Source organism: Trichomycterus rosablanca, chromosome 1, assembly GCF_030014385.1.
Source record: "Trichomycterus rosablanca isolate fTriRos1 chromosome 1, fTriRos1.hap1, whole genome shotgun sequence".
NCBI lineage: Eukaryota > Metazoa > Chordata > Actinopteri > Siluriformes > Trichomycteridae > Trichomycterus > Trichomycterus rosablanca.
In genome coordinates, this window is record NC_085988.1 from 42,773,372 (window position 1) to 42,899,691 (window position 126,320).

The 126,320-nt window shown below is 39.2% G+C and overlaps 2 protein-coding genes across 2 annotated transcripts; both read right to left on the minus strand.

Moving 5' to 3' along the window:
- Positions 1-10,244: 10,244 nt before the first annotated feature.
- Positions 10,245-88,141, minus strand: mon2 (MON2 homolog, regulator of endosome-to-Golgi trafficking). The gene is made up of 34 exons (XM_062993084.1): positions 87,709-88,141; positions 72,412-72,475; positions 72,044-72,171; positions 64,679-64,810; positions 61,386-61,515; positions 58,314-58,411; positions 50,982-51,107; positions 50,685-50,882; positions 50,036-50,160; positions 49,198-49,334; positions 48,935-49,088; positions 47,755-47,960; positions 45,828-45,909; positions 45,516-45,697; positions 40,443-40,555; positions 39,408-39,512; positions 37,530-37,610; positions 37,373-37,446; positions 37,199-37,289; positions 35,482-35,583; positions 34,101-34,211; positions 32,942-33,117; positions 32,013-32,175; positions 31,599-31,892; positions 28,241-28,439; positions 26,408-27,045; positions 23,902-24,045; positions 21,417-21,545; positions 19,866-20,056; positions 19,706-19,766; positions 18,641-18,764; positions 15,368-15,575; positions 14,655-14,737; positions 10,245-10,932 (listed from the first exon to the last, which is right to left on the minus strand). The coding sequence occupies exons 1-34, from the start codon at positions 87,817-87,819 to the stop codon at positions 10,769-10,771; spliced, it is 5,124 nt and encodes a 1,707-aa protein (XP_062849154.1). The 5' UTR covers positions 87,820-88,141; the 3' UTR covers positions 10,245-10,768.
- A 2,516-nt stretch (positions 88,142-90,657) lies between these two features.
- On the minus strand, positions 90,658-105,930 carry slc6a13 (solute carrier family 6 member 13). Its single transcript, XM_062993095.1, has 14 exons — positions 105,530-105,930; positions 102,764-102,898; positions 102,051-102,191; positions 101,864-101,951; positions 100,158-100,290; positions 99,612-99,746; positions 98,307-98,410; positions 97,594-97,718; positions 97,191-97,303; positions 96,921-97,058; positions 94,716-94,818; positions 94,503-94,603; positions 93,186-93,356; positions 90,658-93,093 (listed from the first exon to the last, which is right to left on the minus strand). Exons 1-14 carry the CDS (start codon positions 105,705-105,707, stop codon positions 92,929-92,931), a joined length of 1,830 nt encoding a protein of 609 aa, XP_062849165.1. The 5' UTR covers positions 105,708-105,930; the 3' UTR covers positions 90,658-92,928.
- Between the last annotated feature and the right edge of the window lie 20,390 nt (positions 105,931-126,320).

Consider the following 126,320-nt stretch of genomic DNA (forward strand, 5'->3'; position numbering starts at 1 on the left):
CTAAATAGTGAGCAGGTAACTATGTGAAGCCCTGCAACGGACTGAGTTGTATTCCTACCTTGTGCCAGACCCACTGCATCCCTGAGCAGAATAAACAATGAGTAAGAAATGAACTAAAATAAAATATTACAATATATTATATTAAAATAATAGGTGGCATTGTGGCTCTGTGGGTAGCACTGTCACCTCACAGCAAGAACGTCCTGGGTTTGATTCCCAGGTGAAGAAGTCTGGGTCTTTTCTGTGTGATTTGCATGTTCTTCCTGTGTCTGCGTGGGTTTTCTCCTACAGTCTAAAGACATGCAGTCAGGTTAATTAGAGATAATAAAATTGCCCTAGGTATGTGTGTGTGTCTGTGTTTGCCCTGTGATGGACTGGTGTTTCCTACCTTTCAACCAGTGAATTGAACCCACTGTGACCCTGAATAGGATAAAGCGGTGTACAGACAACAAACGAATGAAAAAATTTTATAATAATAATTCTAATACATTTATTAGCAACATCAAATCAGCAGTTTAACAATTAACAATAATCAATGTTCTGTAATGAGAGAAAAACAACATACTAATAAGTAACAGATCAGCAAATTATAAAAAGGTACACAAAATAGTAAGGTTTGTGATTGTAGTCCATAAAAAACTCTCTCTGTATGATGCTTGTTTTCCTGAAGGATGTTGGTCCTGGTCCTGATGCAGCTCCAGCGTGGGAAGGGAAGATCATGCCAAGCACTAGCAAGGCAGTAGTTTGCGCAGTCACCTCCATAAGCGGGCGATCTCACATCCCATCCAACAGCACAAACTACTACCTCAGCTAGGGCAGAGCACTCCGCATGCTGAAACGTTCCTCTGATCCTCTCAGCACAAGCACACCAGAGAAACTCCTACGATGCTCCGCGCATCGGTGTTACTCACTCCGCTCTGTACCGTAGTAACGTGCGTAAGCAGTTGTAGAGCGGACTGCGCTCATTCATGCACGCCATTGGCTGAACCTGCAGCCAATGAGATGAAAGAAAACCCCACCCACGTTTGCTCGTCATCCTTCCACTCAGTTGGATGTATGAATGTATTTCACACAAGAGTACTAATTACGTTAGAAGTCATTAATGTTATATATACACTCCGCTGACTCCGTTTAGTACGCACATCTACCTAGTACCTGTTGTTTTATTAGATATACCTTCGTATAAGTGCACTTTATAGGTATACACTCACTCAGTGTTAGTATACACACACTAACTCGTGTTGCTATGCGCAGTGTGTAAACCGAGCTCTACCCCGCCCATCGATGGAAAACAAGAGTATGCGATAGGGGTGTCGCTAGGAAGATAGAGCATTTGACCTTTTTTTCTCACTACAAGGTAATCACCTAGGATTTTGTAATCCTGTATTTCCCCAATTTTAGCTCTTTAAGCTTTTTTAGGTTATCAAAACAGAAATCATGCATAATAATAATAATAATAATAATAATAATAATAATTTGGGCTTCCAGTTGGCACAGCAGAAATTATACAAGCCCACTATCACTGAAATCCAGGGATTAAACCCCCAGTGGTGCTATGTACTGGTTTGCTGTCTACCCTCAGATATGATTGGCTGTCTAAGGGGAGGTGCCCGTGTGCCCTGACCAAGATAATGTGGTGGTAAAACATGAACTATTATTCCTCTTCTTGTTGTTGTTCCTCAGCCTGTGTCCCGTTTTTCGATTACGGGGTTGGCATTTCCGGCTTCTTCCCGTTAGGGGTCGCCGGCGGGATTTGGCACACTATTCATCCGGGCTTGGAACCGGCACTACAATGCACTGGTCTGTGAATCTAGCAGCTAGGTGTCTATAGGACAATTCAGTGCCTGGTGGCATGTTTTTGGACTGTGGGAGGAAACCGGGGCACCCGGAGGAAACCCACGCGGACACGGGGAGAACATGCAAACTCTGCACAGAAAGGACCCGGACCGCCCCACCTGGGGATCGAACCCAGGACCTTCTTGCCGTGAGGCGACAGTGCTACCCACTAAGCCACCGTGCCGCCCAAAACATGAACTATAATAATAATAATAACAATAATAATAATAATAATAATAATAATTTGGGCTCCCGGTTGGCACAGCAGAAATTATACAAGCCCATTATCACTGAAACCCCCAGTGGTGCTATGAACTGGTCTGCTGTCTACACCCAGATATGATTGGCTGTCTAAGGGGAGGTGCCCGTGGCCCTGACCACTGGGGATTCAAGGGTTTGAATCCCCAGTGGTGCTATGGGCTGAACTGCTGTCTACACACAGATATGACTGTCTGAGGGAAGGTGCTTGTGGCCCTGACCAAATAAAAATTGGTGGTAAAACATATAATAAAATAAATATATTTTATAAACATATAATACAATAAAAAAAAAAACAGAAATCATGCATAATAATAATAATAATAATAATATCATTAATGATAATGCCCACTACCGCTGGAATCCAGGGTTTGAACCCCCAGTGGTGCTATGAACTGGTGGTCTGCTGTCTACACACAGATATGACTGTCTGAGGGGGGGTGCTTGTGGCCCTGACCAAATAAAAATTGGTGGTAAAACATATAATGCTATGTACTGGTTTGCTGTCTACCCTCAGATATGATTGGCTGTCTAAGGGAAGGTGCCCGTGGCCCTGACCAAGATAATGTGGTGCTAAAACATGAACTTTTATTATTATTATTATTAATAATAATAACAATTATTATTATTAATAATTACTGCTGGTATCAAGGGTTTGAATCCCCAGTGGTGCTATGGGCTGGACTGCTGTCTACACACAGATATGACTGTCTGAGGGGAGGTGCTTGTGGCCCTGACCAAATAAAAATTGGTGGTAAAACATATAATAAAATAAATATAACATATAATTAAATAATTTTTTTTTAATTATAAAAACAGAAATCATGCATAATAATAATGATAATAATAATAATAATAATAATAATTGTAATAATAATGCATATATGCATCATTGGCCATGGTGGTCATATCGTTTTGCTTACATGCACATAGTCATTCTGTTAAAATGTGATTGTAGATGTATTTGGTGTTCATGTATGTTTGTAAAGTTACCATTCATGTTAAGTGTGTTACATGTAGTTACCATTAAATTAAAATAATAATAACGATAATAATAATAAAATGGGCTCCCGGTTGGCGCAGCTAATACTTGGACCCAGTGGTGCTATAGACTGGTCTGCTGTCTACAGATATGATTGGCTGTATCTGAGGGGAGATGCCTGTGGCCCAGACCAAGATAAATTAGTGGTAGAACATTAAATATTAATAATAACAATAATAACAATTTGGGCTCCAGGTTGGCACAGCAGAACATTTTGCAAGCCCACAACTGCTGGGATCTAGAGTTCAAACCCCCAGTGGTGCTATAGACTGGTCTGCTGTCTACACACAGATATGATTGGCTGTATCTAAGGGGAGGTGCCCATGGGCCTGACCAAAATAAATTGGTTGAAAGAAATATAATTAAATAAATAATTATAATTATAACAATAATAATAATGCATGTATAGAAATATTGTTAGATTGGTAATACTGGTGAAAATAAAATATTACTAATAATGTGATTGGTGGGTTCGTCATTATAAAAGGCTGGGGGTCACCTGCGTGCGTCATCCCAGAATGCTGTGTGGCCATGGCCGAAGCATTTTTAGGGGATTAGAAGTGGGTTTTGTGGATAAGATATTGTTTTGCTATATATGCACATAGTTATTTTGTTATTATGTGATTGTATATATATATATTTGTTGTTCATGTTAATGAAAGTTTGTGTAGTTACTGTTCATGTTAAGTGTGTTATGTTTAGTGACCATACTGTGCAGTTGGCTTGTTAAAGCATAGTGGGAATAGTCTGTATATTTCAGATCTAGCCTCTTCTTTATGCTTTTGTAACCAGCTCAGAAGCCACTAAGTGAAGGGCATTGCCTTCTACAGACTAGTATTGGACCAATGGTACAATAATAATAATAATACTGGCTACAAGTTGGTGCAGCAGAAAATTTTGCGAGCCCACTGCCACTGGGATTCAGTGTTTGAACCCCCAGTGATGCTATGGACCGGTTGGCTGTCTACATACACATATGACTGGCTACGTCTGAGAGGGATTCCCGTGGCCCTGACTAAGGTAATGTGGTAGTAAAACATGGAATTGAAACAATAGTAATAATTTGGGCTCCAGTTTGGCGCAGCGGAAAATTTGGCAAGCCCACAACTGCAGGGATCTAGAGTTCAAACCCCCAGTGGTGCTGTAAACTGGTCTGCTGTCTACACACAGATATGATTGGCTGTATCTGAGGGGAGGTGCCCATGCCCCAGACCAAGATAAATTAGTGGTAGAACATAAAATATTAATAATAACAATAATAATAATTTGGGCTCCCGGTTGGTGCAGCAGAAAAATGTGCCAGCCCACTACCACTGGAATCCAGGGTTGGAACCCCCAGTGGTGCTATAAGCCGGTCGGCTGTCTACATACACATATGATTGGCTATGTCTGAGAGGGCCCTAACTAAGATAAAGTAGTAGTAAAACATGAACATGAAATACTACTAATTAATAATAATAATAATAACATGGGCTTCCGGTTGGCGCAGTGGAAAATTATGCCAGCCCCTAGTGGTGCTATGGGCTGGTCTGCTGTCTACACACTGATATGATAGGCTATTTCTGAGAGGGTAGGTTCCCATGGCCCTGACCAAGATAATGTGGTGGTAAAAACAAATGAAATAATAATAATAACAACAACCATCATAATTGATAGATTGATTGGTTGGTTACTTCACTTGTACAGGAGGTAAATTTTTTTTTTTTTTATAGTGTGTATTTGATTTGATTTGATGTACAATGCTACTGGGACTCTAATTTCATTCAGGATCAATAAAGTATCTCTCTCTCTCTCTCTCTCTCTCTCTCTCTCTCTCTCTCTCTCTCTCTATCTATCTATCTATCTATCTATCTATCTATCTATCTATCTATCTAATGTAGGTTCAGCACAGTTTTCAAGGTTCTGAACTTTAATTCCACCTCCAGTTATGCTCTTACTGTGCCTGTGGATACTTTTTGCACCATCCAAAACATGCAGAAGGTAGACTTTAAATTGTCCCAAGGTGTGAGTGTTCGGTGCCATGGGATGGACTTGCAACATGTCCAAGGTGCCAAATGATTCCAGGATGGTACCAGGCTCATCTCATTGATTGTATGTACAAAGTATGAATTATAAAGACACTGGCCTAAATTAAAAAGAACAAGCTGCAGGAACTGTGGGATCTTCATTCACATGTACCTGGTGTTATACAGCAACATGACTCATGGGTTATGTCCTTGGCTCTAAAAAGGGGGCTGCTATGGCAGATATTAATGAAGCAATTGTTAGATTGATTGCACATGCACACATACAAATAGGCACACACATGTACACAGTCAAGCACACACTCAAAACATTCTGTTCAATGTGATGCCTGCAACACACTCAAAAAAGGCTTGGTATTTGAAAGCAAATATGCAGAAATGTCACAGAATTCTCTGGGTCTGAGCTTATATCAGATAAGCTTAAAGACACTGGAAACATGCGCTGTGGTCAGATAAATCCACATTTCAGCTTGTTTTGGCGGAAAACGGATGTTGAATTCCTCTTGCTTAAGACAAAAAGACAGTCTAGACTGTTATTGTGGAAAGTGCAAAAGCCAACGTTTGTCATGCTTTGGAGGTACATTAGCAACAACAGCATGAGTGACTTACAACTGTGGTTAACATTGCTGGTACCCTTAATTGTATGGTTAAAAAAAGCTAATATTTTGAGAAATAAGCTGATCTGTACCAACGTTGTTTCATTTGAATATTTTAACAGCATGTCCAAAAACATTCAGCAAAAACAATTTGTTTGACTCGAACCTAATTTTCCTACACATGCGTCCAATTGCCCGATTGCATCATGCTTCCTCTCCACCAATGCCGATCCCTGCTCTGATTGAGGAGAACGAAGCTAACCCATGCCCCCTCCGACACATGGGCAGCAGCCGTATGCATCTTATCACCTACACTTTGACGAGTGCAGTGCAGCCTAGCACTGTGTACGGAGACACACACCCTGAGAGCACTCTTTTCTCATCTCTGTGCTGGCGCCATCCGGCTTAGTCCCGCCCATATCTGAACAACAGGCCAATAGTTGCTCATGTGGCCGCTCAGCCTAGCTGGCAGGCAGAACTGAGATTTGATACAATGTATTCGAGATCGCAGCTCTGGTTCCAGCGTGTGTTTTTACCACTGTGCCACCTGAGCGGCGCACATTTTACTTTAAAATTTCATTGTTTCTGCAACACATTCAAGGTCTTTGGTCTCAGAGCCAGTAAAATAGCTTAGTTAGATTACATTGTCCACCATGTTTCACTGTAGTACACACTATAGGCTTCTTTTCATCCTCTGTAAACACAAGACTGGTTTGCTTGTACGCATTCCCAGAAGGATTGTGGTTTGAGCCCTGAGCCCTGTTTTGTAAGGAGTTTGGTGGATGGATGTCTCCAGCTCAGGCTTAAGTTCCCTGAACGTTCTATGTGGTTTCTTTGCCACATTTCGTACCACCTCTCACTGGGTTATCACTGGTAATTTTTCTCTTTCCGTCCTGGAAAGTTCTTGACTGAGGGGAGGTGCCTGTGGTCCTGACCAAGATAAATTGGTGGTAAAACATGAAAAAGAAATATAATTAATTAATTAATTAAATAATAATAATAATAATGCATGTATAGATATATTGTTAGATTGACAGAGTGTTTGTACAGCAGGTAATACTGGTTCTGCACAGCTCCAAGGTCCTAAACTTATTCCACCTTCGGTCATGCTCTCATTGTGTCTGTGTGGACTTCCTCTGAATACTTTTAAGCTTAGGCTTAAGTTTTCTGGACATTGTATGTGGTTTCTTGTGTTTTGTACCACCATTCACTTAGTTATCTCATCAATTTTTCTCTTTCTAAAGGGAGGTGCCTGTGGCCCTGACCAAGATAAATTGGTGGTAAAACCAATTTATATAAATGTTTTTTTTCTTTCCATACTGAAAAGTTCTTGACTGTTTCATAAGTAGCAGACTTCTCAACATTTTGAAATGTTGAAGCCAGGATGCCAAGGTAGTATACAAGATACCCTGTACCCTGTAGATGGCTTGTGCTTGGTGATAATAGCATTTTTGATCTGTTCAGGAAGCTCTTATGTCATGCCCATTGTTGACAAGGAAAATGGAATAAAATTGGCCTTTTTAATCATTAAAGCCACCATACATAGGCTAAGTAAAATCATGTCAGACTTTGTTCTTTTGTTTTAAACTAAACAAAGGGTGCAGTTAATCGCATCCTGGCATTGTTTTCAATTTTATAGTTTTTCCTGCCAAGTCTTGTGCTTTTCTGTATCAAACATACGAGATATTCAGAGGTGCCAGTAATGTTGATGACAGCTGTTTGTGTGTGAAGGTACCATTGTTAGAGAGACATATGCGGTGTCTTTTCCCAGGTAGTTCTTGGTTATTTTAGCATCATGACGAAGAGAAACTCAGACCGTGAACTATTGAGCAGCTAGGTACTGCTACAGCTAGATACTAGACTAGCAGAAGTCTAGTATCGAGAAAGAATGGTCCAAATTTTCACTTGCATCTGCAACAGTATCTGCAATTAGTATCTTCAATTCACAAACAAAAGTGTAATTAGGAAATATGTAAGTAAATAGGAAAGGTGAGGTAACACAGTGGTGGTAAATATGCCTCAGTTTTCTACTCTGTAACTTTACTTTGTAATTTTCAGTTAAATAAATGTCCAAGAGAATTAACAAATCACAGATACTCAGTTTTAAAATGTCCCAAACTTTTCAGAAACAGGGTTTGAACTGCACTATATTATTACTACACTATACATAACTACACTATATTGTGGATGATCATGAGGATATTGGAACTTTTGTTTCAAAACCTAGGCATTAATATAGAGTTACGCCAACCCCCAGACACACTCCAAAATCTTGTGAAAAAGTCTTCCCTTTACAGTGGAGGATGAGGCTGCTATAGCCATAAATGGGGAGGGGTTGGCAAATTACTTATTTGGGGTCCCTGTTGAGTCTGGTTCTTCTCAAAGTTTCTTCCTGTATTTTTAAGAAAGTTTTTTCTTGCCATTGTTGCCCTCGGCTTTCTCAACAGGGTTTTTTGGTCTGTTGGTCCTGGTTTCTGTAAGGTTGCTTAGAGAAAATGTCCATTGTAAAAATTGACTTGACTTGGCTTAGTAATGTCCATGATTTTGGAATAGGATGGCAAATAAGCTCATTGTCAGGTGCCCAAATATGTTTGGGTATTTACTAGGGCTGGGCGATATATCGAGATTTTATAATATATCGATATATTTTCATACGCGATATAAGATAAGACAATGTCGCATATATCGATATACAGTAGATGTTGCGTTCCAGTTAGATCCGACAGTTCGTCTTTCTCTTCTCCCAGTTTGTCTCTGCAAATGTTCACCTGCCCCGCCCCTCTCCCTCACTGAACACAACTCGCCCCTCCCCACCACCAATCCCTTTCATTTCTGTAAGTAAAACTCCCATGATAGCGTGGAGATGGTGGAGGAGCTGGTTAGTAAATAGAATAATAATGGCTCAATTATTTGGGGATGGTTCGGATTCAGTGGTGGAGAAGTGTCAGGTGAGCAGCAGAATAATGTATTCAGTAGAGAATGCCGAAAACAAGTCCAGATAAGAGGTTCCAGCTCCGTGTACCTTCATTCGTTTTTCACTTCAAATCCCAAAGTTGAAAAACAAGAAAACGAGTCGTTATTCGTTTCAAAAAACAATATTGGAAAACGGAAATACATACAAGCACATGCTCGCGCTGACATGCACGTATTTACTTCATATATAAACGTTTATACTGGATGATCGCCCGACGTCCGACACGTCATTTATTTATTTATCATGTATTATAGTATTTCTTGTTCTTAGCCAATAAACAACCAAAAATTTATAAAATTGCATGAACTAACTCTGCAGTAAAGAAGGAGCAAACAGCAATTAAACAACAAATAAATCTGTTAAATAATAATAAAGTGCATAAAGCAGAACGCTGAATAAAATGCATTAAATGATGTAAGTTACACAGTAACATGAACGATTAGTTATACCTGTATTACAGAACTGAGTTCTATACGGTAAAAAAAAATATATTAATGTAAATGTTAATGTTGTGGCGACTGATGTAAAATAATGTATAAAATACAAGTGTGTGTGTGTGTGGGGGGGGGGGGGGGTGGGGGTGTTAACGAGAACGCACAGCGGGAGATGATAAATTCTGATCTCTTCCCTACACACTCGCTCCCTACGCCCTATAGTGCACTTAACATTTCTAAAGGGCCAGACAATATATTTGTAATTCACATTACACGACAGGCGAGACTAGAAAATAACAAAAAAAATTTTTAGAATAGTTCTTTTTTTTTTTTTTTTTGGAAAAATAGTTCTTGTGTGAAGCTTCCCCAGCATGAATATGAATACAAGTGCCTGTAAAAAATTTGGAACATGTAGCTTTGTCTCAGAAGTGTCTTTTTGTTATTACCTTATGGGATGAAAAAATATCGAGATATATATCGTATATCGCCATTCAGCTAAAATATATCGAGATATTACTTTTGATCCATATCGCCCAGCCCTAGTATTTACTGTATGTGTAGTGACCCCTTGCCTTTCTGCACATACATACCATTTTGCCATCAGTCTACACTTAATCACCAATAATGACCTAGTAAAATTGAAAATTGGAAACTGCAATATTTTATTCATAAAAGTATTCAAACTCATAATTCTTAATTTGTCGAAACCCCTTTAGACACCTGGATTTAGGCAGTTTCTCCTATTACTTACGGCTTCATCAGATTGGATGGCTAGCATCTGCGAACTTCTGTCTTTAAGTCTCTCCACAGATGCTGAATAGGATTTAAGTCTGGGTTTTGATAAGAATGTATCTGTAATTGGCTGCATTCATTAGTTCCTTAATTCTGACATGTCTCCCTGTTCCTGCTACTGAGAGGCATCCCAAAGCTTGATGCTGCCACCACTGTGTTTCTAATGATCACCTTAGTTTCATTCAAATAATGATGTTTTCCAGTGTCACTCCTCTATATTGTATAAACATTGTATGTTATTCCGTTGGAACAGTGGTAATATCAGAATTAAAAATCGACTAAACAGTGTTCACAGAACTGTACCGTTTATTTTACACACAGGGTTAAGTCCCGTTTTTAGCTTACTAAAGATGACATGGAATGTTACAATCAGTTCTTGCATAAAATTCTTTGCAGTTGAAAAAATGCCACAAAAAGACTTTTTATTAATCAATGTGTTTTAAAACCATTCTCAGTTTGAAGATTATTAATGTTGAATATGTATATCTTTGTTACATCATTAACACTATCACCACACACTGTACATAAATTCCTGTTGTGGTAAAGAAAAATGTAAAGGGGGAAGTAAATGAGAAAATGAAAAAAGATAAAAACAATGAATGCCGCATTTGTTATGTAGCAGTAATTACCACCCAGACATCCAATTGTAATAACATTTACATTTCTGTTAGAAGAAGCTCTACACAGTGGGGCCTAGTTGCCATGAAGGCAGGCAATAAGATGCTTGCTGGGGCGAGACCGAGTCCATGTGTCTGGTGTGATGTATCACATTCACGGTTCCGGTTGGATAGAAGCTGGTAAGGTGTGGTAGATCATGACTCGCCATTCTGCACTTTGGCCACTGGTGGTTGCATTAAGTCTTTGAAAGGCCCCAGAGCCTCCTTCAGAGCAGAGCTGACCTCAGGAGATGAACAGGTGATGCACTCCACTAGAGTGGGGTACAGAGCAATAACTTGCAACCAGGTATTTCCATCCACTATAGAGATCCAGGCAAGCCAGTCAGCGGGGTAGTGAAAAGCAGTGGAAAAAGAGAGAGACCACATGAACACACACATAAAATGTGGACAGCAAAAAAAGAAAATAAATCATGAGTTATTGGTGAAGAATTTTATATTAGTATAACCAAAAGTTATAATATAGTTATACAGTGGTGTTCAAAACAACAGTCCAACATCATTAACCTGATAAATCACTGTTTTTAGTAGAAGTGATATTTCTACATGGCAAATAATTTACTTGAAAGTGTAGTAGAGTAACGAAAACAAAACAAACAAAAGGGGGTTGTTCAAAATAATAGCAGTGAGGAGTTCAATTGGTGAAGTCATTCATTCTGCAGAAGGTCAATTTTGGCCCTTATTTAAGGTAGGAGGGTGGCAAATGTTTTACAGGTTGGTCATAGCGCATTTCCTTCTGAAATACTGGGTAAAATGGGTTGTTCCAGGCATTGTTCTGATGAACAGCGTACTTTGATTAAAAAGTTGATTGTAGAGGGAAAAAACATACAGAGAAGTGCAGCAAATTATAGGCTGTTCAGCTAAAATGATCTCAAATGCCTTGAAGTGAAAACCAAAACCTGAAAGACGCAGGAGGAAGCATGGAACTACTGTTTGAATGGATCGAAGAATAGCCAAAATGGCAAATACTCAGCCAATGATCACCTCCAGAAAGATCAAGGAACATCTGAAGTTAGCAGTGAGTACAGAAGATGATTAAGTGAAGCCAATTTACCAGCAAGAACTCCTTGCAAAGTCCCGTTGTTAAGAAAAAGACGTCCTGAATGGGTTAACATTTGCCAAGAACACATTGACTGGTCCAAAGAGAAATGGCTCAACATTTTGTAAACTGATGAAAGCAAAATTGTTCTTTTTGGGTCTAGTGGCCGTAGACAGTATGTCAGATGACCCTCGAGCACTGAATTCGAGCCAAAGTTCACTGTGAAGACAGTAAAGCATGGTGGTACAAAATGATGATATGGGGATGTTTCTCATACCATGGTGTTACGTCTATTGATCACATACGAGGGATCATGGATCAGTTTAAATATATCAGAATACTTGAGGAGATCATGTTGCCCTATGTCGAAGAAGAAATGTTTTTAAAATGGGTATTTCAACATGACAATGACCCAAAACATCTTGGTTACAGACAAACAAGATTGAGGTAATAGAGTGGCCAGCCCAATCCCCTGACTTCAATCCCATAGAGAACTTGTGGGCTGAAATCTGAAACGCGTTTTTTTAGGCAAAACCCAAAATTGCAGAAGAACTGTGGAATGTAGTGTAATCATCCTGGACTGGATACCTGTTCAGAGGTGCCAGAAGTTGGTCGACTCCATGCAACACAGATCTCGGAAACAATTGTTATGCCACTACATATTAGTTCAGTAATTTAAAGTAAAGTGAAACCTCAAACATTTTTTTCAGTTTATACATTTATTTTTTGAGTTTTTAAAGAAAAATGCTGCACTGCTATTTTTTTAAACAGCCTAATATTCATTTTTCTTAACTTTCTGTAAAGGATGAACACAAACTGGCTAAATTTTGTTAATGTTTTGAAGTAGAATTGAAAGTGTAGTATTTTCAGTGCATTTGCATTCATGGAAATAAAAGTTATTATAATTTATATTTTGTGCTTTATTCACTTTTTTAAAATCACTGCTATTTTATTTTTTCACTGTATTTTATAAAGTTATATACAGTGTATCACAAAAGTGAGTACACCCCTCACATTTCTGCAAATATTTCATTATATCTTTTCATGGGTCAACACTATAGACATGAAACTTGGATATAACTTAGAGTAGTCAGTGTACAGCTTGTATAGCAGTGTAGATTGACTGTCTTCTGAAAATAACTCAACACACAGCCATTAATGTCTAAATGGCTGGCAACATAAGTGAGTAAACCCCACAGTGAACATGTCCAAATTGTGCCCAAAGTGTCAATATTTTGTGTGACCACCATTATTATCCAGCACTGCCTTAACCCTCCTGGGCATGGAGTTCACCAGAGCTGCACAGGTTGCTACTGGAATCCTCTTCCACTCCTCCATGATGACATCACGGAGCTGGTGGATGTTAGACACCTTGAACTCCTCCACCTTCCACTTGAGGATGCGCCACAGGTGCTCAATTGGGTTTAGTCCATCACCTTTACCTTCAGCTTCCTCAGCAAGGCAGTTGTCATCTTGGAGGTTGTGTTTGGGGTCGTTATCCTGTTGGAAAACTGCCATGAGGCCCAGTTTTCGAAGGGAGGGGATCATGCTCTGTTTCAGAATGTCACAGTACATGTTGGAATTCATGTTTCCCTCAATGAACTGCAGCTCCCCAGTGCCAGCAACACTCATGCAGCCCAAGACCATGATGCTACCACCACCATGCTTGACTGTAGGCAAGATACAGTTGTCTTGGTACTTCTCACCAAGACACACATGCTGGCGCCGCCACACATGCTGGACACCATCTGAGCCTAACAAGTTTATCTTGGTCTCGTCAGACCACAGGGCATTCCAGTAATCCATGTTCTTGGACTGCTTGTCTTCAGCAAACTGTTTGCGGGCTTTCTTGTGCGTCAGCTTCCTTCTGGGATGACGACCATGCAGACCGAGTTGATGCAGTGTGCGGCGTATGGTCTGAGCACTGACAGGCTGACCTCCCACGTCTTCAACCTCTGCAGCAATGCTGGCAGCACTCATGTGTCTATTTTTTAAAGCCAACCTCTGGATATAACGCCGAACACGTGGACTCAACTTCTTTGGTCGACCCTGGCGAAGCCTGTTCCGGGTGAAACCTGTCCTGGAAAACCGCTGTATGACCTTGGCCACCATGCTGTAGCTCAGTTTCAGGGTGTTAGCAATCTTCTTATAGCCCAGGCCATCTTTGTGGAGAGCAACAATTCTATTTCTCACATCCTCAGAGAGTTCTTTGCCATGAGGTGCCATGTTGAATATTTAGTGGCCAGTATGAGAGAATTGTACCCAAAACACCAAATTTAACAGCCCTGCTCCCCATTTACACCTGGGACCTTGACACATGACACCAGGGAGGGACAACGACACATTTGGGCACAATTTGGACATGTTCACTGTGGGGTGTACTCACTTATGTTGCCAGCTATTTAGACATTAATGGCTGTGTGTTGAGTTATTTTCAGAAGACAGTAAATCTACACTGCTATACAAGTTGTACACTGACTACTCTAAGTTATATCCAAGTTTCATGTCTATAGTGTTGTCCCATGAAAAGATATAATGAAATATTTGCAGAAATGTGAGGGGTGTACTCACTTTTGTGATACACTGTATGATATTATAAAAGAATATATTACACATTTTGAATAAAATTACAATAGAAAATATTGATTATTTACATCATCAGCATACAAAATATGTACTATATAGGGATTAATACATGTAGCCACATCATCACTGAGTTGCTCTGGTTCCTAAATGCTTACACTTTTTAATAAAACCACTCACACTCGATCATTAAATATCTAGGAGGAAACAAATTTCAAGAACATAAATTCAGTGAGCTCTTTAGAACAACCAGTTCTTTCACAAATGTGTGTGAGAGCAGACATGGCTAAGGTGCTTAATATATACCAGTGGCAATAGAACTGAATAGCAATTGAATTAAATGATTAAGAGGCGTGTCTCAATACCTTTATCCATATAGTGTACTTTAATAAATATACTTGCCATTCTCTGGTTGTGTCTTTTTGAGGGAATCCATTAGCGTGCTTACGGCTTTTAAGACAAAGATAATCTCAGTCACTTGTTGCCTAGGGAAGAAAAATGAAAAAAGTGTATTCATTAAAAGATCTCCTCAACCCTTCAATTGAAAAGGAGAACAGCTATTTGATTTTAAGCCTTTGTAACCCTTTTAGGCTGATATGTATCTTCTGTTGTTTTTTGGAAATTGATGGATTATAGCAAAGTGGGTTTAGTAGGTTTTTTTTTTACAATTGAGTCTGGTTGTATTTAATAAGCTTTAAGTTCTTTTAGACGGGTATTGTGAGTATAATAATAAAACACCTAATGGGTCAAATATACATTCAACAGATTTTAGTTTGGTAGTGTAGCAAGTTCTAGAATGTTCTTGGACTTTGTGGCATGGCCTTTTATTTCCCTGTAAGTGATTATGGTTGGCCATAGCTGGTGACATGTTTGACTGGAATAGTGGTATTTTGCCAGGGTTTAAAAGAAAACCCAAGGATATTTGTCTGGGTGGTTAGATGTATCAAAAAAACTGGCCTGACATGGCTCTTTATTATGGTCTGATTAAAATGGCTTTGAATGTTGAATGTAATTGAATGTTAATGTGGAGAAACTGTAAATGACTAAAGGTTGTCTAACTTATTTAGCAGTCTCAGATACACACTATGTGTGTGTATGCATGCATGTGTGATTACCTTGGCAAAGGACAGTGACCGCTGAGTTTCTCGTCTTCTACATACCGCCTCAGAACGTCCTGAGCTCTATGCAGCAGCACCGAAAGGGCCATGCGGGAGATGTAGCCTTCCTGCGGCGTGCTTGCTTTATTACTGAAGGAGAACTGTAGCAGTGTCTCAAAACACACTTTAGAGAACTCTTCTCTCATTCGGATATCAATCTCAGCTTCTACAAGCACATCAGCATGAGAGGAGGTTACTACAGGCTGAGCAGCGAAAGCCCTGATACACTGTTTGTATATTGCATGAATATTTTAATCCAAAATACCCTGATAAAAATGCAGGTTGGTGATTAGATTTTAGTTGGAGAGATATATAATTTTATAATTCACTGTTTAATAAATACTGCATTTATTTATTAACAGTGCTACCTACTGAGCCCCTGTCCCGACCTAAAAAAACATTTCCAAAACCCTAACCAATCCTAGATACACCACTGGGGGTTCAGTCCAGAAATTTTGTTTATAGCAGCAAACCTGCATGGCAGTGAGAGGAAGCTTAAAGCTTCCTCCAGAGGCCATAGCAATCTGAAAAAGCTGGGACAAAGTGTCTGTGGCAACCATCAGAAGATTACAGACTTCCCCACTCTTGACCAAGAAGCACAGGAAGGGTGGACTGGAATATGCCAGAAAGTGTATAGGCCTGCAGAATTCTGGGACACACCTGTATGGAGTGAAAAATAAGCAGCTTATCTGGCCCAAGAAAAGCGAAGCTTATAACCAAAAGATTACTGTCCCCACAGTCAAGCATGGAGGTGGGCCAGTGATTATGTGGAGATGTTTTTCTGCTGCACTGCACGAACTGGCAATATTGCCTGTGGGACTTGCATCGTGAATTCCCAGAAATACCAGGGCAGGGATTTTGTCCCTAGTGATAATTTACCTTTCTAGCAAGACAACAATCCCAAGGACACTTCTAATTCAACCAAAACTTGTTTAAGGGATCAGTCCTGGGAAATCCAGGAGAGGCCTTCTCGGTCTGCATATTTAAATCCTATAAAAAAATCTTTGGTGGGATTTTAAAAAAGCAGTTGCAGCATAAAATCCATCAAACCTTAATAAGCTGGAAACTTTTTGTACAAGAAGAATGATTTAAGATTCCACAAGAGAGAATTGAACATTAAAGGTTATCAAATCAAAAGGATGTTCCACCAATTACTGAAGTTGTGATTGGAAAATGATTCCACATGCTTATGGACAGTTGGGACAGTGCCAGCTTAAGACTAAAACAATGGGTGCCTTATGTTTAAACAAATGTCATGTTCTCCTGGCTGAAGATAAAATTACCATCTATTCTATTCAGGTCAAAATGTCAGGGTCTGTCATGGTAGGGGGTGTATTAGTACTCATGACATGGTGGGTACTAATATATATATACAGTGTATCACAAAAGTGAGTACACCCCTCACATTTCTGCAAATATTTCATTATATCTTTTCATGGGACAACACTATAGAAATAAAACTTGGATATAATTTAGAGTAGTCAGTGTACAGCTTGTATAGCAGTGTAGATTTACTGTCTTCTGAATATAACTCAACACACAGCCATTAATGTCTAAATGGCTGGCAACATAAGTGAGTACACCCCACAGTGAACATGTCCAAATTGTGCCCAAATGTGTCGTTGTCCCTCCCTGGTGTCATGTGTCAAGGTCCCAGGTGTAAATGGGGAGCAGGGCTGTTAAATTTGGTGTTTTGGGTACAATTCTCTCATACTGGCCACTGGATATTCAACATGGCACCTCATGGCAAAGAACTCTCTGAGGATGTGAGAAATAGAATTGTTGCTCTCCACAAAGATGGCCTGGGCTATAAGAAGATTGCTAACACCCTGAAACTGAGCTACAGCATTGTGGCCAAGGTCATACAGCGGTTTTCCAGGACAGGTTCCACTCGGAACAGGCTTCGCCAGGGTCGACCAAAGAAGTTGAGTCCACGTGTTCGGCGTCATATCCAGAGGTTGGCTTTAAAAAATAGACACATGAGTGCTGCCAGCATTGCTGCAGAGGTTGAAGACGTGGGAGGTCAGCCTGTCAGTGCTCAGACCATACGCCGCACACTGCATCAACTCGGTCTGCATGGTCGTCATCCCAGAAGGAAGCTGACGCACAAGAAAGCCCGCAAACAGTTTGCTGAAGACAAGCAGTCCAAGAACATGGATTACTGGAATGCCCTGTGGTCTGACGAGACCAAGATAAACTTGTTTGGCTCAGATGGTGTCCAGCATGTGTGGCGGCGTCCTGGTGAGAAGTACCAAGACAACTGTATCTTGCCTACAGTCAAGCATGGTGGTGGTAGCATCATGGTCTTGGGCTGCATGAGTGTTGCTGGCACTGGGGAGCTGCAGTTCATTGAGGGAAACATGAATTCCAACATGTACTGTGACATTCTGAAACAGAGCATGATCCCCTCCCTTCGAAAACTGGGCCTCATGGCAGTTTTCCAACAGGATAACGACCCCAAACACAACCTCCAAGATGACAACTGCCTTGCTGAGGAAGCTGAAGGTAAAGGTGATGGACTAAACCCAATTGAGCACTGTGGGGCATCCTCAAGTGGAAGGTGGAGGAGTTCAAGGTGTCTAACATCCACCAGCTCCGTGATGTCATCATGGAGGAGTGGAAGAGGATTCCAGTAGCAACCTGTGCAGCTCTGGTGAATTCCATGCCCAGGAGGGTTAAGGCAGTGCTGGATAATAATGGTGGTCACACAAAATATTGACACTTTGGGCACAATTTGGACATGTTCACTGTGGGGGGTACTCACTTATGTTGCCAGCCATTTAGACATTAATGGCTGTGTGTTGAGTTATTTTCAGAAGACAGTAAATCTACACTGCTATACAAGTTGTACACTGACTACTCTAAGTTATATCCAAGTTTCATTTCTATAGTGTTGTCCCATGAAAAGATATAATAAAATATTTGCAGAAATGTGAGGGGTGTACTCACTTTTGTGATACACTGTATATAACATATATAGCTATGAGGTCACAATTATGGCTAAAGTATATATTTATTTTAAAATGTTCTCAGGGATATCATATATAAAATGACAATGCAAAGCTGCATTTTGCATGTTACACCATCATGGTTTCCAAATAATATTTTACTTACAATATACTGTACAGTATTATTGTTTATATGCTAAAACATTTGTAACTATAACCAAAATTGCTGCAACATAAATAAACTGGGGATTAATATTTTGTCCTTATTTTGCTTGTTAACTACCTGTAAATGATGAGGGCTGGGAGTGAATGGATCCTCTGTTCAGCATGGCCATGATCTGACCTACAAATTCTTTGGGGATGAAATTGGCATAGGGCAGGATTTCTGTACTGATCAACTGCACCACCTAGAGGACAAACACCAAACCACAAACAATAGGGTCACTGCAACCAGAAGTAAAAAATTACACACCGTTAATAAGATTACACATTCTACAACTTACTGATACAAAAAAGTGCATCTACAAAATACAGCACTGATAAATATGAAATATAGAGCAATATAGAGATGCTTTTTAAACATGGAAAATAAATATATAATCATGGTGGTGCACTACCTAGGTCAACAAACAACTTGAGGCTTATTTTTTCCCACTTGTCTTGCTGGCGCTTGTCTTGCTGAAGCAGTGGTAAGTTACGCTAACCCACTAACACTGCGATCCAGATTTCCAATACCCGGTAGTGCTATAAGCTGCGAGACCTTGTGGTGAATTGGTGTCATGTCTAGTGTGTGTTATTGCATTGTGCCCATTATTTCCAGGGAAACTTGACCCACTACAACTTTTACCAGGAAGAGGTGTAAATAAAAATAAAATGTAAAAAAAAAAACCCACTTTGGTCTTGCTTAGCCAACTGTGGCCCCTAAGGAAATGTAAAATTTTAATTAAAGTCTTTGCAAAACAAGTTTGATCCATGTGGATTTCGCAAAAAAAATAGAAATCTTGCAAAAAAGGCATGACGTTTGATGCAGTCCTCTCAAAAGTAGGTGAAAGCACTGGTGTGCATTTTTGCAATAATAACAGCATGGCTGCTAATTTCTTTAGTGTCTTTTTAATCTTACAATATGGTCTTAATTGTGACCATTACAGGCAGCACTGCCCACTGTTAATGGGAGGAGAAACATGACACCAATTGAGACCATTTTAGAAACAAACTGTGCCCACTGTCATTGTTATTTTAAGCTCAGACTTAAAAAACGTCCTGCCCTAATAACACTCCACTTTCACAAAATCTCGTAAAAGAACATGGCTGGCTCTATGTAACATCCCAGTCAAGTTAAAAAGCCTACCTCTACATCAATGGCTTCATTTCTCTGGAACTCTTGAATGGACAGGTTATCAGGAGGTGTGCTGGAGACAAAAGATATTGCCATGTTATGGTTTAGAATTTACAGGTCTGTCTTAAATGTAAAACAGTAATTCATGCAGATCTATGTGAAAGCTACACACCTTTTGGTGAAGAGGAAGTCCTCAAAGGCATTGGCCAGTTCAGGCCACATTGTGTCAAATTTGCCAGAGGAGGCATGTTGTCGGGCAACTGGGAGGCCAATAGAGAGAACTTTGAGCAGGGAGGAGACTGCCAGCTTCCATGTGCTCTCAGCAGGACATGAGTACTTCAGGCCTAAAGGCATCCTCAAAGTCTAAAGCAACAACAACAAAAGAAATACATTATAGTAAACACATACATAAAGATGTAAAAATGCTTCTTTTTTATTGCTTTTGTTGCAATGCTGAAATATTTTAAATCACCAAACAAAACATAATTGTTACTTAAATGAAACAATATATACACACACACACACACATACACGGATCAGCCATAACATTATAACCACCTCCTTGATTCTACACTCACTGTCCACTTTATTAGCTCCACTTACCATATAGGAGCACTTTGTAGTTCTACAATTACTGACTGTAGTCCATCTGTTTCCCTACATAATTTTTAGATGCCTTTCACCCTGTTCTTCAATGGTCAGGACCCCCACAGGACCACCACAGAGCAGGTATTATTTAGGTGGTGGATCATTCTCAGTACTGCAGTGACACTGACATGGTGGTGGTGTGTTTGTGTGTGTTGTGCTGGTATGAGTGGATCAGACACAGCAGCGCTGCTGGAGTTTCTGAATACCGTGTCCACTCACTGTCCACTCTATTAGACACTCCTACCTAGTTGGTCCACCTTGTAGATGTAAAATCAGAGGCGATCGCTCATCTATTGCTGCTGTTTGAGTTGGTCATCTTCTAGACCTTGATGCGTGGTCACAGGACGCTGCCCACGGGGCGCTGTTGGCTGAATATTTTTGGTTTGTGGACTATTCTCAGTCCAGCAGGGACAGTGAGGTGTTTAAAAACTCCATCAGCGCTGCTGTGTCTTATCCACTCATACCAGCACAACACACACTAACACACCACCACCATGTCAGTATCACTGCAGTGCTGAGAATGATCCACCACCCAAATAATACCTACTCTGTAGTGGTCCTGTGGTGGTCCTGACCACTGAAGAACAGCATGAAAAAGGGCTAACAAAGCATGCAGAGAAACAGATGGACTACAGTCAGTAATTGTAGAACTACAAAGTGCTCCTATATGGTAAGTGGAGCTGATAAAATGGACAGTGAGTGTAGAAACAAGGAGGTGGTTTTAATGTTATAGCTGATCAGTATATACTGTATATATACACACACACACACACATATATATATATATAAATCTTTGGTAGCGGAATGGCTTCTATAATTTGATTTAATGCCATATGACTAGAGAAATCTTTAACCCACTCTGCTTAGCTGAAATGGTTCAGACACATGGCCAGGTTTTATGGTCATAAATCACTTTCAGGTCACAGATTAATGCAACTGGATATAAAATGGGATGTGCAGCAAAGTCAGGGTCAGGTGCTAGAGAGAAGGATGGATGGATGGATAACCCTAACCCCAAACACGAGTCAATAATGCAATATTTGGTGTATGTTTGATTAAACCAAATGATCATTACCTTAATGATGTTTTGTAAGACTTTCTCACTGATAACAGCCTTGTGACAGGCAGTTTTATGATATAAGTCCACCACTACCTCGAGAGACCTCTCTGCGAACGGCACATAGTTTAATGCCACCCACTCTGCCTAAAGACAAAAAAAGAGCATGTAAGAATCATAGAATTATCATAAACAAAACAATATGAAAGCATTTAGGACATTTAGTCAGTACATTTGCAAAAATAGTGTGACAGAACCGAAATACAGCCTCACTTGGACCTCACAGCCTTTTTGTGTGATTATTGTAGGCTAAGATGGTTTTATTCACACTGATCCAGAGGTCGCAAGTTTAATTGCTGACTGGGGACAGATGGCATTCCAGTCTCCCATAAAAAGCATGCAATGCCAACCAATCTCAGGCATCTGTGAGCTTTTGTGTATGGACAAGAGTAGTTAACATTTTGTTTTCAGGCTTCTTTTCAAGTTAAGTAGTTAGATAAAGTGTGATGTTTCAAACATCCTGTTTTCATGTTTTTAGGTAGGAGTCAATTGTTGATTTCAGGTTGTGGTCCACTGCAGTGTTGCAAGGTCAATTTAAGGTTAAATATTTGTTAGGGAATGGTATCTTTCCTCTGTGCTATGTGTATAATCTACACATTTATTACATTTATATACACCAATCAGCCATAACATTAAAATCACCTCCTTGTTTCTACACACATTTTCCATTTTATCAGCTCCACTTACCATATAGAAGCACTTTGTAGTTCTACAATTACTGACTGTAGTCTATCTGTTTCTCTGCATGCTTTGTTAGCCCCCTTTCATGCTGTTCTTCAATGGTCAGGACTATCCCAGGACCACTACAGAGCAGGTATTATTTGGGTGGTGGGTCATTCTCAGCACTGCAGTGACACTGACATGGTGGTTGTGTGTTAGTGTGTGTTGTGCTGGTATGAGTGGATAAGACACAGAAGCGCTGCTGAAGTTTTTAAACACCTCACTGTCACTGCTGGACTGAGAATAGTCCACCAACCAAAAATATATCCAGCCAACAGCGCCCTGTGACCACTACTGAAGGTCTAGAAGATGACCAACTCAAACAGCAGCAATAGATGAGCGATCGTCTCTGACTTTACATCTACAAGGTGGACCAACTAGGTAGGAGTGTCTAATAGAGTGGACAGTGAGTGGACACAGCATTTTAAAACTCCATCAGCACTGCTGTGTCTGATCCACTCATACCAGCACAACACACACTAACACACCACCACCATGTCAGTGTCACTGCAGTACTGAGAATGATCCGCCACCTAAATAATACCTGCTCTGTGGGGGTCCTGACCATTGAAGAACAGGGTGAAAGCAGGCTAAAAAGGTATGTAGAGAAACAGATGGACTACAGTCAGTAATTGCAGAACCTCAAAGTGCTTCTATATGGTAAGTGGAGCTGATAAAATGGGCAGTGAGTGTAGAAACGAGGAGGTGGTTTCAAGGTTATGGCTGATCAGTGTACAACGTAATATACATAAAACATGAAAAGGTAGCATTTATTATTAATTACGACTCATTTACATGTTTATGTAGGAATACTGAAGTCTGAAATTTTTGATTTGCATGAAATTCTAATTCCTGGAAGGACTGAAAATATCTAATGCAATACCCTTATTACAGCAAAGCATTAACACAAACTTCACAACCTCACAACATGCTGCTCTCCAAACTCAAACAACTACTAAATAATTTACACCCCGAATATTTCTGAAAGTAAACCAGAACCTCAACAACTTGTTGGAGCTTGTGAACATGAGAGAATGAAAAAAAGTCAAAATGATTGATTGATGGAGAGGGTAAAAACCCAAGTATAAAAATCTTGTATGTTACCACTGAGCTGCATTGTGCAGAAAGGGTCAGAAAGGGGTGGGAGAAACTCACCGGTGCAAACAGTTGGATCTATAGTGGATCCATATGACAAGTACAAAAAACAGAATAAGAAAATAGATGTCAAATCTTAACCGTTCCTCACCACAGATTAAAACAGAACACATAAGAATGCTTGAACAGGTTAGATAAATCTTAAACTGTGATAACTGTGATAAATCAAGTCTTTATATTGAGCTAAGTTGTGCAAAAAGCAAAGTGAACAAAAAAAAAACAGATCAAAGAGCTGTAGAGGATGATGCAAGTATTAATAAAAAAACCCAAAGCATGATAGAAATAGTGCTAGTAAGAACTAAATCTCATCTGAACAGCCTATCACAATCAGTATCTCTCCACTTAACACATTAGTAACACTAATAATAAAAATAATTAACAAATAATTGTTCTAATAAATAAATATTAAAAAAGCACTTAAATATTCATTTCAAACAAGATACTGGCTTGTGTAAAATGACAAATCAATTTGTAAAGTGCTAGTTTTTCCACTTTCATAAACTAAATGTAATTTGGATTACTTTGAGCAACACAAGGACTTTAATTTACATTATAAGAACATACAAACCTGGTTATATTTAGCGTTAGCCACATGTTTGGTTTCCATTTTGCCATAACTTGGCGGCTTGCAAGAGAACTCGACAAACTGCAGGAGCTGCTCGAAGATGGCAGGGTACATAACCTGCAGGCTCTCAGGGCCCACACAAATTGCCTGAAAAAAGTGCAAAAATACATGAATACAGAAGCTATGCATACATTATTTTTCTTTTGACAGTTTGTATTTACTGTAGATAAAACATGGTGGCTATTTATTAAGTATTTTTATTTTATACAACAGGTAGTTCCGACCTTACAATCTGATTGGTTGAGAAGCGTTCTAAACGTGCTGATATTCGTGATAACAGCACGGTCTTTTCACACCACAATGGTATTACTCCGCTGACGCGTTGCCATTAACGACAAGCTTCATGCACATAAACGCGCACACAGGCGACACAGACTTTTTTCCCCGGTCACGTTTTAAATCCATTATCTGATACACAATCTAGCGCACTGTGTAGGGAACATAACCAATTGTCTAATTCACTATCTAGTGCACTATGTAGGGAACATATATCCATGATCTGATACACAATCTAGTGCACTATGTAGGGAACATTAATGTGTTTGTAACGCGAACAGTTAGTTAAGCCCTAGTAGTTCTGTTTTCATCCATAGCCTTTGGTGTGTGCGAGAGGTTTTTTTATTTCTTTTTTTTCCCTTCGGAAGTTCTTGACTTTTTCTTCTTGTTGTTCTTACCTCCCTGAAATAAGTTTTTGCAACTTGGGATGTCTGCTTTGTAGTGTTAAACTTTATATTCGTTGTGGAACTACTTTTTGGCGGAAGGTATTGTCAATATTAAAGCATATTTATTATGAAATTCGGGGCTTCTTTGATTTATTTTCTTTCTTTATTTTGTAAAAACTGTTGTATAAAAGCAATAGAACACTCGAGGTCGTGTGTTATCGCGAATAACATCACGGCTGTGATGATCTACAGCACTCACCTTCGGTTCGTGCCTGCAACCAAATCACAGCCGTGATGTTATTCACGATAACACACTCCCTCTCGTGTTCTATTGCTTAATTATTAGTACCTGATGAAAGCTTGCTATGGATGGACACATTATTAGTGAAGCAATATCATATTGGGCACATCAACTGTAATGACTTCTTTGACACTATTAAAGATTTGATTTTTAAAGAACATTTTTTTCATTAGATACAGGGGTGGACAAATCACAACGTGCAGTCCATTGGGCAAGAAGTGTTTACCCAGCACAGAAATGTAATAACTGTGGTTATTAAAAGTAGCTAATGTCATTTAAAGCAAATATCTGATGAGCTGGTTGGCTAGTTCAATTATGGAACTTCAAACAGCAGAGCTTCCCCTGATATTTAAAATATAAGTTGTCATAAATGAACTCTACTAACCACATTAGCCTAGTTCTTTAAATGAATACTGACAGTGGGCTGAGCTCATTATGGTTATTACCATCATTTCTTCTGTAAACAAAGCCTTGGGTACATACATTAAGTGAAAGCAAAACTAACTGGTTTTAGTTCAATTATGATTTTATTTAGGCCGTCTCTGTGTTATTCAACTGAACTCCTGCAAGTGTAACCATAAATAATATACAGTATATTTAATCTAAATACAAAATAATTGTACCTATAAGTTAAATGTAATGCAACAGGAAGTTAGATTAGGTAGATTTAGGAGTAGCACAAAAGTCCAGAAATGAATGTATTAAAAAATCTCTGGTGATCCACATAACAGCAGGCTTTTGAGTTATTCGTATGCATGGTGATGGACAAAATGACTGATTATATGCATATTTATTTATTAGGGTTTTAATGTCATGTTTTACACACTTTGGTTACATTCATGACAGGCCAGGTAATTACTGGTGAATTATCAGTTTAAGTCTTTAATGTCAAACACAGTCATGGACAATTTTGTATTGTCTTGCATGCCTTTGGACTGTGGGAGGACTTTAAATGCCCCTTGAGGAAACCCACACAGACACGGGGAGAACATGCAAACTCCACACAGAAAGGAACCGAACTGCTCCACCTGGGGATTGAACCCAGGACCTTCCTGCTGTGAGGCGACAGTGCTGGCGCAGCTGTAAAATACGCTAGCACACCAGAGCTGGGATTTCAAATACATCGTATCGAATCTCAGCTCAGCCAGATACGGATCTCATAACTGATGGCATCACGACCTCTGCTGCCTTACTGATGGTGTCTGCACAGAGTTAAGGAATAATGCTGATCAGGGTGTGGCTCTCCGTGCACAGGGCTGATTTACATGTGAACTCGCCTCGTGCAGGTGAAAAAATTAAGTCGGCTCCCGCTCATGTGTCGGAGGGGGCGTGTGTCAGTTCGCTCTCCTCAATCAGAGGCGGGGGTCAGCACCAGTACAGAGGAAGCATAACGCGATTGGGTAAAAAATTGGACGCGCTAAAAATCGGGAGTAAAAGGGAGAAAATGCATTAAAAAAAAAAACCCGTCCTTGAATGAATACCTTACCTTTTGCAGCACATCCAGCGCTATAAGAACAGCCTCCTGTAGACTGGTGAGCACAGCTTCCGTATAGGAGGGCAGAATGAACGGAGAGGCGTCTGAGCTGATGGGTACTGACACAGCCCCGTGCAGTATAACACCCAGCTTACGCAGGTCGTCCATGCTAAAGCCCACTGCTATGTGCTGGTATAAAGCAGGAAAGATCTGGATAAGAGCTGTCAGGAAGGGCTGACTGGGTACAAAAGCCAGTTTATCAGCACTGCCACTCGGCGGCCTGGTACACTCCGTGCCTGTCCTGTACCACGTATTCCATGCTGACCACCACAGTGCAGAGTCATCCTGCTCTTCTCCGGGAGGAGGAGGCTGAGGCTGGGCATTGTAACGCTGAGCTAGTCGCTCCGCTACAGAGTCCGAGCGGGAAAGGGGTCTTCCTGGGCCTGAGGATGTAAGGGAGTCCACCAGAGGGACAGGAGGAATGTCCACAGCCATTAAAGCGTCTGGTTTTTCCATGTCTTTGATGGGTGTGACGAGCTGAAGAATCTCTTGGAAACTCTTGAGAGCAGCCAGAGAGACTTCATTGTTTTTGCTGAGAGCTGCGGACTGGATGTGGTCTAACAGCACCTCCCATGCTTTAAAGAAATCACCTGGATGGGTGGTTTGAGAACGACCAGTTAGCTATTTACAATAATACACATTTAACAAACACTGCATGAAAGTGATTTTAGAGAAAATAAAGTTGTCTGGTATTCTATAACATATAGTGGCAGAGGTAATAATATTAATGTCAGATTAAACTGTTAGCATCATTGTTAATGTGGATTACATCAGAGATACACTTAGAATGACATATTTCATGCATGTTTAAATAAATAAGGCATTTTTTTTGTAAACAGGACCTCAAATTTTGCTGAATTTTGAATGTTGCAGATCCACTGCACCAAATAATTAGTCACCACTACTTCTAGTCCTTCTATGCATAACAGCCCACCTACCATATAGACCGACAGGGGATATGGATTCCTGTATCATGCTCACCTGCCATGCCATTAGAGCTGGCAGGGGGCATGAAGACCGGCCTTGTGAGACATCTCGCCACTGACTCATAAATTGGGTGTAAATAGTCATCTGTACAATCTGCGAGGCTGGCAGGCTAGGGTAATCTATGCTCAGCTCCAAATTCAGCTGACTATTATGCTGTCATTTTTTTTTAAGTCTACTTCAGGGAAATCAACTGGTGATCTTTTGTTGCCGCAATGGGCTGCACATAATATCCTGGACACAGGTGGCGTCAGGCGGTTTTATGGAGTTCCCTGCCTCTTCTTGAGAGCCTGAGTTGCCATTGCCAGTGGCTTGAGTAGCTGGTATTGGAGGTAACCTGGCTTTCAAACTTTTTCTTTGATCTATTCTGTTTTGGAAATGGGATGCATAACAGGCTCATGATCGGGTGTCTAAATATTTTTGTCCATATATTGTATATTACAATGTATGTGCAGGACAAAACCTACTGCTACCTGCAGGTAATATTAAAAATATAATTTTGTTTTTGAAAAACACGGGCCAAATTTGATCCTTGACGTGTTTATTTCTGATTGTCTATTTTATCTTCAGTTCTAAGTGTTTCTTTTTTTCAGTTGTCATTTTTTGTGATTGTTACAGCAGCTTAACTCTGCTTCAAGCAAAGTAAAGCACTGAAGGTGGCATCAGGTACAGTTTATGTTAAAAGAAATAGTCTAGTAAAATTACAGTAAGACATTACAAACCCACTTTATTACACTTTATTACCCACTTCATATATCTAGCCCTTAATATTAACATGCAGCTGATATACAGCTGTATTACCCAATTGCTGCAGCAGGTATTTTCTGGTGTTGAAGATCCGTGCAACACCGCTCAGGGTCAGGACCCATGTCTCCGCCCACTGCTTCTCTGCCGTGTCCCGTGAGTGGTGAATAAGAATGTTTCCTCCCCCTGATTCAATCTTCTCCTTATCGGCAGTAGTGGACGACTTCCTTACACAGTCCAGTAAATGAAATAAAACCTGCAAGTAACACCACAACAGTGAAAACATTTTACATCTGCACTGTGATGTCAAACCACACCATGTGATTTAAATGAGACAGCCTATCAAATTTGGACTACAGCTGGTAGCTTTTCTGTGCCCACATAAATAGAGCTAGTTTGCTCCTGCACCAGTTTGAAGGTGTAAGAAACAGCTGTGAATAGTCAGATTTACAATGTAGTCCAAGATCCACCATAAAACATTTCTTTCATGCTGCTTCCTTTAGGGGTGTCAAACTCACGGCCCGCGGGCCACATCCGGCCCGCCACGTCATTTTATGTGGCCCGCGAGAGCTTAAACGACTGTATGATTGTTGTGATGGTTCGAGTCGTTACAGAGATGCAATTATAATTTAATGGGACACCTGCGCCTTTAAGTGCAACTGTTGACATCGTAGTCATGGCAACTAACTTTGACCTTCGCTGAGAAGCCATGTGACTTTTACGGCAAAAGAACGCGGGTAGTAATGTAAACAATAATAATAAATATAAATAATTATCTTGCAGTATAATACAGAAGCATTGTCTGTAAATAGTGGCGTTTATATTCTCAGTTGTTTGTAAATGTTTAGTGAGTATATCACAGCGTTTTAGTTACAAATTTACCGTAATTAAATACAATCGTTACCGTTACTATAGCAATTAGTATCTTTACACAAAATGCTAACTCGTTATAAAGCAATAAGCCACGAGAGGCCGTACGTTACTGTGATTTTAGCACGGGGATGACGTTTTTGGCACGACGCGAAGCTGAGTGCCTAAAACTTCTTTCCCCGTGCTAAAATCGTAACAGTAACGTACGGTCTCGAGTGGCTTATTGCTTTTATAAAACGGCGGTAACATAAAATACAATATATACAACAATGTTTAATTCATAAATGTATTTATTGTGTATAAACTTACAATAAAGCATTCTTCCGCGACGCAAAATAGTTCGATTAACAGTGTTGCTAGGCAACATGAGGGCGAAAATAACATTAAATTTTTCTATTCAGTGGCGTATTAATATGGAATGATGTGAGGTGGTCATAGGTGTGAGTTTATCGGGGATTTTACAACGGCTTCGAACGCGGCTCAGCCAATCAGATTTTAGGACCGGAACTATCCGTTTTATAAGCGCTATTTTACGTTTGGTTGAATCTCATATTGTACCAGATGTAACACTTGACTACAGCTGTGTGCTTGTACTGTATTAGATTCTTTATTGTTTTTATTGTTTGTATTTTTACTTCATTCTGGTGCACACAGTGTATCACACAGCTGGGAAGCAAATAAACCGACTGTATTCTGAAGAGAGCTGTCTGTCTGTCTGTCTGTCTGTCTGTCTGTCTGTCTGTCTGTCTGTCTAGCTGAGAAAGGGGGATAAACTATTAGCGAGGGCAGAACAATTGTCTTAAAATACACTGTAAAAGCCTACATTAACTGCATCTCTCAAAATGCATGCTGATTTTTTGACCTGCAAAGTGACACATCCCGCCAGTAGATGATGTTAAGAAATATTTACACATAATCCCAAAATGTACAAGAACATAAGAAAATTAAGCAAAAGGAGGACATTTAATGAAAATGAAAACAAGTTTGTGCTTCAGGAAGAAAAACCGGTGCGTCTCTTGTGTTATGAGGCCGTGTCTGTGGTAAAGTAGGACAATATAAATGCAGAATTTAGCCTCCAAGAAAAACAACAGACTGCAATCTCAGCAGAATACGTTACAATCGGCCCTTTGAGGGCCACAATAATGCTGATGTGGCCCTCCGTGAAAATGAGTTTGACACCCCTGCTTTACATCATCACATGAAAATCTTCTTCCCCTTAAAGCTTCTTTGAGCAGTCCAAAAATGGTGTAAATCAGATGGTGCTAAATCCGGACCATAAGCTTTCTTCCAGTCTCTCAGACAAGACCAATTACTACTACTATATATATACATGTATATATATGAGCTCAACAATATAAAATCTTTAGACTGTAGACAGTGTCACCCATGTTTCAGCAGCTTCTAATTTAAAGCAGTTTTTATTGTATTTTGATGGTTCATGGACTGCATCACAAATTTGGACTGAGATTTTCTTTTAGCATAAAGTGACAATTTTGGTTTTCTTAATGACCATGGCAGGAGACTACTGTTCCAGGTGCTTTTTTTCTATTTTTTATATAAGCATTTTCTCACATTTTCTCCCAATTTAGTGTAGTCAATTTGTCTTCCGCTGCTGGGGGAACCCTGATTGCAGTCGAGGTGGGTATATTGCTGCTCACGCCTCCTCCGACCCCCGTGCAGCCCTTAGCGGAACCCTTTTTCACCCATGCACTCTGCACAGGCGCCTCTCTATCTGCCAATCAGGGTCCTTAGACAGGGTTTGAAGACCCCAACCACATAAGCCGGTCATCCCGCCCTAGCAGAAACGTGTCTGCTGCAGGCACTGCCAACTACGCTCACTAGATGGCGCCCAGCCGACTGGTGGCAATGCTGAGTTTCGAACCGAGGAGTTCAGAATCTCGCGCTGGTGTGCTAGCGGAATATCCCGCTGCGCCACCTGGGGGTCTTCCATGTACTTTTTAATCGGTGAAGTCAAACTAGCTTTTATATGGTTATATCAACAACAATGAATTAGGATGCCAGTTAAATTATATTGTTTGTTTGACTTTTAAATGCTTTGTTTACACAAATGAGTTACTTTCAAGGCAGGAAAGGTTTACTTATTAATTTATTTAGTTGTTTTACGCAGTGCTTACACCATGGAAATATTCATGGCAGGAATAGTAGATCATGTAATGTGACTTATGTCAGTCCATCATCTCTGTCAAGTGCTGTGCTTATGTTGTTTTTTTAAATGTGCTCTTTTATACCAATTTTTTTCAAGAAATTAAGGATTGTTCTTATTTTGGTTTGGTTAGAGATTTTATCATAGTCTTTGTTATTGCTAGAGATTGTCGTTCCTGTGAGTATTTAATACATTCAGTCAGTATTTAATGTGTGTTTAATAGAAACAGGTATTCTGCAGGTATGGCAGGAAAGGTTTAGGTATGGAATATTTGTGTTAGTGCAATGATTTCTGGCTGTAAATGACAGTATAGACATTTTAATTACAATAGACATTTCCACTGCATCTTTAAACTGAAACATTCATGTGTTAGCAGCGTACCTTCCACACCACTATGTGCCACGTGGGTTGTTGTAACAGGGTTCCGTGAGCAGCAATAGTTGAGAACATAGTTTGGCCTGCACTTTTCCTTACAGCAGGTCGTGGATCCACACACAGTTCACCCAGCTTGGCATAAAGACACAACCACAGACAATCAAAAGGGGGAGCAGGATGAAAGGGTCTATTCAGAGGCTCGCCCTTTTCAGAGGCCTGTTTTAGCTGAAGTGCCTCCTCCTTCTCCAGCTCCTCTGTAATGATCTCTCCACGTTGGAAGAAATAATCTGAGATGTTCCACTGGAAAAAATAACAGGTGGAAAAGAATATCAGGCTGGGGATGGAAGTTTGAGCCATAAATCTGATTATAAATGTGATACCTTTTCATTCCAAAAACATTAAAGTAAAATATGCTCTTACCAAAAGCCCTATGGAGGTCAGGCTGATATTCAGTTCCTGGTTTTGAAGGCCGAAGCTGCCAGCTACTTCCACGACAATCTGGAGGCACGAGCATGGCATGGTGGGTAGAAAGTCTGTCACCACTAATTGCAGGCACTGGAAAGCTGTTCTGATTAGGGATTCACTGCAAACCAGTGGAAGGACAATTTAAATATTTGGAAACATGAAGCCATATGGTGCAAAACTGGCATTTCTAAAGTATGTTACAAAAATAAAAATTATTATTTGGATCCAATTTTCTATCGCACTTGTGTATCGCACTTGTGAGTCAAGCACTGATCTCCATTATTTACCATCTCTGTGCTTGACCAGCCAGCAGAAGCCACAATTACAGCAGCAATTAGGAATCCCTCTGGCCCTCCCACCCTCAGACATAGCCAATCATGTCTGTGTAGGTGCCTGGCTGGCCGATACCAGAGATGTGAACTTAAGTGAGAATTTACCTAAAAAAAGGACCATGGGACTATGTCATGCTTTATAAAATAAACAAAAACCAACAAAAAAATCTGTTGGCTATCTATTTTTGATCAAACAAGACTAAACGTATGTGGACAACCAGGCCTTCCAGGCATACACCCACAAAACTAAAAAGAATTAAAAGCACATTTGACACTTCATGACAAAGCTGCCTAAATGAATCAAATCAATAAGAATCAAATGTCACCAAAAAACAGTTTGTAGTTTAAAGTTTAAAACACTGTAGCAAAAATACACCAGCAGACACCCACTAAAACCAAATTTTAAGCCCAACAAATAAAAAAACAACTATTATTTTCTTTATAATAAAAACTACATTTAAATAACAGTAATGCCTTCTGGTTTCTAACCTTTGTTTTGAAAATATCATCTTCTAAGACTTATAAAGATCAGTATATAATTGTGATTCTCACCCCTGGTCATTGCGAATAGCACCAATGACCCCCAGCACTAAAGGCCACCCTGGACCAAGGCTGTCGCCCTGACTCTGCAGAATCTGGAGCACACATTCAAGCTGCTTTTGTCTAATATCAGGGTGCACAATGTTCGACAGCTCTTTCAGAGGGTTCAACAACAGCAGCTGCAGTCTCTGTAAACACAAAACCAAGACATTACTACAGTATCCAGAGTAAATGCAACTGTAGCACAGAAATCCCAATCGAATGTTCAACCAAAGCTAATATGCCTACTAACCCAAGCCTAAAGTGGTGACACTATTGCAGTGAGAAGAAGAAATACTGAATATCTGTTAGAAGGATATCTGTTAGTCTGAATTTTGAACACCTGCATGTATCAAGTTACTAATGTTATTTTAAATGTGTTTAAAGCCAATGGTACAGCAAAAATAAACAAAAAATACTCAGGACATGGACATTTCAAACTCGTCACTGACAGTGACCAAAAGTGAGGACTGAACTCACTCGTCCCCAAGACCTATTATGATGTGTTGCATTCACACTACCATCTTGCCCACCATGTGGTGCCATGCAATACTAATTAAGAAAAAGCAGTTTTACCCAATTTAAGACCTCTGAAAAACCCATATTTTACTTTTTTTTTTATTTAGTTGTGTTTTTAGCTTTTCACAAAAATGTGCTTAAAACTTAATGTGCTTAAAAATGCAAAAAAATGTGCTTAAAATGCTAAAGACACTATAATGCAGCTGAAATGAATATAATTGTGCATGGTTGTTAAACTGTAGCAGTATAAAAAGTAGCTATAATGTGTTTATATATCAGTTTGACTGTAAGAATATGGCTTCTTAAAAGTTTCTAATTCACATATATGCTGCAAACTGATCTATAAGTTGGAGTCAACCACCAGCTTTCTTTTAAGGTTCCAACAGAGCTTCATGCAGTTCAAAACAGCATACAAAAAAATCTTGATTTTATACATTTACAAACATCTTTGTCCTGTCTTAATATGAAACATGTATTATCAACTATGATTGTTACTGTGTTATGCATGGTGTAGCTGCTGGCTGACATTAACTATAAATGCATTTCTGGCCCACAAGTTTAGAGTATAAACAGTACAATCCCTACCAAATATTGTGACTATTAGTAAACATACCTGGTTGTGGGAAAGTGAAGGCTCATGCTTGTAGGTGAGCCCAGCTTTTATTAGAGATGTGATGGCTTCAGCTCCCCACTCCCTCATTCGTGTGTTAGGATGCTGACACACCTGTCAGAAATACAACAGAGCAAAATAGGAGAGGGGCATAATCAGTACAATCCAGACACATGTTCAGGAGTATGTTGATACTTTATTTCAGCCATGACTCACTGCTAACAGTTACATAAAATCTGGAATATAACCATATGATTACCACTGACAAACTGACAGCAGAAAATGACAGAAAAAGCTGCTTATTTAAATAGCACATGAATGTTGTGATGTAAGATCTCAGAGTTGAATTGTATTCAATAGATGAATCTGGTTGCAGTGTATGTCTAAGAATAAGGCTAAGAATATAGATTATTGAATGATGGGCTGGAATGGTTAGTTCAAGTTGAGGAAAATACTACAAAGCCATTTTCAGAAAAATCGGGACATTCATCCAAAAGCTGTTCAGTGGGGTTGGAGTCAGGGCTTTGTGGAAGCAACAGGAATTCCTCCTCAACAACTATGTTAAATCATGTTTTACTAGACATATACTTTATTTCAAAAATAATTAATTTTAATTGTTAGCAATAAGTGTGGCTGAAACACTTGATAATTAGGAGAAGTGTGTACACAAACTTTTGACCATACAGTGTATAAATGTGCAGAGTGTATTTAAGTGAAATAACACAAAAATAAATAAATTAAATAAATTTGGTTTTAAGAGATGATCTAGTGTCCCAAAATCAACAAGTACTGACTTTCTGGGTGAAAACAATAAGCAGAAAGACAAGAGATTTAAAAAAACATGCATTTTCAATAGTGTGGCTGTTTGAATGAACTTGCAGATTTTATGTCTGACAGGTATTGAGAATGTATTTGTAAGCGTGTGGCTATTAGCCTTGGCTGATTTACTGTGTGATTATGTTGGATTGTCTTATTCATTACAGAACACCATGTGGGAATTAATCTAGCTGAATACAATTTAGAGAAAGTGTTTCCTTTAAAATAAAAGCCAGAAATGTGAGTAAGAAAGGGATTAAAGAACTTACCTTCTGCAAGACAGACATGGTGCAAGTAGAGAGACGAGACAGACAGATTTGTAAGAAACAGGTAGAGAAACAGAAAAATATGAAAGAGACAACATGAGGTATACAGTCTTGGAGTAAACACAGACTACAGAGGGACATCTGGGTTAGAGAAATCCACATAAATTCATGCCAAAACAGCAGGTTAGAACAATGAGAAGCTCTGTGGTCTAACACACGCAACATTCTCAAAGCATTCTTTAATAAACGCTGATCACTGATCCATTCTGTGTACGACTGAATCATTTTCTTTTTCCATTTACCTCCAGTAGGTGTGCAGTGAGAGGTCTCCACAGGACCTCAATGCGGTCCATATTCACCAGGCCTGTCTCCAACAGCTTAGCCACGGCAAACAGAGATGGTTCCTGTGTGACAGACAGAAACGAGAAACTTACAACCTTGTAATCAGGTAAATTCACGTGAAAATGGGCTTAATTTCCCAGACCTCATTTTTTAAGAATCACAGATTTCATGGATTTTTTAAGAAAAGTGCCACATTTCACAGCAGTCATTCAGCTGAATGATAGATCAAATAGAAACTGCAATACAAAGCAAAGCCTACCTAATAGTTAAGTGTAAATCTAGAACATTCATCAAAAATTATCATCCATGTTTTGACACACCCCCCTCTGCGTCCACAGAATTGGTTGGTAGTTTTCAGTAACTCAGTTACCTAAGTATTGGTTTTAGCTGCTTTAGACTTTGACATCTTGGACATTTTGTCTAACCGATTGCTAGTGTAACCAAGCATCTTTAGAGTTTGCTGAGCTTATAAAGAAAGAAATAAACTGTATATAGACAAACTATGGGGAGCATAATACTTTACTGGCTTGTTCTTTTGAGACGCAGCACAGACTACAGAGAGATGATCACGTGTGTAGAAAAGAACACTTTTCTTTCGATTATGTAATCCCCAAAAGTGACAAAATGCACTCAATACATGAAACACTGTCAGCACATTTCACAGCCCTTGACATGACGCAGTGACACGATCAAGGCCTTAACTTTAAATAATAATGTGTATAAAATTTACCAATATATATATATGCAATTTTGATAAGTTCACATCAATTTGAGTTGAAATAAAAAACATGTAGTTCATGTGCACAAACATTCAAGCCTCAAGACGTGGTGGAACATCCTTTTGCTGTAATAACCTTTATTAAGTGATTTTGGTAAGAGCTAACCAGCTTCTGGTCGCTCTCTTGAGGAATCTTTACAGATTCTTCTTAAACAAAAGCTTCCAGCTCATTGAGTTTTAAAGGCTTTGATGCTGCAACTGCTTTCTTCAGAACATACCCAAGATTTTTTTTAATGGAATTCAAATCTGGACACTGAGAAGGCCACTCCAGGATATTTCAGGACTGATTCCTTAACCAAGTTTTGCTTAACTTGGAAGAGTGCTTTGCTTGGAATCAATGTTTTTTATGAAAGCCCATTTATCACCAATGTTCAATTTTACCACAGAAAGCATAAAGCATTCTTCCTAAAATGCATTGGCATTTCAGGGAATCCATGATGCCAGTCAAACAGTCAAGATGTCTGGTTCCTTTTCACACTTGGTGTTGTGGATTTGCCATTTTAAAATAAATAAATTAATTAATGAATAATTAAAGAGAAAAACCTTTACAATTAAACTGTGGTCTGGTGCATCCTGTTTGTTTAAATTATCCTTGTGATATGTCTAGAACTCAAGTGGAGTCCACCTGTTAAAATTTTAATTGATATAGTTTGAACGTAGTTTGGAAAGACACACACCTGGATCTATAAGCAACCACAACTGTACATTACACTGTAATCTGTAATAGCATACAGTATCATATTACCAAGACAACACTGAAGTGGCTTTGAGGCAAGTCTCATTTGAATATACTTAATCCACCGTACATTTGGGAAGCTTAATGAACCGGTATTTGAATGCATATGATTATATCACAATGCTGTTGTCATTTAATGAGTAACACTATGTTATACACACACCTTGTTGTTGCCGTAAGCCATCTCCATTGCTTCCATGGACAATGAACACAAAGCATTGATCAGATGATGAAGGGAGACATCATCCAGATACCTAAAACACAAAGCATCATTTAATCCAGCAATGATCTAACAGCAGATGTTCTGCACCACGAGGGATGTAGACACAGAACTTACTGAGAGCTTTCAAACAGTCTGGAGAGGATGTTGGAAATAACTGGAAGGTCTGTCATTACAGCTGTTGTCAGAACCTGTAAAAAACAGAAAGTAGTGTCGAAGGTCTATTATTATTATTATGTAAAAAGATAGATTTGGCTATAGTGATTTAACATACAGTGCTAAGGCCCTCCACAGCTCTTCCAGGTTTCAGCGCTCCTCTGAGTCCAGGCTTTAGGCCAAGAATCCATACCAGATGCTGAAGGAGATGGAGTGTGGAAAAAATAGGAAAAAGTATTTGTATAAACCACCACACAAGCTTGTTTATCACAGCATGTCACAACACTGGGGCAATAAATCTCTGTACCAATGCTGCACATTTTTGCATACATTATGGATATTTTTTAAAACCTATGTTGAAGTCAACGAGAGTGACCACTAACCTTCACTTTGTATTAAACATGCACAAAGCAAATGTACAGGGGTGTTTAAAGTAATTGGCACCTTTTTAATTACTAATTCACATCATAATAAATTTTTCCCCCCAATTTTAGTTGCTTGGGTTGGTGCCAAACCACTGGTCTGTGTGCTCCTGGTGTGGGTCCCAAGCTCGGACAAAAAGAAGGGTCGCGTCAGGGAAGACATTCGGCCTAAAAGCTATGCTGACGTCTGCGGAAGATCCACTAAGGTGACCATTAAATACAGAATAAAACTCTCCACTGGCTCCCTGCAGCTGCCTGCATCTACACCGATCAGGCATTACTTTATGACCACCTTCCTAATATTGTGTTGGTCCCCCTTTTGCTGCCAAAATAGCCCTGCAACTGTGATGCACTGGGATTTTGACACCTTTCTATCAGAACCAGCATTAACTTCTTCAGCAATTTGAGCTACAGTAGCTCGTCTGTTGTATCAGACCACACGGGCCAGACTTCACTCCCCACGTGCATCAATGAACCTTGGCCGCCCACGTCCCTGTCGCCAGTTCACCACTGTTCCTTCCTTGGACCACTTTTAATAGATATTGACCACTGCAGACTGGGAACATCCCACAAGAGCTGCAGTTTTGGAGATGCTTTGACCCAGTCGTCTAGCCATCACAATTTGGCCCTTGTCAAACTCGCTCAAGTCCTTACGCTTGCCCATTTTTCCTGCTTCTAACACATCAACTTTGAGGATAAAATGTTCACTTGCTGCCTAATATATCCCACCCACTAACAGGTGCCGTGATGAAAAGATAATCAGTGTTATTCACTTCACCTGTCAGTGCTCATAATGTTATGCCTAGTCGGTGTAGTTCTAAACAATCATGCTTGCCTTCAAAGACAAAATGGACCAGCTCCAATCTACCGTAGAAAACTCTTCTAGCTTCTAGCCACAATTCTAGCGTGTCTTGATCCACCACTCAGAACTCGAGAAAGACAGGCATCAAGGCCTGAGTCTGAGTATTAAAACTAACATGCATGTACTAATCTTTTGCTTGTACAAGGTTCCAGCAGATGTGTTCTTTAACTGTTGTCTAATTGTACTAGAGTAAGGACATGTTTACTCAGTAAGTGCTGAATGTCATTCTGGACAAGACTTTTTCTGTAAACTTTCAGGTGAATGCCATGTTAAGATTAAGATAGGTGATATTTGTACCGCTTACGGCTGGTTTACATTTACATTTAAATCAAGCTTGGCTGTGTTCAGTTAGCTCAACTACCAATTAAATGAGTAAACTGGCTTATTAATTAATCAAGAGGGCAATTAATTCGTCACAAGTGTGATATGTGTGCTGGATTACTTTAGTCTTTAAATTATCCAAAATTATCTTTTACAAATAGTTTCAACAATAATTCAGCGTGAAAATTACACAATAATTAAGACAATTAGAAAGGGTACATTTATTTTTATTATTCAAGACTGTAATAATATTTGAACTATGAATGAACAGGATATATTGCATAGTGTATGAGGATGTGTAGTTTGCTTTTGAGCTTGATATTATCTGTATGCAAACAAATCCAAACGAAGAACATGCAAAATGAATATCATGTGAAACAATGTTTTGTACCTGCAGAGTAGCGAGCACTAGCTGCCAGGAGGTTCCCAATACAGCCCCGTGACAGTGAGCTAGGTTCAATAGAGTCCGCATACACTGGATGTTTTTGGCTGTGAGCTGAAACAGAAATGAGGCATGGACACGTTTAAAGTAGGGATGTAATGACACACTCTACCCACGATGCGATACGATTCACAAAGCCCTTTTATTTCTGAGGTAGGTACAAACTATGCCAAATAATGCTTATTGTGTAAAGAAACTTTAATTAAATTTTAAAACAAATCCAACATTATATAAATAAATTATTAATACAAATAAAGAAAGTATCCCCACATCAATAAATCTGGCTGGAAAATCCCCTACCTGGCAACTTTGTGAAGTGCCGTAAACAAGGTGAGGTGAATAGCGCCAGTGCCCTCTGCTGTTTAAAGTAAATATCGATTCATCTTAAATGAATAACCGATTCGAATCGTGGCACATGTGCGCCGATTTTTAACTGTCTTGTGGTGCATCGTTACATCCCTAGTTTAAAGGTGTAGACATATACAGTACAAACCTACATTACATAAACTTGATGGATGTGAAATACCAGTCAAGCATTGTTTAAAAACCAAAGTTTATTTAAGTATTGTTGCTGAATGTGTTTATTTTTTTGCGGCCACTATTTACAATTTGTGGCGAAAATTGGCTGCCTTCAACATGATAATTCCCCATCTCAAACTGCAACGGCTGCAGACTGATGCAATTATATCAACATAATCCATAATCTCAAAGTAAGCCTTTCAACAAACAAAACATTGTCAAAGTCAAGTGTAGGGGCAGTTGTAGCCTAGTGGTTAAGGTACCTCACTCGTAAGGTCGCTGGTTCAAGCCCAACCACTGCCAGGTTGCCACTACAGGGGCCTTAAGCAAGGCCCTTAACCCTTAATTGCTTAGACATTATACTGTCACAGTACTGTAAGTCGCTTTGAAAAAAAGCGTCTGCTAAATCCAGAAAATGTAAATGTCCTACTCAGTATTAGTGTGGTGTAGGTGCCTCTGTCTTACCACTACAGGGCCCTGTGGTTGGGCACTGAGAGGCTGTCCTACTGCCACAACCTGCTGATGAGATTCGCTGGTTGGACTGATGATCTGCACATTCTGACCTTGAATAGAGTATGCTGCAACACACATACAATACACACATTTCCAGAATAGTTAGAACACTTTCTGTCATTTGTTAAGTTGCTTGAACTTTAACTGACAAAGGTACAAAGACAACATTCCTGACAAACCTAATTGTATTTTGTAAATATAGAAAACAATAGAATGTGACATCTGCAACACACTCAAAATGTTGGGACAGGGGCAATATAAGACCAAGCTTATACAAATAACATTGTTCTGGAAGCTTCCACAATTAGCAGTTTAACTGGTAACAGGTGAGGTTATTAAAAGATATAAAAGATCCACCAAAGGTTATTCTTTGCAGGCAAGAATGGGTCGTGGTTCACCGCTTTGTGCCAAACATCTTGAGAGAATTGTTAGTCGCTTCAAAGACAAAGTTTCTTAGCACAAGATTGCAAATTATTTAAGTATTTTACCATCTACAGTTTATAATATCATGAAAAGATTCAGTGAGTCAAGAGAAATCTTGTTTGTTTAAAGGCCAAGGGCAGAAAATAAAGCTACCATGATCAAAATACCCACATGGGCTTTGAAGAAGTTAAGAAAATCATGGTCACTTAACATAGTCCACAATCTGTGATGGCACAGGGGTGCATCAGTGCCCAAAGCATGATCTGCATATAAGTAAAGGTAACAGTGATGCATAGGCTTATATTGGTATTCTGGAGAGACTTATGCCATCGTAAAGATGATGGAGTTTTCCAGATACTCCATGTCTATTTCAGCAGGACAAAGCCAGGACTTATACGGCATGAGTTACAACTGTGTGGCTTCGTAGGCATACAGCGTGTGTGCTTGCCTGTCTAGATCTGATGTATGGGGACATCCTACAAAATATAAATATAATATATACAGTGGGGAAAATAAGTATTTGATCCCCTGCTGATTTTGTAAGTTTACCCCCTTACAAAGACTTGAACAATCTATAATTTTTATGGAAGGTTTATTTTAACAGAGAGAGACAGAATATCAACAAAAAATCCAGAAAAAAAACATTAAATAAAGGTTATAAATTAATTTGTATTTAATTAAGAGAAATAAGTATTTGATCCCCTACCAACCAGCAAGAATTCTGACCCCCACATGCCGGTTATGTGCCCATGAGGCACACAAATTAGTCCTGTCCCTGTATAAAAGACACCTGTAACAGAATCAGTTTCTTCCGTTGAAATCTCTCGACCACCATGGGCAAGACCAAAGAGCTATCAAAGGACGTCAGGGACAAGATTGTAGACCTGCACAAGGCTGGAATGGGCTACAAGACCATCAGCAAGAAGCTTGGTGAGAAAGAGACCACTGTTGGCGCGATAATTCGAAAATGGAAGAAATACAAGATCACAGTCAATCACCCTCACTCTGGAGCTCCATGCAAGATCTCACCTGGTGGGGTAAGAATGATTCTGAGAAAGGTGAGGTCAGTCCAGAATTACACGGGAGGAGCTTGTCAATGATCTCAAGGGAGCTGGGAGCAGAGAAATGCTGGATATGACCCCAAGAACACCACCCCCACAGGGCATTTCTTTGCCTCCAAACACGGCGAGTGGAGTTGATGCCAAAGAACTAAATTTTGGTCTCATCTAACCATATCACATTCTCCCAAGCTTTCTCTGAATCATTCAGGTGTTCCTTGGCAAACTTCAGGCGGGCCTGTACATGAGCCTTCTTGAGCAAAGGGACTTTGCGGGCACTGCAGGATCTCAGTCCATTACGGCGAAGTGTGTTACTAATGGTTTTCTTGGTGACTGTGCTCCCAGCTCCCTTGAGATCATTGACAAGCTCCTCCCGTGTAATTCTGGGCTTACCTCACCTTTCTCAGAATCATTCTTACCCCACCAGGTGAGATCTTGCATGGAGCTCCAGAGTGAGGGTGATTGTGATCTTATATTTCTTCCATTTTCGAATTATCGCACCAACAGTGGTCTCTTTCTCACCAAGCTTCTTGCTGATGGTCTTGTAGCCCATTCCAGCCTTGTCTACAATCTTGTCCCTGATGTCCTTTGATAGCTCTTTGGTCTTGCACATGGTGATCGAGAGATTTGAATGGAAGAAACTGATTCTGTTACAGGTGTCTTTTATACAGGGACGGGACTAATTTGTGTGCCTCATGGGCACATAACCGGTCTGTGGGGGTCAGAATTCTTGCTGGTTGGTAGGGGATCAAATACTTATTTCCCTTAATTAAATACAAATTAATTTATAACTTTTATTTAATGTTTTTTTCTGGATTTTTTGTTGATATTCTGTCTCTCTCTCTGTTAAAATAAACATTCCATAAAAATTATAGACTGTTCAAGTCTTTGTAAGGGGGTAAACTTACAAAATCAGCAGGGGATCAAATACTTATTTTCCCCACTGTATATATATATATATATACAGTGTATCACAAAAGTGAGTACACCCCTCACATTTCTGCAGATATTTAAGTATATCTTTTCATGGGACAACACTGACAAAATGACACTTTGACACAATGAAAAGTAGTCTGTGTGCAGCTTATATAACAGTGTAAATGTATTCTTCCCTCAAAATAACTCAATATACAGCCATTAATGTCTAAACCACCGGCAACAAAAGTGAGTACACCCCTTAGTGAAAGTTCCTGAAGTGTCAATATTTTGTGTGGCCACCATTATTTCCCAGAACTGCCTTAACTCTCCTGGGCATGGAGTTTACCAGAGCTTCACAGGTTGCCACTGGAATGCTTTTCCACTCCTCCATGACGACATCACGGAGCTGGCGGATATTCGAGACTTTGCGCTCCTCCACCTTCCGCTTCAGGATGCCCCAAAGATGTTCTGTTGGGTTTAGGTCTGGAGACATGCTTGGCCAGTCCATCACCTTTACCCTCAGCCTCTTCAATAAAGCAGTGGTCGTCTTAGAGGTGTGTTTGGGGTAATTATCATGCTGGAACACTGCCCTGCGACCCAGTTTCCGGAGGGAGGGGATCATGCTCTGCTTCAGTATTTCACAGTACATATTGGAGTTCATGTGTCCCTCAATGAAATGTAACTCCCCAACACCTGCTGCACTCATGCAGCCCCAGACCATGGCATTCCCACCACCATGCTTGACTGTAGGCATGACACACTTATCTTTGTACTCCTCACCTGATTGCCGCCACACATGCTTGAGACCATCTGAACCAAACAAATTAATCTTGGTCTCATCAGACCATAGGACATGGTTCCAGTAATCCATGTCCTTTGTTGACATGTCTTCAGCAAACTGTTTGCGGGCTTTCTTGTGTAGAGACCTCAGAAGAGGCTTCCTTCTGGGGTGACAGCCATGCAGACCAATTTGATGTAGTGTGCGGCGTATGGTCTGAGCACTGACAGGCTGACCCCCCACCTTTTCAATCTCTGCAGCAATGCTGACAGCACTCCTGCGCCTATCTTTCAAAGACAGCAGTTGGATGTGACGCTGAGCACGTGCACTCAGCTTCTTTGGACGACCAACGCGAGGTCTGTTCTGAGTGGACCCTGCTCTTTTAAAACGCTGGATGATCTTGGCCGCTGTGCTGCAGCTCAGTTTCAGGGTGTTGGCAATCTTCTTGTAGCCTTGGCCATCTTCATGTAGCGCAAGATCCTCAGAGAGTTCTTTGCCATGAGGTGCCATGTTGGAACTTTCAGTGACCAGTATGAGAGAGTGTGAGAGCTGTACTACTAAATTGAACACACCTGCTCCCTATGCACACCTGAGACCTAGTAACACTAACGAGTCACATGACATTTTGGAGGGAAAATGACAAGCAGTGCTCAATTTGGACATTTAGGGGTGTAGTCTCTTAGGGGTGTACTCACTTTTGTTGGCGGTGGTTTAGACATTAATGGCTGTATATTGAGTTATTTTGAGGGAAGAATAAATTTACACTGTTATATAAGCTGCACACAGACTACTTTTCATTGTGTCAAAGTGTCATTTTGTCAGTGTTGTCCCATGAAAAGATATACTTAAATATCTGCAGAAATGTGAGGGGTGTACTCACTTTTGTGATACACTGTATATGTATATGTGTGTGTGTGTGTGTGTGTGTGTATATATATATATATGTATATATAAAAATACACCAATGAGGCATAACATTATGACCTAATATTCTAATATTGTGTTGGTCCCCCTTTTGCTGACAAAACAGCCCTGCAACTGTGATGCACTGTGTATTCTGACACCTTTCTATCAGTTTGAGCTACAGTAGCTCGTCTGTTGGATCGGACCACACACATGCATCAGTGAGCCTTGGCCGCCCATGACCCTGTTACCCTGTTTTTAGATAGATACTGACCACTGCAGACTGGGAACGGAACACCCCCACAAGAGCTGCAGTTTTGGAGATGCTCTGACCATGTTATCTAGCCATCACAATTTGGCCCTTGTCAAACTCGCTCAAATCCTTACACTTGTCCATTTTTCCTGCTTCTAACACATCAACTTTGAGGATAAAATGTTCACTTGCTGTCTAATATATCCCACCCACTAACAGGTGCCGTGATGAAGAGATAATTAGTGTTTATCACTTCACCTGTCAGTGCTCATAATGTTATGCCTGGTCAGTGTATATACAAATAAATCTAATTTTATATAAATATATATAAAAAAAATACAACAGGGTCTTTTCTGAAGCAAGAATGAGTAAACATTCAACTTGCAAAAGGTGCAACTGTTAGTATCCTCCATTAAGTTAATAAGTAAGGTGATTTAACCCCAGATTCTTCTTTTTATTGCATTTTAAGCAACCTTTCTGGAAATAGGGTTTATAATTGATAATAAAAACGAAAATCAGCTGATTTGTATTGATTGCATCAAGTTGTTGCAGCTCAAGCAACACATAAAGCATAAAAAAGCTGTTGGGTAAAGAACACACAAAACCAGATTTAAACTGTAATACAGATATACTCCATAAACACACCACACAAACTGATGAACACACATTGTAACCCACACACAGTGACTCACTTTTGTTGGAGAGGCTGGCTGCGGTGCTACTGAGCAGAGTGAGGGCATAGTGTGGGGGCAGTGAGGCTTTACAGATGGCAGTGATGAAGGCATCTCGAGGAGTCACAAGCCCGAGACGACCGCACAAAGACGCCATCGTCAGCTCAGCCTTCAGAATGTTTTCTGTAGCTGTCTCATCCGTACTTCAACACACGAAGTAATGTAAATTGTAAAAGCTGCACTGAAGAAAACCCTTTCATCACATACTTGTGTAGACTGAATCACACATGAGTGTTCTGGATGTCTGATTTTGAGCATGAAGGCCAGTCTTACCTAGCATCCAGAAGAAGAGAAAGAGCTGCCAACAGACCACACCAGCATGCACTGACCATCTCCTCCCACACCTGATGGGGTTCTGTAACACACCCACACATATGCTAACAATGTGTTACAAAGTCTTGAATAAAAATGCAGTCTCGCAAGTCACAACTAGGGGACAGTAAAGCTCAGTGAACAGACATGAATCAACACGTTTTAAAGTAGCAAAAATCTTGCTGAAACCAGCTCTGAATATAGACAAAAACGTCATGTTTTCATTAGAGGTCATACCCACCCACAGAGTCTCACAAACACATGTCATACTCCATATTTCATTATCACAGCAAGCAGTAAAGCCAAATGCTAAGTCTAACACACCTTGCTATGTTTGTGCAACTGTACACACAAATTTCATTTCTTTAATTAAATTTCATTACATTCAAGAGAAGATTTGCTTTACTTTGCTGTGCTGAAGATGAAGTGTTTCATGATGCAACGCAGTTGAACCAAAACAGAGGACCTGCTATCTAGGGTTGCCACCTGTCCTGGTTTTCCAAGGATTGCCCTTCTTTTTAACAGTCAGTCCTGAAAACTTTAGCTCTCTCCCAGGACAGTTACTGTTCCAATTTTCAATGGGCGAGAGTTAGTTTCTGTTGCTTTTGTTCATCGTGCTGTGAGTCAGTTAGCTGAGGGTCCTTGTGGAGTAAGGAGTTAGGCATCAAAGCGGCAGTTAATGATAGCTAATTTTGCTAAATCTACTACTACATGGTAATGTTATTCCCGAGAAAAGGCCATTAACATGGGTGGCAAATGTAAGACAAAGATGAGACTGTGTATTCAATCTGACAGGCCGGTCAAAAAATAAATAAATAAATAAATAAATAAATAAATAAATAAATAAATAAATAAATAAAATGTGTATCTTACTTAAATAATGACTGAATGAAAAAATTTAAAGAACACCACATGTACTTTCTGGTACCCGTTTTGATTGTACATGAAAATTAACCAAATTTTGCAAATTAAACATTCAAATTTTGATTAAACATGTAGGCAAAACCGCAAAACTGGTCCGTCAGTCATCAGTATGACACTGTCCAGGTTTTTTGTCAGACATGTGGCGACACTACTGCTATCAGAACTATGGCAGTGCCTCACCAGCTTTAGAAAATATTACTGTAAACAGCTGTATAATATTTAACACATGTAGCAACATTGTTTACAGTAGGCAGGCAGATTGATAAGTCTTTTACTTTTGTAACAGCATTACATTGTCTGAAATCCCCCCCTATTAAAGGCAAATTCATGATCATTTTGCTAACCAATTGACATACCTAGTTTATAGATTGACTGCAGCTTGACAGGCTAAATCAAATAACACCTGACAGTGCTGGCTGCAGCTTCTTTTTTGCATCGTCCTTTTAATATTACAATTCCCAGATTCTACCTAATCTCACTGTTAGCAGCACCCCCTTACCCTGACCGAGGAAAGTCGCATACACGTGCAGACAATGGCCAATCATATTTACTTGTTAGAGGTATCACAGACAGCTATGGATATGGATAGCTATGCTATGTTATACAGAGATCATTCACCCTTTGTGCAGGTCCCTTGACCAACCAGCAGAGTTCACATTTGCAGTAGTAACAAGCCAACTGTGCCTGTTGGACACCTGCTGGGCTGATCCATACTCAATATCTCAGCATTGATTTCTAGCCTTATATGATTTTTAACCTTTTAGTTCCATGATCCATGTGCTATAAAAACTGGACCTGGACTGAAGCTGAACTAAGGGAAATAAATTATTTAAGGTGGAAATGTAACAAGTTCCAAACAAGATTCCCAGCCCAGTATCAACTGCAAATGATATGCAAGTATAAAGCTTATTATCTATAAGTGAAATTACTAAATATATATTATAAGTGTAATAATAAGACTCACGTGGCTCCTGTTGATTATCTTCACTCTGTGTTGGGAGACATGGCTCTGCCTCCTTCTTGGCAGCTGCCGTCTCTTCCTCTTTGGCTAGCTCTTTCTCGATAATCGAGGTGATTCCCCGCACTAGGTCGAGCAGGGCACTAAAGGCCACAGACATGGCGTAGCCCTCAGGGATAGAAGGTGGTTCCACCTTATCCAACATCTCTAAACTAGTGCAAAGAAACAAAAGAGGGGTATTAAGACATAATCCAGTAGAAGTACATAGTACAAGTACTACGTTAATATACTCAATTTAAAGACATATTCTGCCAATCTAAACTCCACTAAGCACTCAGGGAATATGAATGATTGACCAAACAATAAACATACACAAGCAATGATCATCTGTGTCAGAGCACCCCCTAAGTGAACAGGATAGATTATTCTGGATTGCAATACTGCCAAACACATTTTTTGTAATCTGTTGAGTCGTTTAATGATAAGGATTAAAAAAATTATAGAATGAGTAGAAGTACTGGTTTACTAAAATGTATATTATTTCCGAAAGGCTTCAGCTATACAAATTAAAGAAATTATATTCGACAAAACAGATTGAAAGATGTAAAATGAAATGGAAATATAAACAGTCTTTGCCATTTAAAACACAGGTGTGTGCAGTAAAGGTATTGGCAACCTGGCAGTGATGGGGCTTTAACCAGCGACCCTTCAATTACTAGTCCAGCACCTTAACCACTAGGTTACACCTGCTCCATAAGATATAGACTAACTATGTAACTACATGTATGTAACTAAAATTACGTTTTAATTAAGCAACAGTTTTGAGTGTTTTAAGTTTTTTTTTTCTGTTAATAAAGATAGAGGTTGGATCGAAATCCTGCTAACAATGTAATGCATTTATTTATTTTACTGTCATGCTTTACACACTTTGTTACATTCATGACAGGACAGGTAATTACTGGTTTATCAGTTCAAGTCTTAATGTAAAACACAGTTATGGACAATTTTGTATCTCCAGTTCACCTCACTTGCATGTAGTTGTTCTGTGGGAGGAAACCGGAGCTCCTGGAGGAAACCCACACAGACAAGGGGAGAACATGCAAACTGATGCCATGCAAAAGACCCAGACCTCACCACCTGGGAAGCTTCTGTTAGGTGTTTGTACTCAAATAAGAGAACTACTAACTATGTGGCCTTGGCGCTGCCCTGTATGCTGATGTTGAGTAATGGGATCCACATTCCACGGTACTCAAAAGCAGCCTGGGTGCTCAAACCCCCAGTGCCAGAAGCTGCTCCTGCCCCTCCTTGTGCTGAAGCCTGGGCACCAGATGCTGAACTACCTGAGCACAAGAGAGAGAGAAAGAAAATCTGTCATGACGAATGCACTGTTAAAGGCTGGACATTTGTTCAATAAGTAAATATAATTAAGATCCAGAGCATGTGTATGACCTGCTGGTGTGTTGGTAGAGGCATTTCCCATGCTGGGTACAATGAAGAGAGACTGGATGAAGGAGCCGAGAGCATTGACGATGTCTCTGAACACTTTGGTAGAATGCTGCTTCATGTCATAGGACTGGCAGAAAGACCTACATATAGTGATATATACAGAAAGAACATATGACATTCAGCATCAAAGGTGCACTGGTCATTATTTTCTTTTTTATTAGTATCAAACGTGAACATAGTTGAAGTTCATAATAAAACTAACAATCTAAGCCTGAGAAAAAGCACTTGAAAAAAACAGGTCCTGACATATTTTGGTCCGGACTGAATTTACATTTCATTTTTTAGGTGTGGCCTTTTGCTTTACCACCATATTTACAAGTCACAAATAAAAATATGGCAGGCTTTCTAGCTAAATGACTAGTATCCGAAGATACTATGGTGGAGATCCACTGCTTTTGTATCTTTCCTCTAGATTTAGATGTAACCAATTCCCTATTGCATTTGCAAATAAAACCACATCCACAACACCCACACTGGATGAAGACAGACGCAGGCTCCTCTGACTCCTAAGCAGCCACTGGCCATTTCTTCTACCATGCCTAAAGCTTTACCATGTAAGGAGAAATGGTACACTCTCCATATTTCTCAGCCACTTATGTTAGCATCTCAATCAGACCGTATAGCTTCTGCTGTGCCAATGCATAATCACTGTAAAGCCTGTCTTTCCTCTAACATGGCCAAATCTGTCTGTAAAGCGCCCAGTCATGTCAGAGGCAATGCTAAGACTAGAATTTGGGTCTCTTCCCTGATTGGCATTAGATTATCGCATTTGAATTCTTACCGTAGCAGATGTGGCTGAACACATAGCCTATGTACCGACTCAACAGCCACTGCTCTGAGCCACTGAGGCTTTTCACCATCCAGAAATTTCACCAACAGAGACAGGAAGATCTCACACTCAGTCACCTAGATATATACAAACATACAGAATGCTTTAAGTTCGGGGTACAAATTCTGCAAATTTTTTTAACCAGGTGTTTTTGAAAAGATAAATAGATAGATTAGTAAGTGCAGGGTGAATTACCATTAAAGTGTTTAGTGAAAATGTGGATCTTTAATCATCTTTAATAAAAAAACAAGAGACTCAGCTGTTTGTTCTACCACATCTGCACTAATACAGAGATGAGCCTTGATGCCTGTTTCTTTGAGTTCTAACAGGTGGATTAAGATAAGCTAGACTTATGCCTTCAAGGGTATGTGGCACAGAACGAGGTTTAATTCGTTCTCTGAGGTAGGTTTGGGCTAGTCCAAACATACAGTAAACAAACAGTAAACAACAGCCTTAATACATGTAGTCAGACTATTAAAAATCTAAATAAATCACAGACTACCCACAGCTATTCAATATAAACATTTTTTACAGTTATACTACTGTTGTATAAAAGTGACCACACAATATGAAAGTTTCACAAAGTTGATATTCTCCTTACCAGCAGGCTGTAAAAGTGCTTGATAAGTACCGAGACCACCCGCAGCAGGCGCATGCAGATAGGAAAGTAGGGTTTCTCCACTGGGACTGGTGATGCCGAACTGCTGCTGCTGCCCTGTCGGAACTTGATGTTGGGTGAAAAGAGCTTGATCACCAGAGGACACACACGCTCCTTCAACAGGAAACTAAACTCCTGGTGCTGATTTCAAAATATCACACAAAAAATGACAGTTAGTGTTAACGTCAATGCCACTTAAATGCCATAGTGTGAATGTGTGAAATAAAGTGTTAGGTTTACCTGTAGAAACACTCCAGGAAAGTCATTTAAAACCGACTCCAGGAGTTCCAGGCCAAACGTGCGAGTCATCTCGGTCATTCCTACCAACCAGTAAGGGGCATCCGCATTCACCAACTGGCACAGGTCCTACATCACAAGGATAACACGAGACATTCACATATGTGGCCTGTCACAGTTACTACACAATTGCCAGCTAATCGTTATTCATTGAAAAGACCACAATTAATAAGCAGTGCTAGCTCCATGATTAGGGGTACTGGACTACTGATCAGAAGGTCACAAGTTCAAGCCCCAGTACTGCCAAGTTGCCATTGTTGTGCTCTTAAGCGAGACCTCTAATCCTCAATTGTTTGCATCAACTTCCCTAATGTTACATTATCATGCTTTGGCAAACAACGATTTTATTAATATAATCAAATCACTGGCATCATATTTAAACAACTGTTGGTGGAAGCCTTTAAAGACTATGCTTTGCTGTTTATAAAACATTGATAATATGTTTAAACTATTCACTATGCTTTGTTGTTTATAGAACACTGATAATAATTCGTATCTGCTACCGGCAGGCTGGGTGCCTACACAAACAACGATTGGCTTGTTGTTCAGTGTGAGTGCAGGAAGGGATTTCTCATAACTGATGGAATTACGATCTCTGCCGGCTGATTGATGGCGCTTGCACAGAGACGAGGAATAATGTGTTGATCAGGGTGTGTCTCTCCGTACACAAAGCTGATCCACATATGAAAAGATGGATTTGGCTACTGCACACGTGGCGAAGGGGGCGTGTGTTAGTCACGGTTCTCCTCAGTCAGAGTGGAGGTCAACATCAGTAAAGAGGAAGCGTCATGCAATCAGGTGACTGGATATGAATGGATTGGGAGGAATATGCAAAAACAAAAGTGCACCTTGCAATTGTATTCTTGTATTGTATTGTATACTGTACATTTGTGGCATTGTATTCAGTCACAAGCATAAGTCGGTTGAAATAAAAGTGTCTACTAAATGCTGTAAATGTGGCAGCAGCACAATGCACAAAGTCATATAGATATGAGTCATATCAAGTAAAGTTAATGTTAAACACAAGCTTTAGCTAATGTTCTCAAGAAACATCAGGATAAGGGAAAATAGTATTCTGAGTAACCTGGACCAAAGCATGGTTGTTATTGTTTTACAAGCAGAAAAGTCAAACTTTTTTAAATTCATTGATTGATTCATTTATCTTCTAGACATCCAGCAGGTACAGCAGTTAATCACGCTGCAGGATCCTGTGGACCTGGGTTCAATTTTCACCTTTGGGTACAGTGTAGAGTTCCTTTTTAAAACCATGGAAGTAGGTGTGAATGTGGCTATGGGTGTGAATGGATGAGTGTGTTCTGTCCTGCAACTGATTGGGACTCTGTTCAGGGTGTATTTCTGTCTTACACCTGGTGTTTTTTTGGATAAGCTTTAAACACACCAGCATGCCGAAGATGAATAAATGCACAAGTATTCAGAAACTGCTTAGTCCTGATCAGGGTCTGTCTATTCTATAACAATAGACACAAGCTAGAAATATTCTCTGCTTAGCATCTAGCACAAACTCACACACACTCATTTACACCTGGAAATGATTATCAATATATCCAATCATCCTTCTGTCTTGTCTTAAAAAGTGAAAAGAAAGTGAAACCACTATAAAACAGGGGTTTTGAGTGCCATGACATTACAAGATTTTTTTTTTACTTCTAAAACTGAAGTTATTCATTTTTCACCCACAGGAGACATATTCGATTAGTCTCGCTGACCATGCACACACGCACATTTAATGCTATCCAGTTTAGTCCGAAAAAAGGACCGTTGGCTGACAAAAATGAAAATTAGGGCTAACAGTGAAGATAAATCGGTGACAAAAACAATGACTTCTTATAGGACGTGTGTGTGTGTGTGTGTGTGTCTTTAAGAGAGGTGTATAGTGGGAGATGCTCTGTTCACAATATCGCTATAAGTGATTCAGGAGTCGATTCGTATGAAGCAAAGCCTGTGCACGAGTTTCAACTCCTCAGTTTCTCTCCTCATTAAACTGGGTATTACCACAGAGCGACAGCCAACTCAGACTTGTTCTGCCTATGGAGCTAAAAGTTTTCCGTCAGTCAAAAAGGTTGAAAAGCCCTTCTATAGAAAAGTGAGACAAGGAGAGAACATGACACAAGACAGAGAACAACCAGATTGATCCTCGATGATCAATTCCTGCTACGCCATCATGCCGCCATCAGCAAAAATCTAAATGTGACGAATCATGACTGAGATCAAATATACTACATTAGCCATAAAGCACAGCTGTTGTTTATAAATGAATCACTATTGTGTTAACCAAGCTGGCCCTTGGTGTTGCTTAATTGAAATAATAAGTGCATTGTGTATTTGCTGTATGCGGGCCATTAGAACTATAAACCATAACATTGTATTATCTGATGCGGCAGAGGCACATCAAACAGCCCACAAACTAAAATTATAAGTTACAACATCCGTTGTCCTTTTGGAGCTTGTAGACGACCAGATGTTTATTGGTCATACAGCTCCCCATGTCATCATTTATTCCAAAAAATCTGTTTTCATCTCTCATTATTGCATCTCATTTTATCAGATTTAATTCCATCGTTTTCAGCTCATCCACATCTACAACTTTGGTAGATTTTGAGTCTTAAACTCAGGTCCTTTAATGACACAGTCAATAAATTCTACCTTTAGAGATTAACAGTTAGAGGCAAAAGTTACGCTGCCCTAATTACATGGGTTTTTTCTATATATTTATGCATTTTCTCCCTTTTTTCCGTCTTCTGCTGCTGATTGCTTTCAAGGAGGGTATATTTGCCTGCTCCACACCCCTTCTGACCTGTGCACAGCCCCTCAACTCCTTCTTTTCATCCATGCTTCGATGGATTTGCACATAAGGCTCATCAGTCTGCTATCCAGGGTCCTTACACAGTGTTTGAAGACCAACCTACTTAGTCCAGTCTTTTTCCCACCCAGCAGACTCGGTGGCCAATTTTGTCTGCTGCAGGCACTGCCAATTTTGCCCGCTAGATGGCACCTAGCCAACTGGTAGCAGATATGAGATTCAAACTGGGGTGTTCAGAATGTCAGTGCTGGTGTGCTAGCTGAAAAGCCCGCTGCACCGCCTGGGCGTGTCTAATTACATGTATTGTTGATTTTTTTAATAAATACATTTGCAGCATGTTATACTGTATTTAAAAGATTTAATTGAAGAGAAAAAAAATAGTAAACGCTTCTTGTAAACAATTTTACACGCCCTACTAATTCAACAAATGGAAACACACCCTTGGGCAGGTACTGTATTGGAAAGGTCAGTTCTGACGTATTTCCTATTGTCCTATTTTGTGCAGAAAATGTAATTGACTGTCTTGCTTCAGTAGCACGTTTAAGATCTACTTAGTCATTTTTTATTTATTAGTCATTATTTTTAAATTCTAGGGACCATAAGGGCCTTTTCAAAAGCTTGTTGGGTGTTGGCACAAGGTTTACAGAGTCAAAGAATTGATTACCATTTGATGAAGTCAATTAGACCGTAACAAACTAAGATCTGTGAATTTAAGACTAGAGGCATCTCCATGTTTTTACATTACCAAAATAATACAATTTTTTCCTAATGTTTTTAATCAAATCTAAAATAGTGCTTTTAGTTTTCTTATGTATAATGTAAACAGTTTGATTGAAATAGGTAATTTTATTTATTTATTTATATTTAGTTTTATGCATTTTTCTCCCTTTTAGCGCGTCTGAGTGCCCAATTGCGTCATGCTTCCACTCCACCAATGCCGATCCCCGCTCTGATTAAGGAGAATGAAGCTAACCCACGCCCCCTCCGACAAGTGGGCAGCACTTTGTCACCTACACTTTGTCGAGTGCAATGCAGATCAGCACTGTGTACGGAGAGAGCACTCTTTTCCCATCTCTGTGCAGGCGCCATCAATCAGCCAGCGGAGGTCGTAATTGCATTAGTTATGAGAGAGTCCCTATCTGGCTTTTTAATATCCCACCCCTATCTGAACAACAGGCCAACAGGCGTTGTTCATGTGGCTGCTCAGCCCAGCCGGCAGGCAGAGCTAAGACTCGATACGATGTATTCGAGATCCCAGCTCTGGTTCCAGCATGTGTTTTTTACCGCTGTGCCACCTGAGTGGCTTAATTATGTCATTTTTAAAAAAGTTAGTCCGCAAACCTTTGCAAACAACCTCATACAAAACAAAATCACTAAGCTACAGTGTATCACAAAAGTGAGTACACCCCTCACATTTCTGCAGATATTTAAGTATATCTTTTCATGGGACAACACTGACAAAATGACACTTTGACACAATGAAAAGTAGTCTGTGTGCAGCTTATATAACAGTGTAAATTTATTCTTCCCTCAAAATAACTGAATATACAGCCATTAATGTCTAAACCACCGGCAACAAAAGTGAGTACACCCCTAAAAGACTACACCCCTAAATGTCCAAATTGAGCACTGCTTGTCATTTTCCCTCCAAAATGTCATGTGACTCGTTAGTGTTACTAGGTCTCAGGTGTGCATAGGGAGCAGGTGTGTTCAATTTAGTAGTACAGCTCTCACACTCTCTCATACTGGTCACTGAAAGTTCCAACATGGCACCTCATGGCAAAGAACTCTCTGAGGATCTTAAAAGACGAATTGTTGCGCTACATGAAGGTGGCCAAGGCTAAAAGAAGATTGCCAACACCCTGAAACTGAGCTGCAGCACAGTGGCCAAGATCATACAGCGTTTTAAAAGAGCAGGGTCCATTTAGAACAGACCTCGCGTTGGTCGTCCAAAGAAGCTGAGTGCACGTGCTCAGCGTCACATCCAACTGCTGTCTTTGAAAGATAGGCGCAGGAGTGCTGTCAGCATTGCTGCAGAGATTGAAAAGGTGGGGGGTCAGCCTGTCAGTGCTCGGACCATACGCCGCACACTACATCAAATTGGTCTGCATGGCTGTCACCCCAGAAGGAAGCCTCTTCTGAAGTCTCTACACAAGAAAGCCCGCAAACAGTTTGCTGAAGACATGTCAACAAAGGACATGGTTTACTGGAACCATGTCCTATGGTCTGATGAGACCAAGATTAATTTGTTTGGTTCAGATGGTCTCAAGCATGTGTGGCGGCAATCAGGTGAGGAGTACAAAGATAAGTGTGTCATGCCTACAGTCAAGCATGGTGGTGGGAATGCCATGGTCTGGGGCTGCATGAGTGCAGCAGGTGTTGGGGAGTTACATTTCATTGAGGGACACATGAACTCCAATATGTACTGTGAAATACTGAAGCAGAGCATGATCCCCTCCCTCCGGAAACTGGGTCGCAGGGCAGTGTTCCAGCATGATAATGACCCCAAACACACCTCTAAGACGACCACTGCTTTATTGAAGAGGCTGAGGGTAAAGGTGATGGACTGGCCAAGCATGTCTCCAGACCTAAACCCAATAGAACATCTTTGGGGCATCCTCAAGCGGAAGGTGGAGGAGCGCAAAGTCTCGAATATCCGCCAGCTCCGTGATGTCGTCATGGAGGAGTGGAAAAGCATTCCAGTGGCAACCTGTGAAGCTCTGGTAAACTCCATGCCCAGGAGAGTTAAGGCAGTTCTGGGAAATAATGGTGGCCACTAGGGTTGGGCGGTATGACGATATTACCGTATACCGCGGTATTTAAAAATGGTGACGGTATTCAAAAATGGTGACGGTATTTTTTAAATGTGAAGCGCCGAATTTCTGCTTCAGGTTTACCTTGAAAACTGAGACTTTAGGACATGCGCGCATCCACAGTAAGGGAGGGGTGGGAGGGGTAGGCGGTTGGAGCTCGCTGATTGGCTGTGGGGTGCTCACTGGTGATAACACAGAGACGAGTGAAGAGCCACACTGGCTAGCATTAGCTGTGAGCTAACAAGCAGAAACTGAAAAACGGCTCGTCTTTTAATTTTTCAAAATCAACATTTTTTATCAGTTCAACCGGAAATGAACACAAGCGCGTGCATGCGCGGACATGTACTTATTTACTAAATATATCTTCAGTGTAAATCGAGCACAAGTGTTGAGAAAAAGGAGCAAACAGTAATAATAACGTTACGCCCAATCCGCTGTTCTGACTCTTGTCTGCCATAGATTTTCCTGCCTATGTAAGAACTATTTTTTCCTAAATAAAAGCGCTATATTAAGAAAAAAGAACGTCTCACCTGTCGTGTAATGTGAATTATAAAATATATTGTCTGGCCCTTTAAGAAAGTTAAGCGCACTATAGGGCGTAGGGAGCGAGTGTGTAGGGAATAGATCGGATTTGTACCGTTTCTGTGCTCGTGTTTTGCACTGAGCTTGTGTAACATGTAAGGTAGCGTTCTCGTTAACCACTCAAATGTTTGGACTTTGAATTATTTAAACATTACTTTACATCACCGTCATCGCAGCATGAACATTTACATTTATATTTTTTGTTACGGTATAGAACTTAATTCTGGATTACAGGCATAACTAATCGTACACATTCATACACTTTTAAGAAATATCTGTAACTATAAACTAAGCAGTTAACTTTTGAAATATATTGAAGTGTGTAGCCTGCTATTATTCTGTTTTGTGTGGGCAGAGAGAGATTACAATGCCAAAATGTTATGTGTTAATGTTTGTGTTAAAGTGTAATTGATACACATGCATTTATACTTATGTGTATTTATTATAGATCAGATAAGATAAGCAATGTTTGACGTTCAAATTGTTAAATCTTTTTATAATAAAACATTGAAATATTGTAATTACACTCGTGTGTGTACACTGTACAGTTTGTCCGCGACACAACCCCCCCCCCCCCCGCCGCGGTAATACCGTATACCGCGGTATTTCCTGAAGACGGTATGACGGTATGAAAATCGGCAATATCGCCCAACCCTAGTGGCCACACAAAATATTGACACTTCAGGAACTTTCACTAAGGGGTGTACTCACTTTTGTTGCCGGTGGTTTAGACATTAATGGCTGTATATTCAGTTATTTTAATTTATAAATTTACACTGTTATATAAGCTGCACACAGACTACTTTTCATTGTGTCAAAGTGTCATTTTGTCAGTGTTGTCCCATGAAAAGGTATACTTAAATATCTGCAGAAATGTGAGGGGTGTACTCACTTTTGTGATACACTGTATAACAGAACAAGCTACTACTAAAATTGAGTAAATCCATACATTAGCAACCTATTCCTATATTGGTTAGACCATTATTTAAAGAGAACAATAGCCTGATCAAAACCTAGAGGAAGTTATGAAAGTTATGACCATGACACTTAGCCGTGTACCTGAAAAAGCATGTAGGCATCTTTTGCACTTGGTCTGAGGGTGCTGACAGATCTGCGGTTACTGTTGGCGTGGACAGTGGGAGGCTGCTCTGCAATGCCTGATAGGGAAAAACAGAAGACATTAAATAATGGACAGACATTAAACTATATTGTCTTTTTAAATCGCTTGGCTCCTTCCATCGCAAATCAAATTCAAGGTCAACAGTCCCTACTTAGCATTAATAAATGCCACAGGCCTTTGATGCACCTCACCAATTTACCTTTCACATTATTACCTATCTGCAATTATTTTTATTGAACTTTATAGCACTATATAGCAATATATTGTTAAACTATTTTAACAATTATTTTGTGAATGAGAGGACTTTGGCAGCAGTTCTCTGTATTATAAATTTGCCAAAGAGCTCTTAGGAAGGCCAGATAAATAAATTACAGTCACACAGTCATGTACAACGTTCTCTCTCACTTCCAGGGGGGGAATCAAGGACTTTGGAGACATAAAAGCGGCAATGCTTTAAGACATTTCAGCAAGAATGTCTAACATGCCAATTTTATTAATCCTATTAAGAACCTGAATGTTAGAAGGTATTTACAAAGAAGACAAGTTAATGCTGCTGTAACAGCCTTTCATTCTCTGACCAGGCTTTCATTTAGATTTTAGAACCTGACTGCAGGGATTTATTCTCCTGTGACAGGTAAAGCTGTTGAGTAATAATGCCTGCTTACACATGGAATTCTATTTCATTCTAAAAGCGTGTTGGATGGGTTTGAGGGTTTTTTTTATAAAACTATTCATACTACATTATCTTTAAGGATTTCACACAATGTACAGGTTTTGTCATGTTAAACAAGGACATTCTCTAAATTCTAGCCACACTGTTTGAAACAGTGTATGCAGCACTTTTAATTGTATCATTTGATGGAATGAAGGTGCTAAGAACAAACAATTAAAAACAGCCCAGCTCATTATTCTTTCGTTCTTTCGTTCTACAGACAAACTGTAGTGATGGTACAGTGTTAGTCTTTCTTAGCATTTCAGTAGCATTAGCCAATCCCTAATTTGTCAGTTGCCTAATATTTAAATATCATTAATCACTGTGAGTCCAACTGCATTGTGCTTTACAATACCTCTGCAGACTTGGCATTGCACATAATGATCTCAGATGAACACAATTCATTAAGCTCCTGACAAACAGTTTTTGTTTTGTAGTTCAAAACTCATTAGTGATCAGTTCAACTTCAGCATTACAGCTATGGGTCAACCTGTTGTTTCTCTTAGACAGTTCCAGTTCCAAGGAACAGCACATATAGCTGTGAAAGCTCTTTTTCACACAAACCCATCTTACTGATAACGTTCACATGGCTGTATGCTTCATTTTAAGAACCTGTTAACAAAAGAATTGGCTGAAATCCACTAATTAAAAGAGGTGGCTACAGACTTTTGGCCAACAAGGCTTGCTTAATGTTTAGTAATAATGTGTATACATGCTATGTAAGTCTAATTAAATGTCATTTAATACCTATTGTTAATATAAATGAAATCAGGGGAGGGGGTTTATAGCAAAGCAACAACAGTGCCATAGGTCATCAACTGTGTAAACAATCCACACAATAACTCAACACACAGTTTTGTGCCCTATGTGTATGCAGTTTTACAGCAGCAAAAAATTGCTTCTACACTAGATTTGTCAGTTATATCATTAAATTGTGATATTTCCAGATTGTTGATGATTTGTTTTTAATGATCTATTCAAATCACATATTCATCTATGGTCTAGTCTAAAGTAAATATAAAATATAAGAATATGACAAGCAATGATTGGCAGTTATAAGCAATTAGATCTTTAAATTTAGGGTTGGGGCTTTCTACAGTACAACTGCACTGTTCTGTTTAGTATGTACTTTAATTTCTATTTAATTCTGTGCAAATGTGACCCTTCATTATCATCATAAAACCGTCATAAACGAATAAGTAATACCCCATATAAGACTTTTCAAAATGGATTAAATCACCTAAATACATAAGGTAAAAATGCAGCCTAGAATAATGCAACCTTAAATTTGGGATATTAAAATACCTAGACCTTAATTTAAAAAAAATGCCACTTCATATAAATAAACACATTAAAAAACTGCAGATGTCTTGTCTCCATACTTCAATATATACTGTTGCTCTAATGCACCGATCAGCCATAACATTAAAACCACCTCCTTGTTTCTACACTCACTGTCCATTTTATCAGCTCCTCTTACCATATACACACTTTGCACTTTGTAATTCTACAATTACTGACTGTAGTCCATCTGTTTCTCTGCATTCTTTCAAGCCCCCTTTCATGCAGTTCTTCAATGGTCAGGACCCCCACAGGACCACTACAAAGTAGGTATTATTTAAGTGGTGGACCATTCTCAGTACTGCAGTGACAATGACATGGTGGTGGTGTGTTAGTGTGTGTTGTGCTGGTATGAGTGGATCAGACACAGCAGCGCTGCTGGAGTTTTTAAATACCATGTCCACTCCCTGTCCACTCCATTAGACACTCCGACCTAGTTGGTCCACCTTGTAGATGTAAAGTCAGAGACGATCGCTCATCTATTGCTGCTGTTTGAGTTGGTCATCTTCTAGACCTTCATCAGTGGTCACAGGACGCTACGGGGCGCTGTTGGCTGGATATTTTTGGTTGGTGGACTATTCTCAGTCCAGCAGTGACAGTGAGGTGTTTAAAAACTCCATCAGCATTGCTGTGTCTGATCCACTCATACCAGCACAACACACACTAACACACCACCACCATGTCAGTGTCACTGCAGTGCTGAGAATGATCCACCACCCAAATAATACCTGCTCTGTAGTGGTCCTAAAGGAGTCCTAACCATTGAAGAACAGGATGAAAGGGGGCTAACAAAGCATGCAGAGAAACAGATGAACTACAGTTAGTAATTGTAGAACTACAAAGTGCTTCTATATGGTAAGTGGAGCTGATAAAATGGACAGTGAGTGTAGAAACGAGGAGGTGATTTTAATGTTATGGCTGATCGGTGTATGTCCCAACCACACAATCCCCCAAATACCTTTAAACCTCTCGTCCTCTGCAACCATCCTCTCAAACACCACAGTGACGACCTGTCTGACTGTAGCCGCTGCTGTGTTGTTGGTGATGTTGTCTTTAGTGAAGTGCAGACGGAAACACAACACGATAGCCTGCAGACGAAAAAAATACACTGAGCATATATCCCATGCTGCGTAATCAAGCAGGAACAAATTCTGTTAGCTTAAATTGCTTTGATGGCTTGGAGGGTACCTTTAAAATGACATGAAAACCAGGAACCAGTTGTGACAAAGGTAATGGAATAAACTAATCAAACCCATCAAGCTAATCCAACCCATTTTGAGATCTTATTAACCCTTATTAAACAGAAGAACAAGCTACCTAGAGGGAACTGAGCCTTTCCCTGTGTTGATGAGATGCAATATCTTATTTCTTTATTTAGACCAGTGGTCCCCAACCACCAGGCCGGTACCGGTCCGTGGGTCATTTATTACCGGGCCGCACAGAAAGAATAAAGAATTAGAGATTGCTACAAAAGCAATGAAAACACTACTTCCATTTCCAAGACACACGGGTGTTATTGTCTCCAATCACCCTTAGGTGGGAGCAGCATCTCATTGCAGTGGAAAAAGCTCATTTTGAGCAGGATTGTTATTCTATTTTAAATCCTCGCGCCCCTACCGGTCCGTGAAATTACATCTTATATGAAGCCGGTCTGTGGTGCAAAAAAGGTTGGGAACCACTGATTTAGACCACTGTGGTACACTGAGGTTCATATGCAGGGTTTTATATCACTATCACTATTTGTAAAACTAGAGAAATAACCCAGCAATCCTAGGTTTTAACCCCACTGAATTTTAATATAATTAATGAATCTCTTAAATTTTGCTACTACGAATAATAATAATTATAATATTTGCAAGCAGTTAGTTTTGTGGGGTGACAAAAATTGCTACACATATTAATTACCCAGTTAACTAAACAATTTCCTGTTGCTAAACCGTATAATAGCCAGGACTGCCAAATAATCACTCATGAACTGTATTCAGATCTTTATCTAAGACATAACAACAAACACATTCTGTCTAAACTAACAACACACAGGCACCTAATTTTCTCGTGTTTATTAATCACAATGACTAATCCTCACAGTCAAGACTATGAAAGCAGGTAAAACATGAATACCACTTTCTATAGTTGTTTGCTAGACCTGCTCAGTCGTGATAAGGAATTTGTATTGCTCAAGAATAGTTTTGCCTGACCAGTCCTCTTCAGTCTATTCATTAATGCTGAACATATGAATGTGTTTTGGGCCACTGTTGTGTTGCATCATCCAACTTCTATTAAGCTTCCAATGATGTGTTAATGTTGAATTTTATGGTCTTTTAATGAGTGCAAGCTGGCTAGACCCTGAGGCAGTAATGTAGCCTCAAAATACAATGCTAATTTACCATGCTTTACAGCAAGCATGAGGTTTTAGTGTTGGCATGCAGTGACTTTAGACTTTTTTTTTTTATTACTTTAGTGGCATTACTTTTCTGCAAACAAGTTTAAGCTTTAACTTATTTATCCACATAACATGGCCTGGTCCTTTGTCAACTTGAAATGCCGAGACAATGTTTTAAGAAAGCAGTTTTCTCTATGGTGTTCTTCCATTATCATTGTTTACTTCTATTAACAATTTTCTGGACCAATTACATCCGTTTTGGCTTTTTTTTTTTTTTTTTTTAAATATGCACCTCTGTCTCTAAATTATCACTAAAAGGTTTGGAAACACTCAGCTACTTGTGTTGTTGGTTAAAGCAAAACAAGCAAAGCAAGTTTGTCTTTTCTCATAGCTTGGTAAAAGAATTGATTGATACAGAGATCTAATTCCAAAAGACTCTGTAGATATAATTTAGATAATATAGACACAGAAACCTTGAAACATTTTGTGCCATAATAAACAGCATGAACAATTAACAACTGAATTATTTCATTTGCCAAAAAGTTTAGTAGTATTTTCTTCACACTATAACTTAATCTGTAGATGTATTTACATAACAGCTGTAATATGTTACAGGTTCTGTTTTTTGATAATTACCAAATCCAAATCCTTACAATTGTTTTAATAAAAATGCAAATAAAGCAGATTTTCTATTAACTATCCAAAAAAAATCTTGGGGATCCTAAGGATGACGTTACCCTCCAAAGTGCTTTTTTCTTAATGAACTACTACAACATCTCACAAACCAGACAATAATGCTGTATATTGTATTTTCCTGTTATGCAGCAGCAAACAGCCCATGCAAGAGCAGAGAAATATCCTGAAAAATAATCAAACACTAGAAAAATTTGCCTTTTTTAATACATTGTAACTGATGGCCTAATAATTGGCTTTCTTTATGCTTTGGTACACTTTATAATAACATTATGAAGATACTGGACTTCAAAATGAGTTCCATGAGCTGCCAACCTTAGCTGCCTACCTTCCATGAGCTGCCTACCTTGGCATTTACCTCTTTTGCCTGGCTATGCCACCAAGGTGCAAAATGAAAGTAATAAACACTATTAATGATAATGACTGATCATATTGACAGTTTATTCACATACTGTTTAGTATAAAATTTATTTTAGTTTATATAAGAAAGCTTTGGCTCCAAAGTGCTCGTCATTTAGAGATATGAAAAGATAAAAACTCAGCGAATAAAGTGCTTCATGCAACTTCATTGTGTTAATTAACGGGTGAATGAAATAATACTGAAAAGCTATGAAGCCACGACAAGTAATTCCATGATTAAGACAGCTTACTAGTCACCATGCCATTTTTCCCACACAAGGTTCTAACAGAAAGTGGAATACAACAGGGTTTTGTAAAACGGTGAGAATCAGCTTCTCTCCGCCATGACTGCGCTTCACTTCTGTCGACATGATGTAACAAATTTGTTCCACTGGCGGCGCTTTGAAAAGGTCAGCGTCAAACTGTGTCAGTTCAATCACAATGAGTTTTGAACGTAGTGACATAGGGGTAAAAGAGGTAAACGGCACCGCATCACTCCATAGGAAACAATGGCACAGTCAGCGCAAATACGGTTTTGCCACAGATCCTGTGAATCTTTTACCTTTGTGTTTTTACTCATTTTTGTCTTTATTAACACTTTAAATACTTTTTTGTATTATTTGATGGTTGTATAACATTACTTGCTACTACATTTTGTGTGTGTGTGTGTGTGTGTGCATTTTCATCTAACATAACAAAAATAACGTGGCTAGAATCTCCGATACGGACTATATTTACTGCAGTTGATAGTGAGTGTGTGTGGATGTGTGTAATACCTTTGACAAAACTTCATCATGAACTACAGTGTTGGTGGTAAGCAGTACTAGAACGGTCTGTAGTAACTTCAGCTCCTCCAGGCCATTCTCCATCAGCTGCCACAGCATGTTAATGATGTTTCCTGCTGCTGCCTGAAAGCACACACATTTATACTACTTTACACAGGAACCAATAGGGTTCATGAAGCAGTTATGATTCCCTTCTGTACTGTTGGATATGTATATTTTGGGTGCACAAGTTAGATCCTAATGTATTGGCATATACACCGATCTGCCATAACATTAAAACCACCTCCTTGTTTCTACACACATTGTCCATTTTATCAGCTCCACTTACCATATAGAAGCACTTTGTAGTTCTACAATTACTGACTGTAGTCCATCTGTTTCTCGACATGCTTTGTTAGCCCCCTTTCATGCTGTTTTTCAGTGGTCAGGACCCCTACAGGACCACTACAGAGCAGGTATTATTTGGGTGGTGGATCATTCTCAGCACTGCAGTGACAATGACATGGTGGTGGTGTGTTAGTGTGTGTTGTGCTGGTATGAGTGGATAAGACACAGCAATGCTGATGGAGTTTTTAAACACCTCACTGTCACTGATGGAGTGAGAATAGTCCACCAACCAAAAATATATCCAGCCAAGAGCGCCCCGTGGGCAGCGTCCTTTGACCACTGATGCAGGTCTAGAAGATGACCAACTCAAACAGCAGTAATAGATGAGCAATCGTCTCCGACTTTACATCTACAAGGTGAACCAACTAGGTAGGAGTGTCTAATAGATTGGACAGTGAGTGGACACGGTATTTAAAAACTCCATCAGCGCTGCTGTGTCTGATCCACTCATACCAGCACAACACACAATAACACACCACCACCATGTCAGTGTCACTGCAGTGCTGAGAATGATCCACCACCTAAATAATACCTGCTCTGTGATGGTCCTGTGGGGGTCCTGACCATTGAAGAACAGGGTGAAAGCAGGCTAAAAAAGTATGTAGAGAAACAGATGGACCGCAGTCAGTAATTGTAGAACTACAAAGTGCTCCTATATGGTAAGTGGAGCTGATAAAATGGAAACAAGGAGGTGGTTTTAATATTATGACTGATCAGTGTACTGTAGATACGAAGACAAAGCATTATGCAAGACATTTGTATCTAAAATTTACAAATAGTAGGATCCAATAACAATTTTCTCCGACAAAGACATAAACTATAAATAGCAGTAACTTAGCCACACTTATCCCTGCGGCGATAACAAAAACAACATATTCAATTATGTATCAGCATTCTGGCTATAAGCATATTATAAATTTAACTTCTCTGCTGTGTTCACGGCTTGCCGTTAATTCCAACTCCTGGCAAACATACAGAAAATCTTTCTCCCGAATGTCTAGTCTTCTGTTTGGTCCTCAGGCTTCCTAATGGCTTGTTGATATAGAACATCAAATCTTTCTTCCTTTCTTATGGCCATGCATTTAAAACTGACCAATTTCTGTAACATATATTGCCACACAGGCCTGGAAATAAAGCTTTAAAAACTCTCATTGTATGGGGGTGTATTAGTGCCCATGGCATAGGTATTTTGAGATATATCACTTATACGCTTGCTTCAACTTGATAATGCTGAGCTGAATTCTGTGTGGTATTCTGCACACAACAGCATGACTGCATATGGTGTGAGGGTGCTGGACTGACATGCTTGCAGTCCAAACTAAAGCCACATTACGACATAATGGAGCATATCCATATGTGATACAGATTTGTGTGGGAACCCAACACTGGCAAGCAATAAAAATTGTCTGGTGACAGGGCAACAGGCATGTTTTACAGCGCTTCTTGGCCAGGGGGCAGGTAGTGCAACAGCAGCAAATGTACTATTGGGAACTGGAAATGACAAAATTGGTAGAAAGGAAGGAACAGAAAGATTTAGTAGGGCTGTGTGTGCACTTCTGGTATTAACTTGCAGTCCATGAAAATGTTTGCTAAAAAACAGCATAAGCAAAAAACTAATTCAAAGAGATTTTGTGAGTGCAGGCCATGCTTTCCTATAATTAATAGACCACTGAAGTCGTGTCGTCATTTTGTAGTCCACGCCATGTTGTTATGCCCATATTTAGTAACCCGGGTCAAAGAAAAATTTTGAATGGGAAAAATGAATGGAGATTTCGAAAATTGCCTCTCTCGCATCCTGTAGTCATAAAAAATTTTCCAAAGCTGTTACGTTTTGTTTTATGGAGATTCTTCTGTCTATTATCACTGGATCCTCTGAATTATGAAGTCGTTAAAGAGTCAAAATATGAATATTGCTACATGTAAGCTGATGCTACTGCGCACTGAATTGACGTCACTAGACTGGAAGCCTCTTAAATAACCGCACGAAGCAGCGCGATTCACCAGTGTAACAGTGGAGTGATATTCACAAGTTTTACTTTATATTTTTAGTAGGTAGCTACATTAAAGTAGAAAGCAAGGATTGCGCGGGCTGCTCATTCCGTCGATTCGATTGGTGTAGTTCAGTGACGTCTAATTAATGCGCAGTAGCATTAGCTTTTGTGTAGCATTATTAGTATTATGACCCTTTAACAACCTCGTAATTTATAGGATCCGGTGATGTACAGGTGAAAAATGTACATAGGACGAAACGTATAGGGTTTTGAACATGTTTATTTAGCACAGTACGCGTTAGAGCCGATTTTTTGAAAACCCCATTCATTTTTGCCATTGAAAATCGGGCTTAGACCCGGGTCTCCAAATATGGGCATAACGAGGACTACAGAATGACGCACGACTTCAGTGGTCTATTAAACCCGAAGGAGTGAATGCACAGCTGCAAAACTAATTAGAAAACTATTTCATTTTATTCCTTTAAGGAAATATTATTTCAAGGACAAATGTAGGCTACGTTATGACGAGGTTCAGAATATAAAAGGTAAGTAAGAGATTCAATGCACAGCTCGACATGTCCATTTATTCCAGAGCTAAATCTGGCAACCATTAGAATGGTTTATTATTAAGCCTTGTATTTTGATCAAATGGGGTGCATTAGGATGAAATGATGGGTAGCACTGTTGCCTCACAGCAAGAGGGTCCTGGGTTTGATTCCCAGGTGGAGCAGTCGGAGTCCTTTCTATGTGGAGTTTGCATGTTCTCCCTGTGCCTGCGTGGGTTTCTTCCGGGTGCTCTGGTTTCCTCCCACAGTCCAAAGACATGAAGCCAGGTTAACTGGATCTACTAAAATTTCCCTCAGGTGTGAATATATATGTCTATGTGTGTGTGTGTGTTTGCTCTATGTTGGACTAGCAACCTGTCCAGGGTGTTTCCTACACTTCACCCTGTAAATTGTACCCACTGCGACCCTAATTACTTTTAGATGAAAGCAAGATCTTGTCCTTCATTAAGAAGCATTTTAACAAAAAATTGATTTAAGATTAGAACCACCTAGTTGTGTCTAACTTTGTTTTTTGTAATATGATATCAAAAAACAGAGTCATTTTAAGTGAAAGTATATACAGTGTATCACAAAAGTGAGTACACCCCTCACATTTCTGCAGATATTTAAGTATATCTTTTCATGGGACAACACTGGCAAAATGACACTTTGACACAATGAAAAGTAGTCTGTGTGCAGCTTATATAACAGTGTAAATTTATTCTTCCCTCAAAATAACTCAATATACAGCCATTAATGTCTAAACCACCGGCAACAAAAGTGAGTACACCCCTAAGAGACTACACCGCTAAATGTCCAAATTGAGCACTGCTTGTCATTTTCCCTCCAAAATGTCATGTGATTTGTTAGTGTTACTAGGTCTCAGGTGTGCATAGGGAGCAGGTGTGTTCAATTTAGTAGTACAGCTCTCACACTCTCTCATACTGGTCACTGAAAGTTCCAACATGGCACCTCATGGCAAAGAACTCTCTGAGGATATTAAAAGACGAATTGTTGCGCTACATGAAGATGGCCAAGGCTACAAGAAGATTGCCAACACCCTGAAACTGAGCTGCAGCACAGTGGCCAAGATCATCCAGCGAATTAAAAGAGCAGGGTCCACTCAGAACAGACCTCGCGTTGGTCGTCCAAAGAAGCTGAGTGCACGTGCTCAGCGTCACATCCAACTGCTGTCTTTGAAAGATAGGCGCAGGAGTGCTGTCAGCATTGCTGCAGAGATTGAAAAGGTGGGGGGTCAGCCTGTCAGTGCTCAGACCATACGCCGCACACTACATTAAATTGGTCTGCATGGCTGTCACCCCAGAAGGAAGCCTCTTCTGAAGTCTCTACACAAGAAAGCCTGCAAACAGTTTGCTGAAGACATGTCAACAAAGGACATGGACTACTGGAACCATGTCCTATGGTCTGATGAGACCAAGATTAATTTGTTTGGTTCAGATGGTCTCAAGCATGTGTGGCGGCAATCAGGTGAGGAGTACAAAGATAAGTGTGTCATGCCTACAGTCAAGCATGGTGGTGGGAATGCCATGGTCTGGGGCTGCATGAGTGCAGCAGGTGTTGGGGAGTTACATTTCATTGAGGGACACATGAACTCCAATATGTACTGTGAAATACTGAAGCAGAGCATGATCCCCTCCCTCCGGAAACTGGGTCGCAGGGCAGTGTTCCAGCATGATAATGACCCCAAACACACCTCTAAGACGACCACTGCTTTATTGAAGAGGCTGAGGGTAAAGGTGATGGACTGGCCAAGCATGTCTCCAGACCTAAACCCAATAGAACATCTTTGGGGCATCCTCAAGCGGAAGGTGGAGGAGCGCAAAGTCTCGAATATCCGCCAGCTCCGTGATGTCGTCATGGAGGAGTGGAAAAGCATTCCAGTGGCAACCTGTGAAGCTCTAGTAAACTCCATGCCCAGGAGAGTTAAGGCAGTTCTGGGAAATAATGGTGGCCACACAAAATATTGACACTTCAGGAACTTTCACTAAGGGGTGTACTCACTTTTGTTGCCGGTGGTTTAGACATTAATGGCTGTATATTGAGTTATTTTGAGGGAAGAATAAATTTACACTGTTATGTAAGCTGCACACAGACTACTTTTCATTGTGTCAAAGTGTCATTTTGTCAGTGTTGTCCCATGAAAAGATATACTTAAATATCTGCAGAAATGTGAGGGGTGTACTCACTTTTGTGATACACTGTAGCTATGAGTGGCCATTTGACAGTTTTTGCTTCCACAAGTACATAACTCAATGTACACCGATCAGGAATAACATTATGACCACCTTCCTAATATTGTGTTGGTCCCCCTTTTGCTGCCCCATACGCAACAAACTGTGATGCACTGTGTATTCTGACACCTTTCTATCAGAACCAGCATTAACTTCTTCAGCAATTTGAGCTACAGTAAATCGTCTGTTGGATCGGACCACACGGGCCAGACTTCGCTCCCTACGTGCATTAATGAGCCTTGGCCACCCATGACCCTTTCGCTGGTTTACCACTGTTCCTTCCTTGGACCACTTTTGATAGATACTGACCACTGCAGACCGGGAACACCCCACAAGAGCTGCAGTTTTGGAGATGCTCTGACCCAGTCGTCTAGTCATCACAATTTGGCTCTTGTCAAACTCGCTCAAATCCTCACGCTTGTTCATTTTTCCTGCTTTTAACACATCAACATTGAGGATAAAATGTTCACATGCTGCATAATACAGTGGGGCCAAAAAGTATTTAGTCAGCCACTGATTGTGCAAGTTCTCCTACTTGATGAGAGAGGTCTGTAATTTTCATCATAGATACACTTCAACTATGAGAGACAAAGTAAGAAAAAAAAAATACAGGAAATCACATTGTAGGATTTTTTAAAGAATTTATTTGTAAATTATGGAAAATAAGTATTTGGTCAATAACAAACGTTCAGCTCAACACTTTGTAACATAACCTTTGTTGGCAAAGACAGAGGTCAAACGTTTCCTGTAAGTCTTCACCAGGTTTGCACACACTGTAGCTGGTATTTTGGCCCATTCCTCCATGCAGATCTCCTCTAGAGCAGTGATGTTTTGGGGCTGTCGCTGAGCAACACGGACTCCACAAATTTTCTATGGGGTTGAGGTCTGGAGACTGGCTAGGCCACTCCAGGACCTTGAAATGCTTTTTACGGAGCCACTCCTTCGTTGCCCGAGCGGTGTGTTTGGGATCATTGTCATGCTGGAAGACCCAGCCATGTTCCATCTTCAATGCTCTCACTGATGGAAGGAGGTTTTGGCTTAAAATCTCACGATACACGGCCCCGTTCATTCTTCCCTTAACACGGATCAGTCGTCCTGTCCCCTTTGCAGAAAAACAGCCCCAAAGCATGATGTTTCCACCCCCATGCTTCACAGTAGGTATGGTGTTCTTGGGATGCAACTCAGCATTCTTCTTCCTCCAAACACGACGAGTTGAGTTTTTACCAAAAAGTTCCATTTTGGTTTCATCTGACCACATGATATTCTCCCAATCCTCGTCTGGATCATCCATAAGCTCTCTGGCAAACTTCAGACGGGCCTGGACATGTACTGGCTTAAGCAGGGGGACACGCCTGGCACTGCAGGATTTGAGTCCCTCTCGGCGTAGTGTGTTACTGATGGTAGCCTTTGTTACTTTGGTCCCAGCTCTCTGCAGGTCCTTCATCAGGTCCCTCCGTATAGTTCTGGGATTTTTGCTCACCGTTCTCATGATCATTTTGACCCCACGGGATGAGATCTTGACCCCAAGGGAGATTATCAATGGTTTTGTATGTCTTCCATTTTCTTACAATTGTTCCCACAGTTGATTTATTCACACCAACCTGCTTGCCTATTGTAGATTCACTCTTTCCAGCCTGGTGCAGGTCTACAATTTTCTTCCTGGTGTCCTTCGACAGCTCTTTGGTCTTGGCCATGGTTGAGTTTGGAGTCTGACTGTTTGAGGCTGTGGACAGGTGTTTTTTATACAGATAACGAGGTCAAACAGGTGCCATTAATACAGGTAACGAGTGGAGGACAGAAGAGCTTCTTAAAGAAGAAGTTACAGGTCTGTGAGAGCCAGAAATCTTGCTTGTTTGTGGGTGACCAAATACTTATTTTCCACCATAATTTACGAATAAATTCTTTAAAAATCCTACAATGTGATTTCCTGGATTTTTTTTTCTCATTTTGTCTCTCATAGTTGAAGTGTACCTATGATGAAAATTACAGACCTCTCTCATCTTTCTAAGTAGGAGAACTTGCACAGTCAGTGGCTGACTAAATACTTTTTGACCCCACTGTATATCCCACTCACTAACAGGTGCCGTGATGAAGAGATAACCAGCGCTATTCACTTCACCATAATGTTATGCCTGGTCGGTGTAAATCATATACAGGGTTTGTGTGTGTGGCAGTGCGTACCTCTGACACGACTTCATGAGACATGAGTCTTTGAATGGCAGCTAGACACAGCTGGGTGATTTTGGGCTCTTTGGTTCCACATCCCATCAGGAACGGCTGCACCACCTCAGAGCTGTTCTCTTTTAGAGCTAAGAAGAGAGAACACAACAGAAAGCACAGTTCAGCAACAACCTGTGGTATGATCTGGAAGTGAAACCAAGATAGCTAATACATAATAATACTGAAAGTGTACCAGAGATTTAAGTACTGATAAAAATAAGTGATAACGTTTGATGTGAAGCAAAAGCAAAGCGATAAATTAAGGGTTGAGCTACACTGCTTACTGTCGTCAAGTTTCCAAAAACACTTCAGAAAATGAAGACTCTTACCAGCAAGGATGTCTGTGTTTCTGGCAGCTATCGTCTTAATTTTCACAATACCAGACTCAGCAGCCTGCAGACAAAATGAGAAGAGATTTCTCCTGTCAGACTAGAACATCAAACTTGCTTCCTCATGACAATGTACATGACACATTTTGACAGTTCACTGAATAAACTAAATGAGGAAACACTGTTTCTGGTATAAAAAGCCTGCACTGTTGTTGTACTTTAGGGCACTACGCAATCAGTTTTACACACACCACACACACACACCCCTTTTAATTTCAGATCATTAAACAAAGCATAGAATTACACAAAGGAAATGAGTAATCCAAAATACATTCTATAAAATATACATTCATTTACAACCCCAAATCAGAAAAAGTTGGGACAGTAGGGAAAATGCAAATAAAATAAAAATGCAGTGTTCCTTACATTTACTTTGACTTTTATTTGATTGCAGACAGGATGAACCTGAGATATTTCATGTTTTATCTCGTCAACTTCATTTCAAAAAAAGTTGGCGCGGGGACAATTTAGGGCTAGTAAAGACGTGAAAAAAACTAAATTATGATGTGATTCCGGCCGCTCAGGTGGCGCAGCGGTAAAGTACGCTAGCGCACCAGAGTTGGGGTTTCGAATACATTGTATAGAATCTCAGCTCTGCCTTTCCAACTGGCAACAGTTGGCTGTTGTTCAGGGTTAGAGGGTAAAAAAAGTCGGATCATAGGTCCTCATAACTGGTGCGACTGCGGCCCCTGCTGGCTGACTGGTGGCGCATGCACAGGGCTGGGGAATGATGCTGATGTGGGTGTGTCCCTCCATACACAGTGCTTGTCAGTGTATGAACTCGACTCGAGCAGGTGAAAAATGCAGTCTGTACTGACTGTACGTGCAGGAGAGGGCGTATGTCAGTTGAGAGGCGTCCTCAGTCAGCGGTGAAGGGTCGAATCAGTATAGAGGACGCAATAGTTGGAATTACCTGTGATTCCAAACAGGTGATTATAATCATGGTTTGGGACAAAGATGATCAGAGGATCTCCAGTTTGTCAACAAATGTGTGAGAAAATGATTGAAATGTTTAAAAACAATGTACCTCAAAGAAAGATTGGAAGGGTTTTGCATATTTCTCTCTCTACAGTGCATAATATCATTAAACCATTCAAGGAATCGGGAGGAATTTCAGTGCATAAAGGCGTAAAAGACATGATTGCAGTAAGAATGGGACAAAATAAAACCTGAAACACTAAATCACTTGGTATCCTCGGTGCCAAAACATTTTTAAAGTGTGGTGAAAAGGAATGGCAACGTTACAAAGTGGTAACTGCTTTACTGTCCCAACTTTTTTTGGAATGTGTTGCAGGCCTGAAATGCAGGAATGGATGTTTATTAATAAATGAAATGAAGTTGAGCAGATAAAACATGAAATATCTCAGGTTCATCCTGTCTGCAATCAAATAAAAGTCAAAGTAAATGTAAGGAACTCTGTGTTTTGTTTTTTGCATTTTCCATGCTGTCCCAACTTTTTCTGATTTGAGGTTGTAGTTCATCTTTATTTTACTAAGCAGCATAAAAGAAAAACAGAGACATGGTTTTACAGCATGAAAGGTTGCATTGTATTTACACACAGTGGTCACTGTGTATTTCTGTTTCTTTATAAATCTACTCAATCAAATCCACAGTTATTAGTATTCTGTCCATGTGTGCTTTGTGAGAACATTTCAATAATTACTTTTCTAATACTGCAAGGGTAAGACAAATGAGCTAATTACATTTTTCCTAGGGCCCTTGTGCTTCAAAATGATTAGCATAAAAATATAAATAGGTATACACATCACAATAACATATACTACTGTATATAAAAATATGTGTTATTTGTTCACAGTATTCAATACGTGCATCTTAGCGATCTACAACCCTAAATCAGAAAAAGTTGGGACAGTATAGAAAATGAAATAAAATAAAAATGCAGTGTTCCTTACATTTACTTTGACTTTTATTTGATTGCAGACAGTTTGAACCTGAGATATTTCATTTGATTTGTTAATATACATCCATTCCTGCATATTAGGCCTGCATTGCCATTGCATTGCATGATGTGAAAAAAGTAAATAATAGGGATGTCCCGATCACGTTTTTTTGTTCCCAATACCGATCCCGATTATTCATTTTGATCCCGATCCGATACCGAGTCTCAAACCGATACTTGTATTTTCTAGATATTGTCTAGATAAGAACTGGATAATACTGTTCACACAGTGCACACTTCAAGTACATTACAATTATTCAAATTAATCCAATGTACTATATGTTTAACAACTAAATAGCTCTGCAGTGCTGTAGGGAAAAATGCTGCATCCAAGCTATTGCTGAATGTTTTGTATTTTTACAAAATCAATCAAAATGAGTGAGATAATTACAGTTTTACTTTAAACTTTACATTCGGAAAAAAAAAATCTGTTTAATGCAGTGATACACTAAAAATGAACAGAAATCTGTGTAGCAGCTTAACTTGAATATAAGAAAAAAAGTTACTTAAAAGCATTACAGTAAAACCTGAATACCAAAATAAAATGGAAAGGCTCTTTTGTTATGAAGGAAAGCCAGTTTTTAAAGTGCTTGTATTGTGACAATGGTTTAATGGACGTTTCTATTTGAAGTGAGTGTGTTTTGACCCTTTGGGGCTTCCATAGTGCATGAAATAGCGCGCTTCACTCTAGCTGTCCGGTATTCGTTACCGTAACAGAAGAAGTTAATAAAGTGTTCTGCTCCTGACAATATGTGAATATACCGTGTATTTATTTCTTTATTAAACGAGTGCATCACTACGTTGTTTTGTAAACCGGTGTGATCCTTGACACACACACCATATAAACAGTAAAATTTTACAGTAATGAACGCAGCTCTGCTCCCACCGACTCGTGAAACGCTCGCATTGCAGACGTTACACTTCACTGTTGGACTTTCCAATTCAGCGGACATGCTGATGAAAAACAAAAGATCGTATTATGATCGGGTTTAGTAAAGCCGATTCCGATCAGTTAAAAAATGCCTTGATCGGCCCCGATCCCGATCTTTGAGATCGGATCGGGACATCCCTAGTAAATAATGATGTGATTCCAAACAGGTGATGTCAACAGGTGATTGTAATCATGGTTTGGTACAAAAGCAGCATCCAGGAAAGGCTGAAGCTGCGTCCGGAATCGCATAGTTACAGAGTACGTACTAGATTGGAGGAAGTATGCACTACTCAGCTGGTAAAAAAGTACATACTTTCAGTACAGAAGTATGCAGTATGCACACAACACTGCTACGTACTACATCCACCATCTGACCAACGTCAAGTGATGAAGTGGGGACGTGATGACGTAATATCACCATAGTTACAGACTCATTACAAACCCCACTCGCCAAAATTTTGGATATTTATCGTCTTTTTGTTATTTATTCGTCTTTAAAATTTGTATTTTATTTATCTTACTTACACTTGTAAAGAGAGGACTCTCCGTTTTCCGCTATCTATCTTGTTTCTTATTCCGCTTCGAACGCCTATGCAGCTCCAGTTGCATTATGGGATACATTAGCGAACCACAAGTGTGCATCGCTTGCATACTCAAACATGGCTGCCCAAGAAGTAGGTCATCCGGGTACTTCTCGCGTACCTTTTTATGAATACTATGTATTCGGACATACTAACCGCTCTCGCGTACTATTGAGTATGGAAGTATGCGATTCCGGACGCAGCTTGAGTCTTTGATGAGCAAAGATGATCAGAGGATCTCCAGTTTATCAACAAATGTGTGAGAAAATAATTGAAATGTTTAAAAACAATGTACCTCAAAGAAAGATTGGAAGGAATTTGCATATTTCTCCCTCTACAGTGCATAATATCATGAAACCATTCAAGTAATTTTAGGCCAGGGGCGCAATCTTAAGCGGAACACCTGTGATCTTCGATCCCTCAGACGGCACTGCATCAAGAACCGCCACTCAACAATAGCTGATATAACCACATGGGTGAGGGATTACTTTGGCAAACCTTTGTCACGCACAACAATACAGAGGTACATGCACAAATGCCACTTTACTGTTCAAAAAAGAAGCCTTATGTTAACCATGTCCAGAAGCGGCGTCGACTTCTCTGGGCTCGGAGGCATCTAGGATGGACCATCACACAGTGGAAATGCATTTTCCATGCTGTCCCAACTTTTTCTGATTTGGGGTTGTACTACTGGGGTACTTTTAGTAACATCTGTGCAACTGCTTAGTAATGATTTCCAATATAAGGTGGTAGAATCACGTCTGTACATAACTAAGCTATAACACCACATTGTATAATGTTTGTGATGTGTACATTTATCATGTTATGTCATTTTTGTTTGGTTGGAGGTAGGGATGTTTTTGAACTGGTTAACTGATAACCGACAAAAAATACATTGCTTGATTTATGCAGCCATTAAAATTAATTTCCAACAGCTGACACTTGATTAAAACTGAGAGCGGATCTACAAATCTCAAAACGCATGAGTGGAACCATGAGAGCGGACTGCTCATTTGAGACTCACCCTCACCTATCCACTTTATTTAAATAGTGCTAAATTTGTAAGATGAACAGAAAAAAGCTTTTAAGTGCACTCATACTATTAAAATCATGAAATAATAAAACAATGATGCATTAATACCACAAACTAAATCAGTTGTGTGCAAGTATGGAGTCTGACTGCATGATAAACTCTCATTTGTATATTGGTTTTATACAAAAACGATGTAGATATTTTGCATCATGTTCCAGTACAAAGATAAAACTCTGCTTATCATCTTAAAATAACTACATACCATTAACGTTGCCAGAAAGAGCTCTAAGATACTGACTGCAACTTTTTAAAATTTTATTTAGCATGATAAAATCTACATTCTCCAAGCTGAACTGGTTCTGCTCACAGTGTTTATTTTCATCTTGCTGTTCTACATGATATAGCTTTCCGACAATACACTGTTTAATATTTTAACAGGACGCTATAAGATTAAAGTCAACCATTAGTCCAACAGTCGGATATTTATTAGAAGAAATTTGCATCCGTATTTGACTGCAAATAATCTTGAGGTACACTCCTAAGCAGCTGTATCCCCTTTTTCCACAGCACAATACCCTATGGTAAAGTATATTTTTACATTTATGATCTCATGTTCAGTGTTCAGTTCCCCTTGCCAAGTGACCTGTACTGTGACCCAAGTACCCATGTCTAATTCGGTTACCCTTCTTGACCCAGGACCAAGCGTACCAAAGCAGGCCATATGGGTGAAGCAGGAAACAGTGCTTTAGAAGTCGCAGTGGGGCAAACTGAAAATCGCCCTGTTGTTGCTACTACTACTGTTTACAGTTTCAGTGACATATCTGCTCTATGTGCTCACCTTCAGTTAACTCCTCCTACTTTCACAAGTACCCATGTGCAGTTGGAAACAGACAATAGCACAGTAGGTACAGTACAGAGAGTTCTGGATTTGGATGCATACCCTTTTGTTTTGGAGGGTACTGTGCAATGGAAAAGATGCATTAGTGATGAACAGTGATGAACTGATGCAACACTGGTCTTAATGCAGGATTGTATGGAACTGGAATTGAACTATCTATTATAATATCATTTTCACTGTGTATGTTACTGTTAGTGAATGACAAGACAGATTACATGCATTAAAAACCTTTTCAAAGCGCCTCCAATAAGACGAACTGTTTGATATGACGTGGTAAAAGCAACACAGACAGTACGAACAACGCGCTTAACATGCACAGAGCTTAATGTGACTTAATGTACTAAAACAACGGCCGAGGATTTCTATTAGTGGAGAGAACTTATGAGCAGTAATAATTAAGAGAGGTTTAGTGTCCCTTTGTTAGCCACGTTAAGCTTTTTTTATAATAAGCATTTTAGACTCTCTTGAAAAAGCTGATTCTCAGCGTTTTTCAGCACCCCGAGCCATAACACACAAGTTTAAAAGTGAAACAGTGACGAAAATCCAGCTAAACATAAATGTATGTGGATGCTTAAAGAGTGGATTTGACGGTTATTTCACACAAATGCATATTCGTGTCGTGGTGCACTTTGATAACGTTTTGCCGCACCGCTCAAGCCAAGCGCTCGCGGTTTTGCTACGTCTCATTTGAATGTGCCCTTAATGTCACAATCAGATCAACACTGAAAATAAAGTGGAATCTGGACATATCTGTAATGAGCGCACCTGCTGTGAAGATCAGCAGTGTGGTTCGGTTACGGAATCATCGATTCGCAAACTTGACAGACATAGAGACGCAGATAATTGACGTGTCAATTCTTCTGAACTGACAGTCACCCTTTGAGCATTAATTCCATCTAGATGGAAGTGTTTCCATTTATTACAATTTCTTCCTTAGAACTGCCAGTTTCACAGTAGGCAACCTGTTTTTGTCTTGAAATCATGATGCCAGGTGCATTTCGGTCTGGTTTTCTGAGACCTGCACACTTTTTTTTTTTTTTTGGGAACTTACCCAGAGTCATGGCACTTTTCATGAGGGAATGGCCCTGGACGAGCAAGCTGCACCAGAGGCAGTGTGTGTGGGCTGCACCAGTTGGTCGGGTGGGCTGATGCTCATGCATTGCCATCCCCAAATTCTGAGATTTTCTTTCCTCTTTTTTTTTCCTGAAAACTGGGTTGTTACAGGCTTTCTTAGCAGCTTACTATTTTGTGACAACCAGTTTTCATTTCTGCATTCTCCCTGTTCGATAAACTTTCTCTGTTGCTGGCTGCAGATGTTTTTATACCTTTGACTTTGTTACTATGTTTCTGTTATTTTAGCCACCTTATTTACTTTTCCATTGCCCCTTTTTATTCTACCTTGGTTTAGCATCCTGCGCTTCAGTTTATTTATATTCTTGCACATGCAAGCTACACCTAAGAGGACACATAGGACTTTCCTAAACAATTTTGTCAACATAACAAAGACATCTCTGGTGATGTCACAAATTTTATATACTACTAAGTACCCTTGTTGTGGAATGTAGCCTAAAGTAAGTGAATCTACACATACACAAAAGAAGTATACAGGAGTATACACTACAGAACCGCAAGTTGACATGCCTACTCACTTAGGGGTTTTTTTGCATTGTTTTGTACACTTTAAACACTTTTAAATAACATAAATATTTTTGATTACCTTTTGCCTTGATGACGAATTTACATACTATTGGCATTTTTTCAACAAGCAGTATAAGTTATTACCTAACATTCTAAGGATTACAGATGGCTATTGTGTTATATATATATATATATATATATATATATATATATATATATATATATATATATATATATATATATATATATATATATATATATATATATACTGTCATAAAAGTGAGTACACCCCTCACATTTCTGCAGATATTTAAGTATATCTTTTCATGGGACAACACTGACAAAATGACACTTTGACACAATGAAAAGTAGTCTGTGTGCAGCTTATATAACAGTGTAAATGTATTCTTCCCTCAAAATAACTCAATATACAGCCATTAATGTCTAAACCACCGACAACAAAAGTGAGTACACCCCTAAGAGACTACACCCCTAAATGTCCAAATTGAGCACTGCTTGTCATTTTCCCTCCAAAATGTCATGTGACTCGTTAGTGTTACTAGGTCTCAGGTGTGCATAGGGAGCAGGCGTGTTCAATTTAGTAGTACAGCTCACACACTCTCTCATACTGGTCACTGAAAGTTCCAACATGGCACCTCATGGCTAAGAACTCTCTGAGGATCTTAAAAGACGAATTGTTGCCCTACATGAAGATGGCCAAGGCTACAAGAAGATTGCCAACACCCTGAAACTGAGCTGCAGCACAGTGGCCAAGATCATCCAGCGTTTTAAAAGAGCAGGGTCCACTCAGAACAGACCTCGCGTTGGTCGTCCAAAGAAGCTGAGTGCACGCGCTCAGCGTCACATCCAACTGCTGTCTTTGAAAGATAGGCGCAGGAGTGCTGTCAGCATTGCTGCAGAGATTGAAAAGGTGGGGGGTCAGCCTGTCAGTGCTCAGACCATACGCCGCACACTACATCAAATTGGTCTGCATGGCTGTCACCCCAGAAGGAAGCCTCTTCTGAAGTCTCTACACAAGAAAGCCCGCAAACAGTTTGCTGAAGACATGTCAACAAAGGACATGGATTACTGGAACCATGTCCTATGGTCTGATGAGACCAAGATTAATTTGTTTGGTTCAGATGGTCTCAAGCATGTGTGGCGGCAATCAGGTGAGGAGTACAAAGATAAGTGTGTCATGCCTACAGTCAAGCATGGTGGTGGGAATGCCATGGTCTGGGGCTGCATGAGTGCAGCAGGTGTTGGGGAGTTACATTTCATTGAGGGACACATGAACTCCAATATGTACTGTGAAATACTGAAGCAGAGCATGATCCCCTCCCTCCGGAAACTGGGTCGCAGGGCAGTGTTCCAGCATGATAATGACCCCAAACACACCTCTAAGACGACCACTGCTTTATTGAAGAGGCTGAGGGTAAAGGTGATGGACTGGCCAAGCATGTCTCCAGACCTAAACCCAATAGAACATCTTTGGGGCATCCTCAAGCGGAAGGTGGAGGAGCGCAAAGTCTCGAATATCCGCCAGCTCCGTGATGTCGTCATGGAGGAGTGGAAAAGCATTCCAGTGGCAACCTGTGAAGCTCTGGTAAACTCCATGCCCAGGAGAGTTAAGGCAGTTCTGGGAAATAATGGTGGCCACACAAAATATTGACACTTCAGGAACTTTCACTAAGGGGTGTACTCACTTTTGTTGCCGGTGGTTTAGACATTAATGGCTGTATATTGAGTTATTTTGAGGGAAGAATAAATTTACACTGTTATATAAGCTGCACACAGACTACTTTTCATTGTGTCAAAGTGTCATTTTGTCAGTGTTGTCCCATGAAAAGATATACTTAAATATCTGCAGAAATGTGAGGGGTGTACTCACTTTTGTGATACACTGTATATACTGTATATACACACATTTTTTTACATTAAAATCACCTCCTTGTTTCTACACTCACTGTCCATTTCATCACCTCCACTTACCATATAGAAGCACTTTGTAGTTCTACATTTACTGACTGTAGTCTATCTGTTTTTCATGCTGTTCCTCAATGGTCAGGACTCTCCCAGGACCACCACAGAGCAGGCATCATTTAGGTGGTGGATTATTCTCAGTCCTGCAGTGACACTGACATGGTGGTGGTGTGTTAGTGTGTGTTGTGCTGGTATGAGTGGATAAGAGACAGCAATGCTGATGGAGTTTTTAAACACCTCACTGTCACTGCTGGACTGAGAATAGTCCACCAACCAAAAATATTCAGCCAACAGCGCCCCGTAGGCAGCGTCCTGTGACCACTGATAAAGGTCTAGAAGATGACCAACTCAAACAGCAGCAATAGATGAGCGATCGTGACTTTACATCTACAAGGTGGACCAACTAGGTAGGAGTGTCTAATAGAATGGACAGTGAGTGGACACGGTATTCAGAAACTCCAGCAGCGCTGCTGTGTCTGATCCACTCATACCAGCACAACACACACCAACACACCACCACCATGTCAGTGTCACTGCAGTGCTGAGAATCATCCCCCACCCAAATAATACCTGCTCTGTAGTGGTCCTGTGGGGGTCCTGACCATTGAAGAACAGGGTGAAAGCAGGCTTAAGAGATATGTAGAGAAACAGATGGACTACAGTCAGTAATTGTAAAACTACAAAGTGCTCCTATATGATAGGTGGAGCTGATAAAATGGACAGTGAGTGTAGAAACAAGGAGGTGGTTTTAATGTTATGGCTGATCAGTGTGTATATATTACACACACACACACACACACATACAGGGGTTGGACAATGAAACTGAAACACCTGGTTTTAGACCACAATAATTTATTAGTATGGTGTAGGGCCTCCTTTTGCGGCCAATACAGCGTCAATTCGTCTTGGAAATGACATATACAAGTCCTGCACAGTGGTCAGAGGGATTTTAAGCCATTCTTCTTGCAGGATAGTGGCCAGGTCACTACGTGATGCTGGTGGAGGAAAACGTTTCCTGACTCGCTTCTCCAAAACACCCCAAAGTGGCTCAATAATATTTAGATCTGGTGACTGTGCAGGCCATGGGAGATGTTCAACTTCACTTTCATGTTCATCAAACCAATCTTTCACCAGTCTTGCTGTGTGTATTGGTGCATTGTCATCCTGATACACGGCACCGCCATTGGATGCACATGGTCCTCCAGAATGGTTCGGTAGTCCTTGGCAGTGACGCGCCCATCTAGCACAAGTATTGGGCCAAGGGAATGCCATGATATGGCAGCCCAAACCATCACTGATCCACCCCCATGCTTCACTCTGGGCATGCAACAGTCTGGGTGGTACGCTTCTTTGGGGCTTCTCCACACCGTAACTCTCCTGGATGTGGGGAAAACAGTAAAGGTGGACTCATCAGAGAACAATACATGTTTCACATTGTCCACAGCCCAAGATTTGCGCTCCTTGCACCATTGAAACCGACGTTTGGCATTGGCACGAGTGACCAAAGGTTTGGCTATAGCAGCCCGGCCGTGTATATTGACCCTGTGGAGCTCCCGACGGACAGTTCTGGTGGAAACAGGAGAGTTGAGGTGCACATTTAATTCTGCCGTGATTTGGGCAGCCGTGGTTTTATGTTTTTTGGATACAATCCGGGTTAGCACCCGAACATCCCTTTCAGACAGCTTCCTCTTGCGTCCACAGTTAATCCTGTTGGATGTGGTTTGTCCTTCTTGGTGGTATGTTGACATTACCCTGGATATCGTGGCTCTTGATACATCACAAAGACTTGCTGTCTTGGTCACAGATGCGCCAGCAAGACGTGCACCAACAATTTGTCCTCTTTTGAACTCTGGTATGTCACCCATAATGTTGTGTGCATTGCAATATTTTGAGCAAAACTGTGCTCTTACCCTGCTAATTGAACCTTCACACTCTGCTCTTACTGGTGCAATGTGCAATTAATGAAGAATGGCCACCAGACTGGTCCAATTTAGCCATGAAACCTCCCACACTAAAATGACAGGTGTTTCAGTTATTTTGTCCAACCCCTGTACATTTACAAGCATTACATAAAGCATAAGAAAGTAAGATTTCCCAGAAATTACTCAGTCTGCAGCTGGGATACTTTCTAAATCTAAATGAAACAATAAAAGAATAATAGGCATTGATTTTGGAAATGTACAGCTCATCAGTGGGGTTATTCCAGTGTAAACATTTATCCTGGTGCAGCATGATTCTAATATAGATTGGGTCATGTATAGAGATGGACCGTTCAGCGTTTTTGGGGCCGATTCCGATCGCCGACCACCTCTCAGCGCGATCGGCCGAAAGCCGATACTGATGTAGGGCGGGGCTATATGCCACGGCAGGGCAACTTGCAATTTTTAGCGCAAGCAAAAAATGAAACATGGTCTAAACTGGTTTATTACCATTTTTAACGAACTCATGTGAAACAGCATATCTTTAACAAAATTAGCAGTAAATCAAACAAATAGAGCCAATACTGCAATGATTATATTTAGACCATTAATTAATTTAAAACAAAAAAAGTAAATTAAATAAATGAAGTCAAAACTGCAGTCATTAAACGCAGACTCTGGGTTATTTTAAACGAAAAACTTCAACCATCAAATCTCGAATTGTTTTAAAACGAACTCGAATAGTTTTTAAACAGTAAATTAAACAGTCAATAGTGCAATACGGGGCGTGCACAAGCATGGATAGTGAAAGATTGTTTAGCGTCGCTTCAAATATACTGACTGAAAAGAGGAACAGACTGTCATCCCATAAAGCTGAAATATTACTATTTGTGAAAATAATTAAAACAGGCCCAGTTGTTTAATTTCAAACGTTCCATATTTTATATAGCTGCTGTTATATTTCATGTATAATTAATTCAAGACCTATGACAACTGCGTGATTTCAGTGACGCTATGCAGACAACATTTGAAAATAACCCAGGGTCTGAGTTTAATAACTGCAATTTTGACTGCATTTATGTAATTTACAGTTTTTCCGTGTTAAAATAATTAATGGTCTAAATTGAATGATTGCAGTTTTCTGATACTCTCTGTATTCAGCCGCCTGGGGTACTCTTAAGTGCTGTATCAGATTAGTAGTGTTAAATGTCTTTGTTTTGGTTCCCCCGCGAGACACGTTGGTTTTACAAATTTTACAAAACGTCCTGGATGAGTCGCCAGACTGACGACATGTTTCCTGTCCGCATATGCCGCACCATAAACTGTTTCTTTATCCGCTCGCGATCGACTCTCGGGATCGGCTACATTTGAGAAATATCGGCCGATCGCATATTTTGATTAAAAATCGTCCAATACCGATACATAGCCGATCGATCCTTCCATGTCTAGTCATGTATGTTAATGCTATGATACGCCCATTTTTTATTTTTTATTCCAATATACACTACTAGTTACACGTTTTACACCACCTAATTTTCCCAGAATTTTTATTATTTGAGCAGTTCAGATCTGGTAAAAAACAAAAAGAATTTAGCCTATTAAAAACTGAAAAGTATTGTAATTTCAGAGTAGTTACTAATCATATTTCTTTATTTATTTAAATTTTTGCGTCATGTTTTACACACTTTGGTTACATTCATGACAGAAACGGTGGTTACTTGTTACACAAGATTCATCAGCTCACAAGTCAATGTCAAACACAGTCATGGACAATTTTGTATCTCCAATTCACCTCACTTGCATGTCTTTAGACTGTGAGAGGAAACCAGAGCTCCCGGAGGAAACCCACACAGACACGGGGGGAACATGCAAACTCAACACAAAAAGGACCCAGACCGCTCCACCTGGGAATCAATCCCAGGACCTTCTTGCTCTGAGGCGACAGTGCTACCCACCGAGCCACCGTGCCCCCTTACTTGGAACCGATTGTGTGGAGAAAGCCAAGATGTCACTGAGTACAGTTTACAGAGTACACCATCAAATGGCACTTGAAAATATGGGAAAATTCTGACAGTAAGAGTTGGAAGACATAAAGCAACAACAGCACCAGAAAAAAAGTGTTTGAGAGTTAACAACATGTGTGATACTTCACAAGTGATCACAAGACAAAAACTTCAAGCACAGCTTAACACTGGGTAAAGTAAGCAAGTCTCAGTTTCATGCTACACATTTGTCAGGTCAAATAGCAGTAAAAAAAAGAAAAACCATTGGTACAAAGGCAAAATAAAAAAAGAGACTGTCTGGGCCATGCAGCACTGCCAGTGGACTACTGAATAATAATAATAATAAAAAAAGGTCTTAAGAACAGATAAATTGAAATTCTCTTATTCAAATACAATAAACAAAATCAGACCAGTTTCTCCCACACATCATGTTTGGATACATTTGGAGACATTTTTTACACATATAGCTTAAAAAATTAGATAAATATGAGAGGTTCCACTAGTTCCTTTATTAGGCTATGGGGGTGTTTTCTGATCCAACATCTAAAACTGCTTCTGACAATCCCAATATAATTTTAACACTAATACTATATTAAGACAATAAAAAGTACCTATGAGGTTTTCTACTTATGGTCCATTTTGTCTCTCTTTTTTAATTTGTTATGTTTCATTTTTATTAATTTAATAATTAATTAATTTACTTCACTTTATTCTTTTAATTGATTTATGTATTAATTTACTTGCATTTCTCTCAATCTTTTTTATTATAATATAGAATAATATGATACTACTTTTCTGTTTGCTTTTAACATGTCACACCTGGGTGTTTTTGCTCTGTGTTAGTATAAATGATACAATCTGCAGAGCCTGTCAACATTTGATATTTTTAAAAATGTATAAACAAACGTTTGAACAAAAACGATTTAACACAGGTAAAGGCATTTTATTCTAATTAGTGTAAAAGTTAGGCTTCAACGTAACATTTCACATGTATACACCAGACTGTGATCTTGTTGGACATACCTTCCATCTGCCTGTGCACCTTTTCGAGCCTCCACTCTTTAGGCAAGGCATTCAGTAAGTTTTTGGGACGTGTATGAGGAAATTTGTGCTAATTCAGTCAAAAAATACATTCTTATTACATTTTACATTTGTGGCATTTAGCAGACAATTTATCCAAAGCACCTTACAATTATGACTGAATACGATTTGAGCAAGAGGGTTAAAAGCCTTGCTCGGGGGCCCAACAGGGGCCACTTGGCAGTGGTGGGGATTGAACTAGCAACCTTCTGATTACTAGTCCTGTACCTTAACCACTGCTACCACCGTTCCAACTGATCCCAAATGTGTTTGGTTAGATAAATGTAAGGGTTATGCGCAGACCACTGGGGTTTCACTTGAGCAACCTCGTCAAACTTTATGCACATGGGTACAGTCATTTAGGAGCAAGTTTGTTTGTTTACTTATTAGGATTTTAACGTCATGTTTTACACTTTGGTTACATTCATGACAGGAACGGTAGTTACTCATTACACAAGATTCATCAGTTCACAGTCATGGACAATTTAGTGTCTCCAATTCACCTCGGCACGATGGCTAAGTGGGTAGCACTGTCACCTCACAGCGAGAAGGTCCTGGGTTCGATCCCCGGGTGGGGCGGTCCGGGTCCTTTCTGTGCGGAGTTTGCAAGTTCTCCCCGTGTCTTTGTGGGTTTCCTCCAACAGTCTGAAGAAATGCCGCTAGGCTAATTGGAGACACTGAATTGTCCCATAGTTACCTAGACCAGTGCATTGTAGTGCCGGTCCCAAGCCCGGATAAATAGGGAGGGTTGTGTCAGGAAGGGCATCCGGCGTAAAACGGAAGCCGGAAATGCCGACCCCGTAACCGAAAAAACGGGACACAGGCTGAGGAACAAGAAGAAGAAGAAGAAGTGTCTCCAATTCACCTGACTTGCATGTCTGTGGGAGGAAACCGGAGCACCTGGAGGAAACCCACACGGACACGGGCAGAACATGCAAACCCCACACAGAAAAGACGTGCTACCACACAGGTGCAAGCATGTCATTTATATTACGTCAGTGATTTTACACACCTGGTAACACCTGGGTGGCAGAAACATCTGAACTGAATTATTAGGATAATAAGAGGAGTGTCCACACTCATGTACAGACCTTTCAACAGAGTAATAAGCTACGAGTCGACATTATACTGGCTTTAAAGACAACAGGAAGCTTTGTACATGCTAACTGGTTTTCATTATGGGATAGAACTTCTCTTATTAACTTCAGTACCTCTTTAACAGGGGGGAATTTCTTCTTGCACTCCATGGACAGTGAGCGCAGGTCCGTCTGCATGTTCTCCAACAATTTCCTCACCGCCTCGGGACTCGTGGTAATCGACATTTTCCCCTCTTCTCTATCGTTCCTTATAAATACAGAAAAGGAGGCCAGTTCCAATAGCCACAATGCTTTGATTCTTCCGAGCTGCCGAAAAAAATGACAAGGCTATATGAGCCAGCACACAAACGTCCATTGACAGTGCCAGTGTGCAGAAGCGATTTCTACATATATGTGTAGAGAATACCACTGATACGATCCACAGCGCTCCTCATCATGTACATAAAGAAAGAAACCACTCCGATCCCACAAGCTGAGGACTGATTCATTAATATACCCTCAAGTTTGATGCATTATGCTTTCTCTCTCCATGACCAGACCCAAGCTTTCGATCCCACAATGCCTGTGAACTGACACGTCACATAGACTTCCGTAAACAGTAACGGAGTCTGAAGAAAAAATTTACAGCGCCCCCTCTCGGAATCTCAACAACATAGCGTAGTTGGGCGGTGGTCATTTTTTTTTATTTCTCTTTAGCATGACTAAATTCTAAAGATGCATATTCATTCATGTTTAATAAAACATTTAAAACATTGAGCATAATGCGTAAATTTATCCCCGCATAATCACACGCTCAACTGTTAACTCACTCATTCCCAGCTACCGGCAAATTAGACAAACCGATCCACCTTATGCATGTTTTGCAAGGATAAATAAAACTGGATTGCAAAGAGGAAATGTCTTTTGTTTATATTCTAGTTACACTTAAATGTGACTGGATCAGTAAGTAAGTGATACCTTGCGATAAATCGGTGTGTGTATAGTCTATCCTTACTTTGTGCCCACTTGTGCCCAGTGTCCTGTGTTTCCAGATGGGCTCTGTACCCAACATCATCACCCAACTCTCTGCATGCTTTGTTAGCCCCCTTTCATGCTGTTCTTCAATGGTCAGGACTCTCCCAGGATCATTACCGAGCAGGTATTATTTGGGTGTTGGGTCATTCTCAATAAAGTTGAATTGAATTGAATTGAATTCTCAGCACTGCAGTGATACTGACATGGTGGTGGTGTGTTAGTGTGTGTTGTGCTGGTATGAGTGGATAAGACACAGCAGCGCTGCTGGAGTGTTTAAACACCTCACCATCACTGCTGGACTGAGAATAGTCCACCAACCAAAAACATCCAGCCAACAGCGCCCCATAGGCAGCGTCCTGTGATCACTGATGAAGGTCTAGAAGATGACCAAATCAAACAGCAGCAATAGATGAGCAATCGCCTCTGACTTTACATCTACAGGGTGGACCAACTAGATAGAAGTGTCTAATTGAGTGGACAGTAAGTGAACACGGTATTTAAAAACTTCAGCAGCGCTGCTGTCTCTGATCCACTCATACCAGCACGACACACACTAACACACCACCAGCATGTCAGTGTCACTGCAGTGCTGAGAATCATCCACCACCTAAATAATACCTGCTCTGTAGTGGCCCTGTGGGGGTCCTAAGCATTGAAGAACAGGGTGAAAGCAGGCTAAAAAAGTATGTAGAGAAACAGATGGACTACAGTCAGTAATTGTAGAACTACAAAGTGCTTCTATATGACAAGTGAAGCTGATAAAATGGACAGTGAGTGTAGGAACAGGGAGGTGGTCATAATGTTATGCCTAATCGGTGTATATGTGTGTGTGTGTGTGTGTGTGTGTGTATGTATTATAACTATCACAACCCAAATTCAAAAAAGTTAAAATAGTATCTAGGCAAACTGTAAATAAAAACCAGACAGCAGTGATTTTCAAGTTATTTTGACCTGTATTCAATATAAAAATTTAAAACTGTACAAAGTTAAGACATTTAATGCTCTACACTCTAAATTTGATGGCTGCAACATGTTCCAAAAAGTTGGAGTATGGACATGTTTAGCTGTGTGTTTTAACAGCTTCTGTAATAATTTGGAAACTAAGTACACCAATTGTTGTAGTCGTTTAAGTACAAATTTTTCCTATTTTTGTTTAATAAGACACTTTTCAATGAGATTTCAATGAGAGACAGGTGTGGACTGCAGGTCTGTCAATCAAGCATCTTCACTTTTTACCATGAAGCCACACTGTTATAATGTGCATAATGTAATTCAACATTATCCTGCTGAAACAATATAAAAGACGTTGTCCTGATGGCAGCATATGTGGCTCCAAAATGTGACTGTCCCTCAGTCCACAGTTTTAGAGGTGGCCTCATCAGACCAGAGAGTTTTCACTTCACGTCACAGTTACGGAATGAACTATGTCAACTAACAAAGGTTTTCTAAATTTTTTAAATCTATATGATTCTATTAGTTGTAAAAGCATGTTAGTTTTTAATGATGAAGATATTTTCCTGGATACTCTAAATTCTTTTAATCATGTTATGGACTGTAAATGGCTTAATCCCCAAATTCCTAGCAATTGTGTGTAGAGAAACATTGTTCTTAACCTGTTTGTAGTCTTGGAATATGTGATATCAGGAAAAAGTGTTTGTGCAATGTCTTGGTTGTCATTTAACATAAGTCTGTTAAATGTTTATTAACTCAGTCTGTAACATTTTTTTTAAACAATTTTTATAAGTGATACACCTGTAGTTCAGTCACATAGTATTTGTCCTCTTTGGAACTGTGTTAGCATTATGTTGCTTTGAAATCTCACATTTCAAAGTTTTAATTGTAGGAGCTTTTTTATAAGATTTTGGGTTTTTTTGTTGTAATTTTGTCATTGGCAACAATTGTTTAAAACACTATACTTCTATAATATGTCCAGTGTTGTAAGTCGATAAACATGTTTCCACACTGATAAACCCAAAACTGTAACACAATGTCTTCATTGTGTTGAAATACTCTTTTAGTCCTCTAAGTACATTACAGTTCCAACAAGGATTCAGTCCAATATTTATTTAATTGGGAAGTTTGTAAATTTCCAAATGACAAAAGCAACAACAACAACAAAAACAGAAAATCAAATACAGTGTAAACATCATTATACTGTACACATTTAAACTGGTCATTATCTGTGGCATACTTTCTCTATAAAAGTGTGAACACACAAAAACAAAATTTTGCATAATTGATTGATTAGCTAAATTATAGTCTTTCACATTGGCACTAAAATTTTATATATTTGACTTTTTATCTGAAATCTATAAATATGACAACAAATAACATAATAAAAACAGTACAAATTTCTGATAATACAATACTGACAAATAAGGAAAACAATACTGACATATACAATGTACGTTCAATAATATTTGGGTTTGTTTTATTAAGCTTTTTAAATGTCTGGAGGTTTTAGCAGTGGAGTTTAAAAATAATAGTAGTAGCAGTAGTAGTAATAATAATAATATTATTATTTGTAATTGTAATTATATATATTAGATTATATTAGCACTGGAATGAGATTATGTGACCATGCACAATGACAGAGACAAGACACTTGACTACATAATGTTCCAACCAAAGACTTATGCTTAATATACTAATGTGAAATAGGAGTACATTATTCCATTTACAGTACTAGCATTTTCTCTTTTGTTTTATTTATTATCTATTACTAAAAAAATTGTAAGAGCACAAAATAAAGTTTATATACGGGACAATGAAAATTCCTTAAATGTTGCAACACACCTTGAATCAACCTGTATCCCAAACCTGATACCACTATTTGAATAGTAGGCCTATGTCAGATTTGTACAAGTACAATGACATTATCATAATATGTAGTATTAAGTATGAAATGCAGTATACTCTTACCACTAACTACAGTATTTAGCATGCTAGCTAGCTAACTTTGACTTCAGTTGGATTTCTGTATCAGTGTCTTTATTAACGTTAATAAAATATTAGCAATTTATTTATTTATTTATTTTTAAATGCATTTTCTCCCCTTTTTCTCCCTTTACCGCGTCCAAATGCCAGATTGCGTCATCCTTCCTCTCCACCAATGCCGATCCCTGCCCTGATTGAGGAGAACGAAGCTAACCCACGCCCCCTCCGACACCTGAGCAGCATGCCGTATGCATCTTATCACCTACACTTTGACGAGTGCAGTGCAGCTCAGCACTGTGTACAGAAAGACACACCCTGAGAGCACTCTTTTCTTATCTCTGTGCAGGCGCCATCAATCAGCCAGCAGAGGTCGTAATTGCATTAGTTATGAGAGAGAGAGACCCTATCCGGCTTAGTCCCACCCATATCTGAACAACAGGCCAATCGTTGTTCATGTGGCCGCTCAACCTAGCCGGCAGGCAGAGCTGAGATTCGATACAATGTATTCAAGATCCAGCTCTGGTTCCAGCGTGTGTTTTTACCACTGCGCCACCTAAGCGGCGAGCAATTTATTTAATAGTAGCCAGATTTTTAAAAAAATACACAGCAGTCATTGCTATTTTAGGTAGTTTTTTTTAAGCATACAATTCCACATTTCTACTGTATAGCAAGCATACTTGTGTTGCTCACTGGTACAAACAAGTGTGATTTCACTATAAAAGACTCGATTTGCGTTGTTGTATTGTCAGCAATTAATTTAGTAGTAACTAAATGCCAAAGTATTTCATAAGTATTATTTTAAGTAACTTTACTACTTTACTACTTAGTCATAAGACAGAGTTTGTGCAGGTAGATAGAAAGTGCAGTAGTTTCTATGGTCCTTATTATCCTATAATATTAACATAATAATATAAAAAATTATAAAACATAATGGTTAAAATAATATAATATATAAATTTGATAATTGTAATTGTAATCGTGCAAATCATATATACTTTAGAATTATGTTTTTAATGAAAAAAACCCACTTATTTTGCTCAGGGATACTTTATTGCTCCAATTTTGTTTGGTAAAAAAGCAAAGGTTAGTTGTTTGCCATATTGTTAAACTATGTTGTGGATTTTAGTTAGAAAATGTAAATGATTAATAGGAAGAACCTTACAAATTCTGTCTGCATTAACAAAATGCCAAAACATTGCCAACAAAATAAATGGTCTATGTAAATTTAAAAAGGTACCTACAGATGGCGACAGAGCCTTTACCAAAGCCCAGTTTCCCATCTGTTGCGTTATTTGGCTGGCAGAAATAGTGAGGTATGAATGTAAGGCTTCCAAGGACCACAAGACATGAAGTAATCCGTCATGTCCCGTATTATTATAGGATTCAGCAGTGTGATTCCTTCTCGCTGACAGGAAAGTATCCATCTCTGGTAGGAACTCCTCTCTGGCAAAGACTGTCCCCATCAGCGGAAAAGATGGCCTGCAGCTTCTCCTGCTCTTGTCTAGTTTTGGGCAGATCAGGGGATGGTGTGGTTAGCTCGTAAAATCGCTGGAGAGGAAGGAAAAGGGGAAAAGGACATGAGGCAATGACAGATTTCAACTCGTAGTTTAATTTCTTTCAAAGTGCTGTTGTGTTCAAACCTCTCTCAGAGTTCCCTTGGTTGTGCTCATCTTATAGATGATCCACAGAGGGATACAAACCATGGAGGACAATGCCAGGAGCCAGCCCAGTGCATAACCCCACCATGGGTATACATACTCATTGTTGTACTTCAGTGGAGTATACTTGATTAGAGAAAATGCAAAGGTGCCCTACAAAGACACACACACACACACACACACACATATATATATATATATATATGTATATATATAAAACACTGAGCAGGCCACCTCCTTGTTTCTACACTCACTGTCCATTTTATCAGCGCCACTTACCATATAGGAGCACTTCTACTTCTGCTTCTGCAGTTCTACAATTATTGATTGTAGTCCATCTGTTTCTGTACATGCTTACATAGCCTGCTTTCACCCTGTTCTTCAATGGTCAGGACCCATAAAGGACCACCACAGAGCAGGTATTATTTGGGTAGTGGATTATTCTCAGCACTGCAGTGACACTAACATGGTGGTGGTGTTTTAGTGTGTGTTGTGCCGGTTCGAGTGGATCAGACACAGCAGCGCTGATGGAGTTTTTAAACACCTCACTGTCACTGCTGGACTGAGAATAGTCCACCAACCAAAAATATCCAGCACCCAGTGGGCAGCATCCTGTGACCATTGATAAAGGTCTAGAAGATGACCAACTCAAACAGCAGCAATAGATGAGCGATCGTCTCTGACTTTACATCTACAAGGTGGACCAACTGGGTCTAATAGAGACCTACTCTGTAGTGGTCCTGTGGGGGTCCTGATCATTGAAGAACAGGGTGAAAGCAGGCTAAAAACGTATGTAGAGAAACAGATGGACTACAGTCAGTAATTGTAGAACTACAAAGAGCTTCTATATGGTAAGTGGAACTGATAAAATGGACAGTGAGTGTGGAAACAAGGAGGTGGTTTTAATGTTATGGCTGATCGGTGTATATATACACTAATATAATAAATGTATTATTATATTAATATATATTTAATAAAAACAATTTATAATTTTGATAACAATTTATTTAGAACAATTTAATATACACTCTTACTCTTGACACACTTATGCCAGTACAACAGACACTACCATATAATTAGCATGTTAGTGCTAAAAATGATTCAACATTTAAATAACATCTGGTGAGTGGGGGTCCGATGGGGGTCCCTTTCGACTAATGAAGGGGGTACACCTAATAAAGAGCTCAGTAAGTGTAAGTTTGTTTTAGCAAGATAATGACAGAAAATACACCACCAAAGCAACAATGGTTGGCAAGTACATTTGTAAAGGACAAGACCATGTTAATCATAGCAACTTACAAAACAAGTAGCTGGGGTGAGTACCAACCAGCAGTACTTTATGTAAGGTCCAGGTCGATATCCAATCATGTCCTCTATATTGTCATAAAAGCGATCAGCTCCTAAAAAAACGAAACCAAGGACAGCTGGTCTAGTCAAAAAATTACAGACCAAAAGTTTTAGTTAATGCTAAGCTTACTCAGATTTGTGTGTTCGAAAAGGTCTGGGACTCACCATAAATCCAGGCAATGCAGATGGTCTCAAAAATGGCCACAAAGAGGAGGCACATCCCACTGGCTGCATAGTAGTCAAAAAGTTGAAAGACATACATTCCACCCTACACATGAGAAAGACATTAAACTGTTCACACAGCTAAATCACTTTCACATCATTGTATTTGTGTAAATAATTTGACCCAATATGTTTTCCTGAATAAATACTGACTTCCTGCATACTTAGGATGATGACATGGATATTTCCTATGGGTCTAGGTTATTCCATTTGTGTTTTTGTGTTATAGGTTGGGGTGGCACTGTGGCTCGGTGGGTAGCACTGTCCTAGTGCTGGGTTTGATTCTCAGGTGGAGCGGTCTGGGTTCTTTCTGTGTGAAGTTTGCATGTTTTCTCTCACAGACATACAATTAGGCTAATTGAAGCTATTAAATTTGCCCTTAGTGTTTCTGCGAGCCTTGTGCCCATTGAGAGCTGGGATAGGCTCCAGCACCCCCTGCAACCCTGATTAGTATAAGCGGCTTAGAAAGTTATTGGTTGTGTTATTTTTCATTTATTTATTCATTTGTAGCTGATTCATTTAGGCAGTTCCTAATATGTGTTGATTACCTTCATCCTGTTCCTTTTACAGCAGGAACCGTAGATTGACCTATTAAAGTTCCAGACAAACTGCAAATCCCACCAGCAGCAGCAGTAGCACAAATTAGTGCTAACTCTCTGCTCCTGGTTGTGGGTTATTTAAGAAAACCCAGAACGCCACACATTGCTGAGTCATACTCAGTTGGTAAGGTAGTTGATTGGTATGCCCTTCCTCCTTACCTTTATTAAGTGATATCTTGGTTTTTCATGCTTTCTTAAGCTTGTTTACCTTACGTTTGCTTCAGCTTCTCGGAAATCATTATTTTCCCAAGTAATTATTCAATTATTTTCTCTTTTTTGGCTTGTACTTGGCTCATGATATGGATTTCCTACTCTAATGCAGTTTCCTTGTCAGGTTAGCTTAGAGCGAGAAGTATCAGGGCTTTGACTGTGTGTTAGGAAGCTGGTGGACCAAGTAGCTGGTTGACTGACCATGGTCATGGTCCCACCCAATACTCTCTTCTTTGTATCCTTAATTAGTGCATTGGGGTTCACAGGGTACCTCTTCTCTCCATTTTTTCCAAACAGTAGACTGTTCTTTTCTGTCAAGTTTCAAACAAACACCCCTCCCATTCTGGCCAGTTTAGCAATTGGGTCCAGACCGTCACATGGTTATGGTTCTCTTCTCATTCCCCTAAATCCTCGCTCAGCTCTAAGTCCTGGCAGAACCACAGGTCCACAGCGACAACCCCGGAACTTCCTACCACATTCTGTGCCAGCAGGCCCCAGGTACCAGATCATAAATCCCCCCCCCCACACCTGACCCCCACTTATCCACACTTGAATGCTTAGTGGGAGCCCAGGCTATTGCAGGGGAATTCCCCTAGAAAGCTTACTGGCATTCAAGCTCCAACCCTAATGGTTTCCCAACAAGTGGTCGAAGGTCGCCCACATCATTTGTCAGGTCAGGCCATAAATTGGGCAACTGCTATTTGGGAGAGCAGTCCTGACCTGTGCTCCTCAGTGGACTAGTTTACCAAGAAATTAGACAGGAAACCTGCTCATAAATGGTGACCTACCAGGAAGGGTTGTCTGAAAAACGAATGAAGATTAGTTGGCTACTAGGGAAACCGCGAGCATCCTTTAAGTTGTTCTATGAGCTGACTTATAGGCCGCCCAAGTCTGCTCCCCTTCCCCTTTCATTTCCGTGCTTGGTGCACATGCTTGGTCATCCTTTGGGCTCTAGTCAGCCATAAGATGCTTCCATATTAAGCAGTGAACACACTGGATTTGGTCCTCATACCAGGCACAGTTTTTATGCAGAATGTCCTTCCTGACACACCTACCGGCATTAAAAGTGCACTGACAAGTGCATCTCTGTCTGCATTAGCCAATCATGTCTGTGCAGATGCCTGACCAGGTGATTTCTGGGATTTCTGAGATTCGAACCATGGATCCCAAGACATCAGCGGTAGTGGATTAGCGTACTTTCAGCACTGCACCACCAATGTGCCCTTAACTTATGCTTGTATATGATTTTATTTATGATCAAATTATAAATATGGTACATTACAGTTGTGAACATTGTGTAGCTATTTTGAATGAGCAGTTTTTTGTATTAGCTTCCTACCTCTGTTAGCATGATTAGGCCCATGAAAAAAGAAATGAGGGCCACAACAAGGATGAGGAGTTCTCTGCGGTTTTTACGCCGGAACACTGATGGGTACATGTCAACCACTGCTGTCACCAGACTCTCCACACACACAAACTGAATGATAAAAACAAGCAAGATATTAAATGCACATAGGTTATGATAATTATGCAATGATGCAAAGTGTCAAAAAATAGTGAGTGGGTCTTGATTGATAATTATTAAGTACTAATAGCATTAGGTCCTTGCCTGACTGTCCAGGCCAAGCAGCACAACCATAATGAAAAAGAAACAGGCCCACAGTGGAGAGAAGGGCATCATGGATACAGCTCGAGGATAAGCTATGAAAGCCAGTCCAGGACCTGAAACATCAGATTTTAAATACATCAGCTAACACTGCATATATGGTCCAGCTACTATGATGCAATAAGGGTGAAAAAATTAACAGACAACACAATACAATAATGAGACATTTAAGCAATCTTATAGTATGTAAACCTACTGTAGGAGATGTAAACATGAGAAATATATGTTTATGTTTTAATTAAATTGCCTTTATACTGTCAGTTTAATTGAACATTAGGCAATTTCTTTCCCCAAACCACAAGATTAAACCACAAGTTTAAAAAACACTGTTCAAGTGAGTACACACCTGATTCTGCTACCTCAGAAATAGGGACATTCTGCTCAAAAGACATAAAACCCAGAATTGAGAAGATAGCAAATCCAGCTACAAAACTTGTACCGCTGTTCAGAAAGCACAATGCCACACAATCTCTGTAGGACAAAAATTAAATAAGTTTAAAAAACAGTTTTTTTTTCTAATAGAATGATGAAATGCAGAAATAAAGTAATAAAACATATGTAGTCAATTAAATGTGTTGTTAATATATTTAAAGTTATAATGGTATATTGTGATTTTTTAGAAAAACACTAAAAACATAAATGTCTGTGTAAACAGCCAAGAAATTAGAAAAAAAATCGTGTCTGAGAAACTGAGAGAGAGAGCTTATAGTCCGGATTTAGCGCCATCTGATTTCCACCTTTTTAAACGCTTAAAAAAGCTTTAAGGGGAAGATGATTTTCATGTGATGCTGACGTGAAAGCAGCAGTGCAACCAAAAACATTTTTGCTGATGGCATTAAAAAGTTGGTACAACGCTGGGAAAAATGCATCATACGGAGACTATGTAGAAAATTCTTAATAAATAAATTTTTAAAAAGTGTGGAAACTTTTTGAAGAACCCTCATATATTTATATTGCTTTATTCACATACTGTTTAATACTGTCTGTTCTTTAAGATTATTAATAGCAAAAGGGCAATCAAATGGTAAAATGTGTTTGTAATGGTTTTAGCAGTTTTACCTGTAGCAGTTGTTGTTATATTTGTTGTAGCTACCCAGCGCTGTCAAGCAGCCAAGGCATATAGCATAGGAGAAGAAGATCTGTGTCCCTGCATCCATCCATACCTATGAAATGTCAGAGGAGGTTACAGAAACCAGTGGGAGTTAAATTCTGAATGATGAATCTGGAAGGCAAAAAGTCATGTTTCCCAATACTAGCTTAGAAAGAACTACCAAAATGACATTAAAACAAAGGTATTCCAGTTAGACTCAACTTTGCAACAAATCAGATTATAATCAAGTTGGTTTCACTTCATTTTCATGTTTTACCACCACTTTTCCAGATCACAGCAGATCACAGCAGGTCTGTTTTTTCCCTGTTTTTCCCTGGGTGCAATTCAGTAACACACTCCAGACAGCCCCCCGCCCCCAGCACCAGACATAGCCATTCACGTCTGTATGTACATTTCAATGAAATGTCAACATATTTAGGTAATTTGTAATAAATTTGTAAATATAAATTTGTAAATTTATAACAGTTTAACAGTTATGATTTTTGTATATTAACAGCTTGGGGGATGAAACATCAAAATGTGTTCTTTTTACAAATGTGTTTGTCATTTTTAAAAATCATTTACCCTTATTTTCAGTTTTCATTAAACAGTTTCACTATTTTACTGATAAGACTTTCACTGCTATTGGGTCACATCACATAACCAGGAGTGATGTAAAAAAAAAAAGTAGGTTTGTTTGTCCACTTGGTTTTAAATAAATAACTGATGATGATTATCATTGATCAAATTAATTAATTAAGTGATCATGGTTCTGATTAATAACTGATACTCCTTTTAAATTAAAAATAGTCTTTTTATATACAGTAGAATGAATACATTATATGTTCTGCTTACAGTGTCTATTTCACTGCTAAGACCTTTGCTTCTAGGGCACATCTAATAGGCCGGGGTGATGTAAATAGTAGATTGGTTCGTCCATTTGGTTTTAAACATTTCCTGTTTTGCTCTCCACAGGGGAGCCTTTTTCGTAACAGATGGGGAAAGGGTCAAATTCACAGCAGGACACTCCAGAGAGATGAAACACACAATGTTTTCATGCAGGGAGTCCAGTTTCAGTACATAACAAACACCTGGTCTCCATACCCCCCCCCCCCCCCCCCGTGTAGAGACCTTAGCTTCAAGCAAAAGTGCAAATAAAGATCACAGCAAAGTGGGTTATCCAAAAACACAAGTCACTGATGCATTATGGAAGCTTTGCTGAATGTGAATACAAAAAGTTTAAAATCATAGGCTGTGTGAGAAAAGTTCAGTACCTGTGGGTCTGCTAAGCGTCCCAGGTCAGGGTAAAGATAGAACTGGATGCCTCGTGAAGCTCCTGGAAGAGTCACGCCTCTAATAAGCAGAATCAGCAGCATCACGTATGGGAAGGTTGCAGTGAAATAAACTACCTGCAAAGTTACAGTCAGTGTTAATGCCATGTTCTGTGCATGGTAATAGTAAACTTGTATATGTAGGGTTAATATAACAATTATAACTTTAACTATTTACATATATGGTACATATATGGTATTAGGTGTACAATAATAGTAGTAATAGTAATAATAGTAATAATAATAATAATAAGCATAAGAAGGGTAATAGCTAGGTATGTATAGTAATAATAATGTTCAAACATAAAGCAGATACTGTAAAAGGATCTAATACATGTTATTTAGCTATTTTAAATTGACTTGGGCAAAAGCAGGACATCCTATGTCACAAAGAATTAAACAGACATCCATATTATTTCTTGTGACAAAACTTTTCTATTTTACTCTGCTTTCTATTTTCAGATATTTAACCCACTTACACAACCTCACCTTGCCAGTGGACTTGACACCCTTCCAAATGCAGAAGTAGCACAGGATCCAGGCAAGAAGCAGACAGAGAGCCATGTCCCAGTGCAGACTTCCAATCTCATCAATACCAGAGGATATCCGAAGTACTCTTCTCCTGAACGGGGAAAATAATGATGCTTGAGGTGAGGAAAAATCACCACTGAAGAACTTCTGAAACCAACAGTTATGTCTATCTAAACACATTTTTAAATAAAGCAGATACTAAAATTAAATGTTTGTAAAAATCAATGATTGGTTACCAATACCATTTAAAATTCTGTGTGCTCTCTAATTTTTCCATTCAAAACACACAAACCATGTTAAAGTATTCCTTAGACTAGTCATTGGTATAATGTGCACAAATTGTTGCAAAAAATGCTTGTAGATGTATTGTAACTGATTCTAGGTCCTAGTGTTGTAACTGATTATTTACTTACTCATAGCAGAAATGTTAAATGCAGCAGATATGGGCAGAAATAAATATCTCAGTGATAAGGGTCAAATTGTAAGAAGGGTTGAATATTTCTGATTGCATTCGAATGTATAGTATAATACATTATATATAGGATGAGGTTTTTTTTGTGGTCCTAATGAGATTGCTAAGGCCTGAGGACAAAGGCAGGTTTGCTGCTGTGCCATACGTTTGAAACTTACAGATAACACTCCCAATTGTGTCTCTAGTAATGTTCATGATCTTGGACTTCCATATACCCATTGCTATTTTCATTCAATTTATTTATCTAATCAGCTTTAGTGACAGACTCAGTTTTCACCATAGCTGCAACACATCTTTAACACTTGAAGCTCTGGGTTTATATGTGTGTTTATATAACACATTGAAGCTGAAGCAGATTATAAGTTGTTTTTGAGTTCCCAATGATCTAATCATATTTTAACCCAACATTAGGTCATATAGATTAGCAGTATGTTTTAAGATCAGCAGTCTTGTCTAGGGGTTGAATAACTGTGACATGGGAGGATTATCAAAAATCATGCTACTCTAAAATACAAAAGCATGAATTATTTGCTCTTTAATTTTATATACCAGTTACTTTTCTTTCATTTGTTCTCAAGTTTGACATTGTTTTTGTCTTTTTTGTCTTATATTACTCTATTTTGATCTTAATCTCCAATTATATTTTCTTTATTATGTCTCACTCTAATTTGGACTTCGTCTTGCTTTATCTGGTCTAATTTAGTCTCTGTCTTGACTTAAGTTGTGAGACTTTACAGACTTAGTCCTTTTGTAATTTGGTATTGACCTAGTCTTGCTTTAACTTGATCTTGGTCTTAGTCTAATTTCATCCCATCATGATTATGTCATGCTGTAGTTTGTTTTTATCTGGGGTTTTTTGGGTCTATTACTCAAAAATTGTCATGTTTTCCTCATAATTTGGTCTTATGTTTCTTGGTTTTGGGTTTGACTCTGTTATGAACCAATTTTATATTGGTTTTAACCTGGTTGAGCCTGTGGCTTGACCTTCCTCTAATTTGGTCCTGGTGTTGACCCTGTTTAGTGTTAATCTGTTCTTATTATTAACTTGGCCTTTCTTTAAGTTGGTCTTTAAATACAAACATGATAAACTTTGTGTCTAGCTGAGCACAAGATGAGCTTTTTATTATAAATGTGCTGTGTATATAAAAAACTCTGTGGTTGGAAAATGCTTCTGCAACATTAAGATACTTACTCCCAAAATTCAATGACAGGGGAAGTTACATTTTCTAGATGACTTTGGTCGATGGAGTCATTCCTTCGCTGAAATTCCATGCAAGCGTCTAAACAATATAATTAAAAGCGTTGCTTTTAAATGGTGTTGCACACTGTATGCATAAAATGTCATGCAAATAAAAGGCAATAAATAGAAATCTGCAAACCTGTGTTCCAGGTATTGTTGCAGGAGGACCATGGCAAGTTCCAGGAGAAGGAGAAGGACAGATAAAAGATTCCCCATGCCAGAACAACAATGTAATATATATTCAGCAAGGCCACTATGACTTGAGTGGCATAGCCAATACCTGAAAATAAATTCATAAAAAGTCAATAATGTTTGTAAACCATGTGGAATAATCTACATTTTTGCATTATTAAGCTATAAAATGTGGCCTAATTTTTTTTATCCAAGTATAAACAAATATAATAACAATCAAACCCATTTGTCAAGTGACACTCAACAGCTGTACATATTAAAATTTTATAGAGCACATGGGTTAATTATTTCCAAAGTTGGGTGTTCAAAATAAAGATAGTAGATTGGATGTGTGGGCTGTATAAATGTCTTGCTCTGATACTTTTTTTTTTCTTTTTCATATGAATCATGCAAAGAAAAAAAAGAAAAAGTCCGTTTAAATTAGTACATTTGCAAATGACAACCTAAATTATTCACAATGCCATTGGTGTTGGTTCAAGATAGATGTCATGGCATAACCAGAGCAGTTTTGTGCCAGAAATTTCAAAACCATGTAAATATCAGTCATAGTAAACTGTATTTGTATTGATAACTGTTTTTGTGATTATTTAGGTTTCAGGTATACATTATTAAAGATTAAAAAGAACTAATGCAACAAAATTAATTAGTTGATGTTCTAACCTTCAAACAGGGGGCTAATTTTCCTCCAGCAAGTTACCCCCCCTTCAGTGGTGTACTGTCCCAATGCTGTCTCCAGAAAGAACACAGGAATTCCACAGGTGGCAAGAAAAATCAGGTACGGGATAAAAAAGGCACCTGTGTAATTAGCAGATAAAGAAAGAGGTTACCACAGAGCTAGTAAAGTAACAAAGAAAAGAATTAGTAACATGTATGAATCTCCATAGAACAGAAAAATAATGAAATCTTATGTGTTTTAATTTATGTTTAGTGATTTATGGAACTCATTTCCCCCAAAGCTCTAAGATGTCTCATGCAAGTGACTTATCAAACAACAACTGTGACTCTGTTTCTGTTTCTGAGAGCCCAGCAGGCAGATCAAGAGGTCGATTTCATATCCACCTTTATAAACACAAGAACAACTCAGCAGAACTTTTCTGTCATTTTAGGAATACTTTAATGCCTGTAAAACTGAAACTGACTCACGAAAAAGTAAGACACTATCACCCTATTATTAAGTAACACATTAATTTCTTTTCCCAGAAATGACTGTACAGTCATCTTTGGATTTACTGGCACCCTAAATAAAGAGGACTAATCGGTTGAAAATGTGTTCAAGAAATCAAAAGTTGAATTTAAGTACATTTATTTTAAGACAAAAACAAACTTATTATTGTCTCCTCTGTTCCTAAGAATAAAATGTATGTTTTGTGTATGTAGTTCACCTAAGTGCATGAATTGTTAACTTTGACATTTTGTTAAATAGGCTATAAAGATGAGGTAACCAACAAGCCAAATTTCACTTAGTCATTTACTAACATTGAGAAGATTGAAAAACACATAAATAATATCAGATAAATGTGAGTTGACCTACAATGAGTATTTAATATGTACATGCCTAAAAAAGCTCACATTTACTATTAGGGAAACAATTAAGATGTTTAAAAAAAAGAACTCTAATGAGGACAGAAGTGTTTCTTTTCGACCACACAGAAAGTTTGTTGGTGAAAGAAGTAACAATTTTCTTAGATATCAATTAAAGAAGTAATAATTTGAGTATAATTTACATTTGTGACATGTAGCAGACACATTTATCCAAAGTGACTTACAATTATGACTGTATACAATTTAAACAACTGAGAATTAAGGGCCTTGCTCAGGGGCCCAACAGTGGCAACTTGGCGGCGATGGGGCTTGTCCAGTAGTACCTTAACTGCTGAACTATCACAGTTGCAGATTTGCAAATGATGGTCATAAAGGTGGGAAATCACCACAGCAAATCATTTGACCACATATTTTTACAATGGGTGTTCCAGACAAAACCCTTCTTTTTATCAGGGCTCGGGACAAGCACTTAGGTTCCCCAAATTGTTAGGTTCACATAACACCATACACCTTCTGTATATGTCTTAGAGACTTAGATACATAATCCAGAAGATGGTAATCCTACTGCTGAGAAAAAATGGTTTGATCAGTACAGTACAAGTTTCTGCCTTGACCCTACCAGTTTTCAGGCATAAACGTAACTGGAATCCTGGGAGTGAGCTAAAAGGGTGAATCCTGGAGGACTATTGACTACTGTTAGTGCTATTATATCTGCAAAGAAATAAATGCATAGATGTCAACCATTTTTATCAATGTGGTTATTTTAATTAGGGTTGTTACTTTTCTGAAATGACATTACTTTCATTAAAGGTTAGATTTGTTTAATTGATTTAAGTTTATTACCTACAAAGACTATAAGTGGAACGATATAAGTCTTTTTTTAAGTTTATGTGTCTAAAGGATTCAAATATTTCAATGTTCTTCATCTGCAAAACAGAAAAGTAGCATGTTTAAACTGGTAGCATATTTTTTATTAATTTTGTGTTTCTACAAGATCATGTAAATGGTTGGGAAGTTTATTGTTTCTGTTTCTGGTTTCTGATTAGCATGGGTAAAGGATGGTAGTTTAAACCTACTAGACAAATTACACCAAATACAAAAAAAAAACAACACACCGTCTACAAGCTTGCAACATCTGTTACGTTTTAGTTTTACAACCAACATTATTAGAATCTATAAAACAGCTCTAAGTCCTTGAGCACTGCTTAGCTGAGTTCATTGCTGAACCAAGAAATTAGTTCAGCAGACAAAATAATGGCTCCAATATAAAATGCTTGTCTGCTTTTAAAAGACATAATGTGACTATAGAGATACAAAAGTTTATTTGTCCACAAAATTTTCACAAATATAAGTTTTTTTAATCACTTTATTGGGAGTAATCAGAAAGCAAAATCAGTTAGGTCAAAAATCTACAGACACTCACCAAGCATTTATCAGGTACACCTATAAGGTACATACATCCATTGATAATTTTATAATCTATAAACACTACATTTGGGCTTCATGGATATTCACTTACTGACTGTAGCCATCTGTTACTTTGTACATTTTTTCACCTCCCTGTGCCCTATTTATCAATCAAAATGGACCCCCATAGGACCTCCACTAATCAGATGATATTTGGTTGATGGACTATTCTCAACACTGCAATAACACAAACATTGTAAGTACATAAAGGCTCATTTTAATCTTTAGAACAGTACCTTAACAAGTGTGATGGAAGATTTATGGAGTTTAAGCTGTTAAGAGGTCATATTAGGATATGTGGTTGCAAAGACTACAGTGTTAACTCAAACGTGTTGGTCCATTTCCAAAAAATAGGAAAAGTTTCTAGTAAATGAAGACAAATGTTTCAGCTAATGTTTAGTACATCCTCATACTTACCCCCTCCATTCTTATAACAGAGGTACGGGAAGCGCCACACATTGCCCAGTCCAATGATTTCTCCAGCCACAGAAAGCACAAACTCCAGCTTGTTTTTCCACTGGCCTCTGTCCTTCATCTTCTCCTCAGTGTTGGGCACGATTTCCAGTGGCTGATTCAAACCATTAGATGGGTCCATTTTGCATCTGATGTCTTTTTCTCCTGCGAGAATATACAAAAATTGGATGAATCAACAAAAATACAAAAAACAAACATGCAAACATGCACAGTGACTGTCCTTAGAATGAATAGATAAGTCTGCTGATTCAGGAATATCTTTAATGTCCCTTTATCTTGTATGTCATCCATTGAATATTTACGTCCATGCGAATTTCACATGCAGCTTAACAACATACTCATATCTATGTAACCTTTGGAACTTGTGTTCTGGTGCTATTTGCACCTCACACTGTGCATGGGTAAGAGGGCAGGACTAGCAAAAAGGGAGTTCATGTAAATAAGGTAGGACTACACTTCATGGCTCCAATTATAAGGAAAGAATTTGAAATTATGGGTTTGGCTATTCTTTTCAACAATTTCTAAGCAGTAAATAAAACTTACTATTTTACTCAAGCTTTTAGCATAGAAAATATTTTTTACATCAGTAGAGCTCAGTGTCTTTTAAGTTGTGCCAACTTAATGAGGTTAGTTTCTTAAACCTTACAAATTTTTCATTTGCCGTCATCTGTTTGTGACATGTAGCAGCAATTGTGATTAGCAAATGTTCAAGTACAGACAAACTAGTATATTAACACAGATGTTATTCTGTAAAAAATATACACAATATTGCTTAATGTGTTTAGACCAGTTTCTAATTATTAAGATGCTAACAGGTACAGTACAAAAATAAATTATAAAATAATCTTTGTGGCATTAGTTTGAGGACGGTCATTTTTAGTTTTGGAATGACTCTGCACAAAGCGTGGAGGCCCGTAAAGTGTAGCGCCTTGCCACTGAGGCACTGTAGCCCTGTACCAGCAAGATTTAAAGAATGAACCCAATATGCAGGATGTTTAACTAAGGTAGAAAACTGTGGTTAAAGAGGCACAAACCAAAAAGGATACAGTCATAGCCTGTAATGGAGCTAGTGGACAGAAAATGGGTAGTATCAGAACTGGTTGTCACATTAGGGAAAGCTGCTCAACCAGCTGTCATGCAGCAACCAAGTTCCTAGAAAAAAAAATACCTAAAGGAAACTGGGAGTGGCTGTACAAACAGCAGGGCAGCACCCTCATAAGAGGCCAGTGGAGGCCACTTGCCTGTCCAGGAAGGTTTGGTTGTGATGGCTAAAAAATGCTGCAGCTTCGGCCGAGTTCCCTGGAAGGAAGATAAAAAGTGCTGACATTTATTCCAGTGAAAAAACAGATTGGGCCGAGCCAGAGTCGAGCTAAGTCCAGCATCACAGTTTCATAGAGAAAAGAGCAGGTTGCCAACAAAGAAGCCAAAAACTCTTTAGGTATGAAACTGTGATTAACTATGGCCTCCGTGCCTCCTGCTAGCCATGATGGCATAGCAGTTGGTAATGATTCTGGAACCCACCCCCCTTGCTGGACTCTGTGCAAGAACTTCAGTGTCCTGCATATAACTCAGACTTTAACTCAGATTAACCTCAGTATATCTTTGAGATGAATTGGAATGGTGACTACGAGCCAGACCCTTTTGTCCAACAACAGTGGCTAACCTCACAAATATTCTTTTGACTGAATGGGCCCATTTGTGAGAGACCTTTCTAAATAAATGGAGGCTGGTATGGCTGCAAATAAAGGCTTTTCTGTGTTACTGCAAATACATTTTAAATGTCAGATGAGCTAATGGTCAGATGTCCACATACTTTTGGCCATATAGTGCAATAATATGAAGTTATAATCTAACACTCCTTACATGAATGTTGGGACCATATTATTCCATTGGTGAATTGGCACAAGCTGGATCACACAGCATTGTGGGATATGGTACTGACCCAGCACAAGCATCTCTCTGTCCAACAAACAGAATCCTCTCTGACTGTGTTCACTCCTGTCAGCTTACATTAACAACCTCAAGCGTTTCATGCCACTCAAACACTCAGCAGAGCACTGGCTGGGCCAAAGACAAAAAAACTCTTCACAGACTGAATCCAACAAATTAATGATCAGACCAGATAACAGGAGGCTAGTTTGAGGTAAATAAACTAAAAATCTAACACTCGGGGGTCTGAGAAATGTACATTCCAGACCTTCATCTCTCTTCCTGGGGGGAATGAGATGACTGTTCCCTTGACATAGTTGAGGTTTTAAACAACAAACAACAATGGCTTCCCGCAGTGCCAGAAGCCTTGAGAATGCACTCTCTCTTATTCTGTACCTCTCTCTGAGGCAGCAAGGCAGCTAGCCAGCACCAACCCACCCTTCATCTACTGCAGCCAAGCTCTGAAAAGGCTGGTGAAGGGGGTAAATATAGGCTTGGTTTAACAGGGATCTTGTGGGAATGAAGGGTTGGCAGCACTGAACAGGGTTGGAGGTCTTTGTGTTTAGGGAGGAACCTCAGTGCCAGGGAGTTTGATCAAAGTTTACCTTGGTTTTCATAGATGTATAGGGCTCACAAAGTGGTATGATTAACAAAGAGTGAAATTGCAGATCTATAGAAAGACATCTGTTGTTCAAGGAGGGTGCTTTAGTAGGGAGTTAAAAAATAGTATAGTTTTATTTTGGGAAGTGTCTGTACTATAGTATGACATACTAGTGGTCAGAAACTAGTGGTCAGTTATGTGGGTTACAAACAAATTAGAAATTAAATAATGAAACCAACATAGAGTTTCTGTCTAAGGCTTTGTGACACCACAAGCTGCTGAAAGCTCTTTCAAAAGCAGCATTCTGTGGACCTACTATTTTACTAGGATGATGATCTATTTAGTTCAGGTTTTAATGGTGGTGGTTGAAAGCACTGTCAAACATGACAGACCAAAATCTTCCACAGATGTTCCATTAGGTTAAGATCTTGTGACTGTGAATGCATAACACATGACTTATGTTATTTTGATACTTACCAAACCATTTAGTTTTTGACATTACAGTAGGTTTTACATTTACATTTTCAACATTTAGCAGACACCTTTATCCAAAGCGACTTACATTACAGTTACAGTATACAGTCTGAGCAATTGAGGGTTAAGGGCCTTGCTCAAGGGCCCAACAGCAGCAACCTGGCAGTGGTCGGGCTTGAACCAGCGACCTTCTGGTTACTAGCCAGTACCTTAACCACTAGGCTACGGCTTGCAAACCATATCTTGGGTCAGTGTCTGCAATGTGCTTGCCATGTTCATCTTGTGTCTGTGTGGATAACTTGTGGCAGTTGTAGCCTAGCGGTTAAGGTACTGGACTAGTAAGCAGAGGGTTGCTGGTTCAAACCCCACCACTGCCAGGTTGCCACTGTTGGGCCCCTGAGCAAGGCCCCTAACACTCAATTACTTGGACAGTATACTGTAAGTTGCTTTGGATAAAAGCGTCTGCTAAAATGCCGAAGATGTAAAGGGCAACACTGGTGTCCTTCCACCTCCCTAAACATTCAGAAGGCATATTGGCCAACCTACATTTTTACAGGATGTTAATGAGTTGGTGCCCATAACAGGGGTTTTCCTGCCTTAAGCCAAGTGAATTCAAGCATTGCTGTGAACCTGATAAGGATGAAACAATAATTGAAGATGAAGGAATAAATGCGTCTTTGCATTTTATATAAAATCAATATTTGAGTCATTTTGATAAGCAAAAAGTGTCCTGCACATAGCTCAGACTTTAACCTCACTATGCCTTTGAGATGAATTGGAATGGTGACTGCGAGCCAGGCCCTTTTGCCTAACAACAATGGCTAACCTCACAAATACTCTTTTGACTGAATGGGCACACTTGTGAGAGGTCTTCCTAAACACATGGAGGCTGTTATGGCTGCAAATAAAGGCTTTTTTTTATGTTACTGCAAATGAATTTCTAATGGTCAGATGTCCTCATACTTGATGAGAGAATAAATGCATCTTGGCATTTCATTTAAATTCAATATTTGAGTCATTTTGATTAGCAAAAAGTGTGTGTATAATGTAAATATCCAACCTGCAAGCATTATTTATTTCATAATCACATTTGAATGTGCAATTTTCTATAGTAATATTGATTATTCGTTAACATAACACATTTTCCCAAAATAAAATGTATTATGTAAATGAAATGACAACAAAATTTACATGAATTTATTACATTTACATAAAAGCAGTTGCCAGTAATCATAAAGCACTTAAATTGCATGTCGATAAAATATTAGTATTAATTTTATGAATTTTTTTATTTACACATTCTATGTACAGTTTACATTGTTTAATTATGCTAAATAAATGATTTAATAAATGTACTGTATTATTAGTATAAATACTATAGCAGTACCTCTTAGCTTTGCTTAATTGCTAACATTTATTATGAGTGAAATTTAGTCAATAGTTAAAATGATATTTTGTACAGCATAAATACAGCTAATCAAATAATTAAATGTTAAAGATCATACATGCTTAATAGATTTTATTTTATTTGGAACTTATGTGAAACTAACAATGCTAACGATCTATCACATTTATTAAATGTATTCATTCATTCATTTTTTATTATTTTGATTTAAGCAGTATTGTTTTCATGCACAATTGATTTGGATTTGAAGTAAATTGAATTGATTATTTGCTGAGAGTTGTTCAATAATAAAAAAAAAATGAATGAATGAAATAGAACAGAATAGAATAGAAAATTAGCAGTACTCCAATTAAAAATGTATGTATGTATAAAGAAAGTATGACTTCAGCCAAATTGCTGGATATATGCAGAGATTCTGTGTATTTATAGCAAAGTACAAAACCAGTTTTGAAATGTTAACAATGACGCATTTACTAACTGCTCATGAACCTGTGAAAATGACATTTAAGGCCACTAATTACCAATCAGAAGCATTTAAAAACCAGTCCTGGCTCTAGACTCAAAATTCAGTGTGAAATTTATCTTACATCTTACATATTATTAGATAATTATTATTAGTTAAGTAATCCACAAGCATACAGCTGGCATCACTCACCTGTCATTAGGATTGGATTAAGATGCAGTTGTCAGCTCAGCAATGTGAGCAATGTGAGTAAAATTCCAGATCTGAATACTTAATGTCAGTGAAGGCACAGGAGGGATTCTGGTTCATCTTACCAAACAGCCCTCAATGAAGCATTACCAACTCCTCCCCCTAATTTCTCCCATACCCATTCATGAAACAACACACTGGGGCCTGTGGAGCCTCTGAGATTGACTGAAGGATTACATAACTTTTCACTCTGCTGTTCTGTTCACCAAGTATCTGAATAGTGATAAAGTAAAGGCTACAGAACATGGCACGGGGACAGAACACCATCATGACCAGACTACACTCATTGAACTCTCTACTACAAGACTAGACACTTGATTTTGACCATTGTTAAAATGTCTAAACATGATCAACATTATATTTGGTGAACATTGGTGGTGGACACACAACCAGCAAAGCTTTCGTTCTTCTACTTCTGTAGAAGGACTTTATTTAGTAAAATAATAAAATATCCTTTTTAGCCAATAATTTTCCTTCTGATATTTAAGCTCTAAGCGCTGCATGTCAGGTCCTTCAAAACCTTCTTTTTAAAATGCAGATTCAAACAATAATTAGCAGGGTTTTATTATGCATCAAAATAAATGTATATATGGAACAAAGTTAGTGCCTACCAGTACCATGGTCCTGGTACCTTGGTTTGAACCCTTCCTTCAGTCACTGACTGTGAGTTTGGCTTGAACTTGCTGTTTGCTTATTTTTTTTAAAACACTCAATGTTCTTAAAACACAAAGGATGGATTTGTTGCTTTGAATTGGTCCTAGAGTACATGAGTGAATAAATGATTTGATGGTGCCCCGAGTCATCTGTGCAGGATGATCATGTACAATTTTCTTCATTTGTTGACAATTGATCTCTATGTGGACTCATAATAACCCATGACTATTAAATGCTTTTGTAGCATTCTGCTTCATGAGTCTTTACTATTCTTCTTTCACGTTCTCAGGTTTTGTGTGGGTTTATTAAGTGTTTAACAAGTACAGCTGTTTATGTTTAGACAAATGTGTTTGTCTTTGCAAAGTTGCAGGTAATTACAGTGATTATATATTATTGTATTATATATTATTGTATACACTGATCAGCCATAACATTAAAACCACCTCCTTGTTTCTACACTCACTGTCCATTTTATAAGCTCCACTTACCATATAGAAGCACTTTGTAGTTCTACAATTACTGACTGTAGTCCATCTGTTTCTCTGCATGCTTTGTTAGCCCCCTTTCATGCTGTTCTTCAATGGTCAGGACTCTCCCAGGACCACTACAGAGTAGGTATTACAGTAGACCCTTGACTTATGAATTTAATTGGTTCCAGAGGGCTGTTCTTAAGTCAAAGTTTTTGTTAGTTAAACCTTTTTATCCCATAAGAAATCATGTAAATAGAATTAATCCGTGCCAGAACTTCCAAATCACCCAGTTACCTAACCTTTCTAATGTCTTAAATGGTCTTTTTTGTTATAAATACAACTATATTTCCCTTAAATCTTAAATTATAGAATACACATTTCTGTAATAAACAATAATAAACAACAATACACAGTAGTACTGTACTGTACATAAAACACACATCACATCTCAGTACAGTATGTGTGCTGTACCATACACCATAATAAATTTCCTTTTTTTTATATAAAATGTATCTACCAGAAACAACAATAACTCTCATATTTCTCTATTATTTCCTTCTTTATTTCAGTAGTGTTGTATTTTGTAGGTGTAGTTGCATGAAATAAAGAATACTTTACTGAGCCGAATTCCTTCTTCTCTCTCTCTCACTGTCCCCTCTGTCTGATACACAGTGACAGCTACTGGCAGGAGTAATTATACAACACAACAAATAGTGATTTGTTCATTTTCTCACCACTGCACTTCCTCTGCACCTTCTTTGGGGACATTTTAATATAGAATTTTACAAAATATAAAGAAAACACCGGAAAAACACCGTCCGCTCACTGTATATTCATATAGAGAGAGAGACTGTTGGAGTCAACTTGTTCGTGACGTCACGTTTTTCACGAATTTCTGTAAGCAATCCAAAATTTGTTCGTACGTGAAGTTGAAAAAGATCGTTCGTAACCCGAAATGTTCGTATGGTAAACCATCGTAACTCAAGGGTCTACTGTAATTAGGTGGTGGATGATTCTTAGCACTGCAGTGACACTGACATGGTGGTAGTGTGTTAGTCTGTGTTGTACTGGTATGAGTGGATAAGACAAAGCAATGCTGATGGAGTTTTAAACACCTCACTGTCACTGCTGGACTGAGAATTGTCCACCAACCAAAAATATCCAGCCAACAGCGCCCCGTGGGCAGCATCCTGTGACCACTGATGAAGGTCTAGAAGATGATCAACTCAAACTGAAGCAATAGATGAGTGATCATCTCTGATTTTACATCTACAAGGTGGACCAACTAGGTAGGAGTGTCTAACAGAGTGGACAGTGAGTGGACATGGTATTTACAAAAACTCCATCAGTGCTGCTGTGTCTGATCCACTCATACCAAAACAACACACACTAACACACCACCACCATGTCATTATCACTGCAGTGCTGAGAATGATCCACCACCTAAGTAATACCTGCTCTGTGGTGGTCCTGTGGGGGTCCTGACCATTGAAGAACAGGGTGAAAGGGGGTTAACAAAGCATGCAGAGAAATAGATGTACTACAGTCAGTAATTGCAGAACTACAAAGTGCTTCTATATGGTAAGTGGAGCTGATAAAATGGACAGTGAGTGTAGAAACAAGGAGGTGGTTTTAATGTTATGGCTGATCAGTGTATAATTATAGTCATTAAAATAACTCCCACTCCTAGCTCCTAGCACCTGATCAATGGCCCTAAAAACCAAGCAGGGGATTTTTATGTGAATTAAAAAAATGTACTCAAATGCTATTAAACTACTTACTAATACAACAAACTATCCAATTCAGGGTGAAATTCCGGTGTTCTCTGCCACTACAACACACGTATTAGGGAAAACACACAGGGTAAAGAGTGTAGATCAAGCAGTTTGTATCAAGTAAAAAACTTACCGCTGACAGCAGGTGTAGCAATAAGTGATCATTAGTGGAAATCATTAGGCCTAAATATAAGGACCAGATGCAAAATTGTTTTCTGGTAATGTTACATTCATACATACATACTGCTAAATTACCTATATTGGTATAACAAACATAAGAATGAAGTCAAGTATTTTCTACTAGATTTGAACATGCATGCAACATTTTGGAGCACAGACTGTAAACATTCAGTGTCTTTATTTTTAAAAGAACTTGATTTTTAAATGGTTGAAAAATTATCAGAAACAATCTAGTATCATATGACAGCAATGCAGGGAAGATTAAATCAGTTTTGGTTTGCATTGCCTAGCCATACAGTCAATGTTTTTTTTTTTTACCTTTTACATACATTTAAAACTGACGTTTTCTTATTGAATAAAAGCCTCACTGAAACTTATAAAGACAAATAAATATGTATGGTATAAATATTGTATATGCTGTGTAAACTAGCACCTAATATTTAGGCAAAAACACTGTAGTACTTCACCTGTCCACCAGAATTTTTTATTTATTTATTTTTGTTTACCCCGTTTTAGTCTTGTTTTTGGATCCAGCAAAGCTATGAGTGCTGAAACTAGTGGTCTTCACTTAGGGGATAGTGGAAGTTTACACAGAGCACCACAGATCCGCCCCTTCTGTGACCACTGCACACAGAGCGGAAGGAGCTACTATGTCCCAAATAACATCCTATATACTAAATAGTGTGCATGCACTGATTTACTTGTGCTGTTTCAAAGGATTCAAACTGTAACTTAAAATCACTATAGTCCAACAAATCACTATTGCACCAGAAACAAAATGGATATAATTTTATGGAAGCTTAATCACAGTAGAACGTCAAAACACAGGTAGAATATGGGATAAATGGTGACCCACTAAACACTGCTGCTGTTCAGTGAGCATTTGATTATTCAGCACCTGTCACAGCAGGAAGAATAAAATTAGTAGTTTTGTTGGTAATAAAGCTGCCGTAAGTGACCAGGGCTGTTGTATTTCACTCCCTTTTTGTGTGTGTGAGCTGGCAGCCACTTGTGCTTAAACATCTTTCCACATGTCTGCACAGCACATTAATCAGCCAAGATACAGACAAATATGCAGGTCACACAATGACAACTTAAAATAAATAAATACCTGATGCCTATTTCCTGGGATATAAGAAGTATTTTGCTGTCCTGAGCTGGATAAGGCTGTGCTTATATTTCCAGTGTGTTTATAACATTAACCTCTATTATTATTAGGCATACAATACTTGTGCAACATGCAGAATTGACCTTTATGTTTTTAGGAGTTGGGAGGAAACTTGGACACACTTGGATAAAAGCTACATGGACATGGCTGCCCATTAACAAGTTTGTTTCAATTCAGTTCAACTTTATCGTCATTATGCAATACAAGGTTGTACAGTATAATGAAACACTGTCAGGCCACATCTCCAGTGCAGACAACGAAAGACAATAGTGCAAAGACAATAGTGGAGAGGGGATGCATACATAAGGTGCTTAGACAAGGTGCTTAGACAAGGTGCACAGACAAAGACAAAGGTGCAAAGGTGCATAGACAGGTCTGAGGTAGTGGATACCTTGTTTGTTTGTTTGTTTGTTTATTTGGATTTTAACGTCATGTTTTACACTCTTTTGGTTACATTCATGACAGATACGGTTGTTACTTGTTACACAAGATTCATAAATTCACAAGGTTATATCAAACACAGTCATGGACAATTTAGTATCTCCAGTTCACCTCACTTGCATGTCTTTGGACTGTGGGAGTAAACCAGAGCACCCTGAGGAAACCCACGCAGACACAGGGAAAACATGCAAACTCCACACAGAAAGGACCCGGACTGCCCCACCTGGGGATTAAACCCAGGACCTTCTTGCTGTGAGGCGACAGTGCTACTCACTTAGCCACCATGCCACCCCCCATCAACAAGTAAAACCATGTAGAACCATGTTTAAACAAGTAGAACCATGTTGCCGTGGAGCACTCACTCTACCAGCACCACCACCACACTAATCATCATGTTTACCCAAAAAATAAAACAGAAACTAGAAATAAAACAATGATAGATACAACTTCACATAGACATTTCTGTATGACAAATAGTCATCTATAACAACACATGGATGGCCCGGCGGCCCAGCTGGAATTTTGAGTTTCTGATGTGCTTTGTATTGCAGTTTCTTCCAACCTCTCCAAAACTAGCAGAAGATGTAGTGACTGGTTTATACTGTTTAAATATGGCCTAACTGAGTACATTGTAAGTGCATAGTTCTAATTTATGATATTTATATTGGTGGAAATGTCCCATATGTGGTGCAATCCAGTAGTGCTGACCCCACTTACACCAGCAGATGGCATCTATATTTCATTGATGTATAGACTCTCTTTTAACCTAGCACGAGAAATCAATCCTTAAAATTCTCAATATAGAATAGCTGTTTAAAACATTTAATCTTTTAGATAAAGATGAATAAAAATGGCTTTGAAATGTCTTTACTCATCATTGTGTGATTATACACCCTGACCACTAAATGTAAATACAAACATCATATTAAATTGATGTCCTATCATAAGCATTTTATAACTATGAGTGTCCTGATGACCCCTCATGGAATAAAACAGAAATACTTGATATTGTAAAAGCATTTAAAATAAGAAGTCTACTAATTAGACTAAAATTGCTGTCTTTAGTAAAAGATATCATACAATGCATAGTGAAACCATTCACATACAGTATATCTGCAATCAAATTCAAACAGGTATATTTTCCAGCAAAATGAAAACAGCAAAAGTAATTTCTATTTATAAGACAGACACCACAGTTTCACTGCTCTACCAGTTTTCCAAGTTCAGAAAAATACAGTTTAATCAGTGATCATCAGTTTAGTTTCGGAGTAAATAGGTCCTCCTTAATAGCAGTGATGTAAATGGTAGAAGAAAATCTACTGCAGTGGACATTGAGGAATATATTGTGGGGGTGTTTATAGTCTAAAAAAGGCACTTAACACCCAAGATTATGCTTATGAATTATTAATGTAAAAATTGGATTGCATACACAAGGCTAAAAAGTAACCTTGGTGATATATCAGTAAGTATGAAATTATAATATATTCATAATATAATTTAGAGAGAGTCAGTATGAACTAACAAAGGGGTAAATTTGTTACAAAGAAATAAGAATGTATATATATCTCAGTCCTACAAGGGTTAAACAGCTATTTCTAAGGCCCTAGGGTTATACAGAATCTGTAATGAATGTACCCCGAAATGGCCAGTCTGCTTAAAAATCTTTAAAGACTAATCAACAACTCATCCATGAAGTCACAAGAGTCCAAAGAAAAAAACATCAAAAGAACTGCAGATGTCTTTAGCCTTTGCTTATGTCAGTGTTCCTGACCCCTTAATACAAAAAGACAAAACAAAAATAGAAAGAGGAATAGGATACCACAGCTAACCTATAAACATCAGTGCTATGTAAGAACATTATACTACCAGTCAATTAGGAAAGAAATAAAAAGCATTAAGCACAAATCACAAAACATAACTCTGTATTCTGTAACAACAAGACACCAAAAAAGGTACTAGAAGAAAATCAGAACGCTTAGTTGCTATTTTGTTGTGTTTAGTAATGCTGTCTGTAATGGCCCTGACCTATGATGTAGCTTATTTATTATTATTCAGTGACATCTCATGCCTTGTGGATGAATGTATTTACATAATAGAAGAAAATATATATATTTTTTGCATTTGTCCCCAATTCTTTCCCCAATGTAGTTCTATCTGATTACCTGATAGCATTTCGCTCCCTCTCTACTGTTGCTGACTTCTACTTTAACCGAGGAGAGTTGTGACTTACACACGGCCCCGCCGACAAATGTGCAGTAGCCGACTGCATTTTTTCACCTGTACGAGGCAGGTTTATATTGGGCTTTGTGTTGCGTATGGAGAGTCATACACCGATCTTCAATATACTGTACCTTGTCTCTGTGCAGGCGCCATTAATCAGTCAGCAGGGGCCGTAGTTGCCTCAGTTACAAGGAATCCCCTTCAGCATCCAACCCAAAGCATGGGTCAATTATTGGCCAAGTGGGCGTCCAGCCTGCCAGTAGCAGAGCTGAGATTCAAACATGCAAGCTTGAGATGTCAGCTCTGGTGTGCTAGTGTTTTTTACAGCTGTGCCACCTGAGCACCAAGAGAAACGAGGTATCAAGGTTAAAACATGTTTACGTGAAATATACCTTAAACGCTATAGGAAGCTCAGTAATATACAGCTTAACATACTCCAGTTGAGTTGTGTACGCTTTAGGATCTATCAAACTCAGAAGAGTGAAGAGTTTGTTTAACTTTAGTTTCTTTTTGGTCTGCTTTAGGTTGTGGTATGTCTGGCAACACGCTGAGTCATGCCAGCCTGTATGTGGCACCAACCTGTTTCAGGACAACACATGCACCAATTCACTTATAAACACCTATAAGTGTGTTGCTCGTCAATGAACTAAAATAGCTTAGTACGTGAAACATAAGGAAAACATGGACAAGAGGCAAATATACCAAACATTTTACAGACAGGGACTGAAAATAAACATTAGACTTGGGTCATGGTTACTAGAACATCTGAATTATATTCACAGACATTTACACACTTTTTTCAGCCTGGACTTAGAATTTTCAATGTTTTCACTGACTAACTTTCAATATAATGGAGCCCCTTGCTGTATAGCTCAGCAGGGGAAGCGGATTTCAGTATCATGCCTATCTGCCATGCCATTACAGCCCAGCAGGGGGCATAAACAGCTCTGTATGTTTATGATGAAATTATACATGCATTAATTCTTTATTGTTTTCCATTTACTCTACATCTATATTTTATTCCCTTTTCTGGCCTATTATGTCTTATTTTGGCTGTTTCTCTCACTTCAGGCTGTTTGGTAGTGAAACCCATCCCTACTATTATTCTCTAGCAGAACAATATCTATTTCTTCCTCCTCAGTAATGATCCTGGCAAAGTCTACTACATAATGTCTCCCACTTTCCATTACAAACAGCGTTCCTCAGTGTTCCCTCAATCCCACAGTGGTGTTCCCTGCCCCAGGAGGTTTAGAACCATCCAGACGAACCACATACATCTCCCCAGGAATTCTGCCACAGGTGAGTGAGTGTGTGCAGAAGAGCCAGATGGAATTTATAGCAGGCCCTGACAGCAAATGGGTCTGTCCCAAGATAAAGCCATTTAACCCAGAACAGAAAAAACACTACAGTATAAGCTTTAGTAAGAGTTATTCTTTAAACACTACAAATCCACAAAGAAATCACACAACTAGAAACACAATAGAAGCAGCTGGTCACATACTGGGAAAAAGGAGTGTGCAATGACATTCTGACGTCTGCTTAATTAAGTTGTTTAGTCTAGGCCTCTTTCCAGTTGTGCAGGCTGTTACAGATCTTGGAGAAGGACTCTGATAGCTTTGGTTTGCTGCAGAAATAGAACAATGAAGAATGTTCTGTTGAATATGTAAGATCTTTGGAATCAACATGATTCAACAAGCTGCTACGGCTGTTAAAACAAATTAATATTAAAACAAACTTTAATCACACATCTACATTATATCAAAAGTCAGTTATAACAAGACACAGCTCATTCATTTCTTTTAACAATTTATTTTAACAGCAACAGAGGCTCTGAATGTTCAATCCACACTTTTGGTCTTTGTAAGATGTTTTGAGTGTTTTACCAGAGCCCATATGGGTACTCAGGTTTAGTTCCACTATCCAAAAACATGCAGAAGGTAAACTGGATGCTTTAAATACTGTGATTTAGGAAGTACTGGAGATATGGATAAACTTTACAGGCTTAGTAATGTTTAAACTGGCTAAAGGCTACATCTCTATCAACCCCATTAAATAATACTAAGGCTTTTGTTACTGCAAATGTAAACATTTATGGTTTAACATCACTCGAACAATGTTAGTTGTTTCATGTAGCTTATAAATCTTACATATCAACAACCTAATGAACTAACAAACTACAGGGGTTGGACAAAATAACTGAAACACCTGTCATTTTAGTGTGGGAGGTTTCATGGCTAAATTGGACCAGTCTGGTGGCCAATCTTCATTAATTGCACATTGCACCAGTAAGAGCAGAGTGTGAAGGTTCAATTAGCAGGGTAAGAGCACAGTTTTGCTCAAAATATTGCAATGCACACAACATTATGGGTGACATACCAGAGTTCAAAAGAGGACAAATTGTTGGTGCACGTCTTGCTGGCGCATCTGTGACCAAGACAGCAAGTCTTTGTGATGTATCAAGAGCCACGGTATCCAGGGTAATGTCAGCATACCACCAAGAAGGACAAACCACATCCAACAGGATTAACTGTGGACGCAAGAGGAAGCTGTCTGAAAGGGATGTTCGGGTGCTAACCCGGATTGTATCCAAAAAACATAAAACCACGGCTGCCCAAATCACGGCAGAATTAAATGTGCACCTCAACTCTCCTGTTTCCACCAGAACTGTCCGTCGGGAGCTCCACAGGGTCAATATACACGGCCGGGCTGCTATAGCCAAACGTCGGTTTCAATGGTGCAAGGAGCGCTAATCTTGGGCTGTGGACAATGTGAAACATGTATTGTTCTCTGATGAGTCCACCTTTACTGTTTTCCCCACATCCGGGAGAGTTATGGTGTGGAGAAGCCCCAAAGAAGCGTACCACCCAGACTGTTGCATGCCCAGAGTGAAGCATGGGGGTGGCTCAGTGATGGTTTGGGCTGCCATATCATGGCATTCCCTTGGCCCAATACTTGTGCTAGATGGGCGCGTCACTGCCAAGGACTACCGAACCATTCTGGAGGACCATGTGCATCCAATGGCGGTGCCGTGTATCAGGATGACAATGCACCAATACACACAGCAAGACTGGTGAAAGATTGGTTTGATGAACATGAAAGTGAAGTTGAACATCTCCCATGGCCTGCACAGTCACCAGATCTAAATATTATTGAGCCACTTTGGGGTGTTTTGGAGAAGCGAGTCAGGAAACGTTTTCCTCCACCAGCATCACGTAGTGACCTGGCCACTATCCTGCAAGAAGAATGGCTTAAAATCCCTCTGACCACTGTGCAGGACTTGTATATGTCATTTCCAAGACCAATTGACGCTGTATTGGCCGCAAAAGGAGGCCCTACACCATACTAATAAATTATTGTGGTCTAAAACCAGGTGTTTCAGTTATTTTGTCCAACTCCTGTAAGTAGTAATTCAATTTCAATGTCTAGCTTTTATTTACATGTTTTATTATATTTAACACTTGCCCCTAATAGGATTTTTAAATTAGTGGTGGCAATAGATGAACATAAGTGGTTTTTGAAAGTACAAACAAAAAAATCTAAAAATAAATTAAAAAAACACGGTGTTTCTTACATTTACTTTGAGTTTTATTTCATTGCAAACAGTATGAACCCAAGATATGCAATGTTTGTCTGATCAGCTTCATTTGTTTTGTTAATAAACATCCATTCCTTCATTTCAGGCCTGCAACACATTCATGTTCAAGTTCTTGTTTTAGCTTGTCAAAGGTCGAGTTCTCTTTGCCAAAGATGAATAGGACCATCCAGACTGTTATCATCAAAAAGTGTAAAACCCAACATCTTTCATGGTATAGGGAATACATTAAAGCCCATGACATGGGTGGTTTAAGTATGTTTGAAAGTACTATTGTCACTATTGAGACATATTGGATTTTTGAGAGACATATGCTACCATAAAGGCAATGTCTTTCCCCAGGATTATTTTAGCAGGACATTGCAATGCCTCATTCTGCACAGGCCACAATAGCCTGGCCCCATAGACACAGAGTGCGTGTGCAGTCCACATTTATCTGAGACATTATGAGGAGGAAAATCAGACAATGGCAACCACAGACTGTTGACAAAAAATACATGTGCAAAACTGAAACAATACGTTTTATAAGTTTCCAAATTATTTAAATAATAGAAAGGGTAATGGTTAACATGTCTCTGTCCCATGTTTGGTTAAGTTTGTGGTAGGCATAAAATTAAATTGGTAAAACATTGGAAATTGTTTGTCAGTTAAATAAAGTTTTAAGAAATTTATTTATTTGTACTTATTTTATTGTATTTTTTTTTTAATAAAATTTTTTAGATATTTAGTCTCAACTTTAGAGAGATTGATAGATAGATAGACAGACAGACAGACAGACATACAGATAGATTGAAAGACAGAAAAACAGACGGACAGACAGACAGACACACAGACAGACAGACAGACAGACAGACAGACAGACAGACAGACAGACAGACAGACAGACAGACAGACAGACAGACAGACAGACAGATAGATAGATAGATAGATAGATAGATAGATAGAAAAACAGACAGACAGACAGATAGAAAGACAGATATATAGATAGATAGATAGACAGACAGACAGACAGACAGACAGACAGACAGACAGACAGATAGATAGATAGATGGATGGATGGACGGATGGACAGACGGGTAGATAGATAGATAGATAGATAGATAGATAGATAGATAGATAGATAGATAGATAGATGGATAGATAGATAGACAGACAGTCTGATAGACAGACAGACAGACAGACAGACAGACAGACAGACAGACAGACAGACAGATAGATATTTATATGAGGAAACTAAAGGACAAGTTAGGCTTGACCTTGTGTAAAACCTGAGGCAACAGTGTAAGTATATTAGGATTCATTTAGTTGTCAGTGTGTAAATATCCTATTGGGGGCATTCTGGAGGGTTTTTGTTGTTAGTGGCCCACTGCTGAGTAACACACTCATGACAGGATGGAGCTGCTCTGAGTTCAAAAGAAAGCCAATGCCCTTTGGAAGATTATGGTCATTTAACGTGCCCTCTGCACCGGTAATTTCCTCTGCCTGAGAGCTGGGGATTGGTTCATGCTGTTTCTTGTTACGAACAGAAATAAAAAAGAGAAAAAGGAAGCAGAATAGTCAAAGTGAGAGTCAGATGCAGGCATTGCAACTAAGATTTCATATAAAGAAACAAAGTTATTCCATTATAAGTCCATTTTAAGACATTTGGAGAAAACCTTTTATGAAGTATGGCTTTTTTAACAGAGTAATCATAATGAACAGAAAATTAAACTACAAACAAAAAATTCATAACAGCAGAGCACAATGGCACAGCAGGTAGTGTGGGTGCCACATAGTTTTATGGAATGTAGAGCAGGCTTTCAACTGGTCCACCGTGGTTTCCTGTTTTTCACTCAATATTATTTCAGTAGATGAATTGGCTACTTCTGGGTGTATGTAAGACAAAAAATGGGTGAATGTGTGTTAAGTCCTATGCCAGTTTAACTTGAAGTGACAAAGAAAAACTGGAATTGTTTGGCCATATAGATCAGCAGTTTGTCTGGCCCAAGAAAGGCGGGTCTAACACAAAGATTACTTAGCTCCATGTCAAGCATGGAGGTGGTTCAGTAGTGATGTAAGGATGTTTTTTTGTGCTACAAACATTGGCCACAATGACCATGTGACTGGGATTATGGATTCCCAGAAATACCAAGCCATTTTGAGGAGGAGTGTTTTGTCTCTGTGGTGAAATTGAATCTCGATAATTAAAATGTCCAGCAAGACAATAATCCCAAACACACTTTCAAGTTAACTGAAGCTTGAATAAGGAATCAGTCCTGGAATAACCTGGAGTGGCCTCCTCAGTCTCTGAATTTAATCGAACCTTAATGAATGTATGTATAAATGAATAATCCTTCTCTGTTTACTCTTTAATCTCAGGGCTCTGTAACATGACAGCTGCTGTAATTTAGCAGCTGACCCACATTATGTCATGTCCTTCTGCACTGACAAATTGGACAGCAGAGGGGGCACAGAGGCGCAGGTTATTGATTTGTCAGTTTCTTTTGTTTGACAATCACCTGCACCTTAATTTACTTGAAGTTTTTTTTCTATATATTGCAGTGACACACCTGCTTTTCTCTGAAGCCATGATACTGGGCGGCTTGGTCCGGTGCAGTCTTCCACTGGCGTGCAATGCTAACATTCTGTAGTTTTCTGGGAATTCAACCCAGTGTCGTGGCATTTTGGGCCTTACAATGGAACCACCCTGGTAAAACAGATTGCCCCAGAGGTGGCATGACCTCACTTTTCTGGAGAAGACCCCATTCATAATTTCATGTTATGGGATGTGCCACTTGGTGTAATTGCATTGCCGGTTGAACTTAGTTGTCACAGATGGCCAGAACAGCCTGTCATATTGTGACAACCAGTTCTCAGTTCTGCACTACCCCTGTTCTATCCACTTTCTCCGTTGTAGATGTGTAGATGTTCATTTGTTACTTTCTTTCCATTATTTTGGACACATTATTCATTTGTGACTATTCCATTTTTGTCAGTGGCTTTTTAGCCACAGTATTGTTCTACCTTGGTTAAAGCATTTGCACTAGGGTTCTGTTTCAGAATCACATTGACATTAATAAGAAACTAAATACCCAACTACCTATCCACCTACATATCTAGCGACATAACTAACTAAATGAATGTAAAAAATAATCACTACATATACATTTCTATAAAATAAGCATCATGTGCATTCACTTACAGAGTCATTATTGCTCTGTAGATTGAAGACATCTTTGTCAGACATCCTGCTGTGACTTAATGGGGATCTTTCCTTAATGGCTTTTTCTTGGAGAGCACATGTGGCTTTGATTAGTGAGCCGTTTTTACCACTCCTGCTCTGGCCATGATTAAAACTACAGACAGCCTAGTCTGGCACAGAAATGTTTTGGTCGGCTGATAGAAATATAGCGTCACACAATGTCATGAGCCAAGTTCTGTCTGCAGTAAACCACCATACATATTCAATTTGCATTCTCCAGATTTCCTAATCACCATATCCTTTAGTTTAGTGTTTTTTTTTCTGTTTCACAATGTGTGTCTGGGTGAAACCGCAGCAGACTGCTAGCCCCCAGAACCGAAACAGATGTGTCTTGAGTATTGAGCCAAAAAGCTCCTGTAAAAGCACAACTTTAAATCCCAGCTATAAAACTGACCTTTTATATCTGTAAATTCTACTCTGTGTACAGTTGTAATAAGAGTACAGTTGCAATTGAGTAAATAATATTAATAATCATATTATTAAATATTATTAATAATAATATGTATATTTACAGTATGCTGTTTAAATTACATTTCAGATATTATACTGTAGTTACATTTCACTTCAGCTTGTAGACAATACACTTTACCTCACACATGTCATTATAAAACATGTCAGCTTCTCACCAATCCATGGTCTTCATGGTTCAATAATGTTTTTTTTAATAATGTACCATGTTTTTTTTAAATTGGAAACAGGTCTGGATTGCAGGCAGGCCGCTTTAACACTAGCATTCTTTTACTACGAAGCCATGTTGTTATAATATGTGGCTTGTCATTTTTATGTTAAAACAAGTTGGTTTTAACATAAAAATGGGAAAAGATGCTGTCTAGATGGCAGCATTTGTTGCTCCGTGTGAATGGATTCCTCAGCATTAATAGTGCTTTTACAGGTGTTTAACTGGTACTAACACATCTCCATGCCATACCCCATTTTCCGAAGTATGTCTGACCCCATGGAGTTCATTACAGAAGCAAGTCGATTTTAAATGCAGTACCAGTGAAGGGAACAAAGCTCATGACCATTCAATATAGCTTTGTGTTGGTTATCTATGGCCGATATGTGCTTTGTTTTCTGGATTTTCTGCACTGTGTTTTGACAGGTGGTACTATGTAGTCTAAATCTGACCTCTGGTGGCATGCTGTTTACAGGGGTATAAAGTGAAGAAGAAAAACTTTTTCTGAACTTTTGAGGTATTTGAGAGCCTAGCGCTTAAGGTACTGGACTAGTAATCAAAAGGTCACTGGTTCAAGCCCCACCACTGCCAGGTTGTCACTGTTGGGCCCTTGAGCACGGCCCTTAACTTAACTTGTCACAGTACTGTAAGTCGCTTTGGATAAAAAGCGTCTGCTGAATACTGAAAATGTAAATGTATTTGATATATTATTTTTCCCAACTTTAAAGGCTTATTTTACTGTAATTAATTATTTTTCTAAAAATAAATGAATTGATATATGTAATTTAATGTAATTATTAAAAACAGAGATAAAACTATTTGCTCGGTTTGCTGTGCATGAAACAGACTCAAAAAAGATGCTGCATTTTCATCCACATTCTAACTTATAATAAATAATATATACAGATAAGTGCGAGTAAACTAGTTTTGTGTTAGTAGACATTATATAGTATGTAGAATGTCTTTCAAATGTTGGATGTTTTGAATGCAGTTAAAGAACTGAGGTAAGTGTTGTTAAAATGGTTAGACATATTATTTTCTTCATGTTGCCAAGCACTGACAGGCAGCTACTCAAGAGTAGTGCTGTAGTTGATCCAAGCCAAGTCTTTACAGTACAGTATTATACTCTGTTTCGGCTTTGCCTTTAATTAAACATATATAAATTATTCCAAATGTTATAAACGATACTAAAGTCA

What these genes read in the sequence shown, in the direction of transcription:
- slc6a13 (XM_062993095.1), bottom strand. Translation starts at nt 105,707, where the DNA reads ATGGACCCATCTAATGGTTTGAATCAGCCACTGGAAATCGTGCCCAAC. An exon ending in GTGTCAAGTCCACTGGCAAG is followed by an intron (nt 99,747 to 100,157) that starts GTGAGGTTGTGT and finishes GTAACTTTGCAG; the next exon opens with GTAGTTTATTTCACTGCAAC. An exon ending in TGCTTGGCCTGGACAGTCAG is followed by an intron (nt 97,059 to 97,190) that starts GCAAGGACCTAA and finishes TTTATCATTCAG; the next exon opens with TTTGTGTGTGTGGAGAGTCT.
- mon2 (XM_062993084.1), bottom strand. Translation starts at nt 87,819, where the DNA reads ATGTCGATTACCACGAGTCCCGAGGCGGTGAGGAAATTGTTGGAGAAC. An exon ending in TTCCTGGAGTGTTTCTACAG is followed by an intron (nt 50,883 to 50,981) that starts GTAAACCTAACA and finishes TTTTGAAATCAG; the next exon opens with CACCAGGAGTTTAGTTTCCT. An exon ending in CTCTACCAACACACCAGCAG is followed by an intron (nt 49,089 to 49,197) that starts GTCATACACATG and finishes TCTTGTGCTCAG; the next exon opens with GTAGTTCAGCATCTGGTGCC.